This window comes from Hemitrygon akajei, chromosome 2, assembly GCF_048418815.1.
Source record: "Hemitrygon akajei chromosome 2, sHemAka1.3, whole genome shotgun sequence".
Classification (NCBI taxonomy): domain Eukaryota; kingdom Metazoa; phylum Chordata; class Chondrichthyes; order Myliobatiformes; family Dasyatidae; genus Hemitrygon; species Hemitrygon akajei.
Genome location: NC_133125.1, coordinates 161,577,779 through 161,715,203, shown reverse-complemented (window position 1 = coordinate 161,715,203; position 137,425 = coordinate 161,577,779). Strand labels below are relative to the sequence as shown.

Below are 137,425 nucleotides of genomic sequence, written 5' to 3'. Positions count from 1 at the left end.
GGTCCCACCTTTCTTCGAAGAGAGCCCAATGATCCAAAAATTTGAAGCCCTCTCTCCAGCACCAGCTCCTCAGGCATAATAAACTGTATGATCTTCCTGTTTCTGGCCTCTTTGGCAAGTGGCACGAGTAGCAATCCTGTAATCACATCCATGGAGGCCCTGTCCTTTAACTTAATAATTCTTGTTTGGCAGATTTTCACCCATTCTTCCTTGCAAAAGGCTTCTCCTTCTGTGAGATTCTTGGGCCCTCTTGCATGCATTGCTCTTTTGAAGTCTATCCCAGATTTTTGATGTTTAGGTTGGGGGACTGTGAGAGCCATGGCAAAACCTTCAGCTTGTGCCTCTTGAGGTAGTCCATTGTGGATTTTGAGGTTTGTTTAGGACCATTATCCTGTTGTAGAAGCCATCCTCTTTTCATCTTAAGCTTTTTTACAGATGGTGTGATGTTTGCTTCCAGAATTTGCTGGAACTTAATTGAATTCATTCTTCCCTCTACCAGTGAAATTTTCCCTGTGCCATTGGCTGCAAAACAAACTTAAAGCACAATTGATCCACCCCCGTGTTGAACAGTTGGAGAGGTGCTCTTTTCATGAAATTCTGCACCCTTTTTTCTCCAAACATATCTTTGCTCATTGCAGCCAGAAAGTTCTATTTCCACATCATCAGTCCACAGGACTTGTTTTCAAAATGCAATAGGCATGTTTAGATGTTCCTTTGCAAACTTCTGATGCTGAATTATGTGGTGAGGACTCAGGAAGTTTTCTTCTGATGACTCTTCCACAAAAGTCATATTTGTGCAGGTGTCGCTGCACAGTAGAACAGTACACCACCACTCCAGAGTCTGCGAAATCTTCCTGAAGGTCTTTTGCAGTCAAACAGGGGTTTCGATTTGCCTTTCTAGCAATCCTATAAGCAGTTCTCTCAGAAAGTTTTCTTGGTCTTCCAGACCTCAGCTTGACCTCCACCGTTCCTGTTAAATGCCATTTCCTAATGACATTACAAACTGAGAAAACAGCTACCTGAAAACCCTTTGCTATCTTCTTATAGCCTTCTCCTTCTTTGTGGGCATCATTTATTTTAAGTTTCAGAGTGCTAGGAAGCAGTTTACAGGATCCCATGGCTGCTGATTGTAGGGACAAGGTTTGAGGAGTCAGGGTATTTAAAGCTTTGAAATTTGCATCACATGACCTTTCCTAACGATGACTGTGAACAAGTCGTAGCCCTAACAAGCTAATTGAGGCCTGAGACCTTGGTGAAAGTTATCCGAGAGCTCAAATCTCTTGGGTGCCCAAACTTTTGCATGGTGCTCCTTTCCTTTTTCTCACTCTAAAATTGTACAAAACAAATACACTAATCTTGCTTAAGATGTTAAAAAGAATGTTTCATCTTTAACTTTATGACTTTTGAAGATCAGTTCATCTTCTACTCAATTATTAACAGTAACAGAAATTTTGGCCGGGGTGCCCAAACTTTTGCATGCCACTGTAACTCCCAATATTATCCAAAGCAGTATTCCCATAGGTGAGGGGAATGGCCACTGGGATACTCTGTACTGGCTGCATGTCCCCCTTCTCCCTCCTGATGTGTCCTCCAGTTACCTGTGTCCTGCACCTTGGGAGTATATACACCTCCCTGTTTACAGATGTCCAGACTAAACATTGCTCTGAGAAGGAAGTTTGTTTTTACATGGCCTGAAAACTGCACAGCTCTTCAAATGATTGTTTTACCCTTACGATTACTATGAATATGTAGAATGAAAATTGAAAAATTACATACTATTAATTGAAATTAACTAAATGAAATACATTACAAGGAAGAAAATCTTCCATATTTTGTGAACATTTTCTGTTCTGTGTTTATTTCAGCCATGTGGCAACAAAGGCTATTTGCATGGGAACATTTCAGTCACTGTGCTGCTGTGCATCTTAGAGGAAACAGTGCCCCTCAGATTCCCAAGTGATCCGTATTTCATCCAGTTCCACCTCCAACTCCTTAACACTGTCAGCAGCTGCAGCTGGAAGACATTTTGCAGTTGAAGACATCAGGGACACTGGAGGATTCCCTGCCTTCCCACATCCTGTAAAGAAACATTCCATGATGCTGACTGGCATCGCCCCTGCTCTGAATGTGCAATAAGGAATAAAAAAGGAATAAATAACCCAAAAAAATCTTTCTACAGCCTCTGCTTCTTCTTGCCAAAGCCTCAACTCCCCACTCTGACACTGGCTCAGTCATATATTGTCATTGTGGGCAATGTTCCCCTTAATTTGTAATGTCCAGTGTGTGCAAAATTCTTGTGCTGTGCAATATTTTGTTCAGCGACAACATGTGCACACTGAATAATTTCTTCAATAAAAACAGTATAAGCTAGTTCTAAAATCTGCAAATCATTGCAAACTCCACGTTGTCAACACCGTCCCCATCAAAGACCAGAAAAGGAAATGTAATCATGTACAATCGTGAAATCTACTAAACATGCCAACAAGTCAGGGTGACAACCTTTTGTGTACAGTTTAAATTCCTTTGTGCGCTGATAGACAAAGATGTGTGCGTGCACACATCATAGAGGGAACAATGATTGTGGGGATGCTATGTTGGCATTGGAATGTGCAGCAAATTGTGGGTTTCCCCCAGCACATCCTTAGGTTGTTAGCTATTACTGCAAATGATGCATTTCAGTGTGCTTTGATGTATATGTGATAAAGAAGTGAACTTGGATCTGACTTGTTGACTAAGTCCATCAAGCTCCTACAGCGATGGACGAGAATTCAGCATGGACAAGGCTCTTCATGTCTGTATACGTGAAATGAAAAGTGTCTATTAAACTCTCCCTGTGCTCAGTTCCAGGCTGAGAAACAAGCCAGCTCCATATAAAGTTCAACTCTGAAACTAACTCCATGTACGTATTCAGTTCCCTGCTGAAACTGAACTCGTTCATGTGCTCTGCCCGTAACCCGTAACCTGCCTGATACCCAATGTCACACGCTGGGTTTCCCACCGAGATAGGACCCCGTCACATTTTCTGTTCCATTCACTGCGATGTGTCGTTAATTCCTGTCTCGGCTGTGACACGGAGCTGAGTGCTATGGGATGTTAAACCTGGGTCTCCGACAGGTGGCCATGGTCAGCAGCAGGCAGTGGGCTCCACATCCAGGGAGTTGAAGGGAAACCTCTTGTCCTGTTACATGGCAGGAGTTTTGCCAATTTCTGCTGCTGATCCTGTGTTGTGTGCCTGTTGCAGGACATACGGACAATGGCACAGGTTTACTCATGAGCCCTAGCACAAAATGGAGTCACAGGCATTGTGCGTGGTTTAGTTCGGGCACTTCCACAATGTTTTATTTTATGTCTGTATGTTGGAGGGAAGCGACACAGATGATGTGCAGGATGGGGTCGGTGAGTAATGGAGATAAAAGATGTTTACAGACCCTCCAAAGGTTCATTTATTATCAACTCTGAGATTCATCTTCTCCAGACAGTCATGAAACAAATCAAACCATGGAAGATATTCAAGGAAAAACATCACCCCCCCCCCACACACAAAAACTTACAGATCACCCCAAATGAAACCGTGTAACAGCAACAAGAGCATCACCCACTGACACCTTATCCGTCAGCGACGGGCGACTGGCGATCACCCACGGACACCTTATCCAGCAGCGACGAGCGACTGGCGTTCACCCACGGACAACTTATACAGCAGCGACGAGCGACTGGCGGTCACCCACGGACACCTTATCCAGCAGCGACGAGCGACTGGCGTTCACCCACGGACACCTTATCCAGCAGCGACGAGCGACTGGCGTTCACCCACGGACAACTTATACAGCAGCGACGAGCGACTGGCGGTCACCCACGGACACCTTATCCAGCAGCGACGAGCGACTGGCGGTCACCCACGGACACCTTATCCAGCAGCGACGAGCGACTGGCGTTCACCCACGGACACCTTATCCAGCAGCGACGAGCGACTGGAGGTCACCCACGGACACCTTATCCAGCAGCGACGAGCGACTGGTGGTCACCCACGGACACCTTATCCAGCAGCGACGAGCGACTGGCGTTCACCCATGGACACCTTATCCAGCAGTGACGAGCGACTGGCATTCACCCACGGACACCTTATCCAGCAGCGACGAGCGACTGGCGTTCACTCATGGACACCTTATCCATCAGCGACGAGCGACTGGCGGTCACCCACGGACACCTTATCCAGCAGCGACGAGCGACTGGCGGTCACCCACGGATACCTTATCCAGCAACGACGAGCGACTGGCATTCACCCATGGACACCTTATCCATCAGCGACGAGCGACTGGCGTTCACTCATGGACACCTTATCCATCAGCGACGAGCGACTGGCGTTCACTCATGGACACCTTATCCAGCAGCGACGAGCGACTGGCATTCACCCACGGACACCTTATCCATCAGCGACGAGCGACTGGCGGTCACCCACGGACACCTTATCCAGCAGCGACGAGCGACTGGCGTTCACCCACTGACACCTTATCCAGCAGCGACGAGCGACTGGCGGTCACCCACGGACACCTTATCCAGCAGCGACGAGCGACTGGCGGTCACCCACGGACACCTTATCCAGCAGCGACGAGCGACTGGCGGTCACCCACGGACACCTTATCCAGCAGTGACAAGCGACTGGCGTTCACCCACGGACACCTTATCCAGCAGCGACGAGCGACTGGCGTTCACCCACTGACACCTTATCCAGCAGCGACGAGCGACTGGCGGTCACCCACGGACACCTTATCCAGCAGCGACGAGCGACTGGCGGTCACCCACGGACACCTTACCCAGCAGCGACGAGCGACTGGCGTTCACCCACGGACACCTTATCCAGCAGCGACGAGCGACTGGCGGTCACCCCCGGACACCTTATCCAGCAGCGACGAGCGACTGGCGTTCACCCACGGACACCTTATCCAGCAGCGACGAGCGACTGGCGTTCACCCACGGACACCTTATCCAGCAGCGACGAGCGACTGGCATTCACCCACGGATACCTTATCCAGCAGCGACGAGCGACTGGCGTTCACCCACGGACACCTTATCCAGCAGCGACGAGCGACTGGCATTCACCCACGGATACCTTATCCAGCAGCGACGAGCGACTGGCGTTCACCCACGGACACCTTATCCAGCAGCGACGAGCGACTGGCATTCACCCACGTACACCTTATCCAGCAGCGACGAGCGACTGGCGGTCACCCACGGACACCTTATCCAGCAGCGACGAGCGACTGGCATTCACCCACGTACACCTTATCCAGCAGCGACGAGCGACTGGCGGTCACCCACGGATACCTTATCCAGCAGCGACGAGCGACTGGCGTTCACCCACGGACACCTTATCCATCAGCGACGAGCGACTGGCGTTCACCCACGGATACCTTATCCAGCAGCGACGAGCGACTGGCGTTCACCCACGGACACCTTATCCAGCAGCGACGAGCGACTGGCGGTCACCCACGGAGACCTTATCCAGCAGCGACGAGCGACTGACGGTCACCCATGGAGACCTTATCCAGCAGCGACGGGCGACTGGTGGTTACCCATGAATACCCTTATCCGGCAGCAAAAGGCAGGTAGTCGGCACTGATCACTCGCTGACTTTCTACATTCGCTTTGATGCCTGTATCATCCGCAATGCTTTAATTGGCGAAATGGAGTCTATCATGGAATCGCCTCATCTCCAAACTTCACCATGAGGCTGACCTCACTCGTCTCTTGCTATGTGCTTGGAGACAGCAGAGTGGCAGAGCACTCAATCGATCTCCAAACTGCGAAAACTTTTCCAGAAACACATTAAAGATAAAGGAAGATGTACAAGAAGTGAAATAAACAGTTTTGTGGACGTCGTGGAGGGGGGGATTCGTGGTTCACCGACCCCATCTTGACCTTCAAGTTTATGATCAGAATTATACATCCACTGTACAGACATGACAAACATACTTCAACATGGACTTAAAGAGGAGTAAATTATACATACCTGTGTAACAAAACTAAACTTGACACATTTTGGTATATTCAAAAATAATAAACAGGCATTGGACAGGCAGAGAATAGAGAAATATGGGCTATGTGCATGGAGGTAAGATCCATTTGGATTGGTATCATGGTTAGCACAGATATGTTGGGCTGAAGGGCCTGTTTCTGTGCCCCACTGTTCTATGTTCGATGACACCGAGTCCATGTTGACCATCCACCATTCATTGAAACCAGTTTGAGATGGAGTACCAACACAAACCAGAAACATATAAAGGTGACGATGATGAACCAGCTTGGTCTCCTCTCAGCTTCTCTGCAGGGATTGTTGTTATGCTGGCCTGGATATTTTGCTTTTGGATGCCATCACAGAAGTCAGGAAAGTAGTTGGAGGATGTCTCTTTATAGCACATATAAAGTACAGAAATGCCCAACCTCGAAAGGACCAATGGCTGACTCCCACCACTGCTGAAGGACACAGAGAAGTTTGGTGCAGGAAATTATTAAAACCCAAGGAGTTGATATTTTATATATATGTACTTACACTGGGTATAATCTTCAAAATATTACATATTGCAGAAAGGCTCCTGCAAACTGGATGGAAACAAATATGACCGATTTAAGTGAGACAGAAGGTAAGGAAGTCCTGACTTGTCAACTTGACATCAGTATTTGGGAAAATGTTGGGATATATCAAGTAAGCAATATTATTCTGGTGGAAAATAAGCAGAACTGGAAAGGGTCATCAGGAAAGGGAAATCAGATGTTTCCAGCAGACATGGTCCCATAAAGATGGCTGTTTGCCCATCTTTGTTTCTCATTAATTCTATTGTTTCCTTGTATCTACTGTGAATACTGTCAAGGAAATGAATTTCAAGGTAGTACAATATGGCATAGAACATAGAAATTTACAGGACATTACAGGCCCTTTGGCCCGCAATGTTGTGCCAACCATGTAACCTACTCTGGAAACTACCTAGAATTTCCCTAGTGCATAGCCCTCTATTTTTCTAAGCACCATAAACTTATCTAAGAGTCTCTTAAAAGACTCTGTTGTATTCGCTTGCACTACCGCCGCCGGCAGTGCATTCCACACACCCACCACTCTGTGAAAAACTGACCCCTGACATCCCCTCAGTACCTATTTCCAAATACCTTAAAACTATGTCCCTTCATGTTAGCCATTTCAGGCCTGGGAAAAAGCCTCTGGCTATCCACACAATCAATGACCCTCATCAACTTATACACCTCTATCAAGTCACCTCTCATCCTCCGTCACTCCAAGGAGAAAAGGCCAAGTACACTCAAAATCTATTCTACTAATGCACACCCTCCAATCCAGGCAACATCCTTGTACGTATATGTACTTTGATAATATATTTACTTTCAACTTGGAAATTTAACTTACCATTGGATGTGGTGTTTAATGTCTCAGACAGGTTAGTGAACAAGTTTACAGCTCATTGGAATTGTGGGGAACCTGATGAATGAGGATTCACAAATGATATTCAGAATCATCTTTGACTTCTGTTAACCAACTCTTAATCTACTCAAAATAAAGTAATCGACATCTAAAACACAAAGGAAACCCCAGGGGATTGCAAATATTTGGAATTCGCTGTTTCTTACATTAAAAATTGTGGATTTTCTCGATATTAAAGGGAACCAAGCGATTTCTGGGCCACGGGTACAACAGGCATGGTCTAACGGAATGACAGAGAAGCATCGAAATATTATTTATCGAGAATATACCGTATATTGTCCAAATTTGAGTGAATTCAGTCATCTTTTAGCTTGACATTTAACGTGAACCACACTCCGAGTTTGATAGTCACCATTTCCTGGTGTTGTTGGTTCCTTCCTCCGGGGTCCAGTCCGCTCGGTGCTCGCCAGTCAGTGTCCCAGTCCAGGCGGGCTGAGGATCCCGGCGAGTCCGAGGTGCCGGTCGGAGGAACCTGAGACTCCGGGACCATCACTGGGAGTTTCGGCACTCGGACATGTTGTCACTCGTTCTCCAGTTCGTGCTTGCTGCGGCTCACGCGAAAGGTAAAGGTGAGGGGCCGGGGTGGTTCACAGAGACCCGGGAAGCCGGGACTCGGCAGCAATTCCTTGATCCCCCACTCGGTACCGTGCCCTCCCTCCCTCTCCCGGGGCAAATTTAAATCGGCGCCGTGCGCATGCTCCAGGTCGCGCGGGTTGAATGCTTGGGGGGGGGGGGTGTTGGGGGTGGAATTGTCACGTGACCCCGGGAACTCCATCGAGGTGGGCGTGGTGAACTACATATACCTGTCTGGACACGCCCCCTGCTGACTGCTCCTGTGGCTCCTCCCACTGACCCCGGTATAAAGGCGATTGAGGTCTGAGCCCAGATGTAGTATGGTGGTCAACCACTGCTTGTTCCTTCTTCCAATGAATAAAAGCCGATATCTCGCCTCTACGTCTCAGAGAGAGTTAATGATGGTGCATCAGTGGGGTGCAGCAGAAATGTCTAGTGGGGGAAGTGGTCTTTCTGAACTCCGGCTGTGTCAGAGAGAGAGAGGGGGGTTGGTCTCCGTGATATTGTTTAGGTCAGAGTCACAGGATGATGGAGCAGTAAACGAGGCCTCTCTGCCCGTCATCAGGGTTTATTACTTTGGAGTGTGGGTGTCACTAGATTTATTGGGGTGCCCCTTTCGGACTGTGGAATTGACAGTATTGGCTGTTGCCTCTTAAAGTATAAGTTGTGAGTGGAAGGCATACCTGTGAGAGGTGTGTCTTGTACCAGAAGGGGAACTGTACACACTTCACTGATCTACAGAAGCAGCTTCAAGCAGTTTGATGTCAAATTTTACAGCTGGAGTCACGGCTGGAGAACTCTGATGTTTCAGTGAGGTCGGGGGAGCTGTGGTAGCAGTTTTGTGGTGGTTACTCAACTGTAGGTTGAGAGTGAGCTCGAGCCCCTCCACTCCATCTGCCAAAAGCCAAATTTCCCAGTGACCAAACATTTTAATTCTGATCATCATTCCTGATCTGACATGCTGGTCTTTGGCCTCCTCTTTTGCCACAATGAGGCCATTCAGGGTGGAGAATAAACCTCATATTCTGTCTGGATAGTCAACTGCTTCTCCCCTTTCTCCCATGGTCCACTCTCCTTTCCTATCAGTTTCCTTCTTCTTCTGCACTTTACCTTTTCCACACACCTGGTTTCACCTGTCACCTTCTAGGTAGTCCTCCTTCCCCTCCCCCCCTTATAATTCTGGTACGTTTCCCCTTCCTTTCCAGCCCTGAAGAAGAGTCTCAGCCTGAGACGGTGACTCTTTATTCTTTTCCACGGCTGTGGCATTCCTCCAGCATTTCGTGTGTGTTGCTCTGGATTTCCAGCCTCTGCAGAATCTCTTGTGTGTATAGATTGAGGGTGTGTCTGCAGAGAAGGAATGGGTGGGAGCTGAGTGTGTGGATGAAGATAAGAAACCGCAAACGCTGAGAACATTCACGAGGACATGAACAGAAAAGGGAGTTGGAATTGGCCACTCAGCCCTTCAGGGATGTGACAGTTATTCAGTATACACTGGAAATGCTGGAGGAACTCAGCATCTCAGCCCTCTAGGGCAGGAATAGACAGCTGACATTTCAGGCCAAGATCCTTAATCAAGACTGGAAAGGAAGGGGAAAGAAGCCAGAATAAGAAGGTGGGGCGAGGGGAAAGAGCAGAAGCTGGCAGGTGATTGGTGAAGCCACGTGAACAGGAAGGGGGATGGAAGGTGGGTGAAGGGGGATGAAGTGAGAAGCTGGGAGGTGATAGGTGAAGCAGGTGAGCGGGGAAGTTGGATGGATGTAGGGGGATGAAGTGAGAAGCTGGGAGGCGATAGGTGAAGCAGGTGATTGGTGAAGCCACGTGAACAGGAAGGGGGATCAAGTGAGAAGCTGGGAGGTGATAGGTGGAAGTGGTAAAGGAGTGAAGAAGAAGGAATGTGAGAGGGTAGTGGACCATGGGAGAAAGAGAATGAGGAAGAGCACCAGAGGGAGGTAATGGGCAGGTGAGGAGCAGATAAGGGGTAAGAGGGAGCCAGAATGGGGAATGAAAAAATGGGGAAGGGGGCAAAACTACTGTAAGTTGTAGAAATTGATGTCCATCCTGTCGGGTTGGCGGCTACACAGATGGAATGTCAGGTGCTGCTCCTACAACCTGACCGTGGTCTCATCATGGCAGTAGAGGAAAGCATTGACCATTCATTTCAATTCCATTTCCTATTCTCATTCCAACATGTCAGTTCATGGCCTCTCCTGCTGCAATGAGGTCAAACTCAGGTTGGAAGATCAACACTTTATATTCTGTCTGGATAGCCTCCAACCTGATGGCATGAACATCAATTTCTTGAACTACCAGTAATGCCCCCCCCCCCCACCATCTCCATTCTCATTTTCCTCTTTGACCTCATCTCCGTACCTGACCATCATCTCCCTCTGGTGTTCTTCCGCCCTCCCCTTCTTCAATGGCCTTCTGTCCTCTCCAATCAGATTTCCCCTTCTCCAGTCTTTTAAGCCTTTCATCAATTGACTTTACTTCACCAGCTCTTTACTTCACCCCTTCCCCGACCCCAGTGTCACCTCTCACCTTCCACCTTGTAGTTCTTCCTCCCCTCACCCAACTTTATTACTCTGACTTCTCATCTCTTTTTCCAGTGCTGATGAAGGGTTTTGGGCTGAAATGATGACTGTTTACCCTTTTCCACAGATGTTGCCTGGTCTGCTGAGCTCCTCCAGCATTTTGCGTGATTTAAGTAAAAATTACCGACCTCCATCTGCTGTGAGTTATGGTCAGGAATGTGTTTCTAGAAGAGTGTGAATGTTCTGTTTGATCTACACTTGCCCTTAATATTAAATTGGTAGAGCTGAAGAGCTGGACTGATTAATGATCTCAGAAGGGACCCTGGATTGGCATTTTGGGTGGCATTTACAGTAGAGGTACACCATGTCTGGGTGTTCTTTCTTATGACTAGCTGAGAAGTTCTCAGTGAAACAGCACATGCAGGCAAACCAGGTGGGCCATGGTCGGCTCTCCATTGCCACATCTTTTTTAATGATGCATTGGCTCATACTGAACGTCCATCTTGTACAGTGTGAGCCTTTTCAGTGCTCGAAAACGATTCTGAACTGACTTGGCTGGTTTGAGGAGAAGCTTTGTTAAGAAATCACTCCAGGAAAATCCTGATAAATATAGGCAAAGAGGAGATATGAGTAAATTAAGGCTGAGGATTGAAGACTGTTAAGTGCCTTGAGCATTCAATCAAGCTGACAGCCATTTTCTGCGAACTCAAATATAATCACTATAAAAGATCCCTCTTCTGTACATTTTCTTTCTTACATTTATTTCTTAGCTATCAGCTCTCTTATCTCAGTCATTATACTTGTAATAGTATCCAGAATAAGGTTTAATATCACCAACATATGTCGTGAAATTTGTTAATTTTGCGGCAGCAGTACAATGCAATACATGATGAATATAGAAAAGATCTGTAAAGTTCTGTAAGTATATGTATGTCTATTAAAGTTAAAATAAGTAGTGCAAAAACCAAAATATAAAAGTAGTGAGGTGGTGTTCATGGGTTCAATGTCCATCGAGAAATTGGATCGCAGAGGGGAAGAAGCTGTTCCTGAATTGTTGAGTGTGTGCCTTCATGGTTCTGTACCTCCGTCCTGATGGTAACAATGAGAAGAGGGCATGTCCTGGGTGGCAGGGATCCTTAATGATGGACGCCACCTTTTTGAGGCTCTGCACCTTGAAGATGTCTTGGATACTACAGAGGCTCAACCCATGAAGGAGTTGACTAATTTTACAATTTTCTGCAACTCCCCCCCCCCCCCCACCATACTAGATGGTGATGCACCCTGTCAAAATGCTCTCCAGGATACATCTGCAGTAGTTGTTGAATGTTTTAGGTGACAAACCAAATGTCCTCAACCTCCTAACGAAATGCAGTCACTGTCTTGCCTTTTTTATAGCTGCATCAAAAACAGGTTAGGTCCTCACCCAGGAACTTGAAATTGCTCACTCTCTCCACTTCTGACCCTTCTATGAGGATTGATTTGTGTTCCCTCATTTTACCCTTCATGAAGTCCAAATCAGCTCTTTGGTCTTGCTAACATTGAGTGCAAGGTTGCTGCTATGACACCACTCAATCATCTGCTATGTCTCGCTACTGTACACCTTTTCTTGACCATCTGGGATTCTGCCAACAGTGGCTGTATCATCAGCAAATGTACAGATAGCACTTGAGCAATGCCGAGCCACACTGTCATGGGTGTAGCGAGAATAGAGCAGTGAGCTAAGCACACATCCCTAAGGTGTACCAGTGTTGATTGTCTGTGAGGTGGAGATGTTATTTCCAATCTGCCACAGATTGTGGTCTTCCAATTAGGAAGTGGAGGGTCCAATTTCAGAGGGAGTAACAGAGGGGCCTAGGTTCTGTAGCTTTTCCATCAGGACTGTAGGAATGATAGTGTTAAACCCTGAGCTGTAATCAATAAACAACATCCAGACAAAGGTACTTTATTTGTCCAGGTGATCCAAGGCCACGTGGAGAGCCATTGAGATCGCGTCCCACCACAGACCTACTATGGTGATAGGAAAATTGCAGTGTGTCTATGTCCTTCCTGAGATAGGTATTGATTCTAGCCGTGACCATCCTCTGAAATATTTAATCACTGTAGATGTGAGTGCTACTGGATGATCGTCAATAAGGCAGTTCATACTGCTCTTCTTTGGCCCTGGTACAATTGTTGCCCTTTTGAAGCAAGTGTGATCTTCCGCCTGTAGCAATGAGAGATTGAAAATGTCTTTGAATACCCCCACCAGTTGGTTGGCACAGCTTTTCAGAGCCTTACCAGGTACTTCATCAGGCCCTGCTGCCTTGCGAGAGGGTTCACCCTCTTGAAAGACAGCCTGACGTCAGCCTCTGAGACAGAGATCACAGGGTCACCGGATGCTGCAGGGATCCTCATAGTTGTAGTTTTATTCTCCCTTTCAATGCAAGCATAAAAGCCATTGAGCTCATTTAGTGGTGAAGCATCACCACCGTTCATGATATTGGGTTTTTGCTTTGTCGGAATTAATATCCAGCAAACCCTGCCAGAGTTGGTGTGCATCCGACGTTGCCTCCATCTCTTTCAGAATTGTTTCTTAGCTCTTGAAAAGGCCCTCCGCAAGTCATACCTGCACAGACCTGGGTCACCAGACCTAAATGCCACTGATCTAGCCCTCAGCTGACTACGAAACTCTTGGTTCATCCACAGCTTTTGGTTTGGGAATATACAGTAAATTTTCGTAGGCACACAATCATCCACACAGGATTTAAAGAAGTTGGTGACAATTGTGGCATACTCTTCGGGACTCGAAGATGACTCCCTGAATACTGTTCAGACCACTGATTCAAAACAGTCCTGTAAGCGCTCCTCTGCCTTCCCAGTTCATACTTTCTTGGTCTTCACTACTGGTGCTGAAGTCTTCAGTGGCTGCCAATACTCAGGGGGCAGAAGTACAGCCAGGTGATCTGACTTACCGAAGTGTGGGTGTGCAATATCACAGCAGGCATTCTTGATGGTGGTGTAATAGTGGTCTGGTGTTATTTCCTCAGGTACAGCAAGTGAATTGTTGATAATTTTTTTTGTGACTTTATCAAAGTGGCCTGGTTAAAATCTCCCAAAATGATAGGGAAGGTACCAGGATGTGCTGCTCATGCATGTTGATTACATCACTAAGTTCGTCAATGTCTGTTTGACATTAGCCTGAGGTGGAAACTATATCGCTACCAAAATGATCGCTGAAATCTCCGTGCATGTAAAATGGACGACATTTCATTGCGAGGTATTCCAGGTCTGGTGAACAGAATTAGGTCATCACTAACACATTTGTACACGACGGGGAGTTGATCATTCCCCCTCTGCTTCAGGCCTGTCCTGACGGTGTATCGAAACCCGCTTATATGAATCGCAGTGTCCAGCACGGAAGGAGTTAACCAAGATTATGTCAACCGAAGGATGCAAGTGACCCTAATGACCCTCTAATACAGCACCCTAACTCTGAGATCTTAAATTTTCTTTGCCAGCAGAATCATTGGTATCTGAAGCAGAAAACCTCTTTTTTGTGTGAATCGCACTATTAAGACTGTGTGGCGATCCCGTTTCCATCGGCTTCTTAAAAGGACAGTCCGCTGGCCACAGTTCGATCTAGTGCTGTCGGGTTTGAGCAGTGATAGATTGTTCAGTTGCATTAAAACATCTTTACTGACTGTACACGTCTTAGATCAGTATTGTTATTGCTTCCAGTTGTACTCTTTCAGCTGGGGTGTAAGGGCTCAGTAGATGGAAACAGAGGTGCTGCAAAGGCACGTTGTGATAGTGGGATTTTGGTCCTCATACATGTTGAACCAGGAATATATTTGATTCTGTACTTTTTAAAATTGTGCCATGTGTACAATGTCTACAGTCAGAAACCAACCTCTTAATTTTTATTGAGGGGAAATGACACGAACCTGTCAAACTTCATCACGCTCCAATGTATCTGTCATTCATATCATGAGAAACCAGTGGGTTTTCTGCTGTTCAGACAGCCAGTTTTTCATCAGGGTTTCGGCCTGAAACTTTGACTGTTTCCTCTTTTCCATAGATACTGTCTGGCCTGCTGAGTTCCTCCAGCATTTTGTGTGTGTTACTTAGATAATTTTATTTAGTTTTGTTGGTCTATTCCTGCAAATTGTCAGAGTGTCCTTTTAAACCGCACGTGAGAACTTCATTATCTGACCCGACATTCAAACACTTCGCTCCATAGCCATTGTTTATCTTTTAAAAAATATTTGATTACTTTTCTTTTGCATCTTGACTATGGGTGAAATTATTGTGAATAGCTAGTATCAAAGTTCAAAATAAATTTATTAATAAAGTACATGTATGTCACCATATACCTGTACAACCCTGAGACTCATTTCCTTGTGAGCATATCCAGTAAATCCAAGAACCATAATAGAATCATTGCAAGACCATACCCAACAGGACAGCCAAGTTACCAATGTGTAAAAAAAATGCTTATAAAAAGTATTCACCCCTCTTAGAAAAATTCATGTTTTATTGTTTTTTTTCAATTTTTTTTATTGATTTAAAATAATAGGGATAAATACAAATCAGAGGAGAGGTTATCTCAAATACATATTTCAATAATAGTACAAACAAAGAAAGGAATATATATAGTCAGAATCATATAGAGTATTAAGCTAATATAAAGAAAAAAAAGAACCACATCTCCTCTTAACAGTTCGAAAAGAAAAAAAAGACTCAAAATTTCTGTTATTGAGAAAGAAAACTGAACTAACCTAAAACAAAAAAAAAAGGGACTGGGCAGTCCATTTTGAGGATACAGTTAAATAAAGAGAAGATCCTTACGTTTAAATCGAAAACTTCGTGGAGAAGAAAAAAAATTAACTGAAAAAGTAAAAAGAATTAGATCATATGAAAATATTGAATAAAAGGTCACCAAGTTTGCTCAAATTTCAAAGACGTATCAAACATATGACTCCTAATTTCCTCCAAACTTAAACATGACATAATGGAGGAGAGCCAAAAAAAAAACCAGTAGGTGGATTGGAATCCTTCCAGTACAATAGAATAGCTCTCCTAGCCAATAAAGTTGAGAAAGCTATCATGCGTTAAGCGGAAGCAGGAACATTTCCTGCTTATGTTGGAATAATCCCAAAGGTTGCTGTAAGTGAATTGGATTGTAGGTCCAAACCTATGACTGTTAATAACGTTCTAAAAACATCTCTCCAAAAATTATTTAACTTTATGCAAGACCAAAACATATGAGTTAAGGTAGCCACTTTGGTGTTGTATCTATCACAGGTGGGATTTACATTAGAAAAAATATGCGCTAGTTTATCTTTTGACATATGCGCCCTGTGCGCTATCTTGAACTGAATCAAGAAGTGGCGGGTGCAGATAGATGAGTTGTTAACTAAATGACAAATTTTATTCCATTGATTATCTGAAAGTGACTCTTGAAGTTCCAATTCCCGAGCACGTTTAACGTTATCATTAGACATCATTTGTAAATTCAATAGCTGTTTATATATAATAGCTATCAATCCTTTTTGAAATGGTTTAAGCTGAAAGATAACATCTATCATATTTGGTAAATGGGTAATCTGGTAACAAATTGCGTAAAGAATTCCTGACTTGTAAACATCTAAAAAATTGTGTATTAGATAAATCATATTTGTCCACTAGCTGCGAAAAAGACATTAAACAATCCTCTAAAAACAAATCTAGCAAAGTTTTTATTCCCTTAGTTTTCCATGTTATGTCTAGTCAAGTCACTTTTATTGTCTTTTCGACCATAACTGCTGGTACTGTACATAGTAAAAATGAGACAATGTTTTTTCAGGACCATGGTGTTACATGACACAGTACAAAACGAGACTGAACTAAACAACACAAAAAAACAACACAGAATAAAAGCCTACACTAGACTACAGACCTACCCAGGATGGCATAAAGTGCACAAAACAGTGCAGGCATTACAATAAATAATAAATAAGACAATAGGGCAGTAAGGTGTCAGTCCAGGCGCTGGGTATTGTGGAGTCTGATAGCTTGGGGGAAGAAACTATTACATAGTCTAGTTGTGAGAGCCCGAATGCTTCGGTGCCTTTTCCCAGATGGCAGGAGGGAGAAGAGTTTGTATGAGGGGTGCGTGGGGTCCTTCAAAATGCTGTTTGCTTTGCGGATGCAGCGTGTGGTGTAAATGTCCGTAATGGCGGGAAGACAAACCCTGATGATCTTCTCAGCTGACCTCATTATCCGCTGCAGGGTCTTGCGATCTGAGATGGTGCAATTCCCAAACCAGGCAGTAACGCAGCTGCTCAGGATGCTCTCAATACAACCCCTGTGGAATGTGATGAGGATGGGGGTGGAAGTTGGACTTTCCTCAGCCTTCACAGAAAGTAGTGAAGCTGCTGGGCTTTCTTTGCTATGAAGCTGGTGTTGAGGGACCAGCTGAGATTCTCCACCAGGTGAACACCGAGAAATTTGGTGCTCTTAGCGATCTCTAATGAGGAGCCGTCGATGTTCAGTGGGGAGTGGTCGCTCTATGCCCTCCTGAAGTCAACAACCATCTGTTTTGTTCCCATTCAGAGACAGGTTGTTGGCTCTGCACCAGTCCGTTAGCCACTGCACCTCCTCTCTGTAAGCTGACTCATTGTTCTTGCTGATGAGACCCATCACGGTCATGTCATCAGTGAACTTGATGATGTGGTTCGAGCTGTGTGTTGCAGCACAGTCGTGGGTCAGCAGAGTAAACAGCAGTGGACTGAGCACGCAACCCTGGGGAGCCCCCGTGCTCACTGTGATGGTGTTGGAGATGCTGCCTCCGATCCGGACTGACTGAGGTCTCCCAGTCAGGAAGTCTAGGATCCAGTTGCAGAGGGAGGTGTTCAGGCCCAGTAGGCTCAGCTTTCCAATCAGTTTCTGAGGGATGATTGTGTCGAATGCTGAACTAACGTCTATGAACAGCATTCGAACGTATGTGTCCTTTTTGTCCAGGTGGGTTAGGGCCAGGGGGAGGGTGGTGGCAGTGGCGTTGTCTGTTGAGCAGTTGGGATGGTACGCAAACTGCAGGGGGTCCAGTGAGGGGGGCAGCAGTGGCTTGACATACCTCATGACGAGCCTCTCGAAACACTTCATGATGATGGATGTGGGTGTAATGGGACGGTAGTAATTTAGGCAGGACATTGAAGACTTCTTCGGCACGGGGATGATGGTGGCGGCCTTGAAGCACGTTGGAATGGTGGCGCTGCTCAGGGAGATGTTGAAGATGTCAGTGAGAACATCTGCGAGCTGGTCTGCACATCCCCTGAGCACTCTACCAGGGATGTTGTCTGGTCCAGCAGCCTTCCGTGGGTTGACCCTGCACAGGGTTCTTCTCACATCGACCACGGAGAGACACAGCACCTGGTCATTTGTAGGAGGGGTGGACTTCCTCGCTGCCACATCATTTTCCGCCTCAAAAAGGGCGTAGAAATCATCTGGGAGGGAGGCATCACCCGCACAGTCAGGTGATGTTGTCCTGTAAAAAGGCCTTATCTAAAATTGATGGTTTAAAAATAGTTCGGATGGATATTACTAGAAAGAACAAAGTTATTTAAGTCAAAAAAGCTGCGAAACTGAAACCAAATTTTTAATGAATGTCTAACAATGGAACTAAAATCTTGTCTACCAATCCTAGAAAACAAAAAGGGAAGAGGAACTCCCAGTAAAGAAGCCAAAGAGAACCCCTTTACCGAGTTCTCCTCCAAGTCCAACCATGAAATACTGTCCTGGTTATCTATACAGTGAATCCAAAAAGTAATATAATGAATAGTAATTGCACAGTAATAGAATCTAAAGTTTGGTAAAGCTAAGCCTCTATCTTTTTTAAATTTTTGCAGTAAAGGTTTACTCACTCTTGAACTCTTATTATTCCAGATATATGACAAGATCATAGAATCTATTCTATCAAAAAATGTTTTTGGGACAAAGGATGGAACAGATTGAAACATGTATAAAAATTTTGGTAAAATTCTCATTTTTATAACATTTATTCAAATAATTAACGACTTTGTCATAGGCAACCATTTGGAAAGCGTTGTGTATATTCAATTAAAGGAAGAAAGATATATTTATATAAATCTTTAAAATTTTTAGTAATTTTAATACCAGGATCGGTAAAATAATTTTAGCAGTATTAAAAGGTATCTGATCATATTGGTCAGAATAATTATTAATGGGAAATAATTCATTTTTATGTAAATTTAACTTATATCCAGAGAAAGTACTAAATTCAGTACATATGGATAACATAGAAGGAATAGATTTCCTAGGGCCTGAAATGTAAACTAATAAATCATCTGCATATAACGAAACCTTATGTACTCTATCCCCTCTCTTAATACTCTAAACAGAGTTGGAATCCCTATGAGCGATAGCAAGTGGTTCTAAAACCAATTTGAGTAATAAAGGACAAAGAGGACAACCCTGACGGGTTCCTCTATATAGTATAAAATAAGGAGATTTCTGATTGTTAGTTATAACCGCAGCCATCGGGGTTTGATAGATCGGTTTGATCCAGGAAATAAATCCCTGACCAAAATTAAATCTCTCCAAAACCTGAAATAAATAAGGCCATTCCACCCTATCAAAAGTTTTCTCTGCATCGAGAGATACAATACATTCAGATTCTTTAACTGAGGGAGAATAAATAATATTTAACAATCTTCGAATATTAAAATGTGAATATATATTTTTAATAAATCCAGTCTGATCATTTGAAATAACAGTAGGCAAAATATTCTCAAGACTCTTAGAGAGAATTTTAAAGTCCATGTTCAATAAGGAAATTGGTCTATAGAAGGCACGTACAGATAGATCCTTTCCTTTTATAGGAATCAATGAAATTGATGCCTCATAAAAAGTTTTTGGAAGATTCCCAGAGGATATAGAATCAGTGAAAGTTTGACAAAGATGAGATGTAAGCATTTCAGTATAAGTCTTATAAAATTCCACTGTATGTCCATCTGGGCCTGGAGCTTTCCCTAGTTGCATAGAGGATATAGCCTTAGTTATTTCCTCTTGTTTCATAGGTGCATATACTGTATTAATATCTTGAATGGAAATTTTAGGTATATTTAATTTTTGCAAAAATCTATTCATAAAGATAGTATTATCAGAAAATTTAGATTTATAAAGGTTAGAATAGAAATCCATAAATATCTTATTAATTTCATGAGGATCTAATGTTTCAGTTCTATCTGGTCTATGTATTTTCAAAATCTGTCTTCTGACCATACTTGCCTTCAACTAACCAGCCAGCAATTTATCTGATTTATCACCATGTATATAAAATTGACTTTTGGACTTGAAAAGTTGCTGCTCAATGGAGAAGGTCAAAAGGAGATCATGCTGTGTTTGGAGTTCAACCCTTTCCTTGTATAGATCTTCACTAGGTCTTACTGAATACGCTTTATCTATCTCTCTAATTTTATTAGTAATCACAAAAAGTTCCACTTCGGTTTTCCTTCTTAAGCTTGCTAAATATGAAATTATCTGTCCCCTAAGAAAGGACTTCATTGTATCCCATATAACCAAATGAGACATATGAGTTGTATTAAGTTCAAAAAAATAAAGAAATTTGCTCCTTGATAAAACTAACAAAAATTGGATTTTGTAACAATATGGGATTCAATCTCCACTGTGACATTTTCAAAATATTATCAGAGACCCTCAAAGTTAATTTCACAGTTGTGTGATCCGACAACACAATGACATCATATGCACAATCGGCGACGGAATACAAGTCCTGACGAAGACTTTGACACATTGTTAAATGTAAGACTTTATTCTTGTTCTTAAAGCAGCATAAACATGTGGACTTCTTTTTAACCCAAGAGTCACACTCTGTGACTGAAGACATTTAACTATGGAAATCCCAGTGAGGGAACGATGTTTGGTTTTCACATGGTTCTGAACATTCTGCAGGTGTTCTTATTCTGATGTTTAACTTTAAAGGAGATGTTTTGCACTCTCAGGCGGATATGAATGGACATTTTTTGGTTCTTATTGTTCAATATTGTTGTAAAATGTTTCTTATTGCTAATATTTATGGTTATTATATTAGAAATGATAATAATAGATTACTTGAGATTTTGGAAAAACATTTTGACTATTGACTCTTTCTAAATTTCCTGATGTATTTATTGTTATGGGCGGAGACTTTAATATGGTATTAGATGAAAATGTTGATCGATGGCCACCAAAGCAACCCTCCACTTATTATAACGTTACTAGCTTTATTCAGAAGTTTAATATCATAGATATTTGGAGAGAGAACTTTCCTGGAGTTAGAAATTATACTTGGACTAATAAATCTATTACATGCATGTCTAGATTAGATTACTGGTTACTATCCAATACCTTAAGAAATAATAATGTTACTTTTAATTTTTTTCCCTCAACTTTAACAGATCATAAAGCTATCCATATGCAAATTGAATTATCTTCAGCTGAATCCAATTTTAAATCTTATTGGAAATTAAATAATTCCATTTTGGGGCATGAAGTTGTCTCTTTGCACATTAAAAAGCTGGCAACCTACTTTTTACATAAAGTGATGGTAGAGAATAATTTCTCTACAAATTGGGAACTTTTAAAATTAGAATCTGCCAAATTCTTCAGACATACAGCAGTGATTTAATAAAGAAAAGAAAATTGGAAGAACGATCATTGATCTCAGAGATTGCAAATTTATGTGAATTGTTTCCAGATAACCTTCCAGGGAAAGATAAAGATGAGCTGGCTTTATTAAAGGATAAGTTAAACCATCTTTATCTTATAAAGGCAGAAGGTGCATATGTGAGATCTAGAAAACAATGGTTGGAAGACGGTGAACAGAGTACAGCTTATTTCTTTCGTTTAGAAAAGCAGCGTGCCCAATTCAATTCCATTCATCAGCTTAATATTGATGGTGTGATTACAGAGGACTCCAAAAAATAGCAAAATATTGTTCTGCTTTTTATAGTAAACTGTATATCTCAAAATATTGTGAAGCATCTACACTACATTTCATGAATGATATTAATATTCTTAGGAACCTTCCAATGATCAGAAAGACCTGTGTAATGCTCTTATTTATTACCTTGGGAGAGGTTAACACTGCCATTTCAAATTTAAAAAATAATACATCGCCGGGTGTGGACGGTCTGACTGCAGAATTTTATAAGATATTTTTGGACACCCTAGCTCCCTTTTTACTAAAATTGTTTTTTGAATGTATTGATAAAGAATTTCTTCCCACTTCTTTATCACAGGGCCTTATTACTTTATTTCCTAAACCAAGAAAAGATAAATTATTTATCGATAATTGCTGGCCTATTTGCCTTCTCAATCGTGATTCTAAAATTCTGGCCCAAATCTTTGCTAACAGAATGAAAGTAGTTTCACCATTTATTATTGATGAAACCCAGTCAGGTTTCATGAAGGGTCGTCATATCTCTAATAATGTCAGATTAGTTTTAGATCTTATTGATTATTCTCATCTTGTTCAGAATGATAGTTTTATACTGTTTTTAGATTTCTACAAAGCTTTGGATACTATTGAGCATCAGTTTGTCTTCTCTGCTCTTGATAAATTTGGATTTGGTCCATTATTTTATAAGGCTGTTAAGGCTTTGTACACAAACACTCATAGTTCTATAAAATTGAAGTTGGGGACTTCACCGAGGTTTGATGTGAATAGGGGGGTGAGACAAGGTTGTCCTATCTCACCTTATTTATTCCTTTTATGTGCTCAGCCTATCACCTATTCCATCAAGTCTAATCCTCTCAAAGGCATTTCCTGTGCAAATTCCAATTTTCTGATTAGTCAGGTTGCAGATGATGGGACTCTTCTTAAATGATGTTTTGGAAATCTTATTTGCTTTAAACTGTAGTTCTGTTTTTTCCAAATCCTCAGGCCTCTGTTTAAGTATTCACAAATGTGAATTGTTTCCTCTTAAAGGTTGCACTCAATCTATAATTAATAATATTCCAGTAAAAGACAAAGTTGCATAGTTGGTGATAACTATTGTTAAAAATGAATACTTAAGGTGTGGATAATTTTCAACGTCTGATAGACAAAACCAAAAAAAGATTAAAACAGTGGCTTCAAAGGGACTTATCTTTGAAAGGCTGGTTTTGTTTTGTAAAGCAGAAGGTCTTTCCAGGATTATATATATAGCTCTCCCCTTCTACGTCTTTTTTTTAAAGTCTGTAAATTGATAAACACCATGTTGTTTAACTTTTTATGGAAAAGCAAAGATCATTATATAAAAAAAATCTGCTGTCATGAATAGTTAGGACAAGGGGGTCTAAATTTTCTTGATTTTGACAGTCTTAATAATACTTTTAAAATTAATTGGATTAAACAATTTTTACGTAATCCTACTTCTATATGGAACTGTATTCCTTCTTTTGTCTTTTCCCAGGTTGCTGGATTGAAATTTTTTCTTTTTTGTAATTACAAAATAGACAAAGTTCCTCTCCATTTATCTCAGTTTCATAAACAGATGCTTTTATCTTGGTCTTTGATTTACAAACACAATTTTTCTGCACATAGTTACTTTATCTGGAATAACCACAACATAACTTATAAGAATGAATCTCTGTTTTGTAAAGATTGGTTTGATAATAATATTTTGTTAGCTAAACAGTTATTTAATTCAAGAGGTACTTTATTGAGTTCTACTGAGTTTTTATCCACTTTTGAATTTCCTGTGACTCCAAAAGAATTTGCTGTTGTTATGGATGCAATTCCCTCTGGTGTAATTATGTTGTTCAGAAATACATCATATTTCATAGGTGAATTACCCAACTTGGATCCACCCAGTACAGCTGTGGGAAAGATTTGTTTTCCTCCATCTTTTAGAAAAAATAATAGAGGTATTAGAAGTTTGTTTCAAAAAGACGTTACTTCTATTCCTACGGCTGTTAGTGTTTGGAATAGTTGCTTGGGGAATCTGAGGTGGAGGAGTATTTGGGGCATATTTAATGAATTTTTATTGAGGAATAAAATTAAAGAAATTTCATTTAAAATTAGACATAGATATTATCCAACCAATGTTTATTTGACAAGGTTTAATTCTGATATTGAAACTAACTGTTTTTTTTGTGGTTTATATCCAGAGGATTTATTTCATCTGTTTTGGGATTGTGAATATGTTAAAACAGTTTGGGTTGATCTTTGTCAATTTATAGATCAATATATTAATGTGGATTTTACTTTTTGTTTTGAAAATGTCTTATTTCGGTTTACTAATAATACCAAATCTCATAGGGATAATTTCTTTATCATAAATCTTTTGTTAATTTACAGCAAATTTTATATCCATAAATGCAAATACAGCAATATGAAACCTTCATTTATATTTTTTACGTCTGACTTCAAACTATACGTTAATACTCTGAAAACTTCCCATAACCAGAAAGCTGTAAAGACTGTACAAATCTGTCAACGTTTTGGGTTATCTCTGTAAATGTTTCTGTTTTGTGACTCAGTTTAGATATAGTTCCTTCTGTCCAATAGTATTTAGAGTGGATTTTCTTGTTTATTTGTATATTTAAAGTTAATAGTTATATATTTGTTGCTGCTTATGTGTGATTTCCTGGTTTTGTTAGCATATGTTTAGTGTTTCTGTTTTTGTTTGTGGTTAATAAAAATAAAGGTAAGTGAAAAACAACAAGTCCTGACGTAGGGTCTCGGCCCGAACATCGACAGTGCTTCCTCCTATAGATGCTGCCTGGCCTGCTGTGTTCCACCTGCATTTTGTGTGTGTTGACGGAATACAACAATCGTGTATCTACAAACGTAGAAAAAGATAATCAATTCTTGAATATTTATGATGTACGTGTGGGAAAAAAAGAAAAATCTTTGTCATTAGTGTGCTTATATCTCCAGATATCGACAAAGCCATATTCTAATAGGAAAGAATTAATACAAGTCGCTGCTTTATTAGGAAGCAACGGATTGGTTGATGACCTGTCAATCGACGGGTTACGAGAACAGTTAAAGTCACCACCCATAATCAATTTATAGATTCAGGAGCGCAGAAAATAGCTTCTTAAAAAATTCAGGACTGTCTAAATTAGCTGCATAAACACACACCAAAGCTACCTTTTGACCACGTAGCAAACCAGAGACAATTAAATATCTTCCAATTAAATCAGTAACAGTATTAAAATGTACAAAAGGGATTTTAGAGTTAACAAAAATAGATACCCCTCTAACTTTATTTCTTGATAAGGAATAATATAAAGGTTTCTTCCACAATTTTAAAAAGCAATCTTCATCCTGTCTCCGTACATGAGTTACTTGCGCAAAAATAATATCGGCATGAAGTGTTTTTAATTTCTTAAAAATATTTTTACGCTTAATAGAATAATTTATGCCGTTCAAATTCCAAGAAATTATATTAATTTTATTAGCATCCATGTTTAAGATTTAATTTAAAATTTTATAAATAAAGCTGTTGTGCAAGAACAAACTAGATCCAAAGGGAAAAAAGAGCACTGACTTGACCAGAAGTGACGACATGATTGATAGAAAATATAACCTCTCAGAACTGCCCAGTCGAGTAAAACAACTATTCTAATAGCCCCACCCCCCTCCCCAAAGCCCGAGGAGCGATCCAATAGAAAGATTGCATGCTAACCTATGACCCTAACCCCAATCTCAATTTTGCAGCTGTATTAACAAAGTTTTACGCTTACCCCACCAATTTTAGACATAATAAAAGAAATGAACACATTTCAAATATTGTAATGTTATGTCTAACAATAGTTTAAAAAGTAACTGGCGACGGCCATCTTAAATTCATCTAAAGTATATTAATCATGTATTCAGAAAAGGATAAATCCAAGCAAATCATATATTACGACTGAAGTTTTTTAAAAAACTTACAAATCATACAAAAAATAAGTGTGTATATATATATATATATCAAACCCAAAGCTATATTAATATTAAGGCAAGCGAGAAGAAAAAATTATCAACCAGGTCCTGTGTGGACATCCATAAAATGTGGAACAGGTTTTCTTCAAAGCAACTGTAAATATATACTAATTATTAACAAATGTTTTATTGTTTTACAACATTGAATCACAGTGATTTTAATTTAGCTTTTTTGACACTGATCAACAGAAAAAGACACTTACATGTCAAAGTGATCTGAACTAATTACAATATAAAATACAAAATAATTGATTGCATAAGTATTCACCCCCTTTAATATGACACACCAAATCATCACTGGTGCAGCCAATTAGTTTTAGAAGTCACATAAATAGTTAGATGGAGATCTGTTTTTGGAGACCTGTGTGCAGTCAAGGTGTTTCAACTGTTTGTAGTAAAAGTACACCTGTATCTGGAAGGTCCATCTGCTGGTGTCAGTATCCTGGCAAAGCCTACACCATGAAGACAAAAAAACACTCCTAGCAACTCTGCGAAAGGGTTATTGAAAAGCATGTGACAGGAGATGGATACTAGAAAATTTCCAAGTCACTGAGTATTCCTTGGAGTAAAGTTTGTCCATCGTCATCGATGAAGACCTCGACACCATTAGTACTTTCTATGAGGTTAAGTTGCTAGTTTGACCCTCAACCCAGCACGGATGAAGAGCATACAAGGGAGCTGGTTCGATTCGGACTTAGGACTACTCACTGTCACCCCATACACCCCTCCTTGGAGTACAGTTTAATCAATCATCAAGAAATGGAAAGAATAGGGATCAGCTGTAAATCTGCCTAGAGCAGGATATCCTCAAAAACTGAGTGGCTGTGCAAGAAAGGGGACTAGTGAGGGAGGTCACCAAGAGACCTATGACAACTTTGGGGAGTTACAATCTTCAGTGGCTGAGATGGGAGAATCTGTGCATACAATAACCATTGCCCAGGTTCTTCAGGTTTCTTGCTTTGTGGCTGCCTATAAGCAAACAAATCTCAAGGTATATAATTTATGCATTGGTTTATATTAAAATTACTCGAATCTTGAGTTACTTGTCATTACTGATTGTTTTATTTACCATGTCCACAATTTGGGTAATTTTCATTACACTCTCAAAGGTTAGATTTCTTTCTGATTAAAAACCACCTCTGATTGTGGTTATTATTGATTCCACATACTGATCTCACTTTTAGCATCTATGAGAGTGTGTTGCTATTATCACAGTCTTGTGGTAACATCATTCACTTGGGTACATCCCAGTGAATCAAACTTCAAATTTGTAGGATCTCATTTAGCTTTGGATCACAATCACAGTGATTCTTCAACATATCCAACAATTCATTATTTTATTACAGAGTTTCTCCAGCCTCAGTGATCTCTCATTAATATATAATGGAAGAGTTTCATCTATGACCGAATTAAGATCTCCATTTGTTTTCATCATTGAAGTTGTTTATAGCAAAGAAATGCAACAGTTCATCTCAATATTCCTGCTCTGTATGAAACGAGATTTGAAGGTTGCATTTGGGTCTGTTGTTGTGTCTGTTTTCCTTTCTCACTTATTTAATGCAGAAAATTGTTAGGTTTTCTTTCTCTCCATTGTTTTCTTCTTGGAAAAGAGCTTTGTCTTTAGTCCTGTCTAATTTTGGGCACAGTTTGTCTTTTTGATAGCATATTATATCTTAAAACACTGAGTGGATACTGAGTTAGGAGATTTTATTTTCACACAGAGAACAGGTAATATCAGAAATGAGCTGCCAGACAAGGTGGTGGAGGCAGAAACAGTAATAATTTCTAAGGCACCTTGACAGGTAGTCATATGAGCAAGGGGTATGAAATTAATACAGCAAAGTCAAATTAAATATAATAGTATCAACAGGTCTGATATTTGACAAAGATTCGGTAGGCTCAAAGGCCTGTTTCTATTGTCATGTACCCCTGACTGGGTTACCAAACCAGCAGAAATGGAAAACACGTTGGAGTCTGGTATTACTGTAACTAATAGTGTTTATCAGTAAACTAAGCAATACAGTACTCTAAAATGCAAATATATGAAACAGGTTAGCAATGATATATACAGAAGTGTGGAAATAGGAACCAAAACCAGGCTCTTTCAGAGCTTGGGGTAAATGGATACAGTCTTACGATATGATGCAGAGTTCAGTTCAGTTCAGGTCGAGGTAGTTGTTTAAGAATCTTTGGAGAGAGAGTGAGAGAGGTGATGAGAGGTGATGCCGTTGCTGTCGATCTTCCCGTTGTCTTTCTGTTGTGGTCACCGACTATGACCATACCACGTATGACTGTTCTTCAGTGGTGAACCTGTCCCCCAGGCGAGGGTGGACACACAAACAGTTCCCTACTGGACATAGTGGGGTGTGTCAGGAATGGACAGGAGGAGGAGTATAGGAAACTGATACAGGACTTTGTGATATGGTGCAACTCAAACTACCTGCGTCTCAATATCACCAAGACCAAGGAGATGGTGGTGGACTTTAGGAGATCTAGGCCTCATATGGAGCCAGTGATCATTAATGGAGAATGTGTGCAGCAGGTTAAGACCTACAAGTATCTGGGAGTACAGTTAGACGAGAAGCTAGACTGGACTGCCAACACAGATGCCTTGTGCAGGAAGGCACAGAGTCGACTGTACTTCCTTAGAAGGTTGGCGTCATACAATGTCTGTAGTGAGATGCTGAAGATGTTCTATAGGTCAGTTGTGGAGAGCGCCCTCTTCTTTGTGGTGGCGTGTTGGGGAGGAAGCATTAAGAAGAGGGACGCCTCACGTCTTAATAAGCTGGTAAGGAAGGCGGGCTCTGTCGTGGGCAAAGTACTGGAGAGTTTAACATTGGTAGCTGAGCGAAGGGCGCTGAGTAGGCTACGGTCAATTATGGAAAACTCTGAACATCCTCTACATAGCACCATCCAGAGACAGAGAAGCAGTTTCAGCGACAGGTTACTATCGATGCAATGCTCCTCAGACAGGATGAAGAGGTCAATACTCCCCCAATGCCATTAGGCTTTACAATTCAACCGCCAGGACTTAAGAACTTTTTAAAAGCTATTATTAATGCTTTTTGAGATAGTAATTTAGATGCATATCATATTTTTCACTGAGTTAAGTATTGTATGTAATTAGTTTTGCTACAACAAGTGTATGGGACATTGGAAAAAAAAAAGTTGAATTTCCCCATGGGGATGAATAAAGTATCTATCTATCTATCTATCTATCTATCTATCTATCTACACCTTTACACACTGTGAGCCACTGATCGATTCCCTGAATCGATCCTCCAAAACCCCCACCTTCATGTGGGTGCACAAAGCTCGTTCAGTGTCCCGTGGTGTGTCTCCCTGTGTCTTAGCAGACCTGCTTTTTATCTCCACATGCTGGACACTGGCTGTCCATCAACCGGCTCCTCCCTGCTGTTCTGCTGGAATCTTAACAAGCAGGCAAGTGTCGTTGGAGCAAAGGTAAATAATCAGCTGAGGAGTCATAATATTAAATCTTGTCTCTCTCTCTCATCTGCACTGGACACTTCCACCCCCCCCCCCCTCTCATTAGCAGCTTAGTTCATGGGGGGGGGGTCAATTCTGGTTTGCTCATCACACTATGCTTTCACAACCCTGACTCTAAATGTTGCAGTTCCAGAAATAATATGCATTTAGAGGTCTAGTGGTAGAAAGGTGGTAAAATGGGCTAACAAACCTATTTTTGGATGTTTGGAAGATCCTGGGTTTTATATGTAAAATACAAAACCAAGGAAGTTATGTTAAGCCAAAGTAAAATTCCAGGCCAGCTGGAGTATTATGTCCAATTGTGAGCTCAATTGAAAGGATGTGAAGGCTTTGGAGAGGGATACAGAGGAGATTTATCAGAATAGTTCCATGGATGAGGATTACTAATCCACATTCAGAGAGAAGAAAATTAGCTTTGCAATTTGGCACAGAGATGTTCACCTAAATTTCTGTTGGAGGTTATTAGGGAATTGTCAGCCATAGAATATCTTTTTGGATTTACTGAGTAGGATTAGTGGGTAATAATACAGACATGAACCAACCAGTCTAACCAAACAAAACACATTTGAATGTAAATTAAAAGCAGTAATCAGCTTTGAGTTAAGAGATTTCTGCAAAGCTGGAGCTGCTGTCCCATAGCAGGGAGCTGGCTATTCAAGATTGATTCTATTATGGTTATTATTCTGTTATGGATTTATTGAATATACCCTCTAGAAAATTCATCTCAGGGTTGTTTAGGGTGACAGATATGTACTTTGCTAATAAATTTACTTTAAACTTTTAATTTTGAAGATATAGTTTGTGAAGTGATGTGGCTATGAGACAATCTTGTCTGCATCAGCCATGCATAACAGCCAAGGTCTTTGTCAAACAAGGCATATACGGCTTGATATTTTACACCCTTCTTGTAGAGATCAAGGAGGACTGCCGGATCAGACTAAATTTTGTCACTGAACTTATAACCATGGTCATATGGTTATTTCCATTAGCAATAACCAGGATATTTGTGCACCAAGAGCCAGTCCTCAAAACACTAATCTTGGGCATCTGGTTCTCTGTCCACAGAAGCTTTGAGACAATCTTTGTGAATTAGTTTGTCCCAAAAAGGTGTTTGAATCTTCAGAGGTGTCTTATCAATTATTCTGTGAATATGTATTCCACTGCCAAAGGGAACCATTTATCAGAAACAAAATAATGAAGTAAACAATGTTATTGTAACGATTTGGAAATTGTATTAAATCACCCGCTGTTACCTTTGAACTTAAGGGTATAAGAATGTGATATACTTTGAGTTTGGGAGACTCCACCTAGAGGCTTTCCAAGAGAATGCCCGTTTGTCATCATCAGTAATGACTTTTATATCCAACAGCTTCATCTGGTTTAGTCACAGTGGCTTAGTCACAGTCACAGCAGAGGTGTTTACTTTTAGCAGAAACTGATTGGGGAAAACAGAATCTTGATCCATGTGTAGTGTGAATGAAAGCAGGAAGAAGGGTAGTTCTTGCTGTTACTCATTTGTATTTAAACTCCCCTGTCCTTTTTGCACTTGCTCACATAATTTTCTGAATGAAATGGATAGGATCAATTACTGAATAAGTAGTTGGTCTTACCCATATCATTTAGAGAAAACATGTTGTAGCCATGTGCCTGAGTTCCAGTAAGTAATCCCATAATATGTAATGGACTGCATACTTATGTCCTGTAATTGTCTCATTTCTTGCTCTGGTTTTGTGTTTTTCTACCTCTATAGTTTAAATGATTGTTTTCTTTTTTTCTAATCAGCTGAAAGGGAAGAAGTGGTTGGTGTCCTTGGTTCATCAGTTTTACTGGATCCTGAAATCACTGTTGATTCCAGCAAGAATGAAATCCTTTGGACTTTCAAAGCCAGCAACAAAAGCCATGATGTTATTTTGGATCACATCCCAGGTGTCACCACATTGGAACCAAGTGAACAGTTCAAGAACCGTTTACAATTCAATGCTGCTAATGGTGCGCTGATGATAAATCAATTGGAAGCCAGTGATGAAGGAATTTACACTTATTCTGTGGATAGCAAAGAGTTGAAAATAATACAACTGCTTGTCATTGATAAGAAATTTTGCTTATTTATGATGAAGCATGTGAAATGCTGCAGAATGTGCCAGAATCTGTATTTGTTGTTTCCACTAAAGGCTAAGTGGAAACCTCAGCTGGTAAAATAAACTCTGTAATATTAGGTATTGAATGCAGCATGTCATCAATCTCCATGGTTCTCATCTTTCTACCATCTTATGGAGGAATCCACAGGATTTGATTGAACGCCCATTGCTACACTTGTGAGATAGAGATTGTTGAAGAGATAGTGGAGAGGGAGGGGTTGGACAGAGGGAATTTCTGAAAGAGTGAGGCCGGAGTTGCCTTTGTGATAAAATGTTGATGATGTCATTTGATGAAAGGTTCAAGAGGGTAGTTGAGAGAGAGAAACAAGCAAAGGAATAGAAAATCTGTGAAATGCTTGGGAAAGGAAGTTTCCAGTGTGTTAGGCCATGTTGGTATATAAAGAATGATTGAGCCTATATTATGGATGGAAATTCTACAGTGGATGTAGCTCACCTACATTAGAACTGTCATAGTTAGCTTGTATACTTCCTTCACTGAGTGCAAAAGTTAATCAGAGAAATAGTTATGGAACTCCAGTACTTTCTTTGCCACCATTCCTGGTATTACCTGAAAAGATTTATTTGTCATGTGTAATGAAAATCTACAGAGAATTGAGTCATTTGTGTCAAAGCAAATCAGCAAGGTTTGTACTGGCGGCCAACAAATGTCAGCATACTTCTGGCACTAATATACATGCCCACAACTCACTGTCCTTTGTCATATATCTTCAGAATATGAGAGGAAACACATGCAGTCACAGGGAGATTGTACAAACTCCTTATGGACAGCATGGGAATTGAATCCCATTCTTGCAGCGGACACTGTGTTACGCTAACCACTATGCTACTGTGCCACACTTTAAATTCTACAACTGCCAAGTCAGGTTCCAATCTATTAGTTCAGGCTTCTAGATATCAATTCAATAGCAATTCAAGGTGGTTTAATTTTTATTTAAAAAATTCTCTTTAGTCTTCTTTCTGAAGTTAACTAATGATCTATTTCTACATTTTTGCCCCACTTGCTTCTTTTTGTTCAAAGCTCAAAGTGAATATGTTATTAAATTACATTTATGTCACCATTTACATAGGACCATAAGATATAAGAGCAGAATTCGGCCATTTGGCCCATCAAATCTGCCCTGTCATTCAATCATAGCTGATCCTTTTCTTCCCTTCTTCAGCCCCACTCCCCAGCTGCCTCCCCATAGCCTTTGGTGCGGTGTCCAATCAAAAACCTATCAAGCTGTGCCTTAAATACATACAGCAACCTGGCCTTTACATTTGCCTGTGGTAACAAATTCCACAAATTCACTGCCCCCTGGCTACAGAAATTTCTCATCTCTTTTATATGGATGTCCCTCTACCCTGAGGCTGTGCCTCTACTCCCCCACCATGGGAAACATCCTTTCCAGATCTATTCTATCTAGGCCTTTCAACATTCAAAAGTTTTCAATGAAATCCTCCCTCATCTTTCTAAATTCCAGTGAGTACAGACCCAGAACCATTATATGTTCCTCATATGATAAACCTTTCATTCCCAGAATCATCTTGTGAACTTCTTCTAAACCATCTCCAATACCAGCACACCTTTTCTTGAGGCGCCCAAAACTCAAAGTGAAGCCTCACCAGTGCCCTTTAAAGCCTCAGCATTCCCTTCTCTTGTATTCTAGTCCTCTTGAAATGAATGTTAACATTGGATTTGCCTTCCCCACCACAGACTCAACCTGCAAGTTAACCTTCAGGGTATTCTGCACAAAGAGTCCCAAGTCCCTCTGCATCTCAGATTCCTGTATTTTCTCTCCGTTTAGAAAATAGTCCGCACATTTCTACTGCCAAAGTGCATCACCATGCATTTCCGACATTGTATTTCATTTGCCATTTTCTTGCCTATTCTCCTAAACTGTCTAAGTCCTTCTGCATCCTACCCTAACTACGTCAACGCTACCTGCCCTCCACCAATCTTTCGTATCATCTGTAAACTTGGCAACAAAGCCATCTATTCCATCATCTAAATCATTGATATACAGCATAAAAAGAAGTGGTCCCAACACTGACCCATGCAGAACACCATTTGTCACTAGCATCCAACCAGAAAAGGATCCTTTTATTTCCACTCACTGCCTCCTACAAATCAGCCAATGCTTTAACCATGCCAGTAACTTTCGTGTAATACCATGGGCTCTTAACTTGGTAAGGAGTCTCATGTGTGACATCTTGTCAAGGGCTTTCTGAAAGTCCAAATATACAACTTCCACTGCATCCCCTTTATCTATCCTACTTGCATTCTCCTCAATGAATTCCAACGGATTAATCAGGCAAGATTTTTCCTTAAGGAAACCATGCTGACTTTGTCCTATGTTGTCCCATGTCACCAAGAACTCCATAATCTCATCCTTAACAATTGACTCCAACACCTTTCTAACCACTGAGGTCAAGCTAACTGGTCTATAATTTCCTTTCTTCTGCCTCCATCCTTTGTTAAAGAGTGGGGTGACTTCTACAATTTTCCAGTCCTCTGGAACCTTGCCACAGTCCAATGATGTTTGAAAGGTCTTTACAATCTCTGATGCTATCTCTTTCTGAACCCTAGGATGCAGTTCATCTGGTCTGGGTGACTTATGTATCCTTAAGTCTTTCAGATTTTTGAGCACCTTCTCCCTTGTAATAGTAACTGCACTCGCTCCTTCTCCCTCACACCCTTCAACTTCCAGCACACTGCTTGTGTCTTCCACAGTGAGGACTGATACAAAATACTCATTTAGTTTGTTACGTACCCTGTAACTGGGTCACTTACCAGCAAAGATAGAGAGGTCTGTTGAAGTCTGATGGTACTATTTTTAACAGTATTTATTGATAAAAATACACAAAATAATATCAATGCAAGCATACAGATAATATACTTCGTCAATACTAAATCTAAAAGCGCGGGTATAATAATAATCAATAAGAAATAGCTCTATCGTTGTCTAGGGGATAATGTATTGTCTGATGGAAATATAAAAGTCACTTTAGTTCAGCCAAGCTGTAGGCTGCAGCCTTGTTGGTTGGAGAGAAAGACGGGTTAAAACTTGCCCATTCCTTTTATGATGTCAATCCTTCGAGAGTCGTTGGGAGTTGATTTCCCCGTTGTTAGCTAAAAACCGTTCTTCCGTGGTAAAGGCCACCGATTCCGGGGCAAATGGAAACGGACGCACGTGACCTTCCCACCGGCTTTCGCTATTACGGGATCGCTAGCGTTTCTTCTGGTGCGTCTGAGGGGCAGTTCCCACAGACCCTCTTTTATCCTGACTCACAGGGTCTCAGATGTCAATCAGGTTGGGATGATGCAATCCCTCCACCAACCAGCCCACTTTGCCTGAGGGCTTCCACAAAGCACAGTATTTTAATACACAATTCCGTCTCCAAGAGATAATGGCCGTTTCCCATAGCTTTATATCGCCGGGGGGGTCAAGACATTCTAAACGTCTCTCTCTCATTTCCTGGGTCTCCTGACCCAAATCAATAGCGATCCTGCCATTCGCAAAAAGGAGGGGGCTGCAGGCGTAACAAGTTCATCCGCCATCTTCTTGTACCTCACTATTATTTCTATGGCCTCATTTTCGACAGTTCTGAAGTTCATATTCTTTTGGTATTCTCAATGAATCCATAATAGAATAATAGCTATAATAAAATCAGTGAATGACCACGCCAACTGGGTGTTCAACCAGTGTGCAAAAGACAACAAACTGTGCAAATACAAAAAGAAAACAAATAATAATAATAAATGCATAACCAATAAATATCAGGAATACAAGATGAAGTGTCTTTCAAAGTGAATCCATGGGTTGTGGGAGTATTTCAATGATGGGGCAAGTGAAGCTATTCCTTTTGGTTCAAGAGCCTGATGGATGTGGGATAATAACTATTCTTGAACCTGGTGGTGTGAGTCCTAAGGTTCCTGTACCATCTTCCTGATGGCAGCAGTGAGAAGAGTGTATGGCCTGGGTGGTGAGGGCCCCTGATGATGGATGCTGCTTTCCTGCAACAACACTCCATGTGGATGTGCTCAGTGGTGGAGAGGGCATCACTGGCATAATTAACTGAAAGTTGTGTCACAGGTTGATAGGTGGTTAAATAAAGCTTCTCGTAATTTGGCCTTTTTAAATTGAAGTATTGAGTATAGGAGATGGGATGTTATGTTGAAGTTGTATAAGATATTAGTGAGGCCTAATTTGGAGTATTGTGTGTAGTTTGGTCAACTACCTACTGGAAAGATGTAAGTGAAGTTAAAAGAGTACAGAGAAAATTTACAAGGATGTTAATGGAGGACCTGAGTTATAAGGAAAGATTGAATAGGTTAGAACTTTATTTCTTGGAAGGTAGAAGATTGAGGGAAGGTATAAATGTATATAAAATTATGAGGGGTACAGATAGGGAAAACAGACTTTTTCCGCTGAGCTTGGGTGGGACTACAACTAGATGTCATAGGTTGGGGTGAAAGGTAAAAATCTTAACAGGAGCATGAGGGGAAACTTCATCATTCAGAGTATGGAATGAGCTACCAGCACAAATGGTACACGCAGGCTTGATTTCAACATTTAAGCGAAGTTTGGATAGGTACATGGATGATAGTGGTATGGAAAGCCACGGTCTGGGTGTTGGTCAATGGGACTAGGCAGCTTAAATGGTTCAGCATGGACCACATGGGCCAAAGGGCCTGTTTGTGTGCTGTATTTTCCTATGATTCTGTGACTCTATTCCATCCTTCTAATGTGCCAATCATCTCAGCTATATTCCATTTCATCTGATGTTCCAGGTCTAGACAAAGTGCCTCCAGAAAGTGGGAATAAAGTGTATCCAAAATTGACCTCATCCTGATGGTTGTTTTTGTGTGTGGCTATATCAAGCTGTGCATAGAATCAGAGTATGCAAATACTACTTGCCCCAGTTTTACAAAGGATGGTCTTGTCCTTGGTGCTGCACAATGTTCTATTCATTTGGACTTTGACACACCACTGTATCTCTCATATATTAGAACAACTCTGCAGGGAAACAGTTGAATGTTAATCTATTTGATTCTATTCAGTATGGAACAATAAGGACACAATATATTCTGTGGGATGCAGGTTATCAAACATTTGGCAGAATGTGTCATTGCTAGAATTTGCAAACAAGTACCAACAGTTTGTTGGGTTAACAGTGAAAGGGTCCTCCTCCATTCACGCTGCCCTCAAGACAGCTGTGATGATATGATATAATCGTCTGTCTCTTTGTGAGCCGTGTGTTCACAAAGAAGGTCTGTTAAAGGATGCAAGGGTCCTTGCCAAGGTTTGTCTCAAGCAATTGCTTATCAGAGGACTCTGAACTATGGGCTGATCCCCAGGTACATGTAAGAAGACATAGATCAGCTCTGTCTGAAACCGAAGGGATTCAGCCAGAAATGTCGGCTATGCTTTCTTTCCCATTGATACTGCCTGGCCTGCTGGGTTGCAGAAGCATTTTGTGTGTGTTACATGAATAGCATTGGTGATTTGTGATAGAATGTGTCAAGTTAATTAATCTGTTGAGCTAATAACACTAGAATACGCTGACTTAATTAGAATACGCTAATATAATTATTGTATTACCTGTATATGTTTTCTGGAATTATGTTTATTTTTAGAAAAAGTAACTCAGAGTTCACAGCAGACATTCTGAAGTTGAGTTATCAGAGAGTGATCAAAAGATTTTTGGGACGGACAGCAGAGTTCAGATATGGGATTTTAAAGGCCAAGAGCACAGAGAAAAACTGGAAAGGAAATAAAGTTTAGGAATGCCTAGGAGGCCAGAATGGAAGAAATTGGAGTTCATGGGTTTTTGAGTGCAGAAAAAGGGAGAAATGAAAATGAGATGATGAATTGAATTTTTTGAAGTCAATACACATCCAAACTAGGAACCAATGTAGTGTAATAAGCATTGAGACCTGGCCAGTTCAGGTATAACATTAGAGTCTTGGGTCAGCTTAAGTTGATGAAGGGTTTGAGGTAGAGGTTAAGGAGGAATGCATTTTAACAGAAACAGAAGCAGGGAAGTTGCATAAATCCAATTAGTTCTCAACTAGAGTATTGTCCAGTACTAGGCATTGTACTCTGAGAGCAACACACACAAAATGCTGGAAGATCTCAGCAAGTCAGGCAGCATCTATGGAAATGAGTAGATGGTCTGTTTTGGGCTAAGACTCTTCTATAGGCGTTCCTGCTGAGTTACTCCAGCATTCTGTGTGTGTTGCTTTGAATTTCCAGCATCTGCAGAATTTCTTGTGTTTATATGTTGTACTCTGGAAGCTGTGTTCATGCCTTTGAGAAGGTGTCCAATGGATTTACCAGAATTTGGTCCAGTTTTATCTGAATTTAGCAGAGAACATGAAAAGGATAATTAATGGAGAGTTTCTGAATTTATGTGATATTCATTGCTTAAGGGAAAACTGCTTCCACAGGTAGGGAATTTAACTTTCAGTAAGCTTGGAGACTTTTCTTGGATGTTCCTTGTGTTTTAAGTGTTTCCTTAGTGGGCTGCTTAAGGAACAGGAGACATGATGGCTCAAAAGACTAAGGTTATGAGATGAGTTCACAGAAGAAAGACTTTAGGCTTTCTGAACAGATTACAAAGGTAAAAAGTTATGCTGAACTTATATGAGGGCTGGAGTATTCTGTCTAATTCTCGGCTCTGCAGTACCGGAGTGAAAGCTTTGGGGAGGATGTAGAGGGAATGCACCAGAACTGGTACATGGCAACAGGAGCTGAGATTGTTAGTTTGTTGCAGTAAGGGTTGAGAGAAGATTTTATAGACATACTCACAATCAGCAGTATCTGTCTGGAGCAATCTGAATCTTAAACCAGCTCAAAGGATCAGAAAAAGCACAAACATGAGTCCACTTTCTGTTTTAACTTCTCTGACCCTTTACACACATTGGGACTATTTAGTCTGATTGAATTAATATCACAAATTTAAGCATTGTGTCAGACCATGAAATCTCTCTGAACAGTTCTACAATATCTCTTTATATAACATGTACTTAATTATTTTTATTGTCTAATTTGCTATCCATTTCTATGTTTCATTACTGCCATAGAGAATTTTCTTTATATCTTAATCAGATAAAATGGAAGAAGTGATTGGTATCCTTGGTTCATCAGTTTTGCTGGATCCTAAAATCAAAGTTGATCCCAACAAGAATGAAATTCTTTGGACTTTCATCGGCAGTAATAAAAGCCTTGAGATTGTCTTGGATCACATCCCAGGTCTCACCATGGAACCAAGTGAACAGTTCAAGAACCGTTCGCAGTTTTTTGCTTCTTCTGGTGGACTGATGATAAACAGTTTAAAAGCCAGTGACCAAGGAGATTATACCTTCACTGTGGATGGACGAGAGCTCAAAGTTATACAATTGTTTCTTCATGGTGAGTAGTTCCACTTGTTGTTGATGCACCATATGAGTTGCTTGCTATGGAATCTGTGGTTGTTGTTTCCGTTAAAGACGAAATGAGAAGGCACGCCTTGTCTACTAAGTGCTGCAACATTCAATGTTGAATGCAGTCATTCAGTCAGTTGGTAAGGCTATGATGCATATATCATCTCATAGAGGAGTTCATTAGGATTGTGATGAAAGATTTTGTGAGATGGAAGAAGTTACGAAGAGAGTTGGGAGGGAGGAATAGAACAGACACAAAACCTTTAGTATGGTGAGATCAGTGCATGATGTGGTCAGTTTCATGGCTTAGTGAGGGAATTTATAGAGGGAGCACAAAGGAACATGAAAGTAGAACTGTAGGAAATTTCCAGCACATCAGCACATGCTTAGAAGAGAAATAAAGTCTGAACCAGTGAAGAGCTTTGGCTGGAACTCAACTAAATTTCCTTAAGCCTTTGTGCTCTTTCTGGCAATTTCACCTGTACTGAGTTGATTATACAAATCTAGTTATGTGGAGTTCAGTCCTAAATAGTTTCACAATATCTATCATGCAGAATATGTTCATTCATGTAGTTTTCACATGTTACTCCATTTCAGTGTTCAGCTGCCACCATGAGCTAAATGAGTGCACTTTTTTTTATTTGGTTAACAGAAAAAATGAAAGAAGTGATTGGTATCCTTAACTCATCAGTTTTACTGGATCCCGAGCTCGAAGTTGATCCCAGCAAGAATGAAATTGTTTGGACTTTCATCGGCAACAGCATTTTACATCATGTCCCAGATCAGAAGACAACAGAATATAGTGAACAGTTTGAGTCCCGTTTAAAATTTAATACTTCCAATGGGGTTTTGACTGTAAATGGATTAACACCTGGTGATCAAGGAAATTACAGCTTTATTGTGAATGAACAAGAGATGAAAATATTACAACTGCTGATCTTTGGTAGGTAATCATTACATTGTTTGATATGATTGGTGAAACAGTGAGCATCAAATCTGCCATAGTATTATTGGTGGTCATTTCTTTTGAAGGTTAAGTAGAGCACACGATGTGATAAGTAGTAAAATTCTTGACATTCAATTACAACAGTTCAGTTAACACCCATCCCATGGAGATGGGTGGGAAAATTCAATGTCTGTCAAACCCAAGAGTTGGAATTTCATGTTGTGGAGGGTGGTGTGGTGGGAACCATCAGCAGCAGTCTCTGAAGTTAGCCAATGATCAAAAACACGGACTGTTCTTGGCCCTCTCATTTCCCTTTACATCTGCAGGCTACTCTTTTTCTATTCTGCATGATCTTGGCTTTATCACAATTAATGTGAAAGTTGATTATAAGACCATAAGACATACATTAGGAGCAGAATTAGACAATTCAGCCCATCAGGTTTGCTTTGTCATTCCATCATGCCTCATTTATTATCCCTGTCAAATTAATTTTCCTTCCTTCACACCGTAACCATTGACTCCCTGATCAATCAAGAACCTTTTAACCTCTGATTTAAATATACTCAATGACATGGCCTCCATAGCCACCCGTGATAATGAATTCCTTAAATTCACTACCCACTGGCTAAAGAAATTCCTCCTTTTCTCTGTTCTAAATGGACATCTGTCTATTCTAAGGCTGTGCTCTTTGGTCCTAGAAAACATCTTCCTCACATCCACTCATCAATATTCAGTATTCAATAGTCTTCAATGAGATCCCCCCTCATTCTTCCAAACTTCATTGAGAACAGGCCCAGAGCCATCAAACACAACTCTATACCCCTTCATTCCTGGAATAAAAGTTCAATGTAAATTTATTATCAAAGCACATATATGTATTCATGTACAAACTTGAGATTCATTTTCTTGTGGGCATATGTAGCAATCCAAGAACCATAATAGAATCCAAGAAAGACTGCACCCAACAGGACGGTCTAACAACCAATGATGAAAAAACAACAAACTGTGCAAAAAGAAAAGAAAAAAGATATAATAATAATAATAAATAAATAAACAATAAATATCGAGAACATGATATGTACAGTCCTTGAAAGTTGAGTCCATAGGTTGTAGAAAAGGTTCAGTGATGGGGCAAGTGATGCTAGGTGAAATTGTTCCTAATGACTCAAGTAGCTGCTGCCTGGCCTGCTGCATTCACCAGCATTTTTTGTGTGTGTTGCTTGAATTTCCAGCATCTGCAGATTTCTTTGTCTTTGCTGATTCAAGAGCCTAATGGTTGAGGTTTAGTAATTGTTCCTGAATTTGGTGGTGAGAGTCCTCAGGCTCCTGTACCACCTTTTTGATGGCACAGCAGCAATAGGAGAGCATGACGTGGGGTCCTTGATGTTGGATGCTGCTTCACTGGGACTGTACTCTATGTAGATGTCCTCAATGGTAGGGAGGTCTTTACCTGTGATAGCTGGGTCGTATCCACTACTTTTTGCGGACTTTCTGTTCAAGGGCATTGGTGTTTCCATATCAGGCTGCGATGCAACTGGTCAATATACTCCCCATCACAGAAGGATTGTTGTAGATGGTTTGTATTCTGCATGGAGGACAGTGACCATTGGTGTTCCATAGGCATCTGTTCTGGGGCCCCTCCTCTTTGTGATTTTTGTAAATGACCTCGATGAGGAAATAGAAGGGTGAGTTAGTAAGTTTGCTGATGACACAAAGGTTAGGGGTGTTGTGGTGGATAGTCTGGAGGGTTGTTAGAGGTTACAGCGGGACATTGATAGGATGCAGAACCGGGCTGAGAAGTGGCGGATGGGGTTCAACCCAGATAAGTGTGAAGTGGTTCATTTCAGTAGGTCAAATTTGAAGACAGAATATAATATTAATGGTAAGACTCTTGGCAGTGTGAAGGATCAGCAAGGTCTTGGGGTTTACATCCATAGGACACTCAAAGATGCTGTGCAGGTGAAGGTGTATGATGTGATGGCTTTCATCAACCGTGGGATTGAGTTCAAGAGCTATGAAGTAATGTTAAAGCTATATAAGACCTTTCTTGGAGTACTGTGTTCATTTCTGGTCACCTCATTACAGGAAGGATGTGAATATTACAGAGAGGGTGCAGAGGAGATTTACAAGGATGTTGGAGATCATTCCTTATGAGAATAGGTGAAGCCATAAGTGTAAAGCGAGCAGAGTAGGGGTCTAAATGCACATCATGAGATGCAGCTGTGCTGACAGAGATTGCGTAGGAGATGTTGTTGCCAATCCAAACTGACTGGGGTCTGTAAATGAGGAAATTAAGAATCCTATTGCACAAGGAACTATTGATGCCATGATCTTGAAGCTTATTGATTAGTTCTGAAGGGATTGAATGCCGAACCATAGTGGATAATGAGTATCCTGATGTATGCATCATTGCAGTGTAGATGTTCCCGGTTGAGTGATGAGCCAACTACTCACAGTGCTCCAGGTGCAATCTGAACAATGCCTTATGAAGCCTCAGCTTTGCATCCTTGTTCTTATATTCTGATCTCTCAAAATGAATGCCAACATTGCAGTTGTCTTCCTTACCACTGACTCAACCTGCGAGTTAATCTTTAGCGAATCATGCACAAGGACTCCCAAGTTCCTTTGCATCTCCGGTTTCTGAATTTCCTTTCCCATTTAGAAAGCAGTCTACACCTTTACTTCTTCTATCAAAGTTCATGAACATACACTTCCCTACACTATATTTCATTTGCCACTTCTTTACCCATTCTCCCTTTCTGTATAAGTCCTTCCACAGACTCCCTGCTGCCACAACGCTACTTGCCTCTCCACCTGTCTTCGTATCATCTGCAAACTTCACCACAGAGCCATCAATTCCATCTCCAAATCATTCATGTATAAAGTGAAAAGTAACAGTCTTAAAACTGATCCCTGTGGAACACGTCTAGTCACTGGCAGGCAACCAGAAATGGCCTCTTTACTTCCTGCCTGTCAGTGAAGTATCCATGCTCCATGATCTTCTATCCATGCTCGTATCTTTCCTGCAATACCATGGGCTCTTGTCTTGTTAAGCAGCCTCATGTGTGACACCTTGTTAAAAGCCCTCTGGAAATCCAAGTAAATAACGTCCACTGACTCTCCATTGTCTATCATATATGTTATTACCTCAAAAAAATTCCCACAAATTTTCAGGTAAGATTTTTCCTTAAGGAAGCTATGCTGACTTTGACCTATTTTATCACGTGTCTCCAAATACCCCGAAGCTTCATTTGTAATGATGGACTCCAACATCAATCCAACCATAGAAATCAGGATATCTGGAGTATAATTTTCTTTCTTCTGCCTCCCTCCCTTCTTAAAGAGTAAAGTGACATTTATAAATTTCCAGCCCTCCAGAATCACTCTAGGATCCAGTGATTCTTGAACGATCATTACTAATGCCTCCACAATCTCTTCAGCTATCTCTTTCAGAACCCTGAGGTGTAGTCCATCTGTTCCAGCCAATTTATCTACCTTCAGACCTTTAGGTTTCCCAAATACCTTCTCCTTAGTAATAGCAACATGACATTCCTGAATTCCTGGCATACTGCTTGTGTCTTCCACAGTGAAGACTGACATAAAATACTGATTTAGTTCCTCTGCCATTTCTTTGTCCTCCATTACTACCTCTCCAGCATCATTTTTCAGTGGTCATACAGCCACTCTCAGCCCTCTTTTACTCTTTATATATTTTTGAAAACTTATTGTATCCTCTTTTATACATATTATTGGCAAGCTTACCTTCACATTTAATCTTTTCTCTCTTTATGGCTTTTTAGTTGCCTTCTTTTGGTCTTCAAAAGCTTCCCAATCATCTATTTTTCCACTAATTTTTGTTATATTGAAAAACTTTGCCCTCTCTTTTACTTTTCTGCTGTCTCTGACTTCCTATGTCAGCTGCATTTGCTTCATTCTCCCCTTAGAATACTTCCTCTTCTTTGGGATGAATCTAACCTGCGGCTTCTGAATTGCTCCCAAAACATCCAGCCATTGCTGCTCTGTCATCATTCTTATAAATGTCCTCTTGCAATCAACTTTAGCTAGCTTCTCTCTCATGCCTCTATAATTCCTTTTACTCAACTGTAAAACTGCTACATCGGACTTTGGCTTACCCCTCTCAAATTCTATCATATTATGATCGTTGCTTCCTAAGTGTTCCTTTTCCTTAAGATCCTTAATCAAATTTTGTTTGTTATACAACACCCAGTCCAGAATTGCCTTTCCCCTCGTGAGCTCAACCACAAGCTACTCTAAAGAGCCATCAGTAGACTGTCTACAATTTCCTTCTCTTAGGATTCAGCACCAACCTGATTTTCCCAATCTACTTGCATTTGGAAATCCCCCAGTGCTATTGTAACATTGTCCTTTTCACATGCCTTTTCATTTTTTCTGTTGAAATTTGGCTACTATTTGGAAGTCTGTATATAACTCCCATCAGGGTCTTTTAAGCCTTGCAATTTCTGAACTCAGCCCATAAAGATACTCCATCTTCAGATCCTATGTCAGCTCTTTTCTAAAGATTTAATTTCTTTTTTTTTAACAAGCACAGTCACCCCACTGTCACTGCCTGCCTGTCTGTCCTTTTGATACAATGTGTATCTGATGCACCATCAATAACTCTTGGAGACGTGAGGCGAGATATAGGATTTTATTGGCTGGAAGAAAGAACAAGCAGCAATTGACCACCACACTGCATCCTGGAGACTGAGGCCGGGGCGGTGAACCCAATTGCCTTTATACCGGGGTCCGTGGGAGGAGCCACAGGAGCAGTCAGCAGGGGGGGCGTGTCCAGACAGGGATATGTAGTTCACCACAGTATCCTTGGATGTTAAGCTGCATATTATGTTCTTCTTTCAGCCATGACGCAGTGATTCCGACAATGTTGTACCTGCTAATCTCTAATCGCCGTACAACATCATCTACCTTATTCCATATATTACGTGCATTCAAGTATAACATTTTCAGTTCTGTATTCATAACCCTTTTTGTTTTTGCCTCCATGTTACAATATAATTTAAGAATATGGTCAAAAGTTCGGATTGTTGGGCTTCCTAAGTCATCTTAAGAGTTATATGAGTAAGGTTGTTCAGGGAGTAAATTCCAGAGCTTGTAAGTGGAACTAACAATATTGGATCCAATAATTGGGAATTTGCAAGATGCCAGAATGGAGGAAGCTGAAGTTATGAGAGTTGTGTGTCCTGAGTACAATGCAGCAAAAGGGAGAAATAAAGCCTTGTGGTAGTTTAAGGAAAAAATGTAGAATTGAGAACTGTTAAGGCAGTGCTGGAGCCATTGTTGGTGACTGGAACCCAACCTGTTTGGATATTCAATTAGGTCTGCTCCAATTGATGCAAGGTTTGAGGTGGGAGGAGAGCAAGGAAAAAAACTTTAACAGCAAACAGAAGCAAGGTTCCAGAAAACTATTAGTTGCAATACACCTTATGCTGGAGAACTTATTTGAGGCAAAAAATAAATTTCTTGACATATGCCGGTGATTTTAAAACTGATTCTAACTCTGACATTGCAATCTTAGGAAGTTTTTGAAGCTTTTAGGAGGGTGCAGAAGGGGTTGACCAGAATTAGAACAATTATTCAGGGCTTGTCATGCCACCTGGGTCTCTAGTTGTGTGGCCTCACTCACAGTGCTGCTTATAAATGTGAATTAATTTTTAATATCATAATTTTTAAAGCTGGAAGCAGATTGGATTCTAATAATCAACAAGGAACTGGAGAAAAATGTCCAATTGATGGTTAGGGAAATAAGAAGGGTGTGTTAGAGCCATAATGGCAAGTTGAACTGAATGACTTTTGCTCGTGATGTGTGATTCCTTTATCAGTTATCTTGTCATCTTCAGACTTAGATATTTATCACCTCAGCTGGACTCTCACTTCTTCCCACATGCTGTCCATCTTTCATGATTATTAGCTCCATGAGTTTCTTTAAGTCCCTTTCAGTGAATCTTGAAGTTCACTCATCTCCCTTTTCTGGAATGGCTGCAGCCATATTGACCCTATTAAAGTTGTGGAAGATTCTAGAATGAGGGGTCATCATTTAAAAATAAATACCCATTTAGGATAGACATAGAGACATAGAAAACCTACAGCACAATACGGGCCCTTCGGCCCACAAAGCTCTGCCGAACATGTCCTTACCTTAGAACTACCTAGGCTTACCCATAGCCCTCTATTTTTCTAAGCTCCATGTACCCATCCAAGAGTCTCTTAAAAGACCCTATTGTTTCCACCTCCACCACCGCTGCTGACAGCCCATTGTGGCAAACGTTTTTCTTAGGTGCTTTTCATTGCCTTTTTGAAGAAGGAAATTTGGAGTAATTGAATACTCTTAAGGTAATGAATAAGCAAGGGGGCAAAGAGCTACCTGGGGGTCAATAGGTATGTGGAGATTGGGCTCCAGTAAACCATAATCTTGTTAAACGGGCAAGGAGGGTTGAGTGGTTTGGTTTTGCTCTTAATTCCTAAGTTTGTCTGTAGCTTTGGTTTGTATGAACTTACTGTATAATGCAAGTCCTTTCAAACACATTTGATTCAATATCATGCAGCAGGATTTCATTCAGTATTGTTCTAGTCCAGTAACAATGTTTTCCCCTTTAGAAAAGCTGTCAAACGCATCGATATTCATAGACTCCTACAGTTCCCTGGGATTCACTGTCCAGCTAACCTGTGATGTTGATGGAGATGCTGATGAATTTCAATGGCAAAAAGATGGAGGGGAAATCTCCCAGCGACACCGACTAACAGATGGGAACATGACCCTTGTTATCCAACATGCTTTAGTTAGTGACTGTGGAAGCTATACCTGTGTCGCCAAAAATCCCATCAGCTCCATCAGGGGAAATCGCAGCATAATTCTCATTGGTAAGCTTTGTTTCTGAATATTTTGAGGGTAGTCTTTGGGAACAAATGCAATTGGTGGGCTTTTGAATGTAAACTATGTAAATCAGCACCACAACAGAGATGGGAAAAGCTGAATTAATAAAGTTCATTTAATTTAGCACAGAAGAAGTCATTCAGCTCACCAGGAATGTACTATTCAATATAAAAAGCAATGCATCTAGTTTCACTCTTTATCCTCTCCCCACAATACTGCTTTTTTTTCAGATTCTTGTCCTGCCATCTATCAACATTACATTTTAATCTACTTTCATTACCTCCATCGGTGAATTCTAAATCAGATCCACAAGCTGTGTACAGTATATTTTAAAAATGGCCTCATGTTCCTTTTATTGTTCTTTGCTGGTCATCTTCATTGCTGACCCCTCTACCATTGGAATCATTCTCTGTCTATCGAATGTATATGTATCCTTTGTTATTTTAAATATCTCTGTCAGGCTTTCTGATAACTTCTTCTGGAAAAGAACTCCAGGTTTATCCATTTCTGGCCAGCACAACAATTCAGTGGCTTTTTACAAGGGCAAGTTGAGCCATTTGGTGCTGCTCTGAAGTCACAGATTGGCAAAACTGGCCATGGGTTAGTACATTCCTTTTCCTGCAGCAACAAAGCATTTGCTGAAGGAACTCAATGGGTTGCGGATGTATGTTTGCGCAGAGAGGAGAATGGTAAATGGTAGGGAAGATATTGTTGACATTTGTGTTGAAATGCTGTACCTGTTTCAACCTGAAACATCAGCAGTTCCTTTCTCCACATAGATGCTGTCTAACTTGCTGAGTTCCTCCAGCAGATTCTAGCATTGCCAATCTCTTGTGTCTACCTGTCCTGTAGTAGCTGACCAGGACAGTTTAGTTGCTGCAACATCTGGCAATTTTAATGGTCTTGTATTGTTACATTTTTATTCATTTGAATTTATTTTTAATTACAGGCCTTTCCAATAATGATGCAATAGTTGTATTTGTGTTGACTGCAGGACTGGTGATATGTTCAGCATCCCTTCATCCAGCCATGTTGCTGGACGACTGGAAATTAAAAACACAAGGTATTTGCTATTATACCATTGATTAAATTAGTAATATGGTTTATTATTGTCACATACATCAATATACAATGAAAATCTTGGTTTTTCATGCCATCTGTACAGATAATTTCATCACGTATGTACCTCAAAGTAGTTAGTCCAAGGGAAAATCAATAACAGAAAGCATAATACTGTGTTACAGTTACTGAAAAGTGCAGGCAGGCAGACAATGCAAGGCCATGATGATGTAGATAATGAGGTAGATTGTGAGGTGGATTGAGGTCAAGAATCCATTTTATCCTACAAGAAATCTGTTCAATATTCTCATAGCAGTGGAATTGAAGCTGTCCTTCAGAATGGCAGTATGTGTTTTCAGGCTTTTGAAAGAAGAGAGAAAGGAGAAGAGAAAATGTCCAGGGTGGGAGGGGTCTTTGATTATGTTGGCTGCTTTGTTGAGGCAACAAAAAGTGAAAATAGAGTCTACGGAAGGGAGGTTTGTTTCTGTGATGTGCTGAGCAAAGCAGCTGACATACCAAGCCTTAATAAACCCAGATAGGATGTTTCCAATGATGCATTGATAAAAATTGTTGTGAGTCAAAGGGAACATGCCAAATTTCTTTAGACTCTTGAGGAAGTAAAGATATTGATGAGGTTTCTTGGCCTTGGTGTCAATGTGGTCTGATCAGGGCAAGCAAGAGATGATGTGTACACCTGGGAGCTTGAAGTTCTTAACCCTCTCGATGCTAACACTGTTGATGTACATACCCCCTCCACCCTCATTCCTGAAGTAAATGACCATCTCTTTTGTTTTGCTGATGGTGAAGGAAAGATTGTTGTCATGACAGCATGCCACTTAGTTATCTCCTTCCTGTACTCCAGCTCACTTGAGATTTGTCCCACTACAGTTGTATCATCTCAAGTTTGTAGATGGAGTGAGAGCAAAGCCTGGCCATGCAATCTCAAGTGTATAATTTTCTCCTCTGAGTGAAGTTTTGAATTCTAACATTGAATTTTTGAGAAAAAGGAGGTGATGGGTGCTACAGGGAAGCAGTGCCACCCAAGCTGCAGGAGGCAAGTAGCTGGGTGACTGTCAGGAGAAGGAAGGAAAATAGCCAGATAGTGTAGAGTACCCTTGCGGCCCGATAGACAGTGAATATGGCAGAAACATAGTCCGTTGGATGGATTGAAATGTGTTTAATTTAATACAAGAAGTATCAGGAACAAGGGCAATGAACTGAGAGCATGAAAACTACAACATTGTAGCCATTACAGAGACTTGGTTGTCACAAGGAAAGGTATGTCTGCTGGATGTTCCAGGTTTAGATATTTCAAAAGAGACAAGGAAGAAGGTAAAAGAAGTGGGATTGTGCCATTGCTAATCAAGGATATTATTACAGCTGCAGAAAAAGTCATAGAAAGATCTTCTATTAATGCAGTGTGGGTGGAAGTTAGAAAAAGGAAGGTAACAATCATTCTAGTGGGAGTATTCTGCAGACCCTCCAATAGCATTAAGGACACAGAGGAGTTGATTTTGGAAAGATGCAAAAATAATAGGGTTGTTTCATGGAAGACTTCATTTTTTTTATATTGATTGGCATGTTCTTAGTGCAGGGAAACTAGATGGGCTAGAACTTGTTAGGTGAGTCCAGGAAGGGTTCCTGGCACAATGCACTCAGTGGCCACTTTATTAGGTACACCTGTACACCTCCTTGTTAATGCAAATATCTAATTAGCCAATCATGCAATAGCAACTCAATGCATAAAAGCAGGCAAATATGGTCAAGAGGTTCAGTAGTTGTTCAGACAAAACATGAGAATGGGGAAGAAATATGATCTAAGTAAATTTGACTGATTGTTGGTGCCAGATAGGATGGTCTGATTATGTCAGAAACCGCTGAACTCTTGGGATTTTCATGCACGATAGTCTCTAGAATTTATAGAGAATGGTGAAAAAAAAAACATTAAAAATACATCCAGTGAGTGGGGCAGCTTTGTGGCCAAAAATGACTTGTTGAAGTGAGAGGTTAGAAGAGAATGTCCAGACTGGTTCAGACTGACAGCAAGGCCACAGTGTTTCAATAACCACAGTTGTGTGCAGAAGAGTGCACAACATGTCAAACCTTGAAGTGGGTGGTCACAGCAGCAGAAGACCATGGGCATACCCTCTGTGGCCACTTTGTTAGGTACAGGAGGCACTTAATAAAGTGGCCACTAAGTGTATGTGCAGAAACTAACCATACTGGATCTGGTAATAGACCGTGAACCTGGTGAGCTGACAGATCCTTTGGTGGAGATAGTGACCACAACTTTGTGACTTTTAACATGGACTTGCAAAAGGATGGGAGCAGATGGTGTAGGAGAGTATTAAATCAGGGATGGGCTATTTATGATGAGGTAGGAACTTAAGAATGTGAATTGGGAAGAGATGTTCTCAGGGAAATGTACAACAGAAATACGGAGGTTATTTAGTGAAAACTTGCATGTATTTCTAGGTAGGTTTGTCCCATTGAGGCAGGGAAAGGATGGTAGGGAGAAGGAAGCACGACTGAAAAGACAGGTAGAACATTTGGTCAAAAGGATCATACTTAAGGTTTCTGAAGGCTAGTTCCAACAGGGGACTTGAGTTATAACGTAGCCTGGAAAGAACTGAACAATGGTTTTACAAGAGCTAGAAGAGGACACAAGAAGGCCTTTATGAGTAGGGCTAAGGAAACCCCAAGGCATTCTACATGTACATGAAGAACAGGAGGATGACTAGAGGGCAGGACCAATCACGGATAAAAGAGGAAATATGTACCTGGAGTTGGAGGAGGTAGGGGAAAAGTATTTATTGTCAGTATTCACCAGTGAGAGGGACCTTGATGAATGTGCGGTCAGCATAGAATAGGCTAATATGCTGGAACACGTCAATGTTAAGAAAGAGGATGTACTGGAGTTTTTGAAAAACATTAGGATAGATGAAACCCGGTAGCCAGACAGGATATATCCCAGTTTACCTCAAGAAGTGAGGGAAAAGTTTGCTGCACCATTGTGATGATCTTTGCATCCTCAATGGCTTTTGGAGTAGTATCAGAAATTGGAGGATGGCAAATATTATTTCCTTGTTCAAGAAAAGTAATGGGGTAATCCTCCATTCATTGACCAGTGAATCTTACTTCAGTGGCAGGCAAACTATCGGAGAGGATTTTTAGAGACGGGCTTTGTGAGGGGCAGATCATGCCACACTTTTTTGAGGAAATAACAAACAAATTGATGAAGATAGAGCAGTGGATGTGAGTATAGACTTTACTAAGGTGTTCCCAATGCTGGTCTTCCTTAGAAAGCCAGGAGGCATGGGAGTCAGGGAAATTCATCTGCATGGATTTGGAGGTGGCTTGCCCACAGAAAGCAGAAAGAGAGATGGCAGATGGAGTTCAATCTGGAAATGTGAACTCTTTGTAAGGTTGAACTTGAAGGCAGAATACAGGTTATTGGCAGGATTCTTAGCAGTATGGAATAACAGAGATACAGTATCCTGGATGACAGTCAGAAAGGGGAAAAGGGTTAAACAGCTTGTGGAGAGTACCCCTGCGGTCATCCCCCTCAACAACAGGTATACTGTTCAGGAGAGATGACCTAGCAGAGGAAGGTCAGGTCTCTGGCACTGTCTGGCTCTGTGACTCAGAATGAAAGGGAGGAGAAGAGGTGAGTTGTGGTGATATGGGGTTTGCTAGTTTGTTAGGAGGTTTTGTGGACGAGATTCCCAGGTGCTATGTTGCTTCCCGAGTGCCAGGGTCTTGGACATCTTGGATCGAGTCCTTGGTGTTCTTAAGTGGGTGGGTGAGCAGCCAGAGGTTGTGATCCATGTAAGAACCAATGACAGACTGAAGATAGGAAGACTGAAGAGATTCTGCAAAGTGAGTTCAGGGAGTTAGGTTAAGTTAAAGCACAGGACCTCCAGTGCTGATCGCAGGATTGCTACCTGTGCCATGCGCTAAGGTCAAAAACTGGAAGATTATATAATTTAACACATGGCTAAGGAGTTAATGTAGGAGAAAGGGTATCAGATCGATCCAGGGTTTTTAGTTCAGGAAGACTTTGACTGTCTTCTGGGGGACAACATTGTTGATGCAGGGGAGCGGTAGTGATAGGGGACTCCATATTCAGAGGAACAGATTCAGCGGATGTGAATGGAACAGCCGCATGGTATGTTGCCCTCTGGGTGCCAGGGTCAGATGTCTCGGATCGTGTCCACAGTATTTTGGAGAGGAGGGAGAGCAGCCAGATATCTTGGTACAGATCGATACCGATGACATTGGAAAGAAAAGCTCGACCTGAAGAGACAATTTAGAGAGCTAGGCAGAAAGTTGAGAAGCAGGGTAGTAATTTCTGGATTGCTACCTGTGCCATGTGCCAGTGAGGGTAGAAAGAAGATAATTTGGTAGATGAACACATGGCTGAAGGAGCAGGGCTTCAGGTTCTTGAATCATTGGGATCTCTTCTGCAGGAGGTATGGCCGATACAAAAGGGATGAACCCAAGGGGGACCAATACACATCTGGGCAGGTTTGTTAGAGCTGCTGGGGAGGTTTTAAACTCATTTTGCAGGATGATGGGAGCAGTAGTGAAGGGACTCAGGTCAGGACAGTTGGTAGAAAATCAAAGATAGCATGCAGTCAGACTCTCAGGAAAGGCAGGCAGATGACAGGACAAAATTGCAGCCAGCAAAATGAGAATCAGTGCATTAGGGATTCAGAACCAAACTGAGTAGCAAACACAGTTCTGAAAGTGTAATATCTTAATACATGGGACAGAAGAAATAAGGTGGTTGATCTTGACACATTATTACAGATTATCGGCTATGATGTTGTGGCCATCACTGAATTGTGGCTGCAGGGTGGTTGTAGTTAAGAGCTGAATGTCTAAGGGTACATATTGTATCAGAGGGACAGGAAGGTAGGCAGAAAGGTTGGCATGGCTCTGCTTGTGAAGAATGGTATTAAATCAGCAGAAAGATGTGACATAGGATCAAAGATGTTGAATCCTTGTGGGTTGAGTTAAGAAACTGCAAGGGTAAAAGCACCCTGATAGCAGTTATATATAGGCCTCCCAACAGTAGCTGGGATGTGGACCACAGATTACAATGGGAAATAGAAAAAGCGTGTTAAAAGGGCAATGTTATGATAGTCGTGGGAGATTTTTATCATGCAGGTCAATTGGGAAAATCAGGTTGGTAATGGATCTCAAGAGAGTGAATTTGTTGAATTAGGTATTCAAGATGGCTTTTTAGAGCAGCTTGTCATTGAGCCTACTGGGGATCATCTATACAGTACTGGATTGGTTGTAATGTAATGAACTGGAGGTGATTAGGGAACTTAAGGTAAAAGAACCCTTCGGAGACAGTGATCACAATATGATTGAGTTCAACTTAAAATTTGATAGGGAGAAAGTAAAGTCTGACATAGAAGTATTTCAGTGGAGTAAAGGGAATTGCAGTAGTATGAGAGAGGAGCTGGCCAACGTAAATTGGAAGGAGATGCTGGCAGGGATGAGAGTAGAACAGCAATGGCTTGGATGTCTGGGAAGAATGAGGAAGGTGCAGGATAGATGTATTCCAAAAACAAAAATACTCAAATGGCAGAACAGTACAACTCTGGCTGACAAGGGAAGTCAAAGCTCATGTAAAAGCAAAAGAGAGGGCATACAACAAAGCAAAAATTAGCTGGAAGATGAAGTATTGTGAAGCTTTTATAAACTTACAGAAAGCAACTAAAAAAATCATTATGAGGGAAAAGATGAAATTGGAAAGCAGGTAAAAAACAAGACGTACAAAAAAGCTGGATGAACTCAGCAGGTTGGGCAGCATCCACTGAAAGGAGCAGTCAACGTTTCAGGGCGAGACCCTTTGTCAGGACTCAGCTAGAAAACAAGATCAAAGTGGATAGTAAAAGCTTTTTCAAGTATATGAAAAATAAAAGAGAGATGAGAATGGATATAGGACCACTAGAAAATTAGGCCGGAGAAATAACAAGGGACAAGGAGATGGCAGATGAACTAAATGAGTATTTTGCATCAGTCTTCACTCTGGAAGACACTAGCTGTGTGCTAGATGTTGTAGTGGGTGTGAAGGAAGAGAAGTGGGTGCAGTTCCTATTACAAGAAGGAAGGTGCTCAAAATGCTGAAACATGTAAAGGTAAATAAATCACCCGGACCAAATGAACTGCACCCTAGAGTTCTGAAAGAGGTTGCGGAAGAGATTGTGGAGGCATTAGTAATGATCATTCAAATATTAATGGACTCTGGCATTTTTCCAGAGGACTGGAAAATTGTAAATGTCACTCCACTCTTTAAGAAAGGAAGGAGGCAACAAAAAGGAAATAATAGACCAGTTAGCCTGATCTCAGTGGTTGGGAAGATGTTGGAGTCAGTTGTTCACGATGAGGTTTTGGAGGGCTCGATGACACAGGCCAAGATAGGACAAAGTCAGCATGGTTTCCTTCAGGGAAAATCTTGCCTGATGAACCTGTTAGAATCCTTCGAAATTCTGTTGGAATTCAATTGGAATTACAAGTAGGATAGATAAAGGGGATGCCGTGGATGTTGTATATTTGGATTTTCTGAAGGCCTTTGACTAGGTACCACACATGAGGCTGCTTACCAAGTTAAGAGCCCATGGTATTACAGGAAAGTTATTAATATGGTTAGAGCATTGGCTGATTCATAGGAGCAGTGAGTGGGAATAAAGGAATCCCTTTCTGGTTGGCTGCCAGTGACTAGTGGTGTTCCGCAGGGTCAGTGTTGGGACTGCTTTTTATGCTGCATATCAATGAGATAGATGATGAAATAGATGGCTTTGTTGCCAAGTTTACAGATGATACCAAGATAGATGGAGGGGCTGGTGGTGTTGAGGAAACAGGATGCTGCCGAAAGACATCAACAGGTTAGGAGAATGGGCAATAAAGTGGCAAATGAAAAACAATGAAGAAATAAATGCGCAGATTATTTTTAAACGGAGAGAAAATCCAAAAATCTGATATGCAAAGGGACTTGAGAATCTGTGTGCAGAACACCCTAAAGGTTAACTTGCAGTCTGAGTCAGTGGTGAGGAATGGAAATGCAATGTTAGGATTCATTTCAAGAGGTCCAGAATACACGAACGGGGATGTGATGCTGAGCCTTTACAAGGCACTGGTGAGGCCACACCCTGAGTATTGTGAACAGTTTTGGGCTCCTCATCTCAGAAAAGAGGTGTTGGTGTTGAAGAGGGTTCAGAGGACGTTCACAAGGATGATTCTGGGAATGAAAGGGTTATCATATGAGTAACATTTGATGGCTCTGGGCCTGTACTCGCTGGAAGGATGAGGGAGGATCTCATAGAAACCTTTCAATGTTGAAATGTTGGAAGACCTAGACAGTGTAGATGTGGAAGGGATGAATCCCATGGTGGGGGAGTCTAGGACAAGAGGGCACAGTCTCAGGATAGAGGGGTGTCCATTTAAAACACAGATGTGGAGAATTTTCTTTAGCCAAAGGGTGGTGAATTTGTGGAATTTATTACCATAGGCAGACATGATCCCAGCTCTCTTCTAATGTCAGACACATACTTCAGATAAGTCTTCGGTGATAAGTCACCCTCGTCAGTCCCAAAACAAAGGTCAATGGGCAACCTTGCCACGCACGCAAATATAAGGTAATATGGCGAGTACACAGTAGCTTAATTCTGAGTACAGTTGTAACTGTGAACCAGATGTCCGATATGTTGACTCCACTTGCTCTTCTTGATGACCTCCAGGGTCCCAGCATGTCTAGCAAGGTCCAATTAAACCTCTTGGGCTGGGGATCACCCTGTGGATGATAGGGCATGGTCCTTGACTCTCAACTCCAAGCATGCCCAGTAACTCAAGGGTGAGTCTGCTCGTGAACTCCTGTCCCTGGTCAGTATTTATCCACCTGGGGGGCTGTAATAAATGAAATACTCCTCCCATAACACTTTGGCCACTGTGGACACCCTCTGGTACTTGATAGGAAAAGCCTACACGTATATGGTGTAGCGGTCCTTGATGATTAAGGCATTCGCCGAGTTGCTGGCATCGGGTTCTATTGACAGGAAATCCATACATACCAAGTCCAGGGGCCCCACATTCTGCAAGTGGGACAAGAGAGTGCCAGTGTAGACAGCGTCTCTGGGTTTGGCATCGTTACACAGGCTGTCTGTGTCCTTTAGGAACAATTTTAAAATACTCTTATTTGTATGTAAGGTTCTGAATAATCTAGCGTCTCCAAAATTTTAGAGAGCCTATCCCCTTACATCCCTAATCATAATCTTAGATCCATGAATATTGGTGTGCTTAGTGTTCCAAGAGCCAAGCATACAGCATAAGAACAGGTGATGCGGCCTTTTGCTCTTATGCACCAAAAATCTGATACTCCACTGACTGAAATGCACCCGGCTAGTGGAACATTTCAAAATAGTTGTAGAAACCTACTTTCTTAATTTGGCCCACTTATGGGATTTCTTAATGCCTGTTGATGTTGATCATATTTATATAATAAGGTATATTTGATTACATCTTGTACTATATAATGTTTGTCTTTACTAATGATTTTTAATTCTGTCTCATATTTGTATAACTATATTGATTTATCTTTACATATTGAGCCTGCATCTTAATGTATAAAAGGTGCGATATAAATAAAGTTAATATTATTATATTAGTAATTTCTCCAGACAGAAACATGCCAACTTCTGATAGGAACCTGCCTTTTCAAATAAACATAAATCCCCTCCCTCAGAATCTTCTCTAACAATTTCACTCCCACTGATGTAAGGCTCACTATCCTGTTGTTTCCAGGCTATCTGTACTGCCCTTTTTGAACAGGGCCTCAATGTCAGCTATCGTCTGAACTTCTGGTACTTCACACATGGTTAGTGAAGATGCAAATATCTTTATTAGAACCCAAGAATCTCCTCCTTTGCTTTCTTTTGTATGCAGGGATAGATCCCATGCAGCCCTGGGGACTTACTCAATTTGATGTGCTCTAATAGTCTTAGCACTTCCTGTTTCTTGATACAGATATACTCCAGAATAGCTGAAAACCTCTTCCTGAACTCTCCTGTCTCCCCGTCCTTCTCCCTGGTGAACACAAATGAGAAATATTCTATTAGTATTACATTCATAAACCCTCACTCCACATATATGTATATTACTCCTCTGGTCCCTGAGCTGACATAGCCATTCCTTAATTATGTTAGTGTCTAACATAACAAAAGGTTATAGGTTTCTCCTTGACCCTAGTTGCTAAGGTCAATTCATCTCTCCTTTTTGCCCTCCCAATTTCTTAAAGTTTTACTCTGCACACCCTATAAACTGGTGAATACTAATAATAATTTCCAATATCTTTCTTCTTTTCACCGATCAAACCATCAATATCCTTCATTAAACAAAGTTTGCTGAACTTACCATTTTTTGTTTCTTACCCTCATGGATATGCTAACTCTGAATTCCGACTGTTGTGCTTTTAAATGCATTGCAAGCAGCTGCTGTCAATCTTTCTCTAACAGTCCTATCACAGTAGGCATCTGACTTCTCCAGGTTAGGGATTTTTTTTATTGGATCTGGAATGGGGATACAAAGCTGCTAACTCACAGAGGATCAGAGGTGGAGAGGGTTGGTAACTTTAAATTCCTGGGTGTCACTATCTGAGAGCCTGTTTTGGGACCATCAAATGAGCACAATTGAAAAGGAAAAGCAGTAGGGCCTTTGCTTCCTCAGGATTCTGCAGAGATTTGAAACGTCATCAAAAACCTTGGCAAACTTCAATAGATGTATGGCAGAAAGTGTACTGACTGGCTGCATTATGGCCTGGTATGTGAGCACCAATGCCTTTGAGTTGAAAATCCTACAAGAGGCCCAGTGTGTCATGGATAAAACCTTCCCAATCACTGAGCACATCTACATGAAACGTTGTGGTAGAAAAGGAGCATCCATCATCAAAGATCCTCACCATCCAGGCCATGCTCTTTTCTTGCTGCTGCCATCAGTTTGAGGGTACAAGAGCCTAAGGACTTGCACCACCAGGTTCAAGAACAGTTACTATGACTCAACTATCAGGCTCTTGAACAAAAAGGGATTCTTGAACACGCTTTCTATTTCTGGTGTTCCCGCAACTGAAGGTCTCACTTTAAGGAATCTTTATCTTGTTATTTCATGCTCATTATTTATTGCTATTTATTTATATTTTTGTTTGTACAGTTTGTTGTTCTTTGACCCTGTTTACTAAGTATGCCCACAGGAGAAAGAATCTCAGAGTTGTAAGTGGTGACATGTATGTACTCTGATAATAAATTTTACTTTGACTTTACTTACACTCTGAGGAATAAAGTCTTAGCCTGTTCAACTTCTCCATGTAACTGAACCCTCAAGATCTGGCATCGTACATGCTTTCCAGTTTAATAAAATCTTTCCTCTGGTAGTGCAACCAAAACTGAATGTAATACCCTAAGTGTGGTTTCACTTGCATTCTGTACATCTGCACTATGACCTTACAACATTTATATTTAGGCCAACATGCCAAATCCTCTTCACCACTTTTTCTGTACTGTGGTAGGATTGGAAATCAAGAGATTCAAGCATCAAATTGAGGTCAAGATGGTGCCAGCCATCTACGGCGACATCCTGCAGACAGCTCAAAAAATTACTTCTTCTTTTGAGCATGCTCCCTCTCCTGAACTGCATGTGATTTCAGCCTGTAATTTCCATATTGATTATGCGTTTTGGGACAATTGAGTGATCTGGCTCTTTTGCTGTATCCAGAGGCGTTCAGTGAGATTGAGAGTGGAGTGGCAGAACGTGAACCCATGGCCAGCCCCATTACTCCTTGATGATTAAAGCGTTGAGCAAGATTGAAATTAACGACGGCAAGAGCAGAAGGCGAGCAGGTTTTCAGTATCATCTGCCTGTGTTTGACCAATCTCCCTCTCCCTCTTGGTGTTGCTGAAGGAAGCTGCAAGATTCTTGGGTCCAGTGTTGCAAGGTTTGATCAACACAGCTCATGACTGTGGGTCTCTTTCAGGGGTTTCCACAGTTTGATGTTCAGTATCAGCAACTGCAGATTTGTTTTTGGAGGACTCTGCTGTTCAAGTTACATGTGTTGCTAGCCTCTGGTTACTCCTTTTTTGCTGTTTGGTTGAATTGTCCAGGGCGCTCCGGTGTGGACTGGCTCTGTGGCCTGCAGTCAGTGACTCAGTGCTGAACTGAACTGAGCTGAACTGACCTAAACTGAACACTCCTAAACTGTTTTGAAGGTGCTGCAGTTTGATGTTTAATATTCTGTGAGTTATCCACCGAACTTTTTTATTGTTTACGTGATTTGTTATTTTATTCACACGTTGAGTGTTTGATGTTTTCTTTGAACAGGCTCCAAAGTTTCTTTGTTTCATTGCTGCCTGAATCTCAGGGTTGTATACTGTATACGTACTTTGATAATAAACGTACTTGGAATCTTCAATCTTTGAAGGTTGGCTGATGATTTAGGAGATGCATTGTGCTTAAGGATTTTGGACAGGAACGAGAGACTGAGCAGGGCAGTGCTTTGCAAGGAGAGTGATATTTTGTTATTTTATGTGTGCAGATGTGATCATGAGAGATTTGAAAACAGGATGAACAATGGCAGAGGAGGGGTTAATATTAACATTATGTTTTAGAAGTGTGCGATGTACACACAGTTGGTAATAAATGGGATCACAGGTGGGGTGGAGATAGAGAATAAGTTTTGTGAATAAGTTGAACTTAGAACAGAGACAAGTTGGGATACACAGAGAGAAGCAGTTTAAACTCCAGGGCAGCAATTGTAGGAGACGTTGGTCCACTGGTCAAAAGGAAGCCAGATGGACAGCCACATCAAGCTGTGTTTCCTGGACATTTTATAAGGTTGATTTAGAGAGGCAGCAGGGAATTAAGGGTTATCTCGGCATTCCTGGACAATCTTTGGAGTAGGACTGTTGATGATAAGTGGGCACAACTGTATTTTTAACCCAGGATATTCTTCACCAAGGATGTTTCCTTCACTTTACATGGTTAAATATTTAACAACTGTAGGGGTTTAGAAGGAGGGTCAGCCATTGGGAGCATTTGGGATGAGAGAGTAAGTTATAATAGGAGAAGGCATTCAGTAATATTGAAGAGGGTGCGACTACACTTCAGAATTTGAGTTCTCTGAATGTCCTTCAGTCCAATACTCTGGAGTCCAGTCCTTTTCTGAACTGTTTTGGTTGCCTCATGTTTAGGACATAATATCGCTGGCACCCTAATTTTAGTTCTATTTCCATTATCTTGGTTAAGAAATGCATTTGATAAACGTGTTAAATCATTTGTAGCTGTTGTAATGAATGCCACAAAGTAGTATGGTAGTACAGCAGATGGTACTTCTGCTAACCCCTCCAACAGTCTGGGTTTAACCTTACCCTTTGGTCCTGTCTGTGTGAAGTTTACACATTTCCTTGTGACCCTGTGGGTTTTCCCTAGGTGTGCCAGTTTCCTTTATCATACCAAAGATATTCAACAAACTTAACTAGCTTGCATTAAGTTACTGTAAATGTTGGCAAGTGGCAAAAACAATCAAAAAAGAGAGGGAATAACCATAGGATAAATAAGGAGCTTGTGGGGCCATGGAATTGCTTTCTGATGGGCAGAACAATCTCCTGGTTATAATAAATTTTTAAATGAATTTTGAATAGTTTTTATGTTCTTCTCTCCACAGGAGTTCTCGGAATTGCATTTTATTTTCTGAGCATTGCTGTCTGTCACACTGTGGCTGATGTGGCTTTCTTAGCTGTTGTATTATACTGGTCATATGCTCAAGGTAAGTGCATATGTTTTCTTGCCCATTGTGAAGATGATCACTGTGGCATTCTTCAGTGTGGTTATATTGGAATGAGTATCTCAGTCAGTACATTGTAAACTGCTTTGCCCTATTGTCCTGTTTATTATTTATTGTAATGCCTGCACTGTTTTGTGCACTTTATGCAGTCCTGGGTAGGTCTGTAGTCTAGTGTGTTTTTTTTTCTGTGTTTGTTTTTTACGTAGTTCAGTCTAGTTTTTGTACTGTGTTGTGTAACACCATGGTCCTGAAAAAAACGTCTCATTTTTACTATGTACTGTACCAGCAGTTTTGGTTGAAATGACAATAAAAAGTGACTTGACTTCTTCAATGGCTTCAATGACTTTAATGGCTGAATGTCAGGAATTCGGTTTTCAACCCAGAATAGAAGGATTAAGGACAACTTCATAATTGTGTGAGGACTCCAGAAGGCATTTAATAAAGTTGTTCATCATTTGAAACTTTCAGAATTGAAAGCGTGAAAGTGGTGTGGAACTACCCCTGAAATTGCCTTTTGTGAGAGCTCTGCATAGAACGTAAAATGTAAAGCAGTAAACAATAGACTCTTGAGCCAACAAGATATATGCCAATCCTGATGCCAATCCAATCTAATGCCATCTGTATGCAGATGGTCTATGTAGCTCCATTCCCTGCTTGTTCATGTGTTTGTCTAAATATCTCTTAAATGAGTGTCTTGCTTGCACTACTTCCCTTGGATATGCATTCCAGGCACCTGCCACTCAGTGTAAATCAAAAACTTACCTCATTAATATCCTTTGAACTTACCCCTTCTCACCTTCAATCTATGCTCTCTAGTATTTGACATTTCCACCCTGGGGAGAAATGGCCTGACTGTCTATCCTATGTATTTCTCTGATTTCAATCAGGTCACCCTTCAGCCTCCCACACTTCAGAGAAAACAATCCCACTTTGTCCAATAACTTCTTATGGCCAGTGTTATCTAATTTTGGCAACCTCCTGTTAGTCTCTTCTGCACACTTTCCGAAACTTCCACATCTTTCCTAAAATGTAGTGACCACATTACTCCAAATGATGCCTAACTAAAGTTTTATACAGCTGCAACGCGTCTTCCTGACTTTAGAGAACAACACTGCAATTGATGAAGAAAAGTATGCCGTATGCCTTTGTTACCACCCTGATACTTGTATTGTCCCTTTTGGGAGCTGTGGATTTGCACCTCCAAGATGCCTCATGGCGACTCCTGGCCTGGCCTCCTTTACTGCCATGATGAGGCCACTCTCAGGTTGTACGAACAACACCTTATTTTCTTTCTGGGTAGCCTCCAATCTGATGGCATGAACATCCATTTTTCCAACCTGGTTACTTTCCCCCTCCCCCTTCCCTCTTTTTCAATCCCCCATTTTGGTCCCTCCCTTACCTCTCCTCTTCTCAGCTGCTCATCACATGCCCCCAGTGGCCCTCCTCCTTCTCTTTCTTCCATGGTACACTCTCATCTCCTATCAAATTCCTTCTCCTCCAATCCTTTTTCATTTGTCACCTATTACCTCCCAGCTTCTTACTTCATCGCATTCCTCACCCACCTGTCTTCATCAATCACCTTCTATCTTGTACTTCCCGATGAAGGGTCTCGGCCCGAAACGTCGACAGGGCTTCTCCTTATAGATGCTGCCTGGCCTGCTGTGTTCCACCAGCATTTTGTGTGTGTTGTTTGAATTTCTAGCATCTTCAGATTTCCTCGTGTTTACTCCTTCCCCTCCCCTGGATTTCCAGCATCTGCAAAATCTCTTGGGTCTATACATCAGTGCTCCATTTGCTGCTTACTTTCCTCATATGGTACATTTGATCTCCCAAATGCAATACCTCACATTTGCCTGGTGATTAAATGTCATACTGCCATATTTCCAACTAGTCTATATCTTGCCAGATCCTTTGAGAATTTTCCTCACTTTCCACAAATCCACCAACTTTTGTATCATCTGCAAACTTGCTAATGAGCCTGCATGTATTTTGTCTAAATTATTTGCATATACCAAAAACACTGATTCCTGTGGAACACCTCTGGTCACAGACTTCCAGAGTAACACCCATCTACCACTAACCCTTGGCTTCTATTTTTAATTCAGTCTACCAAGTCATTGTGATAGAGTAATACAGCATGGAAATGAGTCTTTTGGTCCCACTTGTCCATGCCAACCCTGGTACCCGCCAACCTAGTCTCATTTGCCTGCAGATGGCCTATATTCTTCTAAACCCCTCCTATCCATGTACTTATCATAATCTATTTTAAAAGTTGTTATTTTATCTGCCTCAGGCACTTTCTATGGTGACACATTCTGTATACACATCACCTCTGCATGAAGATATTTGCTCCTCTGGTCTAGAAACATAGAAAATCTACAGCACAATACAGGCCCTTTGGCCCACAAAGCTGTGCCAAACATCTCCCTACCTAGGCTTTACCCATAATCCTCTATTTTTCTGCTCCATGTAGCCATCCAGGAGTCTCTTAAAAGACCCAATCATTTCTGCCTCCACCACCGTCGCCGGCAGCCCATTCCACACACTCACAACTCTCTGCGTAAAAAACGTACTCCTGACATCTCCTCTGTACTTACTTCCAAGCACGTTAAAACTATGTCCTCTCATGCTAGCCATTTCAGTCCTGAGGAAAAGCCTCTGACTTTCCACATGCTCAATGCCTCTCATTATCTTATACACCTCTATCAGGTCACCTCCTATCCTCCGTCACTCCAAGGAGAAAGGGCCGATTTCACTCAACCTATTCTCATAAGGCATGCTCCCCAATCCAGGCAACATCCTTGTAAATCTCCTCTGCACCCTTTCTATGGTTTCCACATTCTTCCTGTAGTGAGGTGACCAGAACTGAGCACAGTATTCCAAGTGGGATAGCAACATTACTTCTCGGCTTTTAAACTCAATTCCACGATTGATGAAGGCCAATGCACCGTATGCCTTCTTAACCACAGAGTCAACCTGCGTAGCAGCTTTGAGTGTCCTATGGACTCGGACCCCAAGATCCTTCAGATCCTCCATACTGCCAAGAGTCTTACCATTAATACTATATTCTGCCATCATATTTGACCTACCAAAATGAACCACCACACACTTATCTGGGTTGATCTCCAACTGCCACTTCTCAGCCCAGTTTTGCATCCTATCAATGTCCCGAGTAGCCTCTGACAGTCCTCCACACTATCCACAACACCCCAACCTTAGTGTCATCAGCAGATTTACTAACCCACTTCCTCATCCAGGTCATTTATAAAAATCACAAAGAATAGGTATCCCAGAACAGATCCCTGAGGCACACCACTGCTCACCATCCTCCATGCAGAATATGACCCATCTACAGTCACTTCTGTGGGCAAGCCAGTTCTGGATCCACAAATCAATGTCCCCTTGGATCCCATGCCTCCTTATTTTCTCAGTAAGCCTTTCATGGGGTACCTTGTCAAATTCCTTGCTGAAATCCAAGAACACTATATCTACTGCTCTTCCTTCATCAATATGTTTAGTCACACCCTCAAAAAATTCAATCAGGCTCGTAAGGCACGGCCTGCCTTTGACAAAGCCATGCTGACTATTCGTAATCATATTATACCTCTCCCAATGTTCATAAATCCTGCCTCTCAGGATTTTCTCCATTAACTTGCCAACCACTGAAGTAAGACTCACTGGCCTATAATTTCCTGGGCTATTACTACTCCCTTTCATGAATAAGGGAACAACATCTGCAACCCTCCAATCCTCTGGAACCTCGCCCGTCCTCATTGATGATGCAAATATCATTGCCAGATGCTCAGCAATCTCCTCCCTCGACTCCCACAGTAGCCTGGGGTACATCCTGTCTGGTCCTGGTGACTTATCCAACTTGATGCTTTCCAAAAGCTCCAGCACATCCTCTTCCTTAATATCTACATGATCAAGCTTTGATCTCTTTTAAATCTTTCATCTCCCATTTTAAACTTATGTTTTAAACCCTTAAATCTTTATTCTGCTCTAACTCCATATATAAATTTGCAGACGTGACCACTGTAATGGGCTGTATCTCAAATAACAAAGAGCCAGTGTACAGGAACATTTGCAATATGGTGTCAGAAAGCAACTTTGCCCTCAATTGCAGCAAAGCAAAAGATCTGTTCATTTTCTGCAGGAAGGGTAGTGTTGCACATGTTCCTATCTACATCAACTGTGTTGAGGTTGAGAGAACTGAGAGTTTCAAATTTCTAGAACAGAACATCACCAGTCTGTCCTGGTCCAGCCACATGGACACGATGGCTAAGAAAGCTTACCAACCCCAAATTCCTCGGGACGCTAACAAACTTTTGCATCTCCCCATTGAATTTAATAACCATAGAAAACATCCTATCTGGATAGATCACGGCTTGGTATGGCAACTATTCTGATTGCAAGAAATTGCGGAGCTGTGGACACAGTTCAGCACATCACAGAAATCAGCTTCCCCTCGATAGAGTCTCTACACTTATCACTGCCTCGGTAAGGCAGTTCACATAAAATAAAAAACCCATCCAGGTTCCCTCCACACAGGCTTAATAGTGGAACATGCTGCATGTATAATAATAGTCATGGTGCCAGCTCACATACATACCAGAATGAAGTTCAGGTGCTCACCAGAAGGGAAGTCAGCCTTCCCATTGAGACACAACTATCTCTTCTGTAGCATATCACTGACTCATGGAAATCAGCCAACGCTACCCTCTGCCATAGGAATGGGGAAGATTAGGTGACAAAGTAATTAAATTGAGCCAACAAGGAATTAACAATAGACAATAGGTGCAGAAGTAGACCATTCGGCCCTTTGAGCCTGCACCACCATTCTGAGATCATGGCTGATCATCTACTATCAATACCCGGTTCCTGCCTTGTCCCCATATCCCTTGATTCCCCTATCCATAAGATACCTATCTAGCTCCTTCTTGAAAGCATCCAGAGAATTGGCCTCCACTGCCTTCCGAGGCAGTGCATTCCTGACCCCCACAACTCTCTGGGAGTATTCTCTCTGGGAATTTCCTTAACTCTGTCCTAAATGACCTACCCCTTATTCTCAAACCATGCCCTCTGTTACTGGACTCTCCCAGCATCTGGAACATATTTCCTGCCTCTATCTTGTACAATCCCTTAATAATCTTATATGTTGCAATGATATCCCCTCTCAATCTCCTTAATTCCAACGTGTACAAGCCCAGTCTCTCTAACCTCTCTGCGTAAGACAGTCCGGACATCCCAGGAATTAACCTTGTGAATCTATGCTGCACTTCCTCTACAGCCAGGATGTCCTTCCTTAACCCTGGAGACCAAAACTGTACACAATACTCCAGGTGTGGTGTCACCAGGGCCCTGTACAAATGCAAGAGGATTTCCTTGCTCTTGTACTCAATTCCCTTTGTAACAAAGGCCAACATTCCATTAGCCTTCTTCACTGCCTGCTGCACTTGCTCATTCACCTTCAGTGACTGATGAACAAGGACTCCTAGATCGCTTTGTAGTTCTCCACTACCTAACTCTACACCATTCAGATAATAATCTGCCTTCCTGTTCTTACTCCCAAAGTGGATAACCTCACACTTATTCACATTAAACGTCATCTGCCAAGTATCTGCCCACTCACCCAGCCTATCCAAGTCACCCTGAATTCTCCTAACATCCTCATCACATGTCACACTGCCACCTAGTTTAGTATGATCAGCAAACTTGCTGATGTTATTCTCAATGCCTTCATCTAAATCGTTGATGTAAATCGTAAACAGCTGTGGTCCCAATACCGCGCCCTGTGGCATCCAACTAGTCACCACCTGCCATTCCGAAAAACACCCATTCACTGTTACCCTTTGCTTTCTATCTGCCAACCAGTTTTCTATCCATGTCAATATCTTCCCCCCAATGCCATGAGCTCTGATTTTACCCACCAATCTCCTATGTGGGACCTTATCAAATGCCTTCTGAAAATCGAGGTACACTACATCCACTGGATCTCCCTTGTCTAACTTCCTGGTTACATCCTTGAAAAACTCCAATAGATTAGTCAAGCATGATTTGCCCTTGGTAAATCCATGCTGGCTTGGCCCAATCCTATCACTGCTATCTAGATATGCCACAATTTCATCTTTAATAATGGACTCTAGCATTTTCCCCACTACCGATGTTAGGCTGACAGGACGATAGTTCTCTGTTTTCTCCCTCCCTCCTTTCTTAAAAAGTGTGATAACATTAGTGAAGACAACCCCAGTGAAGAGTTGACAGCTAGCTCCAGTTATGAATAACAGACATGATGGAGCCTGATGAGATTGAGGGTGTGAGATTCAACAACTTTCTTGTGAAGTTTTAAGGGTTTCTCTGAAAATGATGGTGTGGATGTTGGGAAAAGCAACCTGTGGATCAACTTCTGGATCCCTGGCAGCTGTGTAATGCATTCCCCAAGATCTGGCTTTTTCCTTTCCAGAAGAAGCAACCAGTGCAGAATATAATTTGCTGATAATATAGAAACATAGAAAACCTACAGCACAATACAGGCCCGTTGGCCCACAAGGTTGTGATGAACATGTCCCTACCTTAGAAATTACCAGGTCTACCCACAGCTCTCTATTTTTCAAAGCTCCGTGTACCTATCCAAAAGTGTCTTCAACAATCATATCCGCCTCCACCATCGTTGCCGGCAGCCCATTCCACGCGCTCAACACTCGCTGTGTAAGAAACTTACCCTGACATCTCCTCTGTACCTACTCCCAAGCATCTTAGACCTGTGCCCTCTTGTGGCAGCCATTTCTGCCCTGGGAAAAAGCCTCTGACTATCCACACAATCAATGCCTCTCATCATCTTATACACCTCTATCAGGTCATCTCTCATCCTCCATCACTCCAAGGAGAAAAAGCCGAGTTCACTCAACCTGTTTTCATAAGGCATTCTCCCCAATCCAGGCAACATCCTTGTAAATCTCCTCTGCACCCTTTTTATGGTTTCCACATCCTTCCTGTAGTGAGGCGACCAGAACTGAGCACAATACTCCAAGTGGGGTCTGACCAGGGTCCTGCAACATTCCCTCTTGGCTCCTAAATTCAATTCCACGATTGATGAAGGCCAATACACCATATGTCTTCTTAACCACAGCATCAACCTGTGCAGCTGCTTTGAGTTTCCTATGGACTCGGAACCCAAGATCCCTCTGACCCTCCACACTGCCAAGAGTCTTACCAATAATACTATATTCTGCCATCATATTTGACCTACCAAAATGAACCACTTCACACTTATCTGGGTTGAACTCCATCTGCTATTTCTCAACCCAGTTTTGCATCCTATCAATGTCCTGCTGTAATCTCTGACAGTCCTCCACACTATCCACAACACCCCCAACCTTTGTGTCATCAGCAAACTTACTAACCCATCCCTCCACTTCCTCATCCAGATCATTTATAAAAATCACAAACAGTAAGGGTCCCTGAGGCACTCCATGCAGAATATGTCCATCTACAACCACTCTTTGCCTTCTGTGGGCAAGCCAGTTCTGGATCCACAAATCAATGCCCCCTTGGATCCCATGCCTCCTTACTTTCTCAACAAGCCTTGCATGGGGTACCTTATCAAATTCCTTGCTGAAATCCAAAAACACTACATCTACTGCTCTTCCTTCATCTATGTGTTTAGTCACATCCTCAAAAAATTAAATCAGGCTCGTAAGGCATGACCTGCCATTGACAAAGCCATGCTGACTATTCCTAATCATATTATAGCTCTTCAAATGTTCATAATTCCTGCTCCCAGGATCTTCTCCATCAAATTAACCAACCACTGAAGTAAGACTCACTGGTCTATAATTTCCTGGGCTATCTCTACTCCCTTTCTTGAATAGGAATTCGCAACCCTCCAATCTTCCGGAACCTCTCTGGTCCTCATTGATGATGCAAAGATCATTGTCAGAGGCTCAGCAATCTGTTCCCACGCCTCCTGCAGTAGCCTGGGGTACATCTCATTCGGTCCTGACGACTGATCCAACTTGATGCTTTCCAAAAGCTCCAGCACATCCTCTTTCTTAATATCTACATGCTCAAGCTTTTCAGTCTACTGCAAGTCATCACTACAATCACGAGATCCTTTTCCATAGTGAAAACTGAAGTGAAGTATTCATTAAGTACCTGTGCTATTTTCTCCAGTTCCATACACACTTTCCCATTGTCACACTTGATAGGTCCTATTCTTTCACATTTTATCCTCTTGCTCTTCACATACTTGTAGGAAAACCTTGGGGTTTTCCTTAATCCTGCCCTCCAAGGCCTTCTCATGGCCCCTTCCGGCTCTCCTAATTTCCTTCTTACATTCCTTCTTGTTAGCTTTATAATCTTCTAGATCTCTAACATTACCTAGCTCTTCCAACCTTTTGCAAGCTTTTCTTCTTGACTAGGTTTACTACAGCCTTTGTACTCCACGGTTCCTGTACCCTATCATAACTTCCCTGTCTCATTGGAATGTACCTATGCAGAACTCCTCACAAAAATGTTCCACCCTGAACATTTGCCACATTTCCTCCATACCTTTCCCTGAGATCACCTGTTCCCAATTTAAGCTTCCAAATTCCTGCCTGATATGCTCATAATTCCCCTTACTCCAATTAATTGCTTTTCTAACTTATTTGTTCCTATCTCTCTCCAATGCTATTGTAAATGAGATAGAATTATGATCACTATCTCCAAAATGCTCTACCACTGAGAGATCTGACACCTGATCAGGTTCATTTCTGAATACCAAATCAAGTGCAGTCTCTCCTCTTGTAGGCTTACCTACATATTGTGTCAAGAAACCTTTGTGAACACACCTAACAAACTCCACCCCATCTAAACCCCTTGCTCTAGGGAGATGCCAATTGGTATTTGGGAAATTAAAGTCTCCCACCATGACAACTCTGTTATTATTACACCTTTCCAGAATCTGTTTCCCCATCTGCTCCTCGATATCCCTGTTACTATTGGGCAGCCTATAAAAAACACCCAGTAGTGTTATTGACCCATTCCTGTTTCGAACTTCCACCCACAGAGACTCTGTAACCAATCCCACCATGATGTCCACCTTTTCTGTAGCCGTGACACTATCTTTGATCAACAGTGCCACGCCACCACCTCTTTTGCCTCCCTCCCTGTCCTTTCTGAAACATCTAAAACCTGGCACTTGAAGTAACCATTCCTGTCCCTGAACCATCCAAGTCTCTGTAATGACCACCACATCATATCTCCAGGTACTGATCCACGCTCTAAGCTCATCCGTTTTGATCCCAGTACTCCTTGCGTTAAAATAGACACATCTCAAACCGTCGGTCTGAGCGCGTCCCTTCTTTTACTCCTGCCTGTCCTCCCTCACACACGGTCTCCAAGCTTTCTCTTCTCCAGACTCTTCATTTCGGACTCCCAACAATTCTAGTATAAACTCTCCCTAGTAGCCTTAGCAAACCTCCCACCAGGATATTGGCCCCCCTGGGATTCAAGTGCAACTCGTCCTTTTTGTACAGGTCACACCTGCCCCAAAAGAGGTCCCAATGATCCAGAAATCTGAATCCCTGCCCCCCTGCTCCAATCCCTCAGCCTATTTATCCTCCACCTCATTCTATTCCTACTCTCACTGTCACGTGGCACAGGCAGTAATTCCGAAATTATTACCTTTGCTGTCCTGCTTCTCAACTTCCTTCCTAACTCCCTGTAGTCTGTTTTCAGGACCTCTTCCCTTTTCCTACCTATGTCATTGGTACCAATACCTCTACCTCTGGCTCTTCTTCCTCTCACCGCAGGATATCGTGGACGCGACCTGAAACATCCCGGACCCTGTCACCTAGGAGGCAATCTACCATTCGAGTTTCTTTCCTGCATCCACAGAATCGCCTGTCTGACCCCCTCACTATATAGTCCCCTATCACTACTGCCTTTCTCTTCCTTTAACTTCCCTTCTGAGCAACAGTGACGGACTCTGTGCCAGGGGCACGGCCACTTTTGCTTCCCTTAGGTTGGCTGTCCCCCCCAAACAATACCCAAACAGGAGTACTTATTGTTAAGGGGTACAGCCACAGGGGTACTCTCTAGTACCTGACTCTTCCCCTTCCCTCTCCTGACTGTTACCCACTTGTCAGTCTCCCGTGGCCCAGGTGTGACCACTTGCCTATAACTCCTTTCTATCACCTCCTCGCTCTCCCTGACCAGACGAAGGTCGTCAAACTGCAACTCCTGTTCCCTAACATGGTCCCTTAGGAGCTGCAGCTCAACACACTGGGTGCAGACGTGGCCGTCCGGGATGCCGGGAGACTCCAGGACTTCCCACACCTGACAGCGAGCACAGAACACCGGCACTGCCGATATGGTAAGATTGGATTCGGGATCTGTGGTGAAGATGGAATAGAACCCATGAATCCTCTATTCTTGGGCAGCATATCAATTCAGTGCTCTGTTAACCCACCTCAAAAGGCAGGTAGTTGATGCAGGAATGATGTGTTAGGTTGCCACGTTCCCCTCCCTGCAGGAGATAAGTGGAGCTCTTTTCTTGCAACAATTATAGTTTCCATGATTAGCTCTCTGGATTTATTTCTTATTGCAGGCCTTTCACCACTGGTTGTTGTCACGAGCAGTACATTAATCACAGGACTGCTGCTCTCTTCACTGAACATTAATACATTTGTTTATCTGCCCTGGACCAGGACATCAAACCAAGGTATCTGTTATTGATTATTTTACACTTGGTATAAAATCAGTATATTTGTGACTACTTCCCATATGGACAGATAAACTATTTGAATTATCAGCCCCACACCTACCATCTCAGTTCTGGCTCCCCCAGTCCTCGTGACCTGGTGGGTGCACTCGTCCTACAGTGTTGTCCAATAGTGACGTGGTGCTTTGTATCAACACAAAACATATGGAGTGATTTTGCAGTTGACTCAGACCTGACTTCAAAGGGATCTTTGGGAAAAGAGACCCTGCGAATGACTGTCTCAGTTCATATGTGTTTGACATGTTGTGTTGAGCTTCACAGTATTACCAAATCAGTTCAGAACTGAGGACCGAGGGGAAGCTTCCCCTTGATCCTGATGACAGCAAGATGGGCGAGGGTTAGTTGGTTTCCTTTGTGCCTGATTGGGATGGTTGCAGTTTCCATTGGATATTTGCAATAACTTTATTTCTATTGTAGCAACTTTAAATCCCATAGCTTTTACCACTCCCATTCCCATTCTGATATGTCTATCCATGGCCTCCTCTACTGTCAAGATGAAGCCACACTCAGGTTGGAGGAACAACACCTTATATACCGGCTGGGTAGCCTCCAACCTGATGGCATGAACATTGACCTCTCTAACTTCCGTTAATGCCCCTCCTCCCCTTCATACCCTATCCCTAATATATTTAGATTTCCCCCCCTCCTTTTTTTTCTCTCTTTCTGCCCATTACTCTGTCTGTTTCCATCTCCCTCTGGTGCTCCCCTCCCTCTTTCTTTCTCTGTAGGCCTCCCGTCCCATGTTCCTTTCCCTTCTCCAGCTCTGTATCCCTTTTGCCAATCACCTTTCCAGCTCTCAGCTTCACCCTACCCCCTCCGGTCTTCTCCTATCATTTCGCATTTTCCCCTCCCCCTCCTACTTTCAAATCTCTTACTATCTTTCCTTTCGGTTAGTCCTGACGAAGGGTCTCGGCCCAAAACATTGACAGTGCTTCTCCTTATAGATGCTGCCTGGCCTACTACGTTCCACCAACATTTTGTGTGTGTTGCTTGAATTTTCAGCGTCTGCAGATTTCCTCATGTTAGCTTTTACCACACCTAAGTTCCTTCCTATATTATAAACCATTCTCAATTTGAAATATTGTTATTTCCTTATATCCTACTGATTAAGTCCGCTTTGAGAATAACTTCACCACACAGCTCTGGGGCACTTGAGTTTAGAGTTCAATCCCAGCTCCTTCTGTAAGGAGTCATATGTACTACCTATGAAATGCATGGGTTTTCTCTGGATGCACCAGTTTCCTCCCACAGATCAAAGATATACCATTTAGTAAGTTAATTGGTCATTGTAAATTGTCCCGTGATTGGGTTAGGGTTAAATCGAGGGTTGTCAGGGTTTGCTGAGCGGTGTAGCTCGAAGGGCTGGAAGGGCCTATTTCTGCTCTGTCTCTCTAAATTAATTAAAACAATAAACATTGGCCTCACGGAAGAATGCCTGGTAGCCAAGAAAAAGACAGGAGGCATAAATGTGTCTTTTTTCAGTTTGGTAAGCTATAACAAGTAAAACAGAAAATGCTGGAAATACTCAGAGGTTGGACTGTATCTATGGTAAGAGAAACAGAGTACAAGGCTCTGTAAGAGGTATCTGAAGTGATTGTGGAGGCAATAATAGTGACCTATTAAGAATCATTTGATTCTGGGGTGGTTTTCGAGAACCTGAAAATTGCAAATGCCACTCTGCTGTTTGGAAGGAAATAAGGCAGAAGAAAGGAAGTTATAGGCCAGCTAGCTTGACTTAAGTGGTGAGGAAGATGTTGGTCTATTATTGAGGTTTTGGGCAACTTGGAGGCACATGAAAGTCAGCATGCTTTCCTTCAGTTGAAATCTTGCCTGACAAGTCTGTTGGAATGCTATGAGGAAATAGAAGGCAGGATAGACAGAGGATGTCAGTGGATGTTGTTTACTTGGATTTTCAGAAGGCCTTTGACAAGGTGCCCCACATGAAGCTGCTTAGCAAGTAAAAGCCCACCGTATTAAAGGAAAATTTCTGGCAAAGATAGAAGATTGGCTGACTGGCAGGAGGCAACGAGTAGGAATAAATGGAACTTTTCTGGTTGGCTTCTGGTGACTAATGGTGTTCCAGAGGGGTTCATGTACTGACTACTTCTTTTCAGATTATATGTCAATTGATTTTGATAGTGGAATTGATGGATTTGTGGCCAACACGAGGAAATCTGCAGATGCTAGAAATTCAAGCAACACACACAAAATGCTGGTGGAACACAGCAGGCCAGGCAACGTCTATAAGGAGAAGCACTGTTGACGTTTCGGGCCGAGACCCTTCGACAGGACTAACTGAAAGGAAAGATAGTAAGAGATTTGAAAGTAGGAGGGGGAGGGAAAAATGCGAAAAAACGCATTTGAGGCTAGGTAGTTTTGAGGAATAAGTGAATCTGCATAAAGAATTAGATTGAATATGAGAATGGGCGAAGATGTGGCAGATGGAATATAGTGTATGGTCGTGCACTTTGGTAGAAGGAATGAAGGTGTAGACTACTTGCTAAACAGGAAGAAAATTCAAAAATCTGAGGTGCAAAGTGACTTGGGAGTTCTTGTGCTGGACTCTGTAAAGGTTAACATACAGGTTGAGTCTGTGGTAAGGCAGGCAAATGCAATGTTAGCATTCATTTTGAGAGGACTAGAATATAAATGCTGAGGCTTTATAAGGCATTGTTCAGATTGCATTTGGAAATTTTTGAGTATTTTTGGCCTCCTTATCCAAGAAAACATGTGCTGGCATTGGAGTGGGTCCAGATAATGTTCACAAGAATTATTCCAGGAATGAAAGTTTTAATATTTGATAGCTCTGAGCCTGTGCTGACTGGAGTTTAGAAGAATGAGGGGACATCGCATTGAAACCTATCAAATATTGGAAGGCCTTGAAAGTGGAGAAGATGTTTTCTACAGTTAGGAAGTCCAGGACTAGAGGGCACAACTCAGAATAGAGAGATGACCATTTAGTTCAGAGATGAGGAGGTGGGGAATTCATTCCTACAGATGACTGTGAAGGCCAAGTCATTGGGTATATTTAAAGCAGACGTTGATAGGTTCTTGATTAGTTATGGCATCAAAAGGTACAGGGAGAAGACAGGAGAATTTGATTGAGAGAGTTTATACTAAATCAGCCGTGGTGGAATGGCAGATAAGATTCGATGGGCTGAATGGCCTAATTCTGCTCCTTTATCTTATGGTTACAGTCAGAACACTGCCTGATGCCTGTAAGCTTCTGGGTGCAACGGTATTCCAATCCTTAGTGTGGGCTTATCAATCAGACAGCTCAATGTGAATGCTGGAATTGGTTGCTGCAGCACTAACAAGATAATATCAATTGCGGCCTTCTTTAGGATAGTCCACAGAGCTAATTTTCAGTGGGCATCACCTTATCAACTGGATGTAAGCACGCGGAAGCTGCTGTGTACCTGCCTTTTTCACACCAACAGCCAGCAGATAAAGTATTAACCAAGTTACAAAACAGTGACTTTTGTCTGTCTTTCGGCACAGACAATTATGGCTGTGTGTGAACTAGTTCTTTGAAGCCCTTTCAGTCCAATATTCTGTCATCTGGTTCATTTCTGAGCTGGTTGGATTGCCCATCTTTAGGACCCTCAGTATCACTGCGAACACGACAGATCCTGAGCCGAGCTCTGTTACGGGAAACATTTTTCAGTTGATGCAAATGTTAAATGATTTCTATGCATCTATTAATATGCATTTCAAATAATGTTCACTTTTTGTTTACAAGAAATATTCCAGAGAATCAAAACCTGGTTCAATTGGCTGTCCATCAGTAAAGTGGTCCTTGTAGTTTGCATCATGATGGTCGGAGTTCTTTACAGTATAGTTACAGGTATGTGCTCAAATAATGTTCTGAACTTCAGAAATTATCAACTCAGTACACCACAGAGTGATTAGAAGGAATGAGCATCTCAGTCAGTGCATTGTAAGTTGCTTTACCCAAACTGCCAGTCCTTAGGCCCAGGGCAGAACAAGGATACCTGTTGAAGGTTTTGGTTTTAATGGCTGAATTTAAGGGGGAATGGTTCAGAACTGCCAGTCATACGCAGTTCGATTTAGCTCAATGTATATGCTGGTAATGGAAGACCAGATTATGTTCCTGAACTTCTCGAAGGCATTTGATAATTCACTCACAGGCTGATGCTCAACCTATTATTTTGATCTGGGTACAGTCTAGGAAGAACTTGCAGTGATTTATTTGGCAGAATGTTGCCTTGCAACAATCTGATTTAGGACTGCAAGTTTTCACTAGGTTCACTCAGTTGATGCAATTAAAGTCACATAACAAGTTTCTTAATGATACAAAGTTAAATAACATTTCAAGTGGCATGGCTGTCAACAAACAAAAAGTCATAGAAAAATAATAAATGATGTAAATAAAATAAAAGTTCTTATATTTAGATTTCAGTGCAGGCCAACAAGAAGGCACTTGGATTTAAAAAGGACAGAATAGTTGGTGAATAATAGTTGGAGAGATTCTCTGTGTTCATTGAAAAATTTAGTGCCATAAGTGTACAGAAATTTTAAGCAGTTAATGGAATATTGACCTTTCAATCCAGAAATGATGTGCAAATATCTGACAAGAAACAGTATTCTCTCCTCTAACATACCATTGACCACATCACAAATGTCAGCCAGAACTGCCATCTAGCAAAAGAATGAAAGAAATTAGTAGACAATTAGATGAAAATGAGTCAGAAAGAAATTGTCCCAAATTAACATTCTGGCTTTATTATAAATGATAACTGTGGTGGATCCTGATTGATTGAGAGTAGGAGATTTATGGACTTCTCATTGAATTGTGAGGACCTCTCCATAACTGACTGTTGTGAATGTTGTGAGAAGCATACCGTGGATTATCTCTTGGATGCCTTGCAGCACCTTAGGGAATTCCTCAAGATCTGGCTATCTAGAAAAAGCAACTAACTACATCTTAGAGATGTAGTTCTGTGGATCTTCTTCTATCTTAGAGATGGTATATATAATTATCTGGATAGATAGGGTCTGATTAGGAACAGTCAACATGGATTTGTGCATGGAAGGTCATGTTTGACAAATCTTATTGAATTTTTTGAAGAGGTTACCAGGAAAGTTGATGAGGGTTAAGCAGTGGATGTTGTCTATATGGACTTCAGTAAGGCCTTTGACAAGGTTCCGCACAGAAGGTTAGTTAGGAAGGTTCAATTGTTAGGTATTAATATTGAAGTAGTAAAATGGATTCAACAGTGGCTGGATGGGAAATGCCAGAGAGTAGTGGTAGATAACTGTTTGTCAGGTTGGAGGCCGGTGACTAGTGGTGTACCTCAGGGATCTGTACTGGGTCCAGAGTTGTTTGTCATATACATTAATGATCTGGAGGATGGGGTGGTAAATTGGATTAGTAAGTATGCAGATGATACTAAGGTAGGTGGCGATGTGGAAAATGAAGTAAGTTTTCAAAGATTGCAGAGAGATTTAGGCCAGTTGGAAGAGTGGGCTGAGTGATGGCAGATGGAGTTTAATGCTGATAAGTGTGAGGTGCTACATTTTGGTAGGAATAATCCAAATAGGACACACATGGTAAATGGTAGGGCATTGAAGAATGCAGTAGAACAGAGTGATCTAGGGATAATGGTGCATAGTTCCCTGAAGGTAGAATCTCATGTGGATAGGGTGGTGAAGAAAGCTTTTGGTATGTTGGCCTTTATAAATCAGAGCATTAAGTATAGGAGTTGGGATGTAATGTTAAAATTGTACAAGGCATTGTTAAGGCCGAATTTGGAGTATTGTGTACAGTTCTGGTCACCGAATTGTAGGAAAGATGTCAACAAAATAGAGAGAGTACAGAGAAAATTTACTAGAATATTACCTGGGTTTCAGCACCTAAGTTACAGGGAAAGATTGAACAAGTTAGGTCTTTATTCTTTGGAGCATAGAAGGTTGAGGGGGGACTGCAGGGAAGAAGTCATCTCTCTGACAAAGGAGCTGGTTGTGGATTACAGGAAGAATGGAGACAGGACAACCTCTATTGACATCAATGGATCTGGGGTTGAGAGGGTAAACAGCTTTAAGTTCCTCGGCATCCACATCACCAAGGACCTCACGTGGTCTGTACACACCAGATGTGTGGTGAAAAAGGCACAACAGCACTCCTTTTACCTTAGACTTAAGGAAGTTCGGTATGGGCCTCCAAATCACTGCCTAGTATTGGAACTGTACCTCCCTTAATCGCAGGACTCTGCAGAGAGTAGTGCAGACAGCCCAGCACATCTGTAGTTGTAAACTTCCCATGATTCAGGACATTTACAAGGACAGGTGTGTTAAGAGATCACTGGGGACCTGAGTCACTCCAACCACAATCTACTCCAGCTGCTACCGTTTGGAAAATCGTACTGCAACATAAAAGCCAGGACCAACAGGCTCCAGGACAGCTTCTTCCACCAGGCCATCAGACTGATGAACTCACACTGTTTTGAGTGTACTCTATATCATACTGACTGTTCTATTTATTATAAATTATTATAAATTACTATGATTGCACATTGCACATTTAGTCGGAGATGTAACGTAAAGATGTTCAATCCTCATCTATGTGAAGGATGTAAAATATAAGGTCAAGTCAAGTCAGCGGGTCAGGTAGCATCTGTGGAGGCAAAGGGACAGTCAATGTTTCAAGCCCAGACCTTGTATCAGGACTGAGAGTGTAAAGGGTAGATAACCAGTATAAATAGGAGGGATAGAGATGAGTGATAGGTGGATCCAGTTGAGGTGGGCTTGAAGTGCAGATAGAGTCAGTTTGGGTAGGGTTAATACCTTTCAAGCATTAGGCTCTTGAACAAGATGCGATAACTACATTCATCCTACTTCTGGTGTTCCCACACTGATGGTCTCACTATTTATTGCTGTTTATTTATATTTGCATTTGCATAGTTTGTTGTCCATTGATCCTGTTTACAGTTACTGTTCTATAGATGTGCTAAGTATGCCTGCAGAAGAAATCTCAGGGTTGTATGTGGTGACATATATTTACTCTGATAATAAATTTTACTTTGAACTTTTAGCGAAGGGTGGACACAGGGTCATGGGTCCTTTCTCACATACCCTTCTTTACAACCTCCCTATCCACTAGCTCCCTGTTACCTGGTTTGATTTTCCTTCCCCATATGGTTTCATCTGTTTTTTTATCCACATATTCAACTAATCAGGCTCCTTGATCCAATTTGTTCATTATCCACTCCTAATATGGTTCTACTTAATTCCTTTCTATTTTGTCAGATTACATAATCCACAGCTTTTTGTTGTTTTCACCTACCACCTTCCAGCCTTTGTCACTATCCCCACTGTTCCCTCCCACACCTGGACTCACTTATCACTTTCCAGCTCCTGCTTCACCTTTCCTTTCACTTCTTTATACTGGCTATCTTCCTGTTGCACTCTCAGTCCTGATGCAGGGTCTCATTCCAAAATAATGTCTATTCCTTTGCCCCAAAGGATGCGCCCTGTCCCATGGAGAGTTTCTCCCGTATCTTGTTTTGTTCCAGACTCCAGCATCTGCAATCTCTTTTGTGTCCCCAAAAGTTAGGAAGACTGGACAGGGATTGGCACTGCCTGTTCCCTGCAGGAGATAGTGGAAAAGTTTGATGGTTGCAACATTCAGCAGCCTGCATGGCATTTCTCTGGTGTGTGTTACATGTTTGCTTATTTAAATTTATTTTACATTGCAGGCTTTTCTAAGAAGGACAATGCATCTGCTGCTGTGGGGATTGTAGCACTGCTGGGAATAGTATTGACCAGTTTGTGCATCTTTATTTGCTGGAAGAATAACACAGACCAAGGTATCTATCATTGTCTAAATTATTTGGGTATAAACTGCATGTGCCTCCAAATAAACTGTGACTTAATTTAACAAAAACATGATGGAAAGTAAAAATGTGAATGATCATCACAATTGCATCACTGTGGGATGCAATTCTCCCGTGTTTTTACCCATTTATGAAGTGCTGCTTTGCAGAATCAGGTTTAATATGACTGGCATATATTGTGGAAATTGACATTTTGTAGCAGCAATGCATAATTTAAGAAATGATAAATTACAGTGAGAAATAAAAAAAAAGTAAGTAGTACAAAAGGAGAGCAAAAAACTGAGGTACTATCCATGTGTTCGGTGACTGTTCAGAAATCTGATGGTGGAGGGGAAGAAGCTGTTCCTGAAATGCTGACTGTATGTCTTTAGGCTCCTGTACCTCCTTGATGGCAACAATGAGAAGAGCACTGGGTGATGGGGTTCCTTAATGATGGATGCTGCCTTCTGCAGTCATTGCCTTTTGAAGGTGTCTTTGACGCATTGCACATGATGGAACTGGCTCACTTTACAAATTAATGCAGCTTTTTCTGATCCTGTTCAGTGGCTCCTCTGTAGCAGTGGTTCCTGATGCAACCAGTTAGCATGCTATCCACAGTCCACCTGTGGAAATTTGCGAGCATCTTTGATAATATACCAAGTCTCCTCAACTCTGAATAAAATACTGCATTCTTTGTAATTGCATCCAGGATGTTGGACCCAGGATAGATAGATCTTCAGCGATGTTGACACACAGGAACCTGAAACTGCTTACCTTTTCCACTAATGATCCCTTGATGGGAACTGGAGTATGTTGCCTCAGCTTCTCTTTCCTGAAGACCACAATAATTCCTTGGTGTTACTGACGTGACTGCAAGGTTTTTACTGTAACACCACACAACCAATTGATCTATCTCACTCCTGCATGCTTCTTCATCACCATCTAAACTTCTTCCAATAATAGTTGTATCATCAGCAAATTCATAGATGGCATTTGACCTGTGCCTAGCCACATAGTTATGGGTGTAGAGAGAATAGAATAGTGGGCTAAGCTCATATGCTTGAGGTGTACCAGTGTTGATCGTCAGTGAGGAGATGTTATTTCTGTTCTGTACTGATAGTGTGAAGGATCCAGTCACAGAGGGTGGTACAGAGGAGAGAAGATCTGCAGATGCTGGAAATCCAAGCAACACACACAAAATGCTGGAGGACCTCAGCAGGCCAAGCAGCATCTGTGGAAAAGATTATAGTCAACATTTTGGGCTGAGACCCTTCACCAGTCCTGATAAAGGGTTGGCCTTTATGTTGGCCCGGAACATCGACTGTACTCTTTTCCAATGATGCTACTTGGCCTGCTGAGTTCCACCAGCATTTTGTGTGTGTTGCATGGTACAGAGGCCTAGATTTTGGAATTTGTTGATTAAAACTGAAGGTATAATAGGTCAAATATGATGGCAGAATATAGTATTAATGGTTAGAACCTTGGCAGTGTGGAGGATCAGACTCTGTGGTTGAGAAGATCCTCAAGCATGGAACTGAATGTAGGAGCCGAGAGGTAATGTTGCAGCTATATAGGACCCTGGTCAGACCCCACTTGGAGTACTGTGCTCAGTTCTGGTCGCCTCACTACAGGAAGGATGTGGAAGCCATAGAAAGGGCGCAGAGGAGAGCTACAAGGATGTTGCCTGGATTACAGAGCATGCCTTATGAGAATAGGTTGAGTGAATTCGGCCTTTTCTCCTTGGAGCGACGGAGGATGAGAGGTGACCTGATAGAGGTGTATAAGATGATGAGAGGCATTGATCGTGTGGATGGTTCCAGGGCTGATGGCTGCCACAAGAGGGCACATGTTTAAGGTGCTTGGGAATAGGTATAGAGGAGATGTCAGGGGTAAGTTTTTACTCAGAGAGTGGTGAGTGAGTGAAATGGGCTGCCGGCAACAGTGGTGGAGGCGAATAAGATAGGGTCTTTTAAGAAACTTTTGGATAGGTACATCGAGTTTAAAAAAATAGAGGGCTAGGGGTAACCTTAGTAATTTCTAATGTAGGGACATGTTCGGCACAACTTTGTGAGCCAAAGGGCCTGTATTGTGCTGTAGGTTTTAGTGAGTATACTGCGTCCGGTGCTTCCGGTGTGGCTTTCTATAAATTGGTGAGACCTGACGCCGACTGGGAGACCATTTTGCTGAACACCTACACTCTGTCCGCCAGAGAAAGCAGGATCTCCCAGTGGCCATACGTTTTAATTCCACGTCCCATTCCCATTCTGGTATGTCAATCCATGGCCTCCTCTAATGTCCTCAACTCAGGTTGGAGAAACAATGCCTTATATTCCGTCTGGGTAGCCTCCAACCTGATGGCATGAACACTGATTTCTCCAACTTCTGTTAATGCCCCTCCTCCCCTTCTTACCCCATCCCTCATTTATTTATTTATTCATTCTTTCATTCACTCCCCCTTTTTTTCCTCTCTCTTTTTTCTCTCTCTGTCTCTCTCACAATCACTCCTTGCCTGCTCTCCATCTCCCTCTGGTGCTCCCCTCCCCCTTTCTTTCTCCCTAGACCTCCGGTCCCATAATCCTCCCCCTTCTCCAGCTCTGTATCCCTTTTGCCAATCGACTTTCCAGCTCTTAGCTTCATCCCTCCCCTTCCTGTCTTCTATCATTTTGGATCTCCCTCTCCCCCTCCCATTTTCAAATCTCTTTCTATCTCTTCTTTCAGTTAGTCCTGACAAAGGGTCTCAGTCCAAAACATCGACTGTACTTCTTCCTATAGATGTGGCTTGGCCTGCTGCGTTCCACCAGTATTTTGTGTCTTTTGCTTGAATTTACAGCATCTGCAGATTTTCTCGTGTTTGCGTCCTTTTATTCCCACTCACTGCCTCCAACCAATCAGCCAATACTTTAACCATGTCAGTTACTTTCCTGTAATACCATAGGTTCTTAACTTGGTAAGCAGCCTCATGTGTGACACCTTGTCAAAGGCCTTCTGAAAATTCAAATATACAACATCCACTGCGTCACCTTTATCTATCCTACTTGTAATCTCCTCCAAGAATTCCAACAGGTTCGTCAGGCAGGATTATCCCTGAAGGAAATCACGCTGAATTTGTCCTGTCTTGTCCTGTGTCGCCAAGTACTCCATCACTTCATCCTTAACAATTGACTCCAACATCTTCCCACTAAGGTCAGGTTAACTGGTCTATAATTTTCTTTCTGCTACCTTCCTCATTTTTTAAAGAGTGGAGTGACATTTGCCATTTTCCAGCCTTCTGGCACCTTTCCAGAGTCCAATGAATTTGGAAAAATCATTTATAATGCCACCTCAATCTCTAACACTACCTCTTTCAGATCCCTAGGGTGCAGTTCATCTGGTCCGGTTGTCTTATGTACCTTTAGATCTTTCAGCTTTTGAAAGACCTTGAACAACTTCTCTCTTGTGATAGGAACTGCACCCACGTCTCTTCCTTCACACACTACAACATCAGACATACTGCTAGTGTCTTCCACAGTGAAGACTGATGCAAAATACTCATTTAGTTCATCAGCCATCTCCTTGTCCCCTGTCATAATTATCCTGCCTCATTTACTAGTGGTCCTATATCCACTCTCATTTCTCTTTTATTTTTAACATACTTTTACTATCCACTTTGATATTATTTGTTAGCTTGTGTAAGCTGCAGGCTCACTCAGCTCGTGATCGTCCAGGGGAAGCAGCCTTCAGCCCCGCCAAACTGGGTCATCAAGTTTGTGTGGATGCTGTGTAATGTACCCCAGTCAAACCCACAGTGCAAAATATCAGACAGTACACCATATGCGATTTAAATGATTACACTTTATAATTCTTACTTTGACTATGTGGTCAGTAGAGAAACCAAACATAAAAGAACAGGGCGGCACTCTTATTAAAATTAACAGTTTGTGCACAAATCACTGGAGCTCACAGAACAAGATCTTCTTTCCACCCTTTGATCTCCTCCCAACCCCGCAGGATCCCAAACCCCTGCTTGGAGTCCGCTCTGCCGGCCAGCCTCCAGCATCTCTTCGTGCGTGTCTCCTCTCTTCATCCCCATCGCGCCTTCTGGCCAAAGCCCGTGCAAACCAACAGCTCTCAGATACACAGGAAAGAATAACATCTCTCCCATTGGTTACCAGCTGAATTCCAAAGTCCCATTATCTCTAGTTATAATCTAAAACGTGCTGCTACAAAGAACCCATTACCTCAGCAGTTAATGATATAGAGAAGCCATTTTGTTAGCCTTAGCAGTTAACATGAAAAATAAACCCTTACACTTTCTTTCATGTTTCATCTTTTCCCTTCTAATGATTTTTAGTTGCTCCCTGTGGGTTTTTAAAAACTTCCCAATCCTCTTTTTTCCCACTAATTTTTGCTTTGTTGTATGGCCCTATTTTTGCTTTTACAATGGCTTTGACTTCCCTTGTCAGCCTTGGTTGTACAATTTTACCATTTGACTATTTCTTCATTTTTTGGAATACATGCATCCTGCACCTTCCTCATTTTTCCCAGAAACATACGCTTCCAATTTACTTTGATCTCACATGGTCTGTACACACTGGCTGTGTGGTGAAAAAGGCACAACAGCGCCTCTTTCACCTCATACAGTTGAGGAATTTTGGTATGGGCCCCCAAATCCCAAGAACTTTCGACAGGGGCACAATCGAGAGCATCCTGACTGGCCGCATCACTGCTTGGGATGGGAACTGTGCCTCCCTCAATCGCAGGACTCTGCAGAGAGTGGTGCGGACAGCCCAGTGCATCTGTAGGTGTGAACCTCCCATGATTCAGGACATTTACAAGGACAGTTGTGTAAAAAGGGCCCGTAGGATCATTGGGGACCCAAGTCACCCCAGCCACAATCTGTTCCAGCTGCTACCATCTGGGAAGCAGTACCGCAGCATAAAAGCCAGGAGCAACAGGCTCCGCCAGGTCATCAGACTGATGAATTCACACTGACTTCAGAGCACTCTATATTACATTGACTGTTCTATTTATTATAAATTACTATGATTACACATTGCACATTTAGTCAGAGATGTAACATAAAGATTTTTACTCATGTATGTGAAGGATGTAAGAAATGAAGTCAATTCAATTCAATTCATACCACTGTAATTTCCTTTACTTCACTGAAATACTGCTACATCAGACTTCACTTTCTCCCTATCAAATTTCAAGTTGATCTCAATCATATTGTGATCACTGGTTTTGAAGGTTTTTTTTACCTTAAGCTCTGTAATCGCATCAGGTTCATTACATAACACACAATCCAGCATTGCTGATCTCCCAGTAGGCTCAAGACAAACTGCTCTAAAAAGCCATCTCTTATCATTCAACAAAGTCACACTCTTGAGATCCATTACCAACCTGTTTTTCCCCATTTGACCTGCATTTTAAAATCCCTCATGACTATAATAACATTGCCCTTTAGACATACCTTTTCTATTTCCTGTTGTAATCTGTGATCCACCTCCTAGCCACTGTTGGGAGGCCTGTATATAACTGCCATCAACATCCTTTTACCTTTGCAGTTTCTTAACTCAACCCACAAGGATTCAACATCTTCTGATCTTATGTTACATCTTTCTACTGATTTGATGCCATTCTTTACCAGTAGAGCCACACCACCCCCTCTGCCTACCTTCCCCTTCCTCCGATATAAAGTGTAACCTTGGATATTCAGCTCCCAACTACAACCATCCTTCAGCCATGATTCAGTGATGGCCACAACATCATACCTGGTAATCTGTAATAGTGCAACAAGATCATGCACCTTATTTCTTATACTACGCGCATTTAGATACAGCACCTTGAGTATCGCATTTGCTATCCTTTCTAATTCTGCATCCCTAATGATTTAATACTCAGACTGTTGGCTGTAACTAAGTCCCATCACCTACCTGCCCTTCCAGACAGTCTGACTGCATGCTATCTTTACTTTTTTACCATCTATCCTATCCTGAGTCCCTTCACTCCAGTGCGCACCCCCTGTCAAATTAGCTTAAATCCTCCCCAACAGCTCTAACAAACCTGCCCGCGAGATTATTGGTCCCCCTTAGGTTCAGGTGCAACCCATCACCTTTGAACAGGTCATACCTTCCCCAGAAGAGATCCCAATGATCCAAGAACCTGAAGCCCTGCTCCCTGCATCAGCTTCTCAGCCACGCATTTAACTGCCAAATCATCCTGTTTCTGCCCTCACTGGCATGTGGCACAGGCAGCAATCCAGAAATTACTACCCTGGGGGTACTGCTTCTGAGCTTTCTACCTAGCTCTCTAAATTCTCTTTTCAGGACCTGATTGCTTTTCCTTCCTATGTCATTGGTACCAATATATGCCAAGACATGCAGCTGCTCCCCCTCTGTCTCCAGAATTTTATGGACGTGATGTATGACATCCCTGACCCTGTCACCTGAGAGGCAACATGCCTTCCGGGTGTCCCGTTCACATTCACGGAATCTCCTGTCTGTTGAGTTCCCTATCACTACTGCTCCCTTCTTCTCTCTCTTTCCTTCTGCATCGTGGATCCATGCTCAGTGCCTATAACCCAGTCGCCATGGCATTCTCCCAGGAGGTCATTACTCACAAAAGTATCCAAAGTGGTATACTTGTTCTTGAGGGGAATGGCCACTGGGGTGCTCTCCTCTAACTGCCTATTTCCATTTCTCCTGACGGTCACCCAGCTACTCACCTCCTGCAACTTCGGGGTGACTACTTCCCTGTAACTTTGATCAGTTCTCTCCTCACTCTACCATACAAGCTGAAGGTCATCCAGTTACTGCTCCAGATCTCTAATGTGGTCTTCAAGGAGCTGCAGCTGGATGCACTTCATGCAGATGTAGTTCCCTGGGAGACTCTGGGTCTCCCCGTTCTCCAATATCCCGCACGAAGAGCACACCACAGCTATTTAAATGGTACAGTAAGAGAGAGAAAAAAAAACAAAAAAGGAAACCTTAACAGATGCTTTACACAGAGCCGATGACTGTTCCAAGCCGAAGCCTCTTTTGAACCAAAGCCTGTTGCTTCTACTCTTGCAGCTGGCCTATTCCCGACAATGGCTGCTCCGCTTATCTCTTCCGTAGTTTTATTTAGTATTGCCAGGTGTTCGAGAAATCGACGTTCGTACTCTCAGGTTGGTGGCTACCCAAATGGAACACAACCTGAGTTTTTCCTCCCACCTGAGTGTGATCTCATCACAACAGTAGAGGAGGCCATGGATTGACATCAGAATGGGAATAGGATTAAAATGGGTGGTTACTGGGAGATCCCACTTCTTGTGCCAGACTGAGTGTAGGTACTTGGTGAGGGTGTCTCTCAATCTATGTCGGGGCTCTCCAATATACTGAAGGCCACACCAGGAGCACCATGCATTGCCTCACCCGGGGGCCTGAATGGTAGTGGGGGAGGAGGTGAAGGGGCAGGTGTCGCACTTGATGTGCTTGCATGGTTAAGTGTTAGGGAGATCAGTGGAGAGGGACGAATGGACAAAGGAGTTGCATAGGGAGCAATCCCTGTGGAAAGAAGAAAGTGGGGAGGGGAGGGGAAGGTATGCTGGGTGGTGGCTTCCCTTCCTCCTCCATCAATACTGCCATCTACTGCATCTCTTCCATTACACGCACATCTGCTCTCTCCCCAACCTCCTGCCGCCCTACCAGGGATATGGTTCCACTTGTCCTCACCTACCACCTCAGCAGCCTCTACGTTCAACACACAATGCTTCACAACTTCCACAATCTCCAACAGGATCCCAGCATCAAGCTTGTGTTTATGATGACATGAACATCGATTTCTCGAATTTCTGATAATGCCCACCTCTCCTTCACCATTCCCCATTCCCTTTTCCCTTTTCCACCTTATCTCCTTGTCTGCCAATCTCCTCCCTCTGGTACTTCACCCACTTTTCTTTCTTCCGTGGCCATCAGTCCTCTCCTAAGAGACTCCCCCTTCTCCAGCCCTGTATCTCTTTCAACAATCAACTTCCCATCTCTTTACTTCATCCCTACCGCTCCTGGTTTCACCTATCACCATGTTTCTCTCTCTCTCTCTCCCGCTCCCCTACCTTTTAAATCTACTCCTCATCTTTTTTTCTCCAGTCTTTCCGAAGAGTCTCATCCTGAAATATGGACTGGCCTGCTGAGTTTCTCCAACATTTTGTATGTGCTGTTTTTCCTCTTTTAAAACCATTCTGTTATTGATTTACTTCTGTCTTTCGGATCATTGTCTTGTTGCATTATCCAACTTCTATTAAGCTTCAGGTGACAGACTGCTACCATGACATTCTAGTGTAAAATGTCTTGATACAATTTTCAATTCATTGTTCCTTCAATGATTGCAAGCTGCCAGTCCCTGAGGCAGCAAAGCAGCTCCAAACCATGATGCTCCTTCCACCATGCTTCACAGTTGCGATGAGGTTCTGGTGTTGTGTGCAGTGACATTTTTCCTTCAGACGTAGCAATGTGCATTTCTGCCAATAAGTTCAGCTGTTGTTTCATCTGCCCACAGAACATTGTCCCAGAAGCATTGTAGAATATCTAAGTGGTCTTTTGTAAACTTGAGATGTGCAGCAATTTTTTTTGGAGAGCAGTAGTTTCCTCCATGGTGTCCTTCCATGAACGCCATTCAGTGTTTTTCTTATCACCATCATCAGCAATCACTCACAGTAGAGTATGATTCTTCGCCTGGTGGTTGATCTGGTCACTTGTGGTTCTTGAGGTGACTGAAGAGGCCAATCCATGACCCACAAGTCCTATTGCAGTGTTGGCAGATGTAGGTCATTGGGGTGGTGGTGGATATTGCTGGGTGTGCCTTTCTCAGTCTCTCCTTACATTGAAGCCACTTAGTCTCAGTGGCACAGTGGAGGTATTCTTCGAGCTGTGCAGTCCTTCTTATAGACAGTCCTTCTCCACCTTTTCCTGTCCTGTGCTAATTTCTCCCATTCATTCATGTTGATGTGGCACTTCCTCAGATGGGTCTTGATATTCTCCTTGAACCATTTTTTTGTGCCCTCCAAGAGTGCACTTCGCATCTTTGAATTGGCTGAACAGGACTTGTTTAGGGATGCAAGAGTCAGGCATGTGGATGATGTGGCCAACCCATCGCAATTGATGTTGAGTCATGATTGTGGCTATGGAGTTAATGTTAGCTTCCATCTGGATACTGGAGTTAGTACACTTGTTCCCCAGCTAACTCTTAGAATCTTTCTGAGGCATCTTTGATGGAAAGTTTCTAAGGATTTTATGAGCCTGCTGCATGTTGTCCATGATTCCACTCATATAGCAAGGAGGGGAGGACTGTAGCTTTATAGACCAGAAGCTTAGTGTTGGTCTTAATATCCTGATCTTCAAATCCCCATTTCTCAGCCTGGCAAAAGTTCCACTCACACAGCCTGTTCTGCAATTTATTTCGAGATGAATGTTGACTCGAAGAAAGAAGGCTGCCAAGATATGGGAAATGATCAGTGCTCTCCAGAGGGATGTCGTCAACTTGGAGGGTTGGAGGTTTAGGAGTTTGATCTGGAGCATGTTGGTGGAAGACTTGGGTTTTCTTGATGTTTAGATTAAGTCATAGGAGCATGCATGCTCTGGCAAAAGCATCCATTATGCACTGCAAATCCACCTCAGAGTGAGCTACAAAGGCATTGTCATCTGCATATTGACGCACTATGATGGAAGTAATTGACACCTTGCTCTTTGCCTTGAACCTGTTAAGGTTAAAGAGCCCCCCCATCTGTCTATAGAGGATCTGGACCCCTTCTGGGAAGTTTTGGCTTGTGAGGTGAAGAATAGTTGCAATTAAAACAACAAACAGTTGTTCCCCATTTGATCCCAGTTTCAACTTTAAAAGGTGCTGTTCCAGAGTTCTGATGACTGTTACACCCATATCATTGGCTAAGAGCTGTGGATCTTGAGACATTTCTCCAGGCACCTGATTTTGGATAGTACCTGCCAAAGGGCAGGACGATTGACAGAGTCAAATGCATTTGTATGGTTTATGAAGCCCATATAAAGTATGAGATTTTGTTCCCAGGTTTCTCCTGCAATTGACATGCTGTGAAAAACATTCTCTGGCTGGACGGAAGCCACACTGAGACTCAGGTAGGAGATCCAAGCATCAAGGATGATGGTCCTCAGAATGGTCCAGTGTGCTTCAATGTCCTCTGGATACTGCTTTGGAAGCCTGGAAATGTTGTACCTTCACTATGTCTTTTAGGCTCTTAATGTTGAATCTGGGACGGCTCAGCTTCTTTTGCACTCTACTCTTCCACATGATGTTGATGGTAATTTTTGAGCAAATAAGCTGAAGGTCTTTCTAGCCATCATCAGCACTGATCATGGCTCTTGTATTCTCTATGTCTCTGTGATCCCTTCTCTGAACAATGGCATAATCTACAAGATGCCAAGTCTTTGAACGGGGATGTATCCACAAAGTTTTACCTTGTATCTCTGTCGGAACAGGGTGTTGGCGATGGTCAGATCATGTTCAGCACACTTGGAGAAGAAGAGCAATCCACTGGAGATGATGTTGCCAACACCTTTCTTCCCAGTTGTGCCTTCCTAGGAGTTGCTGCCCCTGTCTACTCTAGCATTGGAGTCTCCAAGGAGAATGATCTTATCTTCCTCGGGAATATCTGATAGTATGCGGTCGAGGTCAGTGCAGAAGGTCTTCTTAACATCGTCTGCTGAATCTAGGGTTGGAGCGTAGGCACTCACAGCTCTACCTATTTGGTTGTTAGCAAGCTTAAGGTGCATAGTCATGAGGCATTTATTGATGCCAACTGGCAATTTGGAGAGTTGACTGATGATGCTGTTCTTCATGGTGAATTCAACTCCATAAATTCTGGATTCATCTGCTGATTTCCCCTTCCAGAAACGGTGTATCCATCCTTCTCCTCTGTCAATTTTCCTTCCTTGGCCAATCGCGTTTCAGAGAGGGCAGCAAGGTCAATTTGGAATCTTCTCAGCTCTCTTGAGATGATCGCACTATTTCTTTCAGGATGATGGCTTGTTTCACTGTGCATAAGTGCCCGCACATTCCAGGCTCCGAAATTAATTTGCTTTTGTTTCAGACCGCAGTTTGGTGATCCCACTGGATGTGGTAACCCGGTTAGGAGAGAGGAGGCAGGCTTTTTTTTTGCAGGTTGAGGGTGGGGTGGGCTGATTGGGTCCTGAATAGTACTGCTCACTCATGGGTGCAGTTGCCGAAAAGCTCTACCTGCCTCAGTACAAGAGCAAGACGACCTCATCTAACACCCACTGCCTGTGTGTCAGCTTGTGGCTAAGAGCTCCCAGACTTCACTGTCCTGTGCCTGTCACTACTTCCTGATCACCACAGAGCTTTGTCTAAGTTGGCCAATCAGATTACCAAACCAGGAGAAATGCCTGTGCAAGAGGTCTTTTAACATGGGGAGACTGGGTAGTCTTCATAGGTCCATGATTCCAAAGACGAATTTACCATCATCTTCCGTCTGCTCCACCGCTGAGGTCTTGGTTGGACCATGCTTCATTGGATCCTCCCCCTTGACCTTACTGCCATGGGTGACCCTACCAGGAGCTAAGCTCCAGACGGCACCGCTTTCAGGATCACACAAGCCTCTCCAGCACAACAAGGTGGTGGTACCCTGGCAAAATATTTTTAGTGGACACATGATCAGAAGCTTTAGTAAGTTCCAGAGATTTCTGGAGGTCTTTCGCTGCTACTCTGTTGTACTTTTTCACCTCCTTCAGCATTGTACATTGTGCTCTTTGAGTGGTGATTATTGCAGGATGCCCATTCCTTGTAGAGTAGCACAGTACTGTACTGAATTTCCTCCACTTGTAGATGATTTCACTTACTGTGGACTGATGAATACTCAGGACTTTAGCAATTCTTCTTCTAAGGTCTTCTGAAAGTTGTTTTGATCGATAATTGGTGCATGCAAACAGATCTTTCTTGAAAAGAGCAGGCTCTGTTGGTAATCTGACTTTGTGTGACTTTTTTATAGGGCAGGACAGCTGTACAACCTACACCTCCAATCTAATTCTATTGATTGGATCAGCTGGCTCCAAATAGCTTTTGTAGAAGGCATTACCCCTGAGGTTTACGTACTTCTTCCAACAAATACATGTAATATTGGATCATTTTTCTCAATAAATAAATGAACAACTATAATGTTTTTGTGCTATTTATTTAATTGGGTTATCTTTATCCAGTTTTTGGACCTACGTGAAGATCTGATCACACTTTAGGTCATATCTATGTAGAAATAGAGAAAATTGTACAGAGTTCACAAACTTTCTAGCCACCTCTGGAGGTGTTTTTCAGTCAGCAAACCTCAGCAAATAGTGTGCTACATCAACCGTCTCTGTGGCCTCATTTTTGTGATATATTATCCACCTTGTTGAGCAATCTATGTTGATGTTGTAGGGATTCCTTAATTTCATCAGACAGAATTCACCCAGACTGTTAAGGTGTTAAGGGTTGAGTTTGCTGTGTATGTTACATTGTACGTTATTACATTTTGGGGGGTGTTTTTTTTCTTATATACAAACACACACACACACACACACGCCATTTGTTGGTTTTTGGAATAAAGTGTGCCTTAGAAGTAATTACACTCATGTCGATTTTTGTCAGCATGCCTACAATGTATGATGTTTGGCTTACACTGAACATAGCATTTAGTCTGATTGCCAAAACGCTCAGTTTTGGTTTCATCAGATCGTAGAACCTTCTTCCAGCTGACTTCAAAGTCTTCCACATGCCCTCTGGCAAACTCTAGACAAGATTTCATATGAGGTTTTTTTTCAACAGTGGCTTTCTCTTTGCCACTGTCTCATAAAGCTGCGGCTGGTGCAGCACCCAGGCAGCAGTTGTATGCGCAGTCTCTCCCATCTCAGCTACTGAAGCTTGTAACTCCACCAGAGTTGTTGTCGGTCTCTCGGTGGCCTCCCTCACTAGACCCCTTTTTCCACAGTCACTCAGTTTTTGAGGATTGCCCGCTCTGGTCAGATATACAGCTGTGCCATATTCTTTCCATTTCTTAATGATTGATTTAACTGTATTCAGTGACTTGGAGATTCTCTCGTATCCTTCTCCTGACTTGTGCTTTTCAATAACCTTTTCATGGAGTTGCTTGGAGTGTTCTTTTGTCGACATGGTGTAGTTTTTGCCAGGACACTAACTCACCAACAGTTGAACCTTCCAGATACAGGTGTATTACAGATGTATTTTTACTACAATCAATTGTAACACCTTCACTGCACACAGGTGATCTCCATGTAACTAATTATGTGACTTCCAAAACCAATGGGCTGCATCAGTGACTTTGCAGAGATCTGTTTTCACTTTGAACTGGAAGTCTTTTTTCTGTTGATCAATGTCAAAAGTGGCAAATTAAATCCACTGTGATTCAATGTTGTAAAATGTTAAAAGAGGAAAACTTTTTCTGGGGGGGAGGGTAAATACTTTTTATAGGTACTGTATATGTACTTTGATAATAAAGTTACTTTGATCAAGGTATATCAATTGAATGTTGGGAAGGGTGTGAAGCTTGCAAAGACAGGCCGTCAATTGCAACCATTCATGGCTTTCTGAAAAATTATTCAGAAATGTCATGGATCAATATCTTTAATTGGATTCTGCATAATATTTGAATATACAGGTTGCTGAGAATAGGGCATAATATGATTAGTAGGAAGCAGCCGGATCTGATGTTCATTTATTAAAACACTATTTCCATGCTAAGGCCTCTTAAACTTGAATGAATGGAAATAGAAAATCTTCCATGGAAGGGGAGAATTTGGGTGAGAGAGCAACACTGGTAATGGGGTCAAATGCTATGGAAGAGGGTTTGAAAATTCTGTGATGGTATGAAGAGAGGATCTGTTCCAAGGCTGGAATTGGAGAGGGTGAAATAATGAGTGGGGAAAAAGAGTAGACCTCCAGTTTCTTAAGAGCAATTCAACAGTAAATGCAGTAATAGAGGTGACCTCAGACTGGATGATGGTGGATTCTTTCATCTGGTTCAATGGGTTTACTGGGCAATCTCCAATTTTTACCAAATTGAACAGCACAGCGTTCAGATAGGGCTTCTCTAAATTGGACAGCCCAGCATTTGCACAGGTCAGTCTGCACCTTTGCACAGTTAGGTTTTCATCTGGGACTAGAACACTGTCTGAGCATCTGAACACAATGATGTTCCAATTCTTTGCATCAGGACAGGCTTTACTAGGAGTTGAACAGAATAACTTAATTAATAGAGCATAGAGAAGTAAATCATAGAAATATTATGCCAAACCAGATATACTGGTAATCAACTGGCCAAGTAATTTAACCGCTCTGTCTATACAATGCCCACGTCCTTCCACTTTCCTCATATTCATGTGTCTATCTAAATGTCTCTGATGCATCTGCCTCTGCCATCAGCCCAGGCAGCACATTTCAGGCATTCACCACTTTCTGTGTAAAAAACACAAAATTGCCCTTCACTTCTCCTTTGAAATTGCCCCCTGTTAACTTAAATGATGCCCTCTGGTTTTAGACACTTCAACCGTGAAAAAAAAACTCTGGGATTGCTTATTGTTACCACCAGGAATATCATTTCAGTTGCTGCCCTCATGGTATTCAGGATAATGCGGAGCTGTTTTACTATGGATTCATACCTGGTCCTTTAGACAAGTAAACAGTCAGAGTGACATCGAAGTGTAAAGGACTTCTACTGTGCTGTACGATTCTATGTTCTACTAACTGCAGTATGTCTGCCATTTTCATATTTGTGACCTGTAGACAGAAATTTTACAAGTTACCAAATGAAATATGCTTGCAAGAATAACCACAAAGTGCTTTATGTTTCTCCCTGGTCTCTGCACCTGCAGCGATTAGGAGGTAGCTCTCCGAACCTCCTTCAGTTCAGTGCTCAATTGCCAGGTTCATCTCTAACTTGCATTGCCTGATGTTTTGCTGAATATTGCCATTAACTTGACCAACTTCAGTTGCATCTTGTCTTTTAATGCAAGTATTTAATCATTTATGTAGATCTGTTATTCGGGGCTTCAGATGTTTTATTTTAATTTCTAAGGAACTAATTGGATACCCAAAAGGATCTTGAAGTTGCGGCCCATCTGTATCACTTGCATAAACTTTATAACCTTCATTGTCATCTCTGGTGATGTTTTGTCTTCAGGTATGTATTTGAATTTTATTCTGGAATGAAATAAATAGCTCAGTTGGAACATTGTAAATTGATTGAGATAGATCACCAGCATCTGTATTCCTCAATACTACAGCCCACTTCCAGGAGCAGGTAAACCTAATAGAGATGTAAACTTTAATGGCTGAATGTCAGTTACACTGTTAGTATGTCTCCCATCCTCAGCACAGTTCATAGGACATAGAACATTACAGCACAGTCTAGGTCCTTCTGTCCACGATGTTGTGCTGACCTCTTATCCTACTGTAAGATCAATCTAACCCTTCCCTCCCATGGAGCTTCCACTTTTCTATCATCCATGTGCCTGTCTAAAAGTATCTTAAATGTCGCTAACGTATCTGCTTCTACCTCCTCCCTTTGAAGCACATTCCATGCACCCACCACTCTGTGTAAACTTAGCTCTAACACCGCCACCCCCTATAATTTCCTCCAATCACCTTAAAATTATGCGCCTTGTATTATTCTTTCCCACCCTGGAAATAAGTATCTGGCTGTCACTTGATCCATACCTCTTATTATCTTGTACTCCTCTATCAAGTAGCCTCTCATCCTCCTTCGTTCCAAAGAGAAAAGCCCAAGCTCTCTCATACTTCCCTCATAAGGTATGCTCTCCAATTCACTCTGCACCCTCTCTAAAGCTTCCACATCCTTCCTATAAGGAGGCGACCAAAACTCATTAGTGTGGTCCAATCAGGGTTTTATAGAGCTGCAAAATGACCTTGCAGCTCTTGAACTCAATCCCGATTAATCAGTTCAACACACTATCTGTTCTCTCAACAACCCTGTCACTTGCACTGCAACTTTGAGGGATCTATGGATGTTGACCTCAAGATCCCTCTGTCCCTCCAGACTGCTAAGAATCCTGCAATCAATCCTGTATTCTGCCTTCAGATTTGACTTTCCAAAGTGAATCATTTCACACTTTCTGTGGTTGAACTCCATCTGCCATTTCTCAGCCCAGATCTGCATCTTGTCAATGTCTTTCAAGGCTCAAGGAATGGATCCTTACTGTAGTGCAATGTGGGAAAATCTGTAGTCTGTCAGGTTGATAAGATTTGCTTGAGGGTGTCCTGTGAGGATTTGAAATTGGGGTGTAACTTTCCACCATATTGACTGGTGTATGTGATTTTTAAAAGTCACATACACCAGAATTCACAGCAACACAAAGATTGTTGGCTATTAAGCATTGTGGATGGCAGAATTAAGTCACAAATATAAAGTAGTGAAGTAAGAAAATTGCTGATAAACAGATTTCAAATGTATGTTCATTCACCTTGGACCTAAAAAGGACAGGTCATCCATCTTTCACACTTCAGCTCTCATCCTCTTTGTCCTGGACAGAGCAAGAACAAACTTCCCTAGTTCTCATCTTCTGTCCACCGACTTCCACATTTGACGGATCATCTGTTGCAGAGTGCAACAGCTCCAACAAGATCCCACCACCTAACATACAGTATGTACCCCTCTCTTCCTATCAGCATTTTGAAGGGATCACTCGACTACTTCCTTTGTGACTCCCTGGTCAGCTCTTCCTATCCACATCAACCACTGTCCAGAGACTCAAATAATCTTCCCAAGTGAAGCCATAGTTGACTTGTACTTCTTCCAATCTGGTGTTCAGACTGTGGTCTCTTTTAAACTGAAGAAACCAATCAGATATAATCCTTTTGTTCTACCAATCTATCTCCTTCCCTGTTACTTGTTTCTGTCTTTACAGTTCTGACAAGTGTCTTAGTTCTGAAGTGCTAACTTAGCTTCTCTGTCCACAGATGCTGCCAGGTCAGCTAGGAATCTCTAGCTTTTCTCTTTCTATTAACAGCACACGGTAGTTTATAAATGGTAACTAGCTAGAAGCAGCAGAGGTCCAGTACCTGTCAGTGGTGGTGGGAAGGGTTCTGGCTTCATCAATCAATTATAAAGTAATGGATTGGTGATCATCAAAATAGATGAGGGGGCATGTTGGAATAATTATACTTGTACTCTGTAAATTATACAGATGGATTGATTGTGGGCAAAATCTTAGTAAATGGTGTCTATTATGGAAACGTATGAAGCCCTATAAAAGGAATCAAAAGGCAAATTACTACCTAAATGGAGATGGATTTTAAATGAATGAAGTACAGAGGAATATAGGTGATCTTATGCATGAATCACAAAAAGTTAGCAGGTGCATGTAGCAAGTAGCATTTTGGTCTTTATTGCAAAGGGGTTTCAGGTTAGAAACAGGGAAATATTGTGAGAATTGTTGTTGGTGAGGCCACAGCAGGAATACTGTGCATAGATTACTTATTTAAGAAAGAGCATACTAACATTAGAGATAGTCCAAAAGAGATTCACTAAGCAAAATACTAGGATGAGAGGGTGGTTTTATAATGAGTGGCTAAAGAAGTTGGATTTGTATTCTTTGAAGTTTAGAAAAATGAGTGGTGATCTTATTGAAATATTTAAGAACCTGCGATAGCATGATATGTTAGACATTTGAGATGTTTCCACTAGTGGGAGGGTCTTTAATGAGAATACATGTTACACTATAACAGTGTGTGTATTTAAAAGTAGCATGAGAATTCTTCCATGCAGAGGGTAGAAAATCTCTGGAATTCTTTTTAGCGTACAGAGTTGTGGATGGTATATCACTGAAATTATTTATAGAAGTGGTAGATAAGTTGAGGGCTATGTTGACATGACAGAAAAGTGGAGTTGCTTGCTTGACTGAATGTATTTTTGATTACAGCTCTTTCATTGGATGGCAATGCAGCTGTTGCTCTGTTAATCACAGGATTGATGTTGCCATTAATGTTTCTTATTCCATTGATGTATCTGCTTCTGACGCCAAATTTAAACAAAGGTATGTCTCATTTAATTCCAGGCTCCTCTCCAAGTAAATTTGTTACTTTTTTCCCTCTTTGTTTATGTGAAAATGAAGAATGGAATAATCATAGCCTTACTGCCATGTCCCTGTGACCAGTGCCCTGCATTTCTGACCAGTTGAAGTGGTGCTCACAATGATACTGACCATCAGGAACTATTCTGGAGATACCTGTAACTTGACTCCAGAGGGGTCTTTAGGAGAAGTCATCTTGGGTGAAGGTGATCCCTGTTTTTCCTTGATTGACATATTGTGCAGTCATTCATGTTGTGACAATGACATACTGTAGAGATAAAGAATGAGAGATAGATAACCCTAGAGCTTTCCTTCATTCTGGTTTGAAGCAGGTCTGGACAGACACTCTTTATGACCTGGTAGCCATTCCTCTCTAATATTTGGCACAGTATTTTCAGTCCATGACTTTTCCTAAGGGCAGCTTAACACAAGGAAATACCAGTACTTCACCATAAATTGACCTTTTGAAGGAATTTGTCTGTTTAACCTGCACCCTGAATCTGCTTTCATGTGGGGCCCAGTCACGCTCTTAATTATATCTCAGATTGGGACAGCACACAAAGAAAATCTCTTCTACAACAGTGATGAGTTTTTCTGAACAAGTTGGTTTATTCAGGCCTGTTACAGTTTACAGTGGAGAGCATGTTGAGTGAGAGGTGAACAATATTCAACTGATCCAAAAAAACTTCCAACAACTTATAGTATACATGTTGGAGCAGATGCATACAGATTTTACAATTTCTTTGTAGTACTTGACCTTTATTTAACTGCCTGACAAATAGGACTTTGTTTTCCTTTATCACACAGTCATTTTCTTCATTCTCCCTGAAATTGGGTGCTCTAATTTATGGTTTTGTCCTTCTGTCACGTCTCAGTTCTGATTAGCTCTCCTGCTCCTAAGCTCTATTCCACCCTCTATTCGTTTATACCTGCTCTAGTTAGCTATGCCTTGTAATCTAAACACTTCCTTGATTTAAGTAGTACCCTGTTTCTTTTAAGTGACCATTCAGCCACCTCCATTGACCTATTAAAAGAAAAACACACCTGCTGAAAGAGAGTTGTCGCATGAATTTTGTGGTGAGGATTTCCTTGGACCTGGTTCACTGTTTAGCAGTGGAGTTTCTGGACAGCCTCTGTTCTTACCTGCATTGAATATTGCAACATTCGGACTGCACTGTCTGCACCCACGTCTGGTTAAGCTTACTTCCTGATCCAAAAGACTGTCTGATATCCATGAGTATTTGGGCATAGTGACATTTCAATCCTTGATCATAGAATTGACTTCACAGTCAGTTATTGTCACCACAGGCAAGGCAATGGGAGTTGCAGTATTTGATCATTAGGATAATACAGCTGAGCTAATATTTGGTCGTACGTACAAGGGGAACTACAATATATTTGTTGTTTCCAGCATGCTTCGTCACTGGATAAGAAATTAATAAATTTATCATTGTAAATAGTTTCTCTGTGATGTTTTTGTCTCCCCCTTGGCTTTTCAGCAGCTGCCAATGTAAATGAGCTCCCCAAACTTGGTCTGGCATCTTATCTTTTCTGAGCTGATTGGGAGTTTAATATCTCCAGCAGCCTGAGCAACCCTGATCCCTTCTCTGTTGCACCATGAACATTGATACATTAAATTGCTTCTGTAGATCTGTTACTATGGATTTCAACTTTTACTTTCATTGTTTTGTTTTCCTTTTCTCATTTTTCAATTGCAGCTTTGAGAGTCAGAAGATGGTTGTCTATCTATAACCCTATTTTCCTTTTTGTCGGCTTCATTACTATGATTTCCTGGATGGTGATTACAGGTATGAGCTCAAATGTTATTGTATATTTGCATGAAAAAGATGAACTTAGAGATATTTAAAGCATCCTTAGCCACAGGTGAAGTGCCAGGGAATTGGATGATAGCTAATCTTGTTCCGTTGTTCAAGAAAGGCTTTAAGAATAAGCCAGGAAATTATAGGCTGGTGAGCCTGACCTCAGTAGTGGACAACAAATTGGAAGGTATTCTAAGGAACCAGATATATAAGTAAGAGATAGGTAGGGACTGATGAGGGGTAGTCATCATGGCTTTGTACATGGTGGTCATGTCTTACCAATCTTATAGGGTTCTTTTAGGAAGTTACCAGGAATGTTGATAATGACAAGACTGTGGATGTTTACATGAACCTTATCAAGGACCTTGACAAGGACCCGTATGGGAGGTTGGTCAAGAAGGTTCAGTTGATTGGCATTCAGGTTGATGTAGTAAATTGGATTAGTCATTGGACAAGGCAGAGAATGGTAGTACTGTAGATGGTTGCTGCTCTGACTGCAGGCCTGTGACTAGGTTACATAAGTTTGGACTTTATTCCCTGGAGCTCGAAGAATGCAATGAGATTTGATAGAGGTAGAAAATATTATGAAGGGTATACATAGAGTAAATGCAAGCAGTCTTTTTCCACTGAGGTTAGGTGAGACTGGAACTACAGGTCATGGGTTAAGGCTCAAACATGACATGTTTAAGGGGAGCACGAGGCAGAATTTCTTCACTCAGAGGACAGTAAGAGTGGGAAATGATCTGCCAGTAGAAGTAAGTGGTAGATGAAGGTTCAATTTCAATATTTAAGAGATATTTCAATAGGTACATGGATGGGAGAGGTAAGAAGAACTGTGATCCAGATGCAAGTCGATAGGACTAGGCAGATTAATTGTTTGGCATGGGTAGATGGGTTGAAGGATCTATTCTGTTTTCTGACTCTACAACAGTAAGGTGGTGAAAGTGAATGTGAAATTCTTTTCTTACTGGTGAAATTCACTGCTGTCCTATTCGAAGGAATTGACAGGTTTTGCAAACGTCATTTTTAGTGACCATCACCAGCTGATGGAGGTACAGCTTTCTATTCTCTCATCATCTTGATTTATTCCAGATTTTGTGATTCATATTTATTTTTTCTTGCAGGCTTTACACGAGAAGACATTGTAATTGTTACGTCGTCGGTTATGGGATTGGTACTTTCTGCAGCAAATGCTATTACATTTCTCTTTTGGACATGGAAAGAATTCCCAGGTACCTGTTATTGTAATCTGCACCTTAGCATAAATGCACATGTATCTCCAAGTGACCAACATTAACAGAACCAAATAAGAGAATGAAACACGACCAATCCACACCACTCCCACACACCTGTCCCAACACCACCTCCCAACACAGCTGTTCCAACACCCCCCCACTGCTGACCCAACACTACCCCTCATTCATCCATTAATCCTCTCTCTATCTCATTAACAGCCCCTGCAGTGGAATATAATTCATCTACATCTTGCCTAGTTGTGAATTTGTGCTTTGCAATTACACAATCACCTGTATTGAGTTTAATTGATTACAGAGTGGTATTTTTACAAACATGGAAACATAGAAAAACCCACAGCACAATACAGGCCCTTCAGCCCACAATACTGTATCAAACATGTACTTACCTTAGAAATTATCTAGGGTTACCCATAGCCCTCTATTTTTCTAAGCTTCATGTACCTATCCAGGAGTCTCTTAAAAGACTCTATTATATCCACCTCCACCACCATTGCCGGCAGCCCATTCCACGCACTCACCACTCTTTGGAAATAAAGGGAAGACAGGCAATAGCAATGGGCTCCTCCTCATTGTTAGGTTTTCTAGTTTGTCTATATTTTCACAGTTTCTGGAAGGATCAGCAGAATCCTTTAAATATACTGGATTGATACCATCCACAAACCTGCAAGGAAATTCAAGTCACAGCTTATGCAGGTCAAAGGTGACTTCGGACTCGGGGTCAGCTGGCACTTACAGGATTCCCTGTGAATGCAGAGCAGCGTATATCGGCTAGATGGGATGCATGATGGAAACACGTATCGAGGAACAAAGGAGGTGTATCTGTTCGGGTTACCCGGAGAAATCAGCGGCAGCAGAACATTCATTCGCAATGGCAGTAGGATTGACTATGACTGCACAAAACTACTGTGCCACACCAATGGCTTTTGAGAATGCCAGGTGAAGGAAGCAATTGAAATAAAACGAGAGGAAAAGAATTTTAACAAAGATGAAAGTCGCGCTCTACATAAGAACTAGAATTTGATTGTAAACAAAGTGGCAGAGCAGAAACCTGATTGGATGAGGACTAACCAATCAGGAGGGACGGAATGCAGGGGTATAAATACCACCTGACTAAACATGCCCAGGCATTATCCCTGAAGAAGTTGGCAGAGTTTGTCAATGAAATATTGGTTGTAATCGATACCTGTACCTGGATTGAAGCCCAAGAAGAGTTTATTTGTCATATACGCTGGAAAAGCGCTAGTTCCTTCCTAATAGGCAGCAGATCAGCAGATCCTAATGAGCAAATTAATAGAAGCTTACCAGCAGAATATTCAAATGATGGAGCATGGTGTTAATGAATGATTGAGGGCTCCAATAATGCATATGCAGATCAGGGTAAACAGATAAATCTTGTAGAGATGGAATTTGGTTTAGTGACAGAGTGAGTATGTGAATACACACTCTGCTCTGGGTTTAAGCACAATCCCCCATTTGTCTAACTCAGTTTTGGACTATTTCCTGATGTAAAACTGAGCTTGAAGAGGAAATAGGACAGAAGTGTACAGAACAGTAAGGAGCATGTGAGGGTTAACTGCAAAGACACCAGAATGATCTCGGTCACAACCATTCATGGGTTTGTTGCACTCATAGAAGTCTTCGGGAGAATGGATTAGTGAGACATTGGTGAACTGGGCAATCTTTAAACCTGAACAGTCTTTGAACAAACATTTTTGACAATGAAGAGCAAGATCTGTGGTGTATCTGGATCTCACAATGGTTAATTGATTTTCCACTCAGAACACATACTTATCTAATCTCTTAGATGTGTGGGAGTGGAGACAATGGATTCAGTGATATTGGAGGGGACACAAGTTCTGAGACATGAATTGCATAGCTTGTAATTTGAAAATATAGTGAGAGGGTATGTGAAATAGAATACATTCCACAAGTGGGACTTGGATGGGGTGCAAAGAAAAACGGAGCAGCAGCACCACTTTCTCGAAAGTGATGGATGACAAGCAATACCTTACTGGATCCGCAGCAACATCTGAATGAATAATGTCAGATGCTTGGTAAGGGAGAGATGTCTCTTTCATCTGGAGGTGATCAATTCTTTGGATCCAGTTCACCAGTTACCAATGGATTTACTGAGAATTGTCTGTCTTTATATACTTTTAAATGCCAAATCATTTTTACATTTCAGCCTGCTCCTTGTATAGTTAAGCTTCACTTTGTCTCATGCTGGTGAGCATTTCAGTGCATTGATGTTCCAATATTCAGCTTCTGAACAATATTGAAAGCCAAACAGTATTGTTATACTCCAAAGGCAGGGATTGATTATTGTCAAGACTGGCAAGACCATATCAATTGATCATAGACAGTAGGTTCTTATTTAATTTGCTGGATATGTACATAGAGAAGCATCAGTGTAGTGGCATGCCCATCTGACTGGACTGCAGATAATGGAAAACCTAGATAATCAAATGTGTTTCCAGAGGCAACAACAAGCTAGTTTTAGTCTCATCCAGCATCTTCACACCTGCCCGTGTCATTGAGCTCTCTATACCTTCTTCATCCCCGTGCCCTGACATCTGGCCCATCTGTAAGATGGTTGGGTTGCATCATATTGAGGAGGTTCAACACCAACCTGACCAGCTGAGGCCCATTTCCACAACATGCAACACTTCGTTTATTAATCCTGTATTGAATCATTTGTGTCAACCTGTTATTTCAGCTTTCATATAGCTTTAATGTTGTTTATTTCTCCACATGGAATCTAGGAGACAAATGCTGGAGGTGGTCCCTGAATATTTGTAACGTAGTGTCTCTTGTCAGCATCCTCATTGCCTTCATTTGCTGGATTGTATTCAAAGGTAAGGGCAAAGATATTCCTTATTAACATGAAAATGGTAAATTTGCTATGGTGTACAATGTTGGACTGAATGAGCATCACAGTCAGTACATTGTAGGCTGTTTTTTTCTGGGACAACTACACCTACAGTGTAATAGTTTATGAAAGATCAGATTGTGTGTCGGGACTTTTAGAAGCCATTTGATGAAATCCATCATGTTCAATTTCACAAAATGGAAGGCATTGATAATTGGGTCAATGAATGAACAAATAAGTCACTCGCAGGAGGTAGAGAATAAGGATAACTTGCACGGACACGAGTTGGCAGGATGTGAGTAATCGTGTCCTGCAGGAATTTCTGGGTCTGTAACTTTTAACTTTCTATGAAGTCCACCTCAAGACTTCCTTGACCAACCTGATTCACTCAATCAATGTGGAAGATAAAATCCCCCATGACAACTGCTGTTCCATTCTTACCAGCCTCAGTTATTTCTTGGTTAATCGCCTCTGCCACTGCAACGTTTTTATTAGGTGGCCTACAGACAACACCCACCAGATTTTTTCCCTGTACTATTCTTAATCTCTACCCAGATGGACTCCACATTCTGATCCATAGCTCTTATATCATCTCCCACAGTTGCCCTGATCTCATCCCTAATCAAGTACGCCACTGTACCCCCTCTGCCTTCCTGCCTTTCATTCCGTATTACCTGATACCCTTGGATACTTACATCCCACTCATCTCCACTTTGAACCAGGTTTCTGTAATGTCCACTAAATCATATGCCTTGGTACTGATCAAGTTCACTAACCTTGTTTCTAATACTACAGCCATTTAGATCAAGAGCCTTTATACTCATTGTCCTTTTAGAATCTAGTGACCTGTGCGATCTTTGCTTTTTACTTTCTTGCACTCTACTCTTTATTTTTTCTTCATTTACTCTAGCTTTGCTCTCTGCATCACTTCCCTCTTCTTCCCTGTGTGGGTTCCCATCTATATGCTCAAGCTTTTCAGTCCTCTGTAAGTTATCCATACAATTGCCAAGATCCTTTTCCATAGTGAATACTGAAGCAAAGTATTCATTAAGTACCTCTGCTATCTCTTCTGGTTCCATATACACTTTTCCACTGTTGCACTTGATTGGTCTTATTTGCTCACGTCTTATCCTCTTGTTCTTCACATACTTGGGGTTTTCCTTAATTCTGTCCACCAAGGCCTTCTCATGGCCCCTTCTGGCTCTCCTAATTTTATTCTTAAGCTCATTCCTGCTAGCTTTATATCATTACCTAGTTTTTTGAACCTTTGGTTAGCTTTTCTTTTCTTCTTGACTAGATTTTCAACAGCCTTTGTACACCACATTTCCTGTACCTGACCATCCATTCCTTGTTTCATTGGAACATATTTATACAGAACTCCACGGAAACATCCTCTGAACATTTGTCACATTTCTGCCGTACATTTCCCTGAGGACATCTCTTCCCAATTAATGCTTCCAAGTTCCTGTCTGATAGCCTCATATTTCTCCTTACCCCAAATAAATGCTTTCCTAACTTGTCTGTTCCTGTCCCTCTCCAATGCTATGGTAAAGGAGATAGAATTCTGATCACTATCTCCAAAGTGCTCTCCCATTGAGAGATCTGACACCTGACCAGGTTCATTTCCCAATACCAGATCAAGTCCAGCCTCTCCTCTTGTAGGCTTATCTACATATTGTATCAAGAAACCTTCCTGAACACACCTAACAAACTCCACCCCATCTGAACCCCTTGCTCTAGGGAGGTGTCAATCAACATTTGGGAAATTGAAATCTCCCACCACCATGACCCTGTTATTATTACACCCTTCCAGAATCTGTCTCCCTTTCAGCTCCTTGATGTCCCTGTTACTATTGGGTGGTCTATAAAAAACACCCAGTAGAGCTATTGACCCCTTCCTGTTCCTAACTTCCACCCACAGAGACTCAGTAGACAATCCCTCTATGGCTTACTCTGTTTCTGTAGCTGTGACACTATCTCTGATCAGCAGTGCCACGCACCCACCTCTTTTGCCTCCCTCCCTGTCCTTTCTGAAATATCTAAAGCCTGGCACTGTAAGTAAGCATTCCTGCCCCAGAGCCATCCAAGTCTGTGTAATGGCCATAACATCATAGCTCCAAGTATTGATCCACACTCTAAGCTCATCCGCTTTGTTGATACAGTAATGTTTATCAGCCATATAATAAAGGCAAAAAGAAAGAGATGCAGCTTTGTGTAAAGTAAAACTAGAATTCATGTAATGTCATCATTGGGGGAGGGAGACAGGAAGGCTCTGCTTCATCTTCTGTAGTGCTGGACATTGGCTGGTTCTGTCCCTTTATCACTGCAGGACAATGATGGAGGGAGAGAGTATCTCCAAGCTCTGACTGTCTTAGAACTTTGGTAATGTTGTGCTATGCCAAAACTGGCTGAGCAAAGCTATTGTAGAACTAATAGATATATAAACTTTGGTTTAATGTATTTTTAAAAAACTATATTACGTCATTGGATTTTTACACGGATAGATGGTGATTGGAGTCATGGAATTAGACAGCACGGAAACAGGTTCTTGACTCAATTTTTTCATGCCAGTCAAGGTGCCTCCCTAAGTTAAGTCCATAACCTCCAAACCATGAACCTGTTCCAGAGTCACTTAAAGGTTGATAAATTTTAGACTTCCCTGCCCTGATAAAGACTGTGACCATCCACCTTTTCTATGTTAATAATGATTCTTATAAACTTCTACAAGCCTCCATTACACCAGGGAAAAGTGAAAAGGGTGGTGATTTTCAGAGGATAAAAATTAGCTTTATTTGTCACATACAGATTGAAACATCAAACCATGTGAAATGTGTCATTTGCATCATTGCTGCGGCGTGCTAGGGGCAGTCTGCAGGTGTCACCATGCTTCTAGCACCAAGACACTGTGCCCACAACCCACAACCCCTGAATGTATGTCTTCTGAATGTGGGAGGAAACCCATGTGGTCAGAAGGAGAATGTGCAAACCCCCTACAGACAGAAGTGGGAATTGAACCCCAATCAGTGATTGTTGGTGCTGTAAAGTGATTATGCTAACCACTGTGCTATCATTCTATCCTGCTATCCTCTCTGAAGGAAATTGTAGAGGTGAATACAATGACAACTTTAAAAACTCATTTGGACAGGTCCACGGATAGGAATGGTTTGGAAGGATAAGTTGACAACGTGACTTATTTTATCTTATGTAAAATATTGTTTAACGATCCAGTTTTTGCGTTTTATATAGTATTAAATTCCCTTAAACGCGATGGGTGCAGGAAGGTTTCATATAATTTACTCAGTGAATTCTCCATTGTATATTATAGGTGAACGTTGTGACGGCAACATTCCAATCTGGATCCTTCTCATCGCCTCAATGCCCGGATGTGTAATAACATTATTCAGGACATTTCTAATTTGGCACTGTAAGTATCAAAATCATTAAAGCAGTTACTAAGAGATCCAGTTTCAGTGAAAACCTGACTCTTAGTTTTGCCATTACTATAACTTCTGAAAGGGAGCAATTTCAAGGAAATCTTCAGAGTACAAGAGCAAGGCGCTCATACTAAAACTAAGCTATCCATTTAAGCTTGAACTTGAGAGCTTTGTGCAATTTTGGCCACAAGGCTGAATGAAGGATGGAATTTCACTAGAGCAGGTGCAGAAGAGTGTTGCAGCTCTGGGGAGATGCTGATTATGCTGGCTTTGTGTTTTTTTTAAAGAGTGGTGAAGACTGAGGATACAAAATCAAAGGACCATAGATAGGGAAGATGGTAAATTCCTCTTAGCTGAGGTGCCTATAACCAGAGCACATAGCATTAATATAAGGAATAGGAAGTTTAGATGGGATTTGAATGGAAGTCACTCACCTGGAGAGAGCTTAAATTCTGGAACACACTGTTGGAGGTGATGCTTGAGGCAGGTCATCTCACAGCGTTTAAGTCGTACTTAATGGAACTTTGAACATCAAGGTTTTGGAGGATTTGGACTAAGTACTTGAAAAGAGAACTTAATTCGAATAAGTTTAATATCATCATATTTACCGAAGTACAGTGAAAAACTTGGTATTGTATCATCCATACAGATCATTTCATTTCATCAGTGCATTGAGATAATACAAGGGAAGACAGACAGACAGACAGACAGACATACATACTTTATTGATCCCGAGGGAAATTGGGTTTCATTACAGCCGCACCAAGAATAGTGAAGAAATATAGCAATATAAAACCATAAATAATTAAATAATAATAAGTTAATCATGCCAAGTGGAAATAAGTCCAGGACCAGCCTATTGGCTCAGGGTGTCTGACACGCCGAGGGAGGAGTTGTAAAGTTTGATGGCCACAGGTAGGAATGACTTCCTATGCTGCTTAGTGTTACATTGCCATTAGGCTTTACAATTCTACCGCCAGGACTTAAGAACTTTTTAAAAGCTATTATTAATGCTTTTTGAGATAGTGATTTAGATGCATATCATATTTTTTACTGAGTTAAGTATTGTATGTAATTAGTTTTGCTACAACAAGTGTATGGGACATTGGAAAAAAGTTGAATTTCCCCATGGGGATGAATAAAGTATCTATCTATCTATCTATCTATCTATCATCTCGGTGGAATGAGTCTCTGGCTGAATGTATTCCTGTGCCTAACCAGTACATTATGGATTGGATAGGAGTCATTGTACAAGATGGCATGCAACTTAGACAGCATCCTCTTTCCAGACACCACCATCAGAGAGTCCGGTTCCACCCCCACAACATCACTGGCCTTACAAATGAGTTTGTTGATTCTGTTGGTGTCTGCTACCCTCAGCCTGCTGTCCCAGCACACAACAGCAAACATGATAGCATTGTCCACCACAGACACGTAGAACATCCTCAGCATCGTCCGGCAGATGTTAAAGGACCTCAGTCTCCTCAGGAAATAGAGACGGCTCTGACCCTTCTTGTAGACAGCCTCAGTGTTCTTTGACCAGTCCAGTTTATTGTCCACTCGTATCCCCAGGTATTTGTAATCCTCCACCATGTCCACACTGACCCCTTGGATGGAAACAGGGGTCACTGGTGCCTTAGCCCTCCTCTGGTCCACCACCAGCTCCTTAGACTTTTTCACATTAAGCTGCAGATGATTCTGCTCACACCATGTGACAAAGATTCCCACCGTAGCCCTGTACTCAGCCTCATCTCCCTTGCTGATGCATCCAACTATGGCAGAGTCATCAGAAAACTTCTGAAGAATGGCAAGACATTGACAGAATGCAGAATGAGGTGTCACAGTTACAGAGTAAATGCAATGCAGGCAAACAATAAAATACAAGGCCACAATGAGGTAAATTGTGAAGTCAAGAGTCCATCTCATTGTACTAGGGGACTGTTGAGAGTCATGTAACAACAGTGTAGAAGCTGTCCTTGAGCCGGACGGTGCATGTTTTCAAGCTTTAGTATCTTCTGCCTCTCAACCTCGCACTCATCTCTGGAGCATCTAGATGCTAAGGATTCCCATGTTAGAATACTGTTAATTGACTACCAATCTGCCTTCAATACTATTCATCCAAATAAACTCATCTCCAAACTCCTAGACCTAGGATTCAACACCTTTCTTTTTAACTGGATCCTTGACTTCCTGACCAACTAACACAATCAGTATAGCAACATCTCTGCCACGATTATCCTGAACACTGGTACCCCTCAGAGTTGTGTCCTCAATCCCTATACACTCACAACTGTCTGGCCACTGTAACACCATCTGCAATTTTGCAGATGACACCACTGTAGTAAATCGAATCTCAAATAATGATGATTTGGAATGCAAGGAGATAGAGAGCCTAGTGGCTTGGTGTCAAGACAACAACATTTCCCTCATTATCAGCCAAAGAATAGAGGTGGTCAGTGACTTCAGAAAGTGGGGTAGAGCACACATTCCTGTTTCCACCAGCTGTTTGGTATGGGCCTAATTCTGTGTTACTCCAAACCCATTGTCCTTTCTGTCCCTGAACTGGCTGCTGTCACAAAGGATGATTATTGCATTCCACTGGATTCCACATGCAGCTAGCAACATCTCCAGCATGTGTTCTAGTGGATACTGAAACACCTACTGGAATGCAGATGGCCTGAATTTCCTGGCCGATCTTCAGCGATTCCCAATCCACCTGCACCTGAATCCACACAGAACACAACGATCAAGCACAGACATAGTGAGATTCCCTGGTTCAGAAATCTGCGCTTGGATCCTGTGCCAGGACCACCCTGATACAGGATCCCTCAGCCCATACATTGGAAAAGTGAATGCATAGCTGTAGGAGGTATGAGGAGGCTGTAGCTTAAAGGCTTATATTAAGTTTTTGGTAAAAGTTCATTTTAAAATAATTTAAATTTTGATAGTTAAAATGTTTGATTCATTATTGGTTTTGCTCTCTGAAGATTACAATGGGTTTTGTTATGCTATACCACTTTCCAATTTCTGTCTTTGTATACTGTACAGTATACTCCTACACCCCAGCACCCGCACAAACCTGCCCATGTTTCTCACCTCCAGCTCTGATCATACATCCGCTCTTGTTTCCAATCCATGGCTCTGTTGGATGTGTCACCTGTGTCCCAAATGCCCAGAGGCCCACCCCTTTGAGTGCCAAGAACAGAGACAGAGAGGCAGTCAATGGCTGATGGAAGGAACACTTTGAAGACCTCCTCAACCACAGTTATGTTCTGCCCTGGACGCCATCATGTAGAAACCTCTCCAACCAAAATTTGCTGTAATAACTAATTGGCAAAAAGATCAGGACTCAAAATTATGAGCCTTATGAGCAGATGACATAGCCAGTAAAATTATGAAATTCATTGGTAAAGAGCTTCAGTAATAAATCCCTATTGTCATTGTTCATACCTGGGGAGATGAGGGTATGTCAGGTGATATTGAGATACTGTGTTTATGTCATCCTCAGGAAAGGAAACAAGTCTGATTGTGGTAACTGCAGAGGGATTTCCAAGCTGTCTGGCAGTAGACCATCAGACATAGGAGCATAATTAGGCCATTTGGCCCATCGAGCCTGCTCCACCATTCCCTGACAACAGATTCATTATCCCTCTCAACCCCATTCTCCTTCCTTCTCCCTGCAACCTTTGACATTCTTACTAATCAAGAACCTATCAACCTCAGCTTTACATATACTCAATGACTTGCATGTGACAATGAATTCCACAGATTCACCAGCCAATAACTAAATAAATTCCCCCTCATCTCTGTTTAAAGGGATGTCCTTCTATTCTGAGTTCATGCTCTCTGGTCCTCGACTCCCCCACAGTAGGAAACATCCCTCTCCACATCTATTCTATCTAGGCCTTTCAAAATACGATAGGTTTAAATGAGATTCACCCCTACCCCTCAGTACATGGCCAGAGACATCAAATGCTTTCCATGCATTAACACTCATCTCTGGAGCATGAAGACAGTAAAGACACCTGTGTTAGACTATTGCTTATTGACTATCACTCTGTCTTCAATGCTATCATTCCAAGCAAACTCATCTCCAAACTCCTAGACCTAGGACCTCCCTTTTCAAATGGATTGTTTACTTCTGGACCAATAGATCACCATCCATAAGGATAGGCAGCAATACCTTTGTTGGGATTATCTTCAACCACAAAGCTACAGCTTTAGCTCCCTACCGTACTTTCTGTACACTCACGATTGCATGGCAGATACTGCTCATTTGCAGATGACACCATCGTAAAATAACAAATCTCCAATAATGATAATCTGCAGTACAAAAAGGGGCTAGAGAGCCTGGTGCCATGAGGTCATGACAATGATCTTTCCCTCAATGTCAGTAAAACACAAGAGCCTCAGGAAGGAGGGTTGTGCACATGCTTCTGTTTACATCAACCATACTGAGATCAAAAGGGTTCAGAACTTCAAATTCCTAGCAGTGAATATCACTAATAGCATTTCCTGTTCCAACCACATAGAAAGACCAGCCATGAAAGCTCACCAACATCTGTATTTCGTCAAGAGGCTAAAGAAATTTGGTATATCCCCTTTGACTCTCACCAATTTTTATTGAAGCACCGTAGAAAACAGCCTGTCCAGATGCATCAAGCTTGGTATGGCAATGGCTCTGCACAAGACTGCAGGAAACTGCATATAGTTATGGACCCAACTCAACACATAACAGAAATCAACTTCCCCTCCATGGACCCTGTCTATACTTTTTACTGCCTCGGTAAAGCTGCCAATGTAATCAAAGACTCCAGCCACCCCTGCCATTCCCTCTTCTCTCATTGTGCAGAAAATATGGAGGTCTGAACACACATACCACCAGATTCAAGGACAGCTTCTATCCCATTAATGTAAGACTTGTACGATAAGATGAACTCTTGAACTCTTGAACCAGTCTACCTCGTTATAGCTCTGCTCCTTATTGTCTGCCTGCACTGCACTTTCTCGGAAACACTATTCTGCATTCTATTGTTACTTTCCCCTTGTACTACCTCAACACAATGACCTGATCAAATGATCTTCATGATGTCATGCAAATCAAGTTTGACACTGTGCCTCAGTACACATTATCGTAATAAGCCATTTAAAATAACTTCCCATGGCAGTGGAGCTGGTCTTCAGAAATAATAGGAAACTTCAGACTCCAGCAACTACACAAAACCATGGTCACCCAAATGCCAGTAGCCAAGCTTCAGTGACATTTGCTTGCACTTGAAGACTAAGATCCAAAACATATGAGATGAGCCTCACAATGAGCACACGTAAGAGTAAGGCCCTCGACCAACCTATCCTCACCACACCACACATTCCACTCACAATAATTGCACAGAGGAAAACCAGAAAGCCTGGACCACCATCTCAGGAGCCACTTAAAGTGAAGGCAGACATCAACGATGAAATACAGACAGACAGAAAAGACAGACATACCTTTATTGATCCCAAGGGAAATTGGGTTTTGTTACAGTCGCACCAACCAAGAATAGTGTAGAAATATAGCAATATAAAACCATAAATAATTAAATAATAATAAGTTAATCTTGCCAAGTGGAAATAAGTCCAGGACCAGCCTATTGGTCTGACACTCCAAGAGAGGAGTTGTAAAGTTTGATGGTCACAGGCAGGAATGACTTCCTATGATGCTCAGTGTTACATCTCGGTGGAATGAGTCTCTGGCTGAATGTACTCCTGTGCCTGACCAGTACATTATGGAATGGATGGGAGCCATTGTCCAAGATGGCATGCAACTTGGACAGCATCCTCTTTTCAGACACCACCGTCAGAGATTCCAGTTCCACCCCAACAACATCACTAGCCTTACGAATGAGTTTGTTGACTCTGTTGGAGTCTGCTACCCTCAGCTTTCAAATTCACCACTGCCTTCAATTTCTCAGCACAGCCTTTGATCCATTTGGAAATAGGATAGATAAATTTAACAACATGGATCCTGTAGTCTATTGGACAGAGCTGATCCTTGTTTTTTTATATGTTTCTGTGAGCTTCCTACAGCAGGCATCTCAAAGCACTGACAAAGGGACCACTGATACTAGATTTGCAAAATTCCCCAAATTCAACCAGCATGATTATTCTCCCCCAAGTCATTATCCCTAACATTGAGATTTGAATTAGATTGGCCACAACATTCACATGCTTGACTCTAAATTCCTGAAACAATATACTGAGCTCAATTATTAGAGAAAATAAGCAGGTGGTCATGGACAAAGATTCAAGGATGTAGTCAAAGCTTCTTTGAAGACCAGCATTTCACCTGATTCATGGAAATCTGGCCCAAGACTACTCAAAGAAGAAGGAGTATTCATGATGGTAAAGAGAATGTCTTTGCCATGAACTGGAAGAAGACAGTAGCATGCTTTATAGGAAGAAGATAAGCTCCTAATTACCTCTCTATTAGTCCATCAGCTATTTCTTCCACTGCAGGCCTCTATTCCAATGTTCACCTCATCAGACACCTCACAACCTCAAAAAGCAGAACAGAAGGAAGTCCTCCTCCATGCCAAGTGTCTGCCTTCAAAGATATGTTGCTCACCCTCAGGCTCTGGGACTATGGCAGTTTCTGAGCAATGAATTAACTTTCTAAATCTGGAGAAAATACAGACAGAGAAACTGTGTGTGTAGGCTAAACACCCCATGAGAAAAATCATGTCTCTGCCATTACTGGATAGTCAGAATCTAAAGTTACTGAAGGTGAAGTTGCTGGTTACTTTGTCATTTTATATCCAGGAATTCCAGCATTCCCACAAGCAGAGATCCTGTAGCAGCAGTCCATCAAAGGGCAGGGTCTGGGTCTGGAAAAGAAAATTCTGGAGCAAATCAGGAGGTTTTCCACCAAACAAATGTTGCGCAATCCTTGGAAGCCTTACCAGGTTTGAAAGGGTAGTTGAGGCCCAGTCCCACGTCCATGGAAGGTACTGCTGGATATTCCAGTGATGGAGCAGGAACAGCAGGGATGAAGGGTTCTAGGATTCACCTCAGCAAATGGGAGAAGATGTGGGCAACGTGGAAATCATTTGCTGCTCGATTGCCTGTCCATTTATTTTAAATGTTTGAAAAAATTATGGAATGTTTGTGTGGAATGTTTGATTGACGAGGTTCCAACTGGGAACATGGATTCGAGAAACAGTTGCCACCCAGTGACAGTCTCAGGCCAAGGGAGCAGAATTTCCTGATTTGCTCTGTGTGAAACACCTTGCTGGTTACTGTGGGACTCTATGGATAAAGTAGCATTAAGTCAATTGATGGTTTAACTCTTTCCTATTGTCTGATCCTGGACCTTCCCCAACAAGTTAACCAGAGATACCGTCAGTGCTTAGTGTTCAGACAAACTATGAGGAAATAATGTACCAAAATAGGTTAAAATAAAAGTAAATCATTGCATTTTAGAGGCTGGATGTGAAGCATAATCTCTGACAAGAATGTTTACTAATTGTCTGAGTTTATGAAGAATTATTTTATTCATTTTAGGCAAAAACAAAGAAACTTACACAGACAACTGTGCTGAAGGAGAAGTTTGTTCCAATAAATTCCTGCTGTGTTTTTGGTGTCTAGAGGCTAAGTTAGTAAGTTTATAAATCCTTTGCTATCTCACCCTCTCCACTGCTCTCAGACTCATTGAAAACTTCCTGGTGTGTTTCTAATGCCGCTGTCAGTCAGATGTTGACACTCATGGTCCAGAGGGTATCTTGTCCTCCGTAATATGCCTGATATGTGGTTAGGTTTAACATCGTGTACAGTTTCTCTTACTGTTTTGTTGCTTCCATATCTGCATTTTAATTATCACTACAGGTCTCTGTATCTGGTCCTGCAGCACTTTGTCCATCTGCATTGCACCTTCTCTGCATCTCCAACATTATATTCTGCATTCTGTTTCCCTTTTTACTATCCCGATGTAATTGTGTAGGGAATAACTGTCAGCATGCAAATCAAAACTTTTTGCTGTATTTTGGTACAGGTAACAATAATAAATCAGTATCAGTGCATTGGTCTTTTCTATTTCCATAGGGTCTTTAAGATGCAATAGGGTCTTTCAAGAGACTCTTAGATAGGTATGTGGAGCTTAGAAAAATAGAGGGCTATGTGGTAGGGAAATTCTATGCAGTTTATAGAGTAGGTTACATGGTTAGCACAAGATTGTGGGCTGAAGGGCCTGTAATGTGCTGTAGATTTCTATGTCCTATGTTCTATGTTCTCTCTCCTGTTGAGGTATTTGTTGTTTGAATGTGAAGATTTGTCATCACATATAACAAATGCATTGTGTTTATTTTGTCCATTTCAGGATAACAGAGAAATGAATGGATTACAAACTATGAACCCACATCTTGAAGCTGAACCTCGATAAGAAGGGACACAACACTCATCAGTTTCACTGTGAGGACAGTTTCTGTGTCCCTGCTGTAGATTGGAGTCTGGAAAATCCTTCCCTCTGTTACGTATCCCGTAACGGGTTAAAAAGGACCAGCAGAAATGGACACACCTGGAGTCTGAGTCTTCCGTTATAAACTCTATTTTATTAGTAACTACGTGATTAAGTAATATAAAACAAGATAAGGTAAACAGTTTAGCAGAGTACATGCATATATAAGTGAGTAAATAAAGTTCCCAAACTTCTTCCAGCTTAGGTGGTGAAATGATACAGTCTTACGATGGTATAGGTATGCAGTCAGTTCAGTTCTGGTTATTGAATTGAGTAGTTTAAAAGAGAGGGAAATGTTTTGTCTTCCCAGTGCCGATGCCGTCAAATCTTCCACGTCGTCCCCTGTTCCCGAAACTTATGGAAGTCACTGACTGTGACCACACAAACAAGAATGCTGGTTTTCCACAGCATCAACCCAGGCCAGGGTTAAACACACCCATAGCTTCCCACCGGTCATCCCTTTGTCCACACTGTGAGCAAAAACCCCACCTTTGTCATGGGCACACTAAGCTCAACCAGTGTCAGTGTCTTCCTCATCTCTGGTGTGTCTGATTACAAAGCCAGTTGACCTTGTATATATTTCATAACTGCTGAACACCATATGATGTCCATCATATAGTTCCGCCTTTCAGTTTCCAAGGCAACTCACAGGCTTTTTGTTGCTCTCTCCCCCCACGCACGCTGTTCGCTCTCTCTTTCTCTTTTTAAAGGAACAGTCCATATTTAATAATCCTTCAGATATTGTCACACCTCCCTCCTTTCAAGAAAAATTTTGAGCAAGGAGCAAAATCTTTGTGTTAACTATTGATTATACAGTTTAAAGCAATACATGTGTAATTATCAGGTAACATAGCAAAGTGTATACAAACTTAAGCTTAACATCTAGACAAACAGTCTGCTATAATATTGTCAGTACCTTTCACATGTTTTATTTCTGTGTCATATTCTTGCAATATCAGACTCCAGTTAAGTAACCTTCTATTCGTATCCTTCACTTTCTTCAGAAACACTAAGGGATTATGGTCAGTATAAACCACAAGGGGTTTCTGCTCAGGACATATGTAAACATCAAAATGTTGCAATGCTAAAATGAGTGATAGCAACTCTTTTTCAACAGTAGAGTAATTCTGCTGATGCACATTAAATTTCTTTGAGAAATAAGGCACTGGATGTTCAATTTTATCAGCATTCTTTTGCAATAATACTGCCCCAGCAGCTTCATCACTAGCATCTACCGCGATTAAAAATGGTTTATTGAAGTCAGGTGCTTTGAGCACAGGATGATAACACAGGATGGTTTTCAGGTGGTCAAATGCCTCGCGGCAAAGGTCACTCCACACAAATCTTTCACTCTTCCCTAGGAGTTTCATTAGGGGGAGAACGATGTCTGCGAAGTTATTACAAAACTTACGGTAGTACCCAACCATTTCTTAAAACCTTCTTAACACTTTCTTGCCCGTCAGAACAGGAACCTCAGCAATAGCCTGAACCTTGGCCTGCACAGGAGACAGTTGGCCCTGGCCTACTACATAGCCAAGATATGTGACAGTGACAAGGCCAAATTCACTTTTAGCAAGGTTTACAGTGAGATTTGCCTTGGACAGCCTTTCAAACAGTTTCTCTACTGCTGAGATGTGCTCTTCCCATGTGTCATTCCATACAACCAAGTCATCAATATAAGCCCCTGTAAACTCTGAATCACTGAATTTATCATCCTTTGGAATGTCCCTGGAGTATTTTTTCATCCGAAAGGGTAAAACATTGTACTCATACAGTCCAGATGGTGTCACAAATGCAAATATTTCCTTAGCCCTTTCTGTCAAAGGAACACACCAGTATACTTTTAACAGGTCAATCTTGGTAAGGTATTTAGCCTTCCCCACTCTGTCAATACAGTCATCCACTCTTGGGATGGGATAAGCATCTGTCTTAGTTACGGAATTAACTTTCCTGTAGTCAGTACAGAATCTCAGGCTCCCGTCCGGCTTAGGGACAATCACACAGGGCGACGTCCTGTCTGAGGTAGATGGCCTAGTAATGCCAGCTATAAGCATATATTCAATTTCTTGTTTAACCATTTTATTTTTGTCTTGGTTCATTTGATAAGGGTGTTGCTTACTGGGATCAACTTTATCTACAATTACGTCATGCACTGCAACTGTGCACTGTCTTGGAATGTCAGGGAATAAATCTTTATACTTGCTGCTTCAGCTCCAAATGATGGAGCTTTCTGTCAATATTTTCCAAAACATCAGTATTTCCAAGACTGCACTGAGCTCGTTAAAATTATCTGGTATCTCGGTACCAGGCTCCATAGCTTCATTTGTTTTCATAACCGTACTCACAGGTGATGTCTCGGGGTCATGATAAGGCTTGATCATATTTACGTGCACGACTGGAGTAGCCTTCCTTGGGTCAGGAGTTCTAATAACATAATTCAAAGAATCAATTTTCTTAATTATCTCATATGGTCCAATAAATCTGATTTGTAGGGGGTTGGTAAGGAGAGGGAACAGCCCCAAGACCCTTTCTCCAACGCAATATCTCTGCTCCCTCACCTTCCTGTCATATCGCAGCTTCATCTTTATCTGAGAGTGCTGTACATTCTGCTTCGCAAGGTCACAAGCCTTGTTACGTCTGTCTCTGAATTCCAAAACATAACTAAGCACGCTCACACACACTTTCTGAACTGACCACTGCTCTGTGAACCTCTTCATCCCAGTTTCCACACATTATGTTTTAATAATGGTCTTAAGAGTAGAGTGGGACCGTTTCAAGGCTCCCTGGGACTCTGGGTGATAGGCAGATGACACAATGTGCTTAGCTCCCAGTTCTTTAACTATCCCCTGGAATGTTCTCGAAGTAAAGTTACTACCCTGGTCAGATTGGATTTCTTTAGGTAGACATATCAGTGTGAAGAACTTGATAAGTGCATTTACCACAGTCTTGGCCCTGATGTTTCTGAGAGGCACCGCTTCAGGGAACCTAGATGTAGCATACATGATTGTTAACAGATACTCATAGCCAGCTGCAGTTTTGGGCAATGGGCCAACACAATCCACTATGACCCTAGAAAAAGGTTCACCAAAATCAGGTATCGGTTTAAGTGGTGCTACTTGAATAACTTGGTTAGGTTTCCCCACAACCTGACAGGTATAGCAAGTCCTGCAAAAATTCACAACATCCTTTCTTAAGTTAGGCCAGTAGAATTCCTTCATAATCCTATTCACTGTCTTTCTCACTCCAAAGTGTCCACCTAAAGGCATACTCTGAACCAAGTTTAAAATCTCAGCCCTGTAAACTTTTGGGACCACAACTTGATGTTCAATGGCCCACTGCTCACTAGCAGGCACAGTAGGTGGTCTCCACTTCCTCATTAACACTCCATCCTTAAGATAATATCCCACTGACTCTCTCTGAAACTCCTCTTCTGTGAGAGCTGTCTCCTTTAATGCAGCAATTTCAGAATCTCGGCTTTGTTCTGCTATAAATTCATCCCTGGATAAGGACAAACCTTTCTCATCCCCCTTACTACCCAAATCCTGATGTAACATGGAAGGTAGAAAAGTCTCTGACAAATCCTCATAATTTGAACCCTTGTTTTTGCTATCATGGATCTCAGAATCCCCCTGCTCCGAATTATCTGCATCAGCAGCCTTTTTAGACATGCTTTGGGTTACTGCGCATGCGGGGTACACATCATTACCTGTGTATGGGTCATCAGCAACAGGCTTGCTTGTTAGCTGCACTGCTGAATAAACATCCCCACCTGTAAGGTCATTACCCAGCAAGACATCAACATTGTCTATTGGCAATTCAGATCATACCCCGATCTTAACATGTCCTGATACCAATTTGCATTTCAAAATTACCTTATGCAAAGGCACGGACTCAATCCCCTTTCCAATTCCTTTAATAATATTGACTTCAATGGTTTTCATCTCATCACCGAAGCCCAAATCACTATTCAATATCAGTGACTAAAAAGCCCCAGTATCTCTCCAGATTCTCACTGGAATCGGGGTTGACCCCTCTTTTACAGACACAAATCCATTTGAGATAAACCGCTTAAATCCCTCTTGCACTCAGTCAGACCCCTTCTTTCTCCGTGGTGTCTCAACTGACAGAATATAGCCATTGTCAACCAAGATTGTCTCCTTTACTTTTCATTTTTCCCTTTTCATAGCAAAACAATTCGCTGCCACATGACCAGGCTTCTTACAATAGTGACAGGTAAAACTGGAAAACTTCCCTTTTGACTGCTTTCCTTCCTCCTTACTCATGTTACTCGCTCCCAACTTACTCTCTGGTTTAACCTGTGGGGTATCTTTGTTATCCCTGCTACTCTTTTGGTAGTTTCTGCTCGGGAAAAAAACTTTACCTTGTGGGTTAAAGCATACTCGTCTGCTAACCTAGCAGACTCTGACAGGGTCGCAGCCTCTTTTTCATTCAAGTATGTCTTGATGTTGTCAGGGACACAGTTTTTGAATTCTTCAATCAACATCAACTCTATTAAATTGTTAATGTCCTCATTCACCCCTTTTGAGGTACGCCAACGATCAAAGTACACCTGCTTTTCATGGGTAAACTCCATATAAGTTTGGCTCCAGGACTTCCTCAAATTGCTGAACTTCTGTCTATACTCTCTGGAACCAACTCATGAACTTTAAGCACAGCATCTTTCACTGTGGCATAATCCTTTGACTGTTCAAGGTTCAGGGTAGAATACGCCTGCTGAGCCTTCCCCTTCAACACACTTTGTAACATGACAGCCCACTCATCCCTCGGCCATTTCCGAGTCTGGGCCACCTTTTCAAAGTGTAGGAAATACCGGTCGACTTCACCTTCATCAAATGGCGGTACTAACTTAATTTTTTGGCTGATATTAAACGATACCACTAACTTATCATCACGATGTGGTACTGGACCTCCTTGCTGTATCCTCTCTATCCTATTCAGCTTGAACCGCCTCCTCTTTTCTGCTTCGTCCCTCTGCTTGTCTGCCTCCCAAGCCTCATGTATCCTCGGCTTTTCTGCTTCATCAGCCTCGAGCTGTTTTAACTGCAACTCATGCATATACTTCAGTTTTGCTGCCTGAAGCTGAACCTCAGTCTCAGTAAATACTTTACCTTCCACGAACATTTCCAACCTTCCTCTTCAAATTTCCCCTTGGATACATAATATAACCATATAACAATTACAGCATGGAAACAGGGCATCTCAGCCCTTCTAGTCCATGCCGAACTCTTACTCTCAGCTAGCCCCACCTACCTGCACTCAGCCCATAACCCTCCTTTCCTTTCCTGTCCATATACCTATCCAATTTTTTTTTAAATAACAAAATCGAACCTGCTTCTACCACTTCTACTGGAAGCTCGTTCCACACAGCTACCACTCTCTGAGTAAAGAAGTACTTACTCATATAACCCCTAAACTTTTGCCCCTTAACTTTCAACTCATGCCCTCTTGTTTGAATCTCCCTTACTCTCAATGGAAAAAGCCTATCCACGTCAACTCTATCTATCCCCCTCATAATTTTAAATACCTCTATCAAGTCCCCCCTCAACCTTCTACGCTCCAAAGAATAAAGACCTAACTTGTTCAACCTTTCTCTGTAACTTAGGTGCTGAAACTCAGGTAACATTCTAGTAAATCTTCTCTGTACTCTCTCTATTTTGTTGGCATCTTTCCTATAATTTGGTGACCAGCACTGTACACAATACTCCAAATTTGGCCTCACCAAAGCCTTGTACAATTTGAACATTACATCCCAACTCCTATACTCAATGCTCTGATTTATAAAGGCCAGCATACCAAAAGCTTTCTTCACCACCCTATCCACATGAGATTCCACCTGTATGCACCATTATCCCTAGATCACTCTGTTCTACTGCATTCCTCAATGCCCTACCATTTACTATGTATGTCCTATTTTGATTAGTCCTACCAAAATCTAGCACCTCACACTTATCAGCATTAAACTCCATCTGCCATCGCTCAGCACATTCTTCTTTCTGGCCTAAACCTCTCTGCAAGCTTTGCAAACCTACTTCATTATCCACAACGCCACCTATCTTAGTATCATCTGCATACCTACTAATCCAATTTACCACCCCATCATCCAGATCATTAATATATAGGACAAACAACATTGGACGCAGTACAGATCCCTGAGGCACACCACTAGTCACTGGCCTCCAACCTGACAAACAGTTATCCACCACTACTCTCTGGCATTTCCCATCCAACCACTGTTGAATCGATTTTACTACTTCAATATTAATACCTAACGATTGAACCTTCCTAACTAACCTTCCGTGTGGAACCTTGTCAAAGGCCTTACTGAAGTCCATATATATAACATCCACTGCTTTACCCTCATCAACTTTCCTCGTAACCTCTTCAGAAAATTCAATAAGATTTGTCAAACTTGACCTTCCACACACAAATCCATGTTGACTGTTCCTAATCAGACCCTGTCTATCCAGATAATTATATATACCATCTCTAAGAATACTTTCCATTAATTTACCCACCACTAACATCAAACTTACAGGCTGATAATTGCCAGGTTTACTCATAGAACCCTTTTTAAACAATGGAACAACATGAGCAATACGCCAATCCTCTGGCACCATCCACGTTTCTAATGACATTTGAAGTATTTTTATCAGAGCCCCTGCTATTTCTACACTAACTTCCCTCAAGGTCCTAGGGAATATCCAGTCAGGACCTGGAGACTTATTCACTTTTATATTCTTTAAAAGCACCTGTAATTCCTCTTCTTTAATCATCATAGTTTCCATAATTACCCTACTTGTTTCCCTTACCCTACACAATTCAATATCCTTCTCCTTAGTGAATACCAAAGAAAAGAAGTTGTACAAAATCTCCCCCATCTCTTTTGGCTCCACACATAGCTGTCCACTCTGATTCTCTAAGGGACCAATTTTATCCCTCACTATCCTTTTGCTATTAATATAACTGTAGAAACCCTTTGGATTTATTTTCACCTTATTTGCCAAAGCAACCTCGTATCTTCTTTTAGCTTTTCTAATTTCTTTCTTAAGATTCTTTTTATATTCTTTATATTCCTCAAGCAGCCCACTTACTCCATGCTGCCTGTAGTTATTGTAGGTCTCTCTCTTTTTCTGAACCAAGTTTCCAATATCCCTTGAAAACCATGGCTCTCTCAAACTTTTAATCTTTCCTTTCAAACTAACAGGAACTTAAAGATTCTGTACCCTCAAAATTTCACCTTTATACTACCTCCGTTTCTCTATTACATCCTTCCCATAAAACAAATTGTCCCAATCCACTCCTTCTAAATCCTTTCACATCTCCTCAAAGTTAGCCTTTCTGCAGTCAAAGATTTTAACCCTGGGTCCAGACCTATCCTTCTCCATAATCATATTGAATCTAATGGCATCGTGATCACTGGATCCGAAGTGCTCCCCAACACATACCTCCATCACCTGATCTATCTCATTCTCTAACAGGAGATCCAACACTGTCCCTTCTCAAGTTGGTACGTCAATGTATTGCTGAAAAAAAAACCTATCCTGCACACATTTTACAATCTCCAAACCATCCATCCCTTTTACAGAATGGGCTTCCCAGTCTATGTGTGGAAAATTAAAATCTCCCACAATCACAACCTTGTGCTTAGTACAAATATCTGCTATCTCCTTACCAATTTGCTCCTCCAATTCTTACTCCCCATGAGGTGGTCTATAATACACCCCTATAAGTGTTACTACACCTTTCCTATTCCTCAATTCCATCCAAATAGCCTCCCTAGACGAGCCCTCTATTCTATCCTGCCAAAACACCACTGTAATATTTTCTCTGACAAGTAATACAACACCTCCCCCTCTTGCCCTTTTGATTCTATCACACATGAAGTAACAAAATCCAGGAATAGTTAGTTGCCAATCACACCCCTCCTGCAACCATGTTTCACTAATAGCTACAACATCATATTTCCAGGTATCAATCCATGCTCTAAACTCATCCACCTTTCTTACAATGCTCCTAGCATTAAAATAAATTCATTTAAGAAATTCTCCACCTCTTACTCTCTGTTTATCCCTAACGGTGCAAACAACTTAACTATCTTCTTTTTCTTCCTTTTCCCCTACATCTTCTGTGTGAGCGCTCCCCTTCTCAATCATCTGCCTATCCTCCCTCACACACTGATTTCAAGCTTTCTCTATTTGTGAACTAACCTCCTCTCTCTTAGTCTCTCCAATTTAATTCCCAGCCCCCAACCAGTCTAGTTTAAAGTCTCCCCAGTAGCCTTAGCAAATCTCCCCGCCAGGATATTGGTCCCCCTGGGATTCAAGTGTAACCCGTCCTTTTTGTACAGGTCACACCTGTCCCAAAAGAGTTTCCAATGATCCAGAAACTTGAATCCCTGCCCCTTGCTCTAATCCCTCAGCCATGCATTTATCCTCCACCTTATTCCATTCCTACTCTCACTGTTGCATGGCACAGGCAGTAATCCCGAGATTACTACCTTTGCAGTCCTGCTTCTCAACTCCCTTCCTAACTCTCTATATTCTCCTTTCAGGACCTCTTCCCTTTTCCTACCTATGTCATTGATACCTATATGTACCACGACCACTAGCTCCTCACTTTCCCACTTAAGGATATCTTGGATGCGATCAGAAATATCCTGGACACTGGCACTAGGGATGCAAACTACCATCCTGGTCTCCTGACTCTGTTCACAGAATTGTCTATCTGACCCCCTAACTATCGTGTCCCCTATTACTACTGCTTTCCTCTTCCTTTCCCTACCCTTCTGAGCTACAGGGCCGGACTCTGTGCCAGAGGCACAGCCACTGTTGCTTCCCCCAGGTAGGCTGCCCCCCCCACAACAGTACTCAAACAGGAGTACTTATTGTCAAGGGGTACAGCCACTGGGGTACTCTCTAGTACCTGACTCTTCCCCTTCCCCCTCCTGTGACCCACTTGTCTGCCTCCTGTGGCCCCGGTGTGACCACCTGCCTGTAGCTCCTCTCTATCAACTCCTCACTCTCCCTGACCAGACGAAGGTCATCGAGCTGTAGCTCCAGTTCCCTAACACTGTCCCTTAGGAGCTGCAACTCGGTGCACCTGGCACAGATATGGATGTTCAGGAGGCTAGGGGACTCCAGGACCTCCCACATCCGACAGCGAGAACAACAAGCTGCCCTCACACTCATAATTCCCCCTTTCCTCAATTAACAGGACAAAACTGAAAACTGAACCTACCTTGCCTCGACCGTTTCTGTCTAAGTCTGTTGTGCCAAAGCCCTTGAGCTTTCACTCTGCTCTCGGCTCACTCCACTGCCTGCTGTATAAGGCTGTGTTCCTTTTAAATCTTCTGTGCTTCACTGCCCGACTAGAGGGAAGGTTCTTGGGAGATTGAAGGTAGATGAGTCACCTGGACGCATGGTGTATATACCTCAGTGTTCTGAACAAGGTGGCTGAAATGTTTGTGGAGGCACTGGCAATGATCTTTCATGAATCACTAGATTCTGTAATGGTTCCAGAAGACTGAAAAAATGCAAATGTCATTCCAGTCCTTCAAGAAGGAAGAGAAATAACAGGGCAATTAGTCTGATCTCAGTGGTTGGCAGGACATTGAAATCGATTATTAACAATGAGATCTTTAGGTACTTGGCGGTACATGATAAAATAGACCATAGTCAGCATGGTTTCCTCATGGAGAAATCTTGCCTAATAAATCTGTTGGAATCCTTTGAAGAAATAAAAAGCAGGGCAGATAAGGGAAAATTGGTTGATGTTGTGGACTTGGATTTTCAGAAGGCCTTTGCCACACATGAGACTGCTTAACAAGTTGTGAGCCAATGGTACTACAGGAAAAGTTCTGGCATGGATAACGCAGTGGCTGATTGGCAGGAGGCAAGGAATGTGAATGAAGTGTTGACTGCTGGTGATGAGGAGTCTGTGTTGGGACCAATTCTTTTTATGTTATATATCAATGATTTGGTTGATCATGTTGAGGGCTTTGTTGCAAAGTTTGCAGATGTTATGAAGATAAGTGGAGGGGCAGTTAGTTTTGATGAAGTAGAGAAGCTACAGGACTTAGACAGATTAGGAGAATGGGCAAAACATGGCAGATGGAACATAGTGTCAGGAAGTGTATGGTCATGAAATTTGGTAGAAGAAATGAACGATTTAACAATTTTTAAAATGGAGACGAAAAACAAAAACACTAAGGTGCAAAGGGACTTGGGAGTCCTTGTGCAAAATTTCTTAAAGGTTAATTTACAGGTTGGGTCTGTGGTGAGGAAGGCAAATGCAATGTTACCATTCATTTTAAGAGGACTAGAATATAAAAACAATATTACGTTAAGACTTTATAAGGCACAGGCAAGGCCTCACTTAGAGTTTTGAAAGCAGTTTTGGACCCCTTATATTAGAAAGAATGTGCTGAGACTGGAGAGAGTTCAAAAGAAGTTCACAGAAATGATTCCAGGATTGAAAGGCTTGTCCAATGAAGAGCATTTGAGAAATGGACTTCAGAAGAATGAGTGATTCATTCTTCATTGAAACCTATCAAATGGTCAAAGGCCTTGATATAGTGGATGTGGAGATAATGTTTCCTGTGGTAGGAGAATCTAAGACCAGAGGACACTGCCACAGAAAAGAGAGGGATGCTTTTGGAATGGAGATGAGGAGGAATTTCTTTTTTTGTAATTTATTTTTTTATTGAATTTCAACATCAAACAAATATTTCCATAAGATATATTTCAGACATTGTACATATATATCACAAATCTCCACAAAGTATTTATCGGAGGTATACACTTATAGAAAAGAGTGGAAAGAAAAAACAAGTAAAAGGAAAGAACTATGTACAAGTAGGGAGTGATCTTTTTTTTTTACAACAGATTCATTGATTTTTGAGAATAAAATCAGGCCCATGAGGCATTATGTAGTTAAACCATTTTTCCCAGTATGAATCAAATTGTTCCAGCTTATGCTTAACAGATGCTGTTATCTTCTCCATTTTGTAAATGTCCATTGTAATTTCCGGCCATGTATTTAAAGTTGGGCTCTCCTGTGATAACCATTTCGTAGTAAGAGTCTTTTTACCAGCCACCAACAGAATATTCATGAAATATATATCTCTTTTCAACCATTCTTGAGGTATATATCCAAAATATATGGTCTTACTCTCTAAGGGTATTTCACATTTAAAGATGTCTTGTAGGGCATTGTATATCCCCTCCAATAGTTTTTGATAACAGGGCAGTCCCAAAAAATATGGTAATGATTTGCATTTTGATTTCCACAATTTCTCCAGCAAACAGGGAGGTTACTATCATAATGGGATTTCTGAGAGGGTGTAATAAAATATCTTATCAAGTTTTTCCATCCAAACTCCCTCCATTTCTGTGAACTGGTACACTTCCATTGATACCTCCATATTGTTGTCCATTCTTCCTCAGATATAATTATCCCTCCTTCCTTCTCCCATTTTGTTTTAATGTATGAAGTCGAATGTGTTTTAAGATTTGACAATCCCTTATACATGCTTGAAATGATTCTACTACCATTATCTGAATTATATGCTTTTCTAAAGAGCTCTATCAAACATGTACTTGCCTTGGTTACATTTTTAAGCGTCTTATTAACATATTGCTGCATCTGTAAATACAAATAAAAATCTTGTTTTTCTAATAAATGTTTCCCTTTAAGCATTTCAAAACTGAACAATGTTCCTTCTTTCATTATGTTGCAAAGAACTGTTATTCCTTTAGCTGTCCAGTCCTTACACCTAGCATCCAGTTTATTTGGTGTAAAATCAGAGTCATATGCACACTATTTAAGAATTGCAATATCTCCCTCTAGATTATATCCTTTTATAGTAGTTTTCCATATTTTAAGAGTCAATTTCATCCATGGGTTATCAATAGTATGTATGAACCTTTGCAGGTTTTTATCAGCCAAAATTGCTTGTATGGGGACGGGAAGTACCCCGTCCTCAATGTTTTTCCATTGAGCATCATATGATGGGTTGCACCAACATATCACAGCTCTCAAATGTGCTGCAAAATAATAATCTCTAAGAGAAGGTAGGCCCCATCCCCCTTTTCCTTTGCTAATTGCAAAGTTTTGAGATGAACTCTAGGCCTTTTACCCTGCCAAATATACCTTGACAGCATCTTGTTCCATTCATTGAATTGATTTTGATTAATCTTTATTGGTAGGGTCTGAAAGAGATATAACAGTCTGGGCAGTATATTCATTTTAATAGACTCAATCCTTGAACTGAGACTGAAAAAAGGAATCAGGTTCCATCTTGCCATATCTTCCCTAATTTTTTTAATATAAAGGCTGACAATTACATTCTGATAATTTTGTCAAATCTTTTGGCATAATCATGCCCAAATATTTGAGAGACTCTGTGTGCCATGCCCAGGGGTATCGACTTTCAATTTCTCTTGGTGGGCTATAGTAATATGAAAGTAATTGGGTTTTATTTATGTTGATCTTGTATCCTGATAATTGACCATATTGTTCAAAGGATTGCATCACTTTAGGCAAAGAGTATGTTGGTTGCCCTAGATAGATCAAAATGTCATCGGCATAACAAGCCAATTTATGCTCTGTCCCTTTAATAGTAATTCCCCTGATAACTTTATTTTGTTTGATGTATTGAGCTAATGGTTCCAGATATAACACGAAGAGTAGTTGTGACCATGCACAACACTGTCTCGTGCCCCTTTTTAGGGTAAGACTATTTGATAAATATCCATTGATTTTAATCCTAGCAGTAGGATTGTCATATACTGTCTGTACAGTTTTAATAATTTTGTCTTGGAAACCAAATCTAAACGAGGATGAGGAATTTCCATAAAGAAAATTCCAATTAACCGAATCAAATGCTTTTTCAGTGTCCACGCTTATCACTATTGCTTCGATTTTATTTTTTTGTATATGATCCATAATGTGAAGTGTCCTTCGTACATTGTCTTGTGTCTGGCGTTGTCGTATAAAACCTGTCTGATCGTTACGTATCAGTATGGGTAGAAACTCCTCTAATCGTTTGGCCATGATGGAGGTAAATAACCTATAATCTACATTAAGAACGGATATTGGTCTAAATAACCCGCATTCCATTTTATCCTTGCCTTCTTTCGGTATAGCTGAGATTATCGCTTCCTTCCAACTGGGTGGCATTTGTGCCTTTTTTAGAGCCCAGTTCAGTGTGGGGAGTAAAACAGGAATTAACTCATTTTTCAATTCTTTGTATCACTCTGCTGTATACCAATCTGATCCTGGTGACTTGTTTAATTTAAGCCTATTAATTGCAGCTTTTAATTCAACTTCAGTTATGTCACCAGTCCTCGTTCTATTTTGTTCTTCACTTAAAGTGGGTAACTCTAGAGAATTCAAGAAGGTGTCAATTTGGGTTATGCTTCCCCCTGGAACTTTGGAATATAGAGTTTTGTAAAACACTTCAAAAGCTCCTTGAATTTCACTTAGCTTATTTTTTTATCATTTCCGTTCTTGGGTCCCTAATTCTATGAATTGTATTTTCTGCTATCTTTTTTTTCAGTTTCCACACCAGTATTTTTATAGATTTCGATCCACTTTCATAATGTCTCTGTTTCAGAAACATTAAGTTTTTCCTGATTTCTTGTGTAGCCAAATTATTTATTTCATTCCTAATTCTTTTAATTTCCCCTAATGTATCCTGTGCCAAATTCAATTTGTGTTTTTGCTCTAGTTCCTTCAGCCTATTTTGTAATTCCTCTAATATTTTATTCCTTATTTTTTCTTATATGAAGATATCGTTATAATTTTCCCTCTTAAGACCGCCTTCAGAGTATCCCATAACATGGGAGGTGAAACCTCTCCATTATCATTAAATTCTAAGTAGAGACCAATTTCTTTTTTAATTTGTTCCTTAAAGTACGGATCATTGAGTAGACTTGAATTTAGTTTCCAAATAGTATTCTTTGGTTGTAGGTCAAAATCAACAGATAAATATATAGGTGCATGGTCACTTACCTCTATTGTCCTAATTCCACAGGTGTTTATTTTGTCATTGTCTTTTCCAAATGTTATGAAATAGTCTATTCTTGTATATACAGAATGGGGAGCAGAATAATGAGTGTAATCCCTTCTATCAGGGAAAAGGTCCCACCATATATCAATTAACCAACATCCTCAAAAAGTGTATTAACTTTCTTGTGTAAAGATTTTGTTTCATAGGTTTTTCTATTGGAAGAGTCTAAGTTTGGTTGTAATTGTAAATTTAGGTCTCCCCCACATATCAGGAGACCTTCTGTTTCCGTTACCATAATATCAGTAATTTTCTGAAAGAAACCAATATCACTTCCCGGGGGTGCGTATATATTCAATAGAGTAACTGAATTGCCGTCTATATTCCCCCTTACCAGAATATATCTGCCTTCTTTATCTCCCATTTCGAATACTTTTTCAAAATTTACCTTACTTGAGATAAGAATAGCAACTCCTCTCCTATGTCCTGATTTATATGAGGAGAAAAACAGATTAGTGAAGCCCATTCTCTTTAGTTTTTTATGCTCATTATCACTTAAATTAGTTTCCTGTAAATATAGTACATGGGCTTGTTCTTTTTTCATTTAGGATAAAATTCTCTTACATTTGATTGGATTTAATAGCTCATTGACATTAAAAGAAATGAATTTTACCTTGTCCTTAGCCTTCTGTATTTATCTGTCAATGTATCATTGAAATTAGAATAAAACTTAATCGATCTACTCCCTGAATGAATAAGAACCAAGAAACGCAAATAATAACAAAAATGGCAATGAACATGTGATTCCAAGGCTGAGGTCTCTAGTAGATGACCCTGCGTTGAGCTAGAGGAAATGTCTAGCTGTGGGGGATAACCCCTCCTAGTTGTGAATTGAGGGCCCCCATTGCAGTATTCATAATAGTCAGTGAACAAATCCATTACACAGAAAGGATTTCCCTGTGTACTCCTCCTATATACACACACACACACATATATATACATATGCACACACACAAATATATATATACATACACACACACACACACACATATATATATATATACACACACACACACACACACACATATTACATACATACACATATATGCACTCATATATATATATATATATATATATTCTCATTTTGGTGGGGAAAAGGAGTAAGTAAAGAATAACAACTAAGTAATATAAAATCCACATTATAATAAGTATTTCTCGAGATAGGTATATCACCGTGTACTTTTGCTTCTGTTTAGCTTCTCAAAATTTTTAAAGTTAGCCAAACCTTATGGCTCTTCTGAAGGGGGTGAGGACTGTCTTTGGGAAACTCCCGGTCTCTTCCTGATATATTTCTCTCGGCCTCCTCCTGCCTTCTCGATTCTCGCACTATTTCCCAAGCGGAGCGGGATAATTCCTCAGCCAGGCTTCCCCTCGTTTTGGTCACACTGACGGGCAACCCTCTGGCCTTCATGTCTGTAGTCGCCTCTTCCACTGTCTGGTACAACCGTGTCCCGTTGTCATAAAACACTTGCAGTTTAGCAGGGTACGGAGTTTGAAATCTAATCTTATTTTGCTTTAATACTTGCTTTACTTCAGAGTATTCTTTGCGTTTCTGGAGGACCACGGGGGGGGGGGGTAATCTTGGTCAAAATATATTAATTTATCATCGAAAAACACTCTCTTCTTACCCCAGGCCCTTCGTAGAATCTCTGCCTTGGTGCTGTACCGAAGGAATTTTATTATTATTGAGCGTGGCTTTCTATCCTGGGTAGGTTTTGGGACTAACGCGTGGTGCATCCTCTCGATTTCTAGCTTCATAGCCGAGGGAAGCTCCAGTGCGTCCCGCAGTAACTTTCCGACAAACTCTGTCATAGACAAGCCCTCTGCTCCTTTGGGAACGTTGTAGATTCTGATATTTTTCTGCCGTGATCTTCCCTCCAGGTCAAGCAGTTTACCTTCTTGGTGATGTAATAGTTTTATTGTCTTACTCAGTATCCGTTCCACGTTTTGAACATGATCTTCCAACTTCTGAATTCGAGTCTCTGCCACCGCTATTTTTTAATTAACGCTGGCGAGCTCTGCCTTAATATCACGGAGCTGCTGCTCTATTTCTTTCCGGAACTCCCTTATCTCTTTCAGGATTTCGAACATATTTGCTGCTTCATCTGAACAAGGCCCAGCAGCCGCCTCGCTAGCACACGGTCGGGTCGGAGAGCCGCTCGCTGCACTCCTCTTAGCCGCAGGCTCCACAGTGTCGCTTTTTTAATTTCCATTCTTTTTCCCCATTCTTGCCCCTCTTTTCAGTTCAAATAGTTTTTGAAAAATGTTATATTTGATGGGTTAATGAGGTTATATGCATTTTTCCGGAGGAGCTAGTGACTTAAGCTGCCATTCTCGATGATGATGTCACTGGAAACCTCCAAGGAGGAATTTCTTTAGCCAGAGAGTGGCAAATCTGTAGAATTCTTTGCCACAGACAACTGTGGAGGGCAAGTGTCTATGTACATTTAAGGCAGATGTTGATAGATTCTTCATTGGTCAGGGCATGAAGGGATATGGGGAGAAGGCCGGAGATTGGGGCTGAGAGAAAAATTGGGTCTGCTATGATGAATTGCTGGAGCAGACTCGATGGGCTAAATGGCCTAATTCTGCTCCTATATCTGATGGCCTTCTTTTACCCCTCCTGATTTCCTTCTTTAGTGTTCTTTTGCATTGCTTATACTCCTCAAGTACTTCATTTGTTCCTCTTGCTAGACACCTCCTTCTTTTTCTTAACCAATGTCTCAACGTCCCTTGATATTACCAAGGTTCCCAAACCTGGTATCCTTGCCTTTTATTCTTGCAGGAACATTCAAACATTGTACTCCCAAAGTTTCACTTTTGAATGTCTCCCACTTACCAAGTACACCTTTGCCAGAAAGCAATCTGCCCCTGTCCATATTTGCCACATACTTTCTAATACCATCAAAATTGGCCTTTCTCAAACTTAGAATCTTAACCCAAGGACCAAACCTATCCTTTTCCATAATTACCTTGAAACTAATCATATTATGATCACTAGATATAAGGTGTTCCCCTACACAAGCTTCTGTCACCGGCCTTGTCTCAATCTATAATAGTAGATCTAGTGCCACATTCTCTCCAGTTGGCATGTCTATAGATTCATTCAGGAAACTTCCCCGAACACACTTGATAAACATTTTCCCATCTATTTACAGTATGGAAATTCCAGTCAATACGTGGCAAGTTAAAATCACAACCTTATGTTTCTTGCAAGTCTGCCAATTCTCTACAAATTTCCTCCTGTAAATACCGCAAACTGTTGGTGGGCTATAATATAATCCCATTATTGCGGTCATACCTTTTCTTCCTCAGTTCTAACTATAGAGACTCACTGGACAAGCTCTTCAGTCTATACCGACTGAGCACTGTTGTGACATTTTCCCTCACTAGTAAAGCCACCCCTCCCCTTTACTCTCTCCTGCTCTTTCACATCTAAAACAATGGAACCCATAACATTGAGCTTGTCCCTCCTGCTACCAAGTCTCAGTAATGGCTACAATGTTGTAATTCCACATGCTGATCAGCCTTTCTTACAGTACTCCTTGAATTCAAATATAAGCAGCTCAGAACATTCATCCCACCCTGCTCAACCTTTTGATTCTTGATAAGCATATGTAGGTTTAACAACATCTTTCTCCACAATCACTCCATGATCTGTTCTGGTGCTGTGGTTCCCATCCCCCCTGAAACTCTAGTTTAACCCCTCCTGTGCAGCACTATGAAACCTTCCTGCGAGGATATTAACCCCCCTCTAGTGCAGGGGAAAACCGTTCCTCCTGTACAGGTCCAACCTTCCCCTGAAGAGAGCCCAATTTCCCAAAAGGTCAGCACAAAATTGATATAGAGAAAATAAAATGAGTGTAAATCAGCATGAGGCACAACAGACTGTCTCACTATTTGTTAAGGAAAAGAGTCGAGGACAAAAATACACACACACCTTTTACTTTGATGTAGCCACTTTATTAAGTACAGGAGCAGAACCTCGGTGGGGTCTTCTGCTGCTATAGTCCATCCACTTTAAGTTACGGCATGTTGTGCATTCAGAGTTGCTCTTCTGCACAGTACTGTTGTAACGTGAGGTTATTTGTGTTACTGTCACCTTCCTGTCAGCTTGAACCAGTCTGGCCATTCTCCTCCGACTTCTCTCATTAACAAGACATTTTCACCCAGAACCTCTGCTCACAGGATGTTATATTTTTCCTCCCACCATTCTCAGTAAACTCTAGAAACTTTGTGAGTGAAAATCCCAGAAGATCTAGTTTCTGAGATATTCGAACCACCCTGCCTGGCACCAACAATCATTCCATTGTAGAAGTTACTTCAATCACATTTCTTCCCCATTCTGATGTTTGGTCTGAACAACAACTGAACCTCTTGACCATGTCTGCATGTTTTTATATATTGAGCAGCTGTCGCAAGATTGGCTGATTAGATATTTGCATTAAAGATCAGGTGTACAGGTGTATCTAATGCAGTGGCCACTGAGTGTATCATGAGGAAGCAGAACAGACACAAAGACTCAAAGGATTTGTATCCATCTACATGAAAAAGAAGAGTCCTTGAAATAGCAAACTGATGGAAAAATAGGTCCAAGAAAATAATGAGACAAAAACTTGTCAAAACCCAGTAAGTCCACGACCTGTAACCAAAAGTGTGAAAGGGATGGATAACTGAGACAATGGATCCTCTGGGTATCTTCTTAAAAAAAGACATTCTAATATGTCCTTGCAGATGTTTGTAAGCAAATATGGCCCATATAGGAATGGAGCAATACAGAAAATCCTGCACAAGTACTCCTAGGTCCCTTTGTACCTCAGTTTTTGTATTTTCTCTCCATTTAGAAAATAGTCAAACCTTTCCTTTCTTCTACTGAAGTGCATGACCATACGCTTCCTGACACTATATTCCATCTGCCATTTCTTTGCCTATTCTCCAAATCTGTCTGTTCTTCTTTAGCCTCTCTACTTCATGCCCCTCCATCTGAGATGGTAAAAGGGCTAGTTCATTCTGCTGACATTTTAATGGTAGGTCACATACGTAGCAATGGCTCTTACACCTGCAGGATGCAGTAGTCCAAATATAAATCCTGTCTAAAATGGCTTTTGCACCTGTAGGATGTGATCATCTAAAATTACAAGCTGTTTACAAAGATACGGAACTGACGGTTGGATAGTTAGAAATCATTTAATGGCGCACATTGTCTCAGTGGTCTGAATTTTTGGTCTGTGCCTCGTAAATACCACTGTTGCTGGGCATGTGATTGTGGGAGTAGCTAAAAAAAACATTTCCTGCATACGCCCCACTTTATCCTCAACTCCCTCAACAACAGGCATCCTGAGCACCACCTCCTTATACAGAGGAAGCTGAGGGAGAGGGACAATAGACAATAGACAATAGGTGCAGAAGTAGACCATTCGGCCCTTTGAGCCTGCACCGCCATTTTGAGATCATGACTGATCATCTACTATCAATACCTGGTTCCTGCCTTGTCCCCATATCCCTTGATTCCCCTATCCATAAGATACCTATCTAGCTCCTTCTTGAAAGCATCCAGAGTATTGGCCTCCACTACCTTCCGAGGCAGTGCATTCCAGACCCCCACAACTCTCTGGGAGAAGAAATTTTTCCTTAACTCTGTCCTAAATGACCTACCCCTTATTCTCAAACCATGCCCTCTGGTACTGGACTCTCCCAACATCTGGAACATATTTCCTGCCTCTATCTTGTCCAATCCCTTAATAATCTTATATGTTTCAATCAGATCCCCCCTCAATCTCCTTAATTCCAGCGTGTACAAGCCCAGTCTCTCTAACCTCTCTGCATAAGACAGTCCAGACATCCCAGGAATTAACCTCGTGAATCTACGCTGCACTTCCTCTACAGCCAGGATGTCCTTCCTTAACCCTGGAGACCAAAACTGTACACAATACTCCAGGTGTGGTCTCACCAGGGCTCTGTACAAATGCAAGAGGATTTCCTTGCTCTTGTACTCAATTCCCTTTGTAATAAAGGCCAACATTCCATTAGCCTTCTTCACTGCCTGCTGCATTTGCTCATTCACCTTCAGTGACTGATGAACAAGGACTCCTAGATCTCTTTGTATTTCTCCCTTACCTAACTCTACACTGTTCAGATAATAATCTGCCTTCCTGTTCTTACTCCCAAAGTGGATAACCTCACATTTATTCACATTAAACGTCATCTGCCAAGTATCTGCCCACTCACCCAGCCTATCCAAGTCACCCTGAATTCTCCTAACACCCAGCTTAGTATCATCAGCAAATTTGCTGATGTTATTCTCAATGCCTTCATCTAAATCGTTGACATAAATTGTAAACAGCTGTGGTCCCAATACCGAGCCCTGTGGCACCCCACTAGTCACCACCTGCCATTCCGAGAAACACCCATTCACCGCTACCCTTTGCTTTCTATCTGCCAACCAGTTTTCTATCCATGTCAATGTCTTCCCCCCAATGCCATGAGCTTTGATTTTACCCACCAATCTCCTATGTGGGACCTTATCAAATGCCTTCTGAAAATCGAGGTACACTACATCCACTGGATCTCCCTTGTCTAACTTCCTGGTTACATCCTCGAAAAAACTCCAACAGATTAGTCAAGCATGATTTACCCTTGGTAAATCCATGCTGGCTCAGCCCAATCCTATCACTGCTATCTAGATATGCCACTATTTCATCCTTAATAATGGACTCTAGCATCTTCCCCACCACCGATGTCAGGCTGACAGGTCGATAGTTCTCTGTTTTCTCCCTCCCTCCTTTCTTAAACAGTGGGATAACATTAGCCATTCTCCAATCCTCAGGAACTGATCCTGAATCTAAGGAACATTGGAAAATGATCACCAATGCATCCGCAATTTCCAGGGCCACCTCCTTTAGTACCCTAGGAAGCAGACCATCTGGACCTGGGGATTTGTCAGCCTTCAGTCCCATCAGTCTACTCATCACCATTTCCTTCCTAATGTCAATCTGTTTAATTTCCTCTGTTACCCTATGTCCTTGGCCCATCCATATATCTGGGAGATTGCTTGTGTCTTCCTTAGTGAAGACAGATCTAAAGTACTTATTAAATTCTTCTGCCATTTCTCTGATTCCCATAACAATTTCACCCAATTCATTCTTCAAGGGCCCAACATTGTTTTTAACTATCTTCTTTCTCTTCACAAACCTAAAAAAGCTTTTGCTATCCTCCTTTATATTCCTGGCTAGCTTGCGTTCGTACCTCATTTTTTCTCCCCGTATTGCCTTTTTAGTTAAGTTCTGTGTTCCTTAATAACTTCCCAATCATCTGTCCTCCCACTCACCTTAGCTCTGTCATACTTCCATTTTTTTAATGCTATGCAATCTCTGACTTCCTTTGTCAACCACTGTGGCCTCTTTCCCCCCTTTGAATCCTTCCTTCTCCGGGGGATGAACTGATTTTGCACCTTCTGCATTATTCCCAAGAATACCTGCCATTGCTGTTCCACTGTCTTTTCTGCTAGGATATCTGTCCAGTCAACTTTGGCCAGCTCCTCCCTCATGGCTCCATAGTTTCCCCTGTTCAACTGCAACACTGACACCTCCGAGCTGCCCTTATCCTTCTCAAATTGCAGATAAAAACTTATCATATTATGATCACTACCTCCTAATGGCTCCTTTACTGCAAGATCGCTTATCAAATCCTGTTCATTACATAACACTAAATCCAGAATAGTCTTGTCCCTGGTTGGCTGTCGTACAAGCTGTTCCAAGAATGCATCCCGTAGGCACTCTACAAACTCCCTATCCTGGGGTCCATCACCAACCTGATTCTCCCAGTTCACCGGCATGTTGAAATCCCCCATAACTACTGCGACATTACCTTTGCCACATGCCAATGTTAACTCCCTATTCAACTTGCATCCAATATCCATGCTACTGTTTGGTGGCCTGTAGACAACACCCATTTGGGTCCTTTTGCCCTTACTGTTCTTCAGTTCTATCCACACAGACTCTACTTCTCCTGATCCTATGTCCCCCCTTGCAAAGGACTGAATCTCATTCCTCACCAACAGGGCCACCCCACCCCCCGGCCCACGTTTCTGTCCCTACGATAGCACGTATACCCTTGTACATTCATTTCCCAGGTCTGATCTCCCTGCAGCCATGTCTCCGTTATCCCAACAACATCATAGTTACCCATTCGCACCTGAGCTTCAAGTTCATCTGCCTTATTTCTGACATTTCGTGCATTCAGATACAGAATTTTTAGCCCATTTCTCCTCTCTCCGTTTGAATCGCTGCCTATTGTGCTTAACCCAGCTCCCCGAACTCCCATTGGGCTATACACCCCTAGAATTTTGTTGTCCTTCCTAAATTTACTTATTCTTTCAATACATTTAACTCCATGTTCCATCAGA

General features: G+C 41.6%; 1 protein-coding gene across 1 annotated transcript; it reads left to right on the top strand.

The window, feature by feature from the left end:
- Positions 1–38,314: 38,314 nt before the first annotated feature.
- Positions 38,315–116,093, top strand: LOC140721245 (uncharacterized). Its single transcript, XM_073036098.1, has 15 exons — positions 38,315–38,612; positions 39,276–39,566; positions 46,203–46,466; positions 47,429–47,542; positions 60,260–60,361; positions 70,971–71,084; positions 74,887–74,991; positions 78,863–78,973; positions 94,050–94,154; positions 96,913–97,026; positions 98,781–98,870; positions 100,007–100,114; positions 102,901–102,993; positions 106,333–106,431; positions 114,795–116,093. Coding segments are annotated over exons 1-15 (2,010 nt in total). The 3' UTR covers positions 114,797–116,093.
- Positions 116,094–137,425: the final 21,332 nt, after the last annotated feature.

Bases quoted from the DNA above. Each gene is read 5' to 3' on its own strand.
- LOC140721245 (XM_073036098.1), top strand. From the start codon at position 38,315: ATGGAAGAAGTGATTGGTATCCTTGGTTCATCAGTTTTGCTGGATCCT. The intron at 97,027-98,780 runs GTATGTCTCATT...TTTCAATTGCAG, and splicing joins GACGCCAAATTTAAACAAAG to CTTTGAGAGTCAGAAGATGG. The intron at 102,994-106,332 runs GTAAGGGCAAAG...TGTATATTATAG, and splicing joins TTGCTGGATTGTATTCAAAG to GTGAACGTTGTGACGGCAAC.